This window comes from Tauraco erythrolophus, chromosome 26 (assembly GCF_009769465.1).
Source record: "Tauraco erythrolophus isolate bTauEry1 chromosome 26, bTauEry1.pri, whole genome shotgun sequence".
In the NCBI taxonomy this organism is placed as follows: Eukaryota; Metazoa; Chordata; class Aves; order Musophagiformes; family Musophagidae; genus Tauraco; species Tauraco erythrolophus.
Window position 1 is genome coordinate 1,061,564 of NC_141490.1, and position 136,212 is coordinate 1,197,775.

The 136,212-nt window shown below is 60.3% G+C and overlaps 3 protein-coding genes across 7 annotated transcripts; all 3 read right to left on the bottom strand.

Annotated features, from left to right (window-relative positions):
- Nucleotides 1-7,177: 7,177 nt before the first annotated feature.
- DSCAML1 (DS cell adhesion molecule like 1) lies at nucleotides 7,178-107,578 on the bottom strand. 2 transcript variants are annotated; one of them, XM_086626770.1, is made up of 33 exons: nucleotides 107,536-107,578; nucleotides 99,034-99,351; nucleotides 95,432-95,578; nucleotides 36,423-36,569; nucleotides 34,831-35,109; nucleotides 33,649-33,924; nucleotides 32,762-33,058; nucleotides 30,698-30,970; nucleotides 27,157-27,435; nucleotides 26,734-26,853; nucleotides 26,418-26,594; nucleotides 21,557-21,756; nucleotides 20,834-20,930; nucleotides 20,592-20,720; nucleotides 20,000-20,167; nucleotides 19,756-19,826; nucleotides 18,545-18,785; nucleotides 17,424-17,570; nucleotides 17,196-17,351; nucleotides 16,035-16,174; nucleotides 14,680-14,833; nucleotides 14,354-14,471; nucleotides 14,083-14,246; nucleotides 13,699-13,797; nucleotides 12,236-12,424; nucleotides 11,858-12,145; nucleotides 11,614-11,769; nucleotides 11,467-11,497; nucleotides 11,021-11,139; nucleotides 10,692-10,844; nucleotides 10,199-10,393; nucleotides 9,237-9,548; nucleotides 7,178-7,626 (listed from the first exon to the last, which is right to left on the bottom strand). In XM_086626770.1, exons 1-33 carry the CDS (start codon nucleotides 107,576-107,578, stop codon nucleotides 7,178-7,180), a joined length of 6,132 nt encoding a protein of 2,043 aa, XP_086482896.1. The 2 variants fall into 2 exon arrangements, with proteins under 2 accessions (XP_086482896.1, XP_086482895.1); XM_086626769.1 differs by having other exon boundaries at nucleotides 11,858-12,424.
- An 8,189-nt stretch (nucleotides 107,579-115,767) lies between these two features.
- Nucleotides 115,768-117,996, bottom strand: FXYD2 (FXYD domain containing ion transport regulator 2). Its single transcript, XM_086626775.1, has 5 exons — nucleotides 117,903-117,996; nucleotides 117,070-117,108; nucleotides 116,852-116,926; nucleotides 115,921-115,957; nucleotides 115,768-115,792 (listed from the first exon to the last, which is right to left on the bottom strand). The coding sequence occupies exons 1-5, from the start codon at nucleotides 117,994-117,996 to the stop codon at nucleotides 115,768-115,770; spliced, it is 270 nt and encodes an 89-aa protein (XP_086482901.1).
- Nucleotides 117,997-121,014: 3,018 nt separating this feature from the next.
- FXYD6 (FXYD domain containing ion transport regulator 6) lies at nucleotides 121,015-130,143 on the bottom strand. 4 transcript variants are annotated; one of them, XM_086626772.1, is made up of 8 exons: nucleotides 130,112-130,143; nucleotides 122,808-122,870; nucleotides 122,545-122,586; nucleotides 122,343-122,417; nucleotides 122,170-122,206; nucleotides 121,827-121,876; nucleotides 121,668-121,710; nucleotides 121,015-121,188 (listed from the first exon to the last, which is right to left on the bottom strand). In XM_086626772.1, the coding sequence occupies exons 2-7, from the start codon at nucleotides 122,863-122,865 to the stop codon at nucleotides 121,682-121,684; spliced, it is 291 nt and encodes a 96-aa protein (XP_086482898.1). In that variant the 5' UTR covers nucleotides 122,866-122,870; nucleotides 130,112-130,143; the 3' UTR covers nucleotides 121,015-121,188; nucleotides 121,668-121,681. The 4 variants fall into 4 exon arrangements, with proteins under 4 accessions (XP_086482898.1, XP_086482899.1, XP_086482900.1 ...); XM_086626773.1 differs by lacking the exon at nucleotides 130,112-130,143 and adding an exon at nucleotides 129,700-129,722; XM_086626774.1 differs by lacking the exon at nucleotides 130,112-130,143 and adding an exon at nucleotides 125,327-125,502.
- Between the last annotated feature and the right edge of the window lie 6,069 nt (nucleotides 130,144-136,212).

Genomic DNA, 136,212 nt, shown 5'->3' on the forward strand with positions numbered 1-136,212 from the left:
GAAATGGAGGCTGATAGATAGTTAGGTGCACATCCCTCGAAACAAACCACAACCCACCACTGAACCATGGATCATCGCAGCTCCTGCTGTGCATGGTCTGTGCTTGCGTGTCTTTGCCCGCTGGAGAGCTGTGGTGAGAACTGCTGGAGGAGGTCTCTGGTGGCAACATGCATCACCCAGGTGGGTGCTTTTGGGGACAGGTCCCCTACCTGCTCCTGAGGCAGTTGCAGCACCAAGAGCACGGGGCGGCTCTGAGAAACCCAAAGCTCCGTCAGAACCGTGGGCACCTGCTGGGTGCAGGAGGCCATGCAGTAATCCCGCCGGGAAGCGGCCGGAGCAGAGGCGGCCTGCCCTGGCTCGGGGGTTGGGTGTGTGCGTGTCTGTGCGCGCTGGTTACGTATGTACAAAGAGAAGATTTGCTTTTCCTGGAACGCCAGGACCACGTGTGTTGGAGAAACTCGGCGATTAGAGGAGCAGAAGGACGGCGTGCGATTACTCTGCCATGATGCACGTGAGCCGTAAGCTCATTAAGGGGCTTGGAGCCTGCCCGCCAGAGAAGGAGCGACTCAGTCCCTGGCTGCTGGGAGACAGCTGCGTGCTGCTCCCGGAGCTTGGGCTGGCCGGAACAGAGGGAGCCCCTCGGACACCCCAGCCATGCTGGCCACCCTGATGACAGCACTGTTCTTTGTGGTGAGAGCCTTTGGGCAGGTGAGTCTGGGCTGGCCAGGCCATCTTGTGCCACTTTGTTGCTTATCTTATTGGAGAAGGTGGTGAGCACTGGGGACGCTGGGTTTGGCCGTTCTCTGGGGCTGGGATGCCCTGGCTCCGGTCCAGCACGGCTGTGGCTGTGCCATGAATCTTACAGTGCTGCAGTACCAGCCTGGTGGACTGAGAGCAGCCGTTCGGACTGTGCCTCTGCCTTTTGCAGCTCCTTCCCTGGGCTGATGCTCGCGGGTCCCGCAGCATCATGCAGCAGTGAGGGGGGGGAATCAGGGAAGCGACGATCCCGGTGTCACGGTGCGAGCCTGCAGCAGAGCCGAGCCCTGCTGCCTGCCTCCCCTGCAGTTGCTCACCCAGCTCCTGCCCTCCCCTGTCCCCAAAAACACCCCATGGGAGGAGGTAGAGGTCCCTCCTCACCCTGGAGGACACAGCTGCCTGTGCCACCCATGCGTGGTGCGGAGCTGCACAGCCCCAGCCTGACCCACGAGCTCTGCAGCCCCGTCGCCTCTGGAGAAGGGCTGATGGGTCGGTGCAGGAGGACGTGCTGAGCATCACTGTGGCTTGTAAGGCCACCCTGGGCTGTGGTCACTGATGCATATGGAGCAGCAGCTCCTTCTGTTGCTCTTCCCCTTCTCTCCTGTCCTCTTCACCTGCTGCAAATCCTTTCTGTGTCCAGCTCGGGACCAGCCTGTTCCATGAAGAGCCCCTGCCCTACCTGGTGTACCAGCCCCTGCCCTGGCAGATCCAGTGCGTGACCCAGAGCCGCCGCACCAGCCGGGACAGCGAGGTGAGGGTGGCCGTGCTGTGGGCGGCTGGGTGGGGGAGAGGCTGCTTGGGGCAGAAGGCTTGGGTAGAGGGCAGAGATTTTTTTTGTTTTTCCCTTGAAAGACAAAGTAGGGTAATGCCAGGAAGCAGGATGAGCTGAAAAATGTGGGAAGGTATTTGTAGACCAATTCAAGGTTATTTTCAGGAATGAAGATGTCCCCCAGTAGACCTGGTGTTCCAGGTGCTGCAGTATCGTGGCGGGTGCTGGAGTTGAGGAAATAAACCCAGCGAGTCTGGTTCCACCCTGATGTGAAAGGCAGCTCTAGCACGGCTAACCTGTGCCGTGTACCTCTGAAGGTGCTACCGGCGCATCTCACGGATCTGTCTTCTGATACAAAGCTCTTTTTTTCTGCTTCTCCTTGAAGGACTTCTCACAAATGCAGATTAATTAATCAGTGCTCTGTAGTGCTCTTCAAAGGAACAGCAATAAGTATTTTCAAGTGTTCCTAAAGGGAATGGAGAGTGGAAAGCGGGGTGAGGGTAGCCCTGCCCCTTTCAGAGCTTCCTAGCTGGTCTGGAAGGGACCGTTCTCACCACCTCTGCCCGATACGTAACTAACTCTCTGTGTTCTCTACCTTTCCAGAAAGGCAGGAGCTCTCGGCACAACAGCATCTACTCCCTTTCCGGAGAGAAAAGTGAGTATGGAGCAGGCAGGGGGACAGCCCTGTCTGAGTAGTGGGGGAGACCCCTGGTTGTGACTGTGGGATGCAACAGAAGAGCAGATGTTGCAGCTCCCAGACCTTTCTTGACCTCTTTCTTCTTCCAGGAAAATCCCACTCTGACGTTTTTGCGGGGTATTCTCGAAGTCAGCTTTGTGGGAGGGAAGCCCTCTCGGCTTTCTCTCCAGCCCAGCCTCTGGCTTGCTGGCTGCGCTGCGTTGCCAGGCTGTTGTCCTCTGTGGGGAGGGTGCCTTTGCCACCCGGGGTGGGCAGGATGGCGAGGTGTTCATTAAAACCTGTAGTATCAGCCGGTGAAGCCCCAGTGTGGCACGATCAGTAGACACCAGTGTGTGTGCAAACCCCTGCCTCCCTCTTCCCCAGTGATTCGCATGGGCCGCTGTGCCCCGGAGCAGCCCCCCTGCCTCTTCTCCGTGGCCTCCAGCACCACCCTGAATCCCCCTTTCCTTCCCCTGCTCTTGTCTCCGAGACCCTGCCCCTCGGCTGAAGTCAAGCGCTCAGCAAAGAGGATTGCAGCCCTTCTATTCCCAGTGCAGCTCAGACGGCAATCGGATCACGGCGGGCAAAGCGCTGCTCCGGCTGCTGCCAGGCGGGCAGGGTGCAGGGCTGTGACCCGCCCCGCTGGAGCAGTGCCTCTGGGCAGCCCAGGCTGCTTCCGGCGGTTCCCGCTGCCCCGTGAGGAGGTGACAGGCCCCAAGGCTGGGGCAGTGGTGGCTGTTACTGGTGGACCTGGCCACGGTGCCTTGCAGAGCTGTTGGCAGCCCGTGTGCCAACCTGTGTGAACCCATGGCGGTGCCCGCGCCACCCGCCCCGCTGGCGCTGCGTGTTTTGCAGCGGGCAGGATCTATGGCTGACGGTGTGTCTTGTACGCAGGGCAGGAGGGAGCCGATTCCCAACGCGGGCTCCTTTTTTATGTAGCTTTTTACTCTGCGATTTCGTTTAGGGTGCGAATAAAAACGGGTTCAGGTGCCAGCGGTGAGTTTATACAGCAGCAGCTGGCACCAGGATCCCTGATGGCTGCTCGGGGGGCGCTTAGCGGCGACACGCTCGCTTAGAGGAGCGCTGCTGAGTGGCTTTGATTCAGTTCCCGTTGAATGCCACAATACTTCCCTAATGCCCCATTAAGCGCGGCGTGGGGAGGGCTCCCATTTGTCAGCGTGAGAGCTTTATTGCCGTACAGCGCCGGGCGTTTTCTTCCTAATCTTATTTGTGCTCGCGAAAGTCAGCGAGCGTCCCGCGTGGTGATTGAACGCGGGGAAGCCGAGGTCTGGGGGGAGCAGAGCTGGGTAAATAGAGGGCTCAGCGCTGCCAGGGAGGCTGGGCTGCTCTGTGCCTCCTGCTCCGGCTCCCTCTGCCGTGAGGATGCCTGGTTTCATGCAGTGGGCTTGCCAGCCTCTTTCACCTCCGCCACGGAGCGAAGCCCCCCAGCCTGGGTGCTCTGGGGGAGCCTGGCCAGTCTGACCCCGTGGGGTGGGGGCACAGAGCCCTGCCCTGCTCGGAGGAGCCCGTTCAAGGCCCGCGCTCACTGTGCCACCGCGCTCTCGCCACAGGCAGCGCGACCCCCGAAGCCGGCGGCGAGAGCCACTGCTTCAGCGACCCTTCGGAGAAGGCGGCCGTCACCATCCAGACCCACTTCAGGAGATACCAGCAGCAGAAGCAGGAGAAGAAGTAGACCCGTTGGCCACCTGTGCCCTGCACGGTCCCTCCTTTTTGTCTGTTCTGTCCCCCGGAGCCATCTGCGGCCGCGGTGCTGGTGAACCTGCTCCCTGGCACGTGGCTCGCGGTGCGCACGCGGCTGTAGGTGCTCTGCCGGTCGTGCTGGTGGCTGCTGGGGGGGAGAGCGCTTCCCAGGTCGGTCCCTCCCCGGACAGCGTTGCCTTGTGGGCTGGGGTACAACCAGCCGGGGACTGTTGGGGACAGCAGCACCCAGGGAGCGACGTGGCACTGACAAGCCTTTCCTTGGCAGTGGCACCCGGGGGCGGTGGCCACTGGCCAGGGGGTGCAGCAGGCTTGAGCGGGACGCTGTGCAGCTGCCAGTGGCACGGCTGGCTGGGTCTCTGCCCTCTGCCTCGGGAAATCTGTGCTAGCCAATTACAATAAAGATGTATTAATCAGCGTTAATCTGTTCTTCGTTTTATCTTGCTAATCCTCTTACTCGCCCAGCTGAGAACACACACTTGCCTTTTCTTGCCTCTCCTATTTAAAGCCTGGAGTGGCGTTTCAGAGGTGCTGCATGGTTGCCCAGCTGTGAAACGGCTTTGAGATGGCGGCGGGCACTTGGCTCTCTTGAAAATCTGTACCGTGTACAGGTTTACATGTCTAATGTGCCCCGAACTGCTTTTGAATCATTACAAACATGCTTGAGAAAAGCGAGTTTGCTCATCAGCCCCTTCCACTGACCTCGGGGAGAGACAGAAGGGGCAGGGCTGCCTTCACTCGGGTGAAAGCAAGCACGAACCCGTGTAAGACAGACCCAGTCGTGGGATGAGCAGCTGTGGGCTGTGTCGTGTGGACTCGTGGGTCCCTGGTGTGACGACAGGGTCCTCAGCCCGTGGGTGCGTGGCAGCAGCCTGCCCAGGGTGGGCAGGTGGCAGGAGCTTCCCAGGACTCTGCGGATGATGGGAATGGCGGAGTCAACGGCGATGGGTTGCTGCGTGTCCCCCAGCGTCTCTGGCCCCTCAGTATTGGCCCTCGATGACTTGCTTAAGGTAAGCCAAGTGAGCGTGCTCCATCAGTGCTGCGTAGCGTCATCTTCAGTGTTAAATTGCCTTGCTCGTGTTACCCGTGCAAACGCCTTACAAAATGCGTGTGCTGCTTGCATGCTAAACTGGAAACTCACCATGGTTTTACTGTCTTCCTCAAAGACCTGGTAAAATTGAATGATAAAGCAAACTCATGCATAGAAATAAATACTGTTCAGAACAGATCTTGGGATCCATATTGAGAAAGAAACCAAATCCGAAGTAGGGCAGAAGCAGCCTAACGCTGTTTGATGCATGGCTTTGGAGCCTGGCTGATTGCTCTTGATGTGAATTCTCAGCATAGCAAAAGCAGAGCCTCCAGATGCAGAGTGGTAACCCAGATCCTCTTGCCAAGTGTATGGGAAATGCTGGCAGAGGCAGAGTGGCTCGAGCAGTGGTTCAGGAGGAGGAAATGCAATGTTCTGGGAGGGTTCGGTTCACCAGAAGTAAACTCTGTCCCTAAAGAAAGCTTTACAGGGAAGTTGAGTGTTGATGGGGGTTTCAGAGCAAAAACATGAGTGGGAAGTATCACCTCTGGCACTTGCAGCATCATCAGGCATGATCCCTGGTGCCTTCCCACCAGCCTGCTCAGGCATTGTACTCTCCACCTGGGGTGCTCCTTGCCAGAAGATGGCTCTGAGGTCACCAGAATAATAGCCAAAATTGATTAAGAAAAAAAAAACAGGCATGAGAAACTGTTGTCAACTTGTTTCCTGAGCCCCAGGAGTGAACAGCTGGCAGGCTATTGCCGAGGCACTTCCAGCTCTACCGGATTTCAGGAGTTAGAACCAGCTGGCAAAGGAGGATCTGCTGACCAGTGTGACAAGGCAAGCAGGTCAGGGGACTGCAAGCTGGAAATGGAAATTGCAGGTAATGTCACCAGTAACAGCGATCACTTGATTGGAATGTCATTGTTTGGGTTGTTCATTTAAAAAAACGAAAATTAGCAGAGGTAATAAAATCAACTCTGTAGCACTTGATTATAACTGGAGTGTTATAAACAGCGCTAGTGTCAAGAGAAAAAAAGAAAGAGAAGCATTGTGCCGTGACTGGGTGGAGCCCAGCCGTGCTTCACGGCCGTGCCCTGCTGCCGTGGGTTTTTCCTGTCCTGTGCCACAAATCATGATGACGGGAGGCAGTGATGCCACAATTCATGGTGCTGAGCTGGAGTCACTGGGCTTCATGCTGGGCTGTGCCTCGCCATGATGAACTGTGCTTCGCTGTTCCAGCACGATTCCTTGTGCTCAGCGGTGACTGGGAACTAGGGTGCTGTGCTCCACCGCCTGCTCCCACTGCTGCCATGCATCACAGAGCGAGAGCCCCGCTGGGAGCCGGATTCACACGTGCTACTGGAGCTGCACCACACTTACCCTGTGCTGCCGGAGCGGTGCCGTGCCGTGCCGTGCCAGGGCTGTGCCATGGCTCTTACAGGTCACTACAGCAGCTGAACCTTGTAACTGAGCTGGGTTTGGGGTCCTGAACAGTGGTTCATCCTGCTGGGCTGGAGCTAGCTGGCAGTTTGGCATGGCTGGCCTGGACTTACTGGTGAGTGGGTGCTAGGGGTGTTGGATCCCAGGACCCTGCTCCCATCCCTTCCCCTCCTCCTGCCCCGGGGCTCTGGAGGCGGGCACAGTGTGGCAGGGCTTGGTGCCGCGTGTCCCCAGGCTTCTGTGGCACGCGTTGGCTCTCCAGGATGTGCTTGGGCTGCCCCTCTCCATTCTCCTGTGATGCCCAGCCCCTGCACCAGCTCCTGCCCTGCTCACTTAACAAACGCCCACGTATAAACATAACCTTTATTGCACACAGCGCTGGGTTTTTTTTCATAGAAAAAGGTATTAACACATAAGCATTTGCAAATCGAAGCAACTCCTGTTGTTTTCAGAACAGTAAAATAGCATGCAATGTCTTGGAGACGTTCCTTTTCAAAACCACCAACAAGATCGGGGGGGGAAAAAAAAAAGAAAAAAAAAGTCGCTGAGTCTTTCCTTGTGCCCCTTTCAAAATGATGTGAAATATATATATATGTTTACATATATATTATATTTTTAAATCTGTAACATCAAATTCTTTGTGCCCTGGTTTCTTTTTCTGTTCAGAGAAGAAGAAAATAGCTTCATTTATACAAAAGAGTTCGTTATGTACAAGTTTGTTAATTAAATATAAACGGTGGGGGAAGTGAGCAGCGTCCGTTGCGGGCAGCCTGCGGTGGCAGCCCTACACCAGCGTGTAGGACTTGGAGTAGGCTCCGGCGCCCTGTTTTTGAGACCTACCTACACCCGATGTGCTCATCTCTAGGAGAGAGTCCCTGGAGCCCCCCACTTTGGAGTGCGTGGGCACCCGCGCCTCCGCGGCGGCGGCGGCAGGAGGCTCGGTGGCGGGAGGCGCCGGGGCGGCGCTGGCGGCGGGCGCAGCCGCGGTGCTGATGGCGCCGGGCATGGGCAGAGTCCGTTGAGGTAAGGTGGTTGCGGCGGAGGCGGGGGGCGGCAGGCCCAGGGGCTTGCTGCCCGGCTCCAGCGTCATGTGCCGGGCTTGCGCGTGGTACGCCCGGGCGAGGTTGCGGATGGAGGCTTCCCGCGGCGGCACCACCGGGCAGGGCTCGTGGGCATCCGGCTTGCGGAAGAAGGCCTCGGACTTGACGTAGAGCGGGAGGTTGCAGTAGTCACCTGAAAGAGGTGGCAGAGGAGGGTGAGGCGATGGGGTGGCACCTGGCAAGGTGGGGGGAGCCCGTGGGACCCCCCCCCCCCCACTAGTGAAGCATGACATCAAAGATGTGCTACAGTCATGCTATGAGTTGTCATCCCCAATGGAATGCAGAGAGCAGAGCAAAGGAGTGCTCAATGTCTAACGTAACACGTCCTAGGAGGTGCTGCACTGATGGATAATAAATGTATGCTCTATTGTCAAACACCATAAAGTCAAACATCTGAAATGACTTTGCGCTGTAACAGGTAAGGGGTTAGACTTGGAGGTATAACAAAATATAGTATGTACAAGTGAAAACACGTCATGTTACTCATTAGTGTGTGTAAAGACGGTAGGACTCGTGGACAGATGACGTTCTCTTCTGCAGTGTATCCCTTGTAAGCACGTGCACCCCACCTAATATACATTACGGTATAACTATTATGGTATTGCATTACATACTATGGAACACAAAAAACGATGATGGTGAAGTCCATATCATGTTGGCTACAAAACAATTGTTATGTTCTAGTGTATTATATTATATATATGTTATATGTGTATATATGTAATTGTAGTACTGTGCCATAAGGAATTCTGTGTATGTGAATGAAAGAACCACGCTATGGTGTCACATACTGTATCATAACAGATAATAATAAAGCTCTTATGTTGTGCAATGTATAGTGTAAATTAAAAATTGCAGCAGCAGGGGGAAGGGAGGAGGGGGAAGGCGAGAGCGGACACGGCAGCAGGGGGAAGGAAGGAGCAGGAAAGCTAGAGTGGGCACACTGAAAGCAGTACTGAGCAAGCATGTGTCTTTAAATGCTCAAGAATTGAGGAAAAAACTCTGGAGTGTGGATAAATGTGAAGATATACAAATGTTGGGAAACAAATAGAAAGGGGAACAAATACAAAGGTATTGAAGTGAGAGGAAAGGGGGAGGAGGAAATAGAAGTTAGGGGAGGAAAGAAAGAAGTTAGGGGAGAAATAGGGGGACAAGGAGGGGGAGACAAAGGAATAGAATTGTAAAGGAAGAGAAATGGGAAAAAGCTTAAAGAAATCAAACAAAATTGATCTACAAATGGGAAGAAATGAATTGAGAAAAAATGGGTGGAAATGGAGAGGTTCAGAGCAATGTGGAGAGCAGTAGTAGAAAGAAAAGTGAAGAGAAGAAATGTTGGGAGAGAAGAAATGAAGAGGAGCAAAGAAATGTGAAGAGAAACAGAGGAAAGAAGAGGAAAGGGGTAAAAGGGAAGGGAAGAGAGAAGAGGAGAGCAAATTGAAGTTGTTAGTTAGAACAGCTTCTGTGGGAATCTTTTCCCATATTGTGCTGGGACTTAGAAGAGGTCTCTAACCTCTTGCAGCACGGAGCCCTACAAAACCCGCTGAGTGAACACACGCAAGCAAAGCACTCGCCACTGAAAGGTCAGTACTGGGGAGGGTGGTGGGCGAGACGCGTGGCCCAGCTCCTCTCCTGCCCTCCACAGCGATGTCTCTCTCAGTACCTTTATTTCTTTATTTTTCTCCACGTAACACAGCGCTTCAAAGAGGAATCGTACACCTAAGGACGAGGCACGCGCGTACGTACTCTTGCTGGCGCGGTGCGGGATGGGCACGGCCACGCTCTTGCCCCGCTCGCTGTCCTGGGGCTTGGGCGGGGAGGCTGTGAAGCGGCAGATGCCAGGCTCGGACGGGGTGCTCATGGAGGTCATGCTGTCAGCATTGTCCGTGGTGCCGGTGGTCATCTGGTCGGAGGAGCTGTCGGAGATGAAGCACTCCGTGATCTCGAACTTGGCGTGCTGCAGCTGCTCCTCCAGCTTGGCATGCTCGTAGGCGCGTGCCAGCTCCTCGTAGGTAGACGAGGCACTCTCCGTCGACACCATGCTGTTCCGGCCCTTGTCTGCGGAGGAGAGGACGCGTCACACGCCTGGGAGTTTTCCCTGGCCTGGGAACACTGTTGTCCACATCCATGTCGTTGGAGAAGTGCCCAGGCTGTCCCCGCTGCCACACAGCCGGCCCTCATGCCCCAGAGCTGGGCACAGCCCTGCTGCCTGGGGGCCACCACGGAGCTTCCGGAGGGGACCAGGAGATGACAGCACAGCCCCGCACCCGCCAGGCTGGGCAGATCCCTGCAGCCCCTCTGCTGCCCCACGCACCGGGCAGGCGCGGGCCCACGCTCGACCTGGAGCTCGGCGAGCGGAGCCAGGAGCGCAGGGCAGGGGACGCCGCTGGCAGCTCTCCGCGCCACTGCACAGAGAGTGGGGGCACCTGGCACAAGAGCCGAGGGCCGTTACCGGTGTCTGATGGACGATACCATTCATCATCTTCACTAGAAGTTGGAGCACACCTTGCATCGCTGCTGCTTTCCGCCAACACCAAGCGGCCCTCGCAGCAGGAGCCGTGGCTCCACCATCCCAGTGACCAACAGTACGTTCTGCTCCTGCCATCTCCCCCAGCTCCTGGTCTGGGGTGGCCGCCAAGGAACCCGCATACCCCCAGCTGGCAGAGCCCTGCTAGCCACAGCGCCTGAGCCTGGGTCGCCTGGCACACCTGTGTCCTGCGAGAGGCTGGCGCTGTAGCTGTCGCTCTCGGTGACCGTGATGCCGTGCTGGGAGCCCACCGTCCTCCAGTCGGAGGTGAGGGTCCGCGCCGGGGTGGATGCCTGGCACTTGGTGAGGGTCCACTGGCTGGAGTACCGGTTGCGGGTGCTGTGTGCAGACTTCACGCTCTTCCTTGACACGGGGTCTAAGGCACAAAGGTGACAGAATCACCGCGGGTCACTCTCAGAGACGACCAGGACGCCGTCCCACCTCCCTGCTCTTGCTGCCTCACCAACAGCTGCTTTGAGGCACAGCCAGTGCTGCGGGACAGGACCTGCACCCCAGCACCCTGCTGCGGGGCTCCCCTCTGCAAAGGGGACAGTGCCAGAGGGCACTCGGGGGGCTGCAGGCAGCACCCGCCTCGTCCACGCTGGCCTTGTGCCCGTGTCTGCAAACGCCCTGTGCTGCTCCCAGCAAACCCAGCCCCGACCGCCGGCACTTACTGGTTCCGGGGCGGATATCCGACATGTCGATGAGGGGCCCCGTGTTCTGGATCAGTGCGGGGTGATGCAGCGAGACGCCCGTGCAAAAGCTCTGGGGGTTCACCGCCTGATTGAACTCTGTGTCGGTCACCGGGATCGTGGCTTTGTCATCCCCTGCGGGAAGAAGCTGGAGCTCAGACCTCTCCCTTGAGCCAGGAGCGGGCTGTGGGTGCCCGCTAGCCCACACTTGGCACACCCTGGGCACACCGCGGGCTTCTCGGGGCTTCCCTTCCCCGGCAGGCACTGCCACGGCCAGGCACCCCACACCGCAGGGAGAGCGCGGAGCTTACCCAGCTGCTTGATGCCCTCCTTGTCCTCGATGAGGAGCTGCACCCGAGGGATGTCTATGTGCAGGCGGGGGCCCTGCGGAGGCCCCTTCACCGGCGTGTCGAAGCTGCGGTTGTTCTTGCTGCGGGGTAAGAGGGGATGCAGACCCTGCTGTTATGGGGGCTCCAGCCTGGCATGGGGATGGGGCTCGGGGCTGGGGGGCCAGGCAGCCCCCGGGGCTCAGCTCTCCAGCAAAGCACCTCTGTCCCCAGGCGAGCTCTGGTGTGGGAGCCGGGATCTGCCTGGCAGGAGCACCAGGCTCCGGCACTACAGCGAGGCCAACACAACCTTGGCAGGTCAGAGCCCGAGAAGGTCCGATACTGAGGCAGGGCTGAGCCCAGGCTTAGAAACACCCGGGACCTCCCCCACCACCCACCGCTCCCCACCCACTCACCACTCAGAGACCCACCTGATCAGCATTTCAGCCAAACTCTTGGCATCTGTGCAAGGGAGACAAAAAACAAGGAGGAGGTTTTTTTGGCGAGAGCCATTCAGGGCGCACCGAGCTGGCCCACGGCTCTGCTCCCGCGCGCTGCGCCTCTGAGCCCCATCTCACCCCGGAGCCTCTTCAGCCGCTTCTCCTTCCTCTTCTTGCGGATGATGAAGAGCAGGGCCACCCCCAGCGTGGCCAGGATCACGGGGCAGGCGATGGTGAAGAGCTTCTTCACGTCGTCGCCCTCCCCTTGGGCAGACTTGATCGGGGGGATGGTGCCTAGGGCAGAGCGCGGGTGGGTGGACGCTGGGCACCGCCGGGACCCCCCGCCTCGGCGGCGCAGCCCGCGCCCCGGCCCCCCACTCACTGCCGTCGTAGTCCAGCGTGGCGAACTGCGCGGTCTCGTTGCCGCAGCCGGCGCTGTTGCACGCCTTCATGCGCAGCTCGTACCACGTGGCCTCGCGCAGCTCCGTCAGGAAGACCTCTGCGGAGCTGTTGGTGCGGAGGCTCTGCCAGACCCAGTTGCCCTTGGGCCGGTACTCCAGGACGATGGCGGTGATGGGGCAGCCCCCGCTGCTCCAGCCCTGCAGGTTCAGCCTGGCGTGCGTGGAGTTGATGTGGGTGAAGAGGTGCTGGTCCTTGCTGAAGGAGGGCTCTGCAGGACAGGGGCCGTCAGGAGGGCGGCTGCGGGGAGAGGGGACCGCGGCGGCTGCAGCGGGGCAGGGACGCCGTGGGGCAGGCTCACCTCGGCCGTGGGTCTTGGCCTCGATGATCTCGCTGATGCGGCCGGCCCCGACGCTGTTCTTGGCCGCCAGCTTCACCTTGTACCAGGTGCCGCACTTGAGGCTCTCCAGCTTGAAGGAGCGCTCGGAGGAGCTGATGAACACGTCCTTCCACTCCTCGCTGTTGTCCACCGAGTACTGGAGCACGAAGCCTGTGGGGGCGAGGACAAGGTGGTCACCTCTGGGCACACGAGCTGCTGGGGAGGTCAGCAGTGCCCAGGCAGGGCGAGAGCAGGGGGCACAGCTGGCACGGAGAGCCCAGAGGCCCCCAGGGTAGCACGCCTCTGCTGCCCCGACTGCTCTATGCAAAACCCCAAACTTTCACGGCGTGTTGATAGATTCGGCTATTTTTGCAGGTTATTTTGCCAATTCTCAAATAAAACCAACAGAGAAGAGCAGGCTTTCTGCCTTGGCACATGAGCCGCGAGCGGTATGACGTGGCACTTGCAGGACTGCCATGGGTGCCGATGCTGTGCAGGCACCAGGGTGGTGATGCCAAAGGACCTGTGCGAAGGCACACAAGTGCGTCATGCCAGCCCTGCGAGCACCTGGCTCCAGCTCGGGCAGGGCAGTGCTGAGGAAAGATAGACTTCTTGTGCCTGCCCAGCACCAAGGCTGCCCAGCAGCTGGAGGATGGGGCTACTGGGACCTTCCCGGGGCAGCCGGGTCTGCCCGTGGGCATGCGCTTTCCTGGCCATGTCAGAGCCAGCCCCGGCACCCCTGCGCCACCCACGGAGCCTGGCACCCCGGTGCCTGCCACCGGTTATTTATTTATTTTGTACATGCAGCATGTTTTTAATATTTCTAATCCAATTATAACCAAATTTATCAACAGAGTCCACTGGAGTGAAAGGCTGCTGGCTGGGGAGATTTGCTTGTAATTACTTTCATGCTTTTAATTAATTGTAAGCGAGGTCTCCTTCCCCGCTCCCCGTGTGTGCAGCTGCTTCAACGTATAATTCATGAGATGAATCAGAGCAGAAAGGAGGCTCTGGAAAGCAGGGATGCTCCCGGAGCCCTCCGCAAGCCCCCAGCCTGCCAGGGATGGCAGACACAGGGGACAAATCCTGCGCTCTCGGTTCAGAGTCGCACCACGGCCGGGAGACACGGAGCTGCCACCGAGGCTGGCCCCGGCCACCAGCACCCAAACAATTAATGGCACTCCCTCCGCTAGCTGCATCTTGTCCAACACGCCTTTCGAGCCCCCGCAGTAGGACCTGCAGCCCCCCCCCGCAAGCTCAGTGTTACAGAGTGGAGGGAAACTGAGGCACAGAGACAAAAGTGCATGCACAGCATGCGGGGTGTGCCTGGAAACATGCATCACGAGCCCCATCCCCCAGCGCCGGGAGCAGAGGCACCTACAGCTCTGGGATGGGGATGGGTGCTGCGGTGCCGGTGCCAGCCCCGTCGCCCATGGCAGCCATACCTCGGATGGAGCTGCCCCCGTTGTCCCCAGGAATCCAGGCCAGTGTGATGGACGACGCTGAGGTCTTGGAGACAGTCAGGCGCGGCTGGTCCGGGGGCACTAGGCAGGAGGGAGAAGCCTGTGAGCACCTCGCATGCACCAGCCGAGAGCGCCGCAAGCCGCGACCCCAAGAAGGGGAAATGCCAAGGAGATGTCCCGCTCAGCCCTGGGCAGCGAGTGCCCCTCGCCAGGAGAGCCTCCACCCTGCTTGGCCACGCCAAGAGCAGCCAACAAGCGAGAGCGCGGGCTCGTGGCACCGTCCGCCGAGGAGGAGCGTGACCACACCAGGGCACCCGCTGCCAGCCGCAGCCGTGGGGCCGCAGCCGCCCCGCCAGTGCCCCTCACCCTGCACCAGCAGGTTGATGATGATGGTGTCGAAGCCCCAGGTGTTGGTGGCGGTGCAGGTGTAGTAGCCAGAGTCCTCTGCCTTCACCGAGCGCAGCACCAGCGTGCCGTTGGCCTGGATCAGGCGATGGCCGTCCACTGTCACGGGGATGGCCGAGTCCTCGCTGCCAGGAGGGGAGGGGGCACATCAGCCGTGTGCAGCACCGCAAGGCAGACATGGCCAGCACGTCCCCCTGTCCCGGGCTGTGGCACGGCTGGCAGCCCCCAGTACCTGTCCTTGGTCCATTTGATGGCGGGGACCGGCTCCCCAACGGAGTTGCACGGCAGCCTCACGTCCTTCATCCACGGCGTGGTGACGGTGCCTCCGAAGGAGATGATCTTGGCAGGGGCTTGGGGGCAAGAGGGAGGTCAGCCTGGCGGGCAGGCCTCGTGCACGGACCCCCTGGTGTGTAACGAGAGCGAGACCCCCCCCCCCGCACCATCCCTCCTCTGCCCCGGGCACGAGCCACCCCGGCCATCCCTGTTGTGGACTGACATGGAGCAGCCAAACAACCCCGGGCTGCCCGTCCTGCCGCGAGCCGGCGGCCCCCGCCGTACCTTTGCCAGCGGGCTCGATGGTGACCTTCTCGCTGATGTTGCCGCGGCCGGCGGAGGTGACGGCGGCCACCCACAGCATGTACTGCTGCCCGCGGTTCAGGTGGGCGATGCGGTAGAAGAGCTGGTCGGGGCTGGTCTCGTACTCGCTGGGGGCCTGCGGAGGGGCGGGCGGGAGAAAGTACAGCCTCCGTGAGACCCTCGCCACCACTGCCCCTGGCACGGCACCCCAGCAGCGGGAGCAATGCCACCCACCCGTGCCCTTGCTGCCAGCCCCGGCCAGCTGGCAAAGGAGGTCCACTGGTCCCTGCCACCCTCCAGCTCTCCACCAGCACCGATCCCTGGGGAGCTCCCTTCACTCTCCCAGGGCCTGCAGCTGCCCTGGCAGCCACCCGCCCGGGGTGCTGGGGGTCTGTTCCCGAGCAGCGCTCCAGCCCAGCCCGGCGCTCCTCAATGCCGGAGCAAACCGGCTGGTGTCGTCATTTCCCCAGGGAGCCCGGGCCGGAGCCCGAGGAACAGATGGCTGCGATGGCGTGGTTGGTTCCCGGGAAAGGCCGCTTCCCGGCTGCCCGCCGAGCTGCAGCGGGGCCAAAGACGCCCTGAGGATGCGGCGTGGGGAAGGGCTGCCCTGTGTGGCACCCGGCCGCCCTGCCAGAGCTGCCCCGCTGCGCCAGTGCCAGCACTGCGGGATTAACACGACGTCATGCGGGACGGATGCGGCGTTCACGCGTGCCAACGCGCGGCTGCGCGCAGAGATCTGCGTGTGCCCCGTCTTCGGCCGCGTGCCCTTGCGGGGCCCGCGGATGCCGATGTACCCCACAAGCAGACACCGCCATCAATATTGCATAGCATGCATAATTTTTTTTACCCAAATGACAGTTTTGACAAGATGCCAAGAAAACAATATCGGATCCCAGCGGTTTTACCAGTTGCTTTGATGAAAAGATTATGTTGCCCTGGAAACCAGAGGCTCAGATAGTGAAATGAGTTTGAGAAGGAGCTTTTGATAAGCGCTAAGTCTGCAGACCTCCCATCAGCCTCTCCCTCGCAAAGGAGGGATGGGGCCAGGTCTGATTTCTGTTTTATTTTCGGTCAGCTGCTGGCACACGTCCCTTCCGGAGCAAGCGCCGAGCAGGGGGGATGCCGGCGGAAGGGAACAGACAGACGACAGGACCGCGGCCTGATGCAGAGCGCCCATGGGTGCTCTTGCAACTCTGCAGGCATGGACCCGGCCCGAGGGACCTTCACGGTCGCCGCCGGGCACCAGCCCTCCCTCCCCTTCCTGCTTGGCCAGCCGAGCATTTCCCCATTATACACCCTGGCGACTCGCCAGCCTTGCCCCCGGCCCTGTCCCGTACCGGCTGGCCCGAGCCGGGGCTGGAGCAGAAGATGGTGTACTTCCGAATGATGCCGTTGGGCTTGGCCGGTGGCAGCCAGGACACCACCACGCTGCTGGCCGAAGACGGGACAGCCTTGATGCCGGCCGGGGGACCTGGAACTGAAGGAGGAAGAGTGTGGCAGAGCCAGCACCGGGAGGTCTCCCAGGTCTCTGCCCACCCCAGCGAGGTGGCAGCACCCCGCTGCAGGGCCAGCATCGTGCCCGCATGCTGCAGAGGAGCTCCGATGGCGTTTGCACGCTGGCACTGGGCAGGCACAAGCAGGGACGGGTCTGCAGTCACCCTGCCATCACCCAACCGCCCGTGGGACACCCGTCCACGGGTGGCTCCGGCCCCCTGCCGAGCTGGAGGCAGGAGAGTTAACTGCAGCCCAGGCTCTGGTCGAGAAACCATGATTGGCTTTTACTGGTCGTCTCCCTAATCCGCCCAAGCGGCTCAGCCTTACCCTGCCCAGCTGCGCCACCCCGGCAGCTGGCAACGCCAGCCCGCGGGGCCAGGAAACGCTCCGTGCCGAGTTAATGGCATTAAAGTAGGGCAGGCAGGGGCGTAAATATTTAAATATCTGCACTTCAGGAACAGGAAAAAAAGAGAAAGAGGAACGCCCTGCCCGTGGCTGTACGTGGGGGGTTCCCTCCGCGCCCCCACGGCCACTCTGGCCGTTCCCTTGCCCGCGCAGCAGCACAATGCGCCGTGGCACAAGCAAGCGCTCTGGTACCCCGGCACCAGCCGGCATGCGGCAACCCTGAGTGATGGCAGCAAGGCCTGAGTGGGCTGGGACTGCGCGGGGGGCTGGCTCGGGCTCTGCTGCCACGGAGCAGCAGCTGAGGACCATGCAGTGCCAGGTGACCTCCTCCTGCCCCAGGCAGGCGCAGCTCTGGGCGTATGGCAGGCTGCTGGGCACGGGACCTGCCTGCGGGTTTGGCAAACTGAGCAGGGAGCAAGCGAGGAGGAAGGAGAAGCCCTGCCTGCTGCGGGGGCTGCGCGGTGCCTTCCCTTAGTCGCTGCTAAGGGCTCCTACTCAACGCTCTCACTTCTGATTAACACACGTTGCCACAGTCTATCAGCCGGGGCAAGAGGAGAACGTGCCCACGTGCACCCGCTCCCCCGGGCAGTGCCACTTACTGTCCTCCTTGGTCTGGATGTAGAGCACGCTGCTGCGGACGCCGTCGCCCGCTTGGGTGTACGCCAGCACCTGCACGCTGTAGTTGGTGAACTTCTCCATGCCCCGCAGCTCCACTCGCTCCCGTGTGGTCGTGATGTTCTGCATCTCGCCCCACTCTGCGGGGAGATGATGCCCGTCAGCCCCTCATCACCGCCCGGCCGCGGCCCCCGCTCTCTGCGAGCGCTCACCTCCATCCATGTAGAGGGACCAGAAGATGACCCGGTATCCCTTGAGCACCCCGTTGAGGGTGCTGCGCGGAGGCTCCGACCAGGAGATCACAGCCACGTCTGACGTGATGGAGATGGCCCGCACGTTCTCGGGGGGCTGGCTGGGAACTGAGGAGGGGACGGACGGGGGACGATCAGCAGGAGGATGGAGAGGTGGCACGTACCCAGCAGATGCCAGGCTGGAGGAGCCATGTCCCACAGGTCAGCTGGCTGCACCTGCATGGCACCCCACCAGGCTGCACCCCCTCTCCCCCAGCTGCTCAAGCCCCTGGAGCTGGTCCCGCCCGGCGTGCAGGGCACCAGGGCTGGGCAAACGCAGCAGTCTGCCTCTGATGGGCAGTTTTGCTCCTCCCAGACCACCGAGGTGGGTACAGCCCCCGTGCGCATGGGGATGGGGAGGCCGCTGGGACACACTGCGCTTCCCAGCGAGGGGAGAGCGGGAGAGCTGGCTGGATGCGAGGTAATTAGATCCCATTGCCCCACAAGAGGTAACTCTAATTTTTACGAGCATTTAAATGACAATACATCACCCTAACGATCCTCTTTGAAAATGATTATTGTTTCATATTACTTAGGTGCAAAAACATAAGCACCATGTAATTAGGGACGGAGTATAATAAACTAATACAGATAGTCCGTTTGAACAAAATGAAGGTAATATAATTATGGAAAAGACACTATTGCTAAAAGAGGGGCCCCTGAATACCCCAGGAGGAGTGCTAATGTAGCCAGGAAATGATAGTGGTTTGACAGGCTAACGAGAGCCTTAATTAAGTATGAAAAACTGCTGAGCAAACACGCTGCAAAACTTTTTTCATGTTGTTTCTAAAGCAACTGAGGCCACCAGCAGCCTCCCCTGGATGGAAACCTCCCTGGCCCTTCAGCAACGTGTAAATCCTCCTTGATGTTTTCCTAATCACACCAGAAACACGGTGCCATCGTTGTCCTGGCATCCTGCGCTCACAGCTCCTGCCGGTGGGCAGTGACCGCCCTGAGACCCGCTGGGGACGGGCAGGGAGCGGCCACGGGTGCCGGGATTCCCAGGATTCCCGGGGCAGGAGGACCCCCGCAGGGGGTCTTACCGTCCTCCAGCGTGGTGGCGTTGATCTCACTGGACGACGGCCCCGTCCCCGCGCGGTTGAACGCCTGCACCACCACCCCGTACTGGGCGAACTTCTTCAGGTTGTCCAGCGTGTAGACCTCGCTGTCTCCCGTGGCCTTCATCTCCACGATGCTGTACTGCCCGTTGCTGCCCGGGCTGTTCTCCCGGTACCCGATCTGGTAGCCGCGGATCACCCCGTTCTGCAGCTCCTTCTTGGGGGCCTGAGGAGGAGGGGGTGCAAGACGAAGCGGTGTCACGCTGGGCCACGCTGCCCAGCACGCAGCGGCTCGCAGGGCTCCCTTCCTGCGACCACCCCTCCCTGGCATCTTTTCTCAAGGCTTTTAAACCTTCTCTCCCCACAGCAGTGCTCATGCCCAGTGGCAGAATGGCGATAAAAAAGGGCCACCGGGTCCTGGGGGGCCACTGAGTCCTGGGAGGCCACTGGAGAGGAAGGTGCTGGCTGGGCAGCGGGACGTGCTCAGCCGGTGCCGTTCCCCGACCGGCGCAGCTCAACGAGAGGAGGGAAAAGCCCCAAAGCTGACAGCCTTAAACACGCACGAGGCCAGGTCGAGATCAATCTTAACAATATTTCTCTGCAGCATTAAGAAATCAATAAGGTTGATTGCAAATTTATGTTACAAAGCCAAAGCGATCCATCTCACCGAAATACTCCTAGAACGAAGTGACTTATCTTTCCCGTGAATCTTATTTTCCATTAATTTGTTTTTCAGCGCTTAAGGGGAGGGGGAAGAAGCTGGAACCCTAAATTTATTGACTTACCAGTCCATTCCGAAGTCCTAACTTTATAATCAATTTTATTTTTCATTATGCACCTTTGGAAAAATAAATCCAATTCTAACTTGTATGGATCTTTAAGCAAACGCTTTGCAACCCAGCGTCTCCGTTTTTACATATTCATCCCCTCTGCCCCCCCACGGCCCCCCGCAGACATCCTAAAAGATAAGGAGCTTGTTGTAAAACATGATTAATAAGGACCCTGTGCGATGGAGCTGAGCTGCACGCCCAGCGTTCAGGTTCTCCTATCGCCCAGGAAATCCTTCCTGGCCCTCGTACTGCTGACGGAACGCCGGTCCCAGGACAAGCTGCTGCCGCGGAGGCTCAGGACAGCGTTGGGCGCTGCCCAACCCCCGTGGCCAGGCAAAGCCCAGGCGCTGCCCCGGCCCCGCTCACCTTCCAGGTGACCTGGATGCTCTGAGACGTCATCGGCTGCAAGGTGACATCCATGGGGGGCCCATCGGGAGCTGCGGATAAACGCGCCCAAAAGAGCACGGTGAGAAGCAGCAGGGCAAGGGCCTCCTCGTCAGGAAAACGATCGGCTTCAAGAGGGCTCTGCCGCAGCCAGCTCTGTGCCAGGCCACAGCCCCTGCGCTGCCCATGGCCGCCCCTGCCCACCCCTGCGAGCCGGGAGCGGCACCTGCTTCCTCCGTGCTGATGGTGAGCTCCTTGCTGGGCTCGCTGCGCCCGATCTTGTTGAAGGAGTACATGCGGATGCTGTAGACGGAGGCCGGGTGGAGGTCCACGATGTTCGCCTGGTTGATGGTCGGGGAGATGTTGCGCGTGGACTGCTTAAAATCCCAGGAATCTGGAAAAGCAGCGGAGCGAGGCAGGAGGAGGGTCAGCACCTGATCCCCGCGGTACCAATGGGGCCGGGCTCAGGCAGGTGAAGCCCCTGACCACCTTGAGCTTTCGTCCCCAGCCCCCGTGAAGAGGTGCTGCTCCCCCCTCCTCGCTGCTGCACGGTCTGCGTTTGGCTTTTCACAAATATTGTCTCTTTTAATATTCCCTTTCAAGTGCTCCCATCCAACAGAAATTAGCATATGTCATTAATGCTGCGCTCTCCTTTCTTCATCAAAGGAACTGGGCTGCAGAACGTTCCCTTGGAGGTGCCAGCGGGGCAGCCCCGCACCTGCCCGCGCAGCCCAGCCCCGGGTCGCCGCGGTGCAGCCCCAGCCCCGCCGCTTGCCGGGGGCCGCGGCAGCGCGGGGTGGAGGTGAGCCGGCACCTACCCGACTTGTTCTTGTACTCGATATCGAACCCCGTGATGATGCTGTTGCCGTCAAAGCGCTGTGTCCATCGCAGATTCATACTCCGGGCTTTCACCTCGCGGATCTCCAGCTCCGGCGGGTCCGGGGGCTCTTGGGGAGACGCAGGCAGGTCAGGGATGACAGGGGGAGAAGCCCCCCAGGAGGAAGGGGATCCTCGTGGCGAGGCTTCGCACCCCGGGCCTCGTGCGCAGGGGAGGGAGTACCTTGGACAGTGAGCTGGATCAAGCCTCTGTCCTCGCCGTAAGAGTTGATGGCGTGACAGGAGAAGAAGACCGAGTCCCCGCGGTCGGCTGGTTTCAGCTACGAAGGCATCAGGGAGAGGAGAGCAGCCACTTCAGACTGAGCTCCCCGAGCACCGTGCCCCAGTGCCGCAGCCTGCTCCAGCACCAGCCCTGGCGGGGGCAGGTCACCCCCGGCACCCCCAGTCCCCTGGCTCAGATCCGCGCTGAAAATTGTTGTTCGAGATGTCCCTGGTGCTGCAAAACACCTTCGCGACCAGAGCCCCTTGTACGGGCAGCTGAGATTTGGTGCGAAAGCCGGGGGCTCGTCCCGGCAAGCAGACGGCGGCTGGCTCTTAATTGGCATCATTAAAACGGGAAGCCTGGCTCCCCGTGCCAGCCCAGGGCAGCGCCAACGCTTATGCTGGTTGTAAAAGCCCAGGCGCTGGGCAGGTGCGTCGCCCGGCTGCACCGCAGCGTGCGGGGGCCAGGGGAGATGCGGCCGGTGCGCGGGGCTCCTGGCTGGAGACGCGACCCCTCCGGAGAGTTTTCCAACATCCCTCCCTGCTGGACTTGATTTTGCCACCCCGGGAGCCCAGCCGCAGCACCAGCCTCCGCGGACCACCCTGGGACACCCTCCCTGGGCACCCCCTGTGCCACCTGCCCCCCTCTGTCACCCAGGTGGGTACAAGACCCCTGGTACCTCACCTTGAGGGTGGAGATGACCTCGTCGCCGTTGTCCTTGGTGGTGATGGCGTAGCGCATGTTGCGGTCGGGATCGATGACGGTGTCACCCTTCTCCCAGCGGATGATGATGGGCCGCTCGCCCCGGGCGGTGCAGTTCAGCTCCTTGGTCTGCCCCTTGATGGCGATGGTGGTGTTGGGGTGGGAGGTGATCATGGCCGGGACTGCGGGGAGGCAGGGGGTCACCCACGCGCCCGGGGCCACCTTGGTGCCACCTGCGGCCGCCTGGCCCCAGCACAGCCCACAGACCCCGCCGGGAGGCAGCGGATGCGGGTCTCACCAAGAGGCCAGGCAGCCCAAAGCGGAATCGTCTCGCTGCATTATACAGCTCAGGATCATAAAATAATGAAGCAGATAAATTTTATAATGCATAGCATTACACCAGGGTAGACAATAAAACGTGAAAGACAAATAACCAAGCGCACACGATAATGAAGAGAAAGCCTCCAGTCTGAGGCGTGCGGCTATGAATTATTGACTAAGGTTTTACACTCCCGAGGATGAGAGGAAGAATGTTTTCCATCACGGATTTGCATAATTCACTCGTATAAACCTGGGCAGAATATAGAGTGCGATTTCACATCAGCACGGCCGCCTTTGCATTGCAGATGCCAGAGATGGGGCATTTTTTTTTCCATAGCCACCCCAACGTGCAAATGAGGATGGTGAGGAGCCCCACGCCACACTTGCCGCCCGAGTGGGCTGCGGCAGCCGGCGCAGGCGCATCCTGGCGCTGCCCAAGCAGCGGTTGCAGCGCGGTCGGGGATGGCCCTGGGGATGGTGTGGCGAGTCCGTCTCGCTGCTGGCAAGTGCCCGCAGCCCTGGCACAAAGCTTCCGTCTCCGTCCGGGCGCTGGTCTGGAGAAGGACCAGCGCGCCAGCCGGTGCCAGGCTTGGCCTCCTCCTGCCCATCCCCACGCGCTGCAGCAGCCTCTGCCGAAGCGTTTCTGCCCAGGGCGAGGGATCGCTGTGGCGAGCCCCGTCCGGGCTCCCTCCCCGGCAGCCTCGCTGCTCCCAGAGCCGAGTCCTGCTGCCGCCCCGGTGCCATGCGGTGAGCCGGCCGCGGTGTGCACCGCGCTGGAGAAATGGACTAGCGGGGCAAGGGCAGCCTGGGTAAGGGAAAAAAATGTAATGCATAAACAAACAGCGCTGCTGAGTCCCGCAGTAATATATGATAATGACGATCCGCAAAGGCAACACACGCTGCCATAATGGGGCACAGGAGGCTCTAATGAGCTACGACTTCTCGGCTTTCCGTGGCAATGTAATTCAATTAACGGCGGAGGAAACCTCCCCTCCCGAGCTGCTGGGATTTACGGGGTGCAGGACAGGGTCCCATATGGCTGGGACAGAGCGGTGGGTGCCCAGCTTGGCACCCGCCGGCACCACCCCAGGTGAGCCAGCACAGGGACGGCAAAGGGCAGGGACGTTGGGGCAGCGCTGGGACTGGCGGTGCATCGCGGGGAACCAAGAGCTATGAGAAACAGGACAAGACTTCTCCTACTTCTGCCCTGTCCCATCCCCAGCTGCGTGCCCATCCTCCCTGGCGCCACCGCCTCTGCCCGTCTGCAGCCCAACACTGGGAAGCACGGCAGGCATGGGAAGCGCCCCACCAGGGCGAAGGCAGAGCACGGGCACGACTGGGGACTGCTTCCCTGCGTTCAGCCACCGTTCAGGCCAGGCCAGGGCCAGTGTGGCACAGAGGGTGCATGGGGCCGTAGGGCAGGCTGGCCCCCCAGGGCTGCGGCACCCGCGGTCATGTGGGCCCCCGTCCCGGCGAGCGAGTTCCCAGGGGAGGAGCTCCGTTTCAGGCTCTACCTCGCTGAAACGCACTTATTGATGTTTGATTAAAAGCAGCTCCTTGGATGTAAACACATCAACTTCTCTCAATTGCCAGGGTCCCAGGAGAGCGGCACGCAGCCCAGAGCGGGCAAAGCAGCAAAGCAAACCAAAAGAAAACCCCAACAGCCACACAGACAGTGCGGACCGGGACGCAGAGGCAGCATCTCCTGTGTGCCAGTCCCTGACATCTGCCCTCGAGTGGTTCTGCCACTCACAGAGGGACAGCATCGCCCAGGACTGGCCATGGGACCCTCCACGGGACCCTCCGAGGGCTGCTGGGGGCTGCTCCCGGCTGGCCCACGTCCCCTCCCCAGGTGCAGGGACATCACTACTGCTGGTTCCCGTCTGCCAGAGCATTGTCCAGGGCCGGGTCAGTGCTGCCGTGCAGACAGGCTGCCCTGGAGGAGAGCTTGCCTCCGATACCTTCTGTGCCCACCCGTCCTCCCTGCGCCCAGCCCGCTCAGCCGCCCCTGCCACGCTGCCCCCATGCCCACGGCCGTTGTTAACACGGCCCCAACACGAGGCTCGTCCCACTCGCTGGGCAGAGAAAAGGGTGGCTACAAGGGACTCGGCAGCCCCCGGCACGCGCTGCCATCCCGCGGAACGAGCGGCTTCGCAACGCGCTGCTGACAGCTGAGTGAGAACGGTGACAAGGGTGACAAGGGCTGTGCCTGCCTCCCAGCCCCCCTTTTTCTTGTTTGGAGCTGGCTCTGTGATGTTAATTTGATTGCACCCGTTTCAGCTTCCTTTCTACACTGATTAGCTGAGTTTCACCTGAAGCATGAGATTAATTCAAATTGCATGGAAGCAATCAGTTATGCTCTTGCCGTACGGCACCCAACTTCCCAACACGGCTGTGCCCGCGACCTGCCGGCAGCTGCCCCTCTCCCAGCCCCTTGGCCAGACCTGCTCGCCTCGGCTTGGCGGTGCCAGGGAGGACCAAACATAGGAGCCACCTCTCCAGCGAGCACTGCCCACCGCGCTGCCGCTCCGGCAGCCTCGGCACAGCCCGTGGGACCCCCCGAGGACGTGACCCTCTGCATCCCGCACGCTCTGCTCTCCGCACCCAGGAAGGCGTGCAGCCATGTGCTAAATGGCATTTACCATGCGCTGGCAGTCCCCTTGCCCGCACCCAGCCCAGCAAGCCGTCCCACCGGGCACACGCTCCCCGCCTCCAGCACTCGCCATCTTCTGCCCTGCAACACACCCAACCAGACGCCAAGGAGCTTCTGTTGGAAGCAGGGAAGGACACGCCACCACAGCACGGCGGCAAGCTGCTGCCGGCATCCAGTCCTGTGCCCACGCCAGGGGCTGAGTGGAGCAGTGCAGCGTGGGCACCAGGGAAGGGAACGGTGCCAGCCAAGGGCTGGGCACGGCCGAGGGTTACGTTCCCATACTAGTGCAAGCAAAGGTGGGTGCCTTTCCTTGTCCACCGCCCCACAAGAGCAGCAGCCATCTCCTGGCACTGGTGATGCACAGCCTGATGCATTACCTGGCTGTCTCCGCTCGCCCCCAGAGCCCATCGTGGTGTTACTGGGGAAGGGTCGTGCAGATGTGGGCTGGTGGCCACGGCTGCTCCCCTCTCCCCGGCCGACCACCAGCGCTTGGTCTGGGCTCTGATTAACTCCCATTTAACTCCGTCCGCAGTGGCCTGGCTTTCAAGGCGAGCGGGCGCTGATCTCGCTTTAATTGGCCTGACATTTCACTAAACAAACAAAAATCCCAAACTGAAACAAAACAAAGAGCCCCATATAACGCCTAATTGGCTGCGGCGCCTCGTCCACCTATTCATCCAAGCCTTTTCAAAGGCTGCGAGGTCTCCAGGAAATGCAAAAGCACATGCATAATAAGGTTATGTGCTATTCAAGTCAGCGAGCAACCTGTCCTGGGATGCAATTACAGCAGAGAGCAGGGACAAGGCAACAGTTCAGGCTCCGAGACTCCGGCGCGCTCCCTCGGGATTAATCGCCTCGACTTTGTACCTGCGCCTTATTGAAGTGCCGTGTTTGAAGTCGCTCCCTTCGATTCATCAGCCGGTGGGATAAATTAAGGAGCTGACAGGGAGGGGGGCAGAAAGCCCGGCAAGCAGAGGCTGGGTGGGGAGGGGAGCAGCCCTCAGACAAACGCCTGCCCACGCCGGAAAACGAAGCGCTTGGCTGGGGAGGGGAGGCAGCCAGGGGCTGCCCAAGCCACGGCCGCGCTCCCCTCGCCTCGTCCCAGGCCATTCCCCAGGCACGAGACCCTCGCCCGGACGCGGCGGTGCCCAGGGAGAGCTGCGCATCCCCTCTGCCCGCCAGCACGCTGCCCAGGGGACAAGCAGGGGCCGGTGGCTGTCACGGCTCTGCCTGCAACCTCCGTGTGCCCACCGGCGTGAGCAGGGCAGAGTTCAGCCCTGTTCGTCTCTGGGGACACGCAGGAGCCATTGCAGGAGCGAGCCCGACTGGGCTGGACCCCCTCCACCACCTCCTTTCTGAGGTTTGAACGCTCAGGGCAGCAACAACCAAAACAAATGAAGAGGAGCTGGAGATTACGTATTCTGCTGGCAGCAAAGGGAGAGGAATCCAATAATGAGCGCGGTTCAAACGCGGTGTCCAACACCACTTCCCGGCCCACCCCTGCCAAATTAGCCCGGCTATTTCCTTCCCTCCTGCGTGATGTAGATTGATTGCTCCGTTTTATTAAGGACAAAGTGTGTTTAATAGCAAAAGGGAAGCGGGTCCCTGGAGGAGGAGGATCAATGCCCTCCCCGTGCCCCTTGCATCGATCGGGGGATGTGCAGCGCCGAGGGCAGAGCCGGGCTGGAGCGATGGGGACCCTCCACACGGAGCAGGGGGCTGCGCCAGACCAGGCTCTGCCAACAAGCACTCACCCCGCAGCCACAGCCACCTTCGCTGGCACGCGGGGTACGTGCCCACCTCTGCTCCTCCCGGCCACGAGCAGGTTCCCCAGCCCCTCGCCGCCGCAGCGCAGCCCTGGCTACTTACTCTTCACGGTGAGAAACATGGACTTGCTGATGTCTGTGCCCACCCCGTTGCTGGCCTGGCAGAGGTAGTAGCCGATGTCCTCCTCCAGCACATGGCGGATGAGCAGGGAGCTGTTGGGCAGGATCTGGATGCGGCCCGTGAGGGGTATGGGGTGGTACTGCTGGGGGTTGCCACTTCCTAGGAGGGACACAGAGGCACAGAGCTCAGGCAGGGCAGGGGAGCGCTAGTGAGGCTCGGTGCCGGGGCAGCCGTGGCGCAAGGGGACCGTCCCCCGCCCGCGTGGGGGTCCCCATGCGCCGCCGCGTCTCACCGCTACCTTTGGCGTGTTTCCACATGACTTTCGGAGGGGGGTAGCCGTCAACGGAGCAATTCAGCACCCCAGCTTTACCGTAAATGCCATCTTGGTTGTTGGGTTGGACCACAAAACGAGGAGGCACTGAGTGATTTGAGAGAGAAGACAGTTACTGCAGCGAATGCCCCATCAGCAACCTGCGAGTCCTCCCTGCCTGCAGGCAGGTGGCTGCCCTGGCCCAGCCCTGCTCCTCACCCTCCCCGCCTGCTGCTGCACCCCTCCTGTGACCGGAGAACAGCGTTATCCCGCTCTAGCCTCCTAACTTATCTCTGCTCCCTGCCCGTGCTAACCCTCCACCACTGTCCGCCCTCCCGAGCCCGACACGGCGGCAGCACCGGGCACCGGGCTGGGCTGTGCACGTGGCTGGGTCGGCCCCGCGGCGCTCACCCCGCACGATGAGCTGCCGCTCCCGGCTGACCGTGGCAGCGTCGTTGCTGGCGATGCAGGTGTAGTTGCCGTTGTGCTTGAGGGAGACGCTGGAGATCTGCAGGGAGCTCATGAACTCCTTGCTCTCGATAGTGACTCCAGAGCCGGAGAGGATGACGTGCCCGTCCTTCCTCCAGGTGATGTGGATGGGCATGTCCCCGGAGGAGACCACGCAGGGGATGTAGAGGAGCTGCCCGATGGAGGCTGGCGGGAACTCGAAGGGCTGGATCAGCGGTGGCACTGCGGAGGGGAGAGGCAGAGCTGGAGAGCCTGTTCAGGGAACACCTTCTGCCAGGAGGGACGGGCCACAGCGGAGCTTGGGGGACACGCTGCCCCGGGACGAGCAGCAGCCCGGGTCAGCTGCCCAGACACTAAGGCAGGCTTTTGGTTCCACCAGGAACACAGCCAGGCAGAGCGGAAGGTGCTGCTGAGCGGAGGACAGCGGGAAGACGTCTCCCGGCTGGCAGGGCCACCAGGCTAAGAGCAGGACGGAGAAACGCCGACCTTCCGAGCAGAGCGGGCGCTGCTCTGGGGAAAGCCCTGGCCCAACGCCCTGCCGGCACCAGCCAAAATTCCGCCTCGGCATTTATCTGCTCACAGAAAAGCAATTATTAGATGGATGCTTTTCTTAAAGGCACTGGATTCAGAACCAGCCATTATCTTTCTGATAACTTAATTAGGCAACCGCAGCATCTCTGGCAACGTGGGAGGGGGAAGAAAGCGGAGAGAGGGAGACAATTAGCTTAACAAGGCTCAGCACCTGGTAGATGAGATCCTCTTTCCGCCGTCTCCATAATTCAATTAGCGGGCTGCCGATTGTCCCCTCGGCAGAAATAAGCTGCCCTCTCGTAGAGGCGTGGGAGCGGCTCCCCGCACCACCACCTGCGTCCCCGGCCTCCCACCTCCACCCCGTGCCCATCCCAGTGCAGAGCGCTCTGTGCCGGCTCTCTGCCCACTGCTGGGCAGCTCTGCAGAGCAGCAGGCGAGCGGGGGGCTGCCCAGTGCCCCCCGGGCTGCTGGCAGGCAGGCAGAGGGGTGCAGGCACGGCCAGCCTGCCCATTTGCCGGCTACGGTGACGTGGCTCAGGCTGCTGGAGCCATGGAGCCAGCGCTGCCTGCTTTCCATAATTAATGAATAATTAATTGGCAATGCACTGCAGTCTATTGCAGAGCGGGGACGGGCTCGTGGAGCCGTGCCTCTCCAAACACGTCCCACTGGCCGCTCCCGAGGTGCCAGGCAAAGGACAGACTCCCTTCACAGCACAGCTCTCCCCGCTCCAGCTCCTTGCAACCGGAGCCTGCAACTCGCCTCTCCTTCCCTGCTCCTCTCCTGCTGCAATTCTCCCTTCTCCAGGGCTTCCAGGCTCTCCATGCAGCTGCCGCAGCTGCCCAGGCCACCGCGCCAGGGTCTCCCTACCCACAGCACCCACTGCAGCGCCCGGCCCCGCCAGGCACGGGAGCTCAGGCTGGAGGGGAACCCCAGCGACCAGCCTCTGCCTTGCCGCGGGGTGCGGCACCACCCCGGCGCCGCCGGCTGCGGAGCAGGCGCCGCTGGTGCCAGCACCACGCTCCCCAGATCGCTGCGGCCGCCCCAGCAGAGCTGCGTGAGAGCCCTGGGACAGCACCGAACCCACACGTGATTCATCAAAACGTTCAAAGGTGCCTGCGGGAACAAGGAGCTGCCAGGGCACCTCGGAGCAGGTCGGGTGCTGGGATGGCGCTGTCGGGGAAGCGCAGAGGAGAGGCCCCGGCAGCATCCCCGGGTGGCTGCAGAAGCCCTAAGGAGCAGGGAGGTTTGAAGCTGGGACCGGGGGGGCCCAGGGAGCCCAGGCGAAGAGCAGCAGCTAAACCCGGGCGGGAGTTTCCCTCAACGCAAGACGGGGAGCGTGGTGGGGGCGATGCCTCGTGAGCGGGGCTGGGGGCTGCTGGCACATCCCCCTCCCCGGGGCAGCGACGCCGGAGGGGACCTGTGAAAGCTTTTACTGCCACACGCAGAGAGAGCAGCATAACTCACTCGTGGCACTTAACGTGGTCGCCGGGCACTCGTGGCAATAAAAGCTTTACGGTGCTCCACGCCGCCCCGTGCTCCTCGCTCTGCGTGGTTTTATTTATCCACTCCGCCGCGCGGAGCGAGCTCTGCCTGTCCGCCAGGGCCTCTGCGGTCCTTCCCGCCGGCCTTTCATCTCACGGCCAGGGCAAACACGGGATCCAGCAGCGGGGCCGGGTGTAAATCTCTGGCAGCTGCGCCGCAGGCGGAATGAAGACGTCTGGTGCCGCCGGCCCGCGCCGCGCTTCCACCCGCTCGCCTTCCGCAGCCTGTCACCGGCCACTAATCAAGGCAGTAAATTCCAAATCGGAAGGGTTCGCTGGCGGTTGCTTCCCGGAATACAAAGATCCTCAGCTGAACTTGAGCATCCTGCATCCTCCGACACCGCCCAGCGACCGCCGAAGAGCGAGTCCCGCTACACAACTTCACGCGCGCCCGTCCCACGGATGCTCTCTCCGCAGCAGCCCTGCCCGCCCCCTTCCCCCAGGACTTCACTCGACTCCGGTCTCTTTTCAAGCCCGGGGGCTCCCACGCAGCCAGGGTTTTGTATAAGGAAAGCAGGGCTGGCCATGCCCTGCACCGCAGACCCGAGGGCAGGGCAGGGGAGCCCTCCCCATGCCGCCCTCGGACAGGTTATCCGCTGCCTGCCCTTCCCTTCGCACGGCCTTGGAGAGGAGCGTTAGCTAATCAAGCGGGAGCATCCATAATCAGCTTGATGCGCTCTCTGGCTAACCTGATTCCTAATAAGAAAGCGGTAGATGGGAGGGGAGGGAGGGGGATCAGAGTAAAATCCAGTCCATAAATACTCTGCCGGGTGAGACAGAGCAAGACAATTGGCCAGCCCCGTCCCCAGCGCCGCTGTGTTTGTCTGAATGATTTACTGCAAACGCCGAGCCGGCGACGGGCAGAGACGACCTGACAACTCTGAGGACAGGAGATACGGGAGCACCGTGCACTCCCGGCACAATCTCAGCGAGTCACTGGGAGGGAATGCATCCGGCTCAATTCATTAGGACTGATAGCTCCCTCAATGGGGCTGAATAATTGATGGCCTGGAGAAGCTTTTAAGATGTTCTGCGCGCTCGGAAGACCGAGAGTATTATTTTTTTAAGAGCTAACGCACACAGAAAAACATCGGTGAAGGTGATCCGAGCAAAGGTTAGATGGTTTAATACGTTGTGTTTACACCGCAAATCCTTGCTCCATCGCTTGTACCGGGAAATGGATACGGCATGGCTCGGGGCAGCTGCTGGCGTGCCGGCAGGACCAGGTAGCCGCTCCGGCAGGAGCTGCACCAGCTCCCGAGGGCTGCTGTGGCAGGAGCTGAGCTCCCATCGGCGCAGCGTTTGCGGAGCACGGCCACCGCCCAGTCGCAGAGTCCCCCGCACAACGCTCCTCTGCCTCCATCCCGCAGCAGAGATGTCCCCCACGCGGCCTGGCCTCTCCACCCGCTTACCTTTCACCGTGACGTGGACACTCTGGCTGATGGAGAGCTGGGGCTGGATCAGCACGCTGCACAGGTACTCTCCTTCATCCATGCCTTTCTGGACATCCATCAGCTTGAGAGTCCCATTCTCAAAGACCACTTGGCGGTGGTTATCGGGCAGCAGCAAAGAGTCCTTGTACCACTTGATGGAGTAATACGGGTACCCGATGACCCTGCAGTTGATGAAAGTGTCCCTACCCGCTACCGCCGTTATGTTCTTCATCGCTCGGATGCTCGGGGGACCTACGGATGCGGAAGGGAGGAAGGAAGAGGCAGGCTAGGTTAATTCCGAAAGGCAGTCTGGTTGCATGCAGATCTGCTGCTATTTCAGAGCGAGCTCCACAGGCAAAGGAGGTAACCAGAACAGCTGGGACCCAGCCTGGGTTTGGGTGAGGAGCAGCCCTGGGCTCCCCTCTGAGCGTGCGTGGGGAAAGCCTACGGCCACAGGGACCGCAGAACAGACGGGGAGCGCTGCCCCGCGGGCACAGCCGCGCTCTGCCTCTCCCAGAAGGAAGCTGCCCGCGTTGTGCCCAATGTCCTCGACAAGGGCTGCCACGGGAACCCGACTCCTGTTGGCACACATGGTTCGCCTCCCCTAAATACACCTTCCTGAGCCTCCCGCCGGCAGCCTGAGCGTGGCGGAGAAGCCAGATGGGCTCTGGTCGCTGGCTGGCTCCCGTGCTGGCCCTGGGACTGGGAGAAGGCTGCAGGTGTGTTTCAATGAGAGGTTCCACATATGGATAATCACATCGTTCTCCTGGCCACTGCGTAAAATAGCAAACTGCTCTACAGACTAACCCTGTCTTGGCTCACCCTAAGGGTGTAGCAGGATAACGGCCTAACAGACACTCGGGATAAGCTGATGGATGGTACTTCTTGTACTGGTGCTTCTCGTACTGGGACACGTTTAGAGAAGGAGCAGGAAAAAAGCAACTGGCATCTCACCCTGTAACCATCTCTTGGGCCTGTCTGAGGGACTTGCTCCATTCCTGGGCAAAAAACCTGAATCTTATCTCATGACAGCCCGTCAAGAGCTGAGAGAGGGGAAAAAGGGAGACAAGTGTTGAAAACGCTGCTCTGGCTTCTCATGGCTGCGGGATGAACTTGCTCCAAATTTAGCAGTAAGTGGCAGCAAAATTCAGACTTTCCTGGGATCCCAGCCAAAAAGCCACTAGATCCGTTTCAAACCTGAGACACAGACAAACACAGCCCTTCAACCCTCTTCCTCAGCAGACAAATAAACGCTCCCTTGTCTCTGGCTCGCTCCCACCTGTGAGCCTGGAAGCTTTAATGGGTGATCATTAACGGGCAGGGGCTTATCCCAGACCCTGTGGCTGAGCGCGCTCCCTGCAACGCACTGAGCGACACGCTCCAGCCGCAATAACACGGCGATTAACGCGGCCATGGCTCTTAGCAGACAAAGGAAACACAGACATGACAAATCAAAGCTCATTTTCCACGATTTCACGTGCTGCCTCATCATCGTTTGTCATGTAGATCCCTGTGCCGGCGGGCGCGATCGCTGCCAGGGAGCCGGGCTCCCGCTGGGACCGGAGGTGGCTGGGAGAGCACGGGGGGTCCGGGACACTTCTGTGCCCACCACCACCTTCGCCGTTCACGGGGTCCCTCGGGAGGCGTTTGCTGGCCCGGCGCAGACCCCGAGGTGGAGGCTCAGCGGGGCGACAGCGGACCCCAATGAGGTGGGGACTCGGTGGGGCGGCAGTGGACCCCAGTGGGGAGGGCACTGCCCTTCTGCCCTTGCAAAGCCAAGCTCCAGCTCGCCAAGGCTCCAGGACCACGTTGTGCTTCGTTAAGCTCCCTGCTTTAAGCGGCGGGGAGGCTCGGCCCCGTGGGCCGCCGTGCGAGCAAGCGGGGCAGGAGCGGGGCGCTTGGGGAACGGGGTCGGGGCAGCCAGGGAGACCCGCGTGGCCAGGAAGAGGAGGGGGAGGTGAGGAGGAGCGATCGGCCGGGGAACAGAACAAAACCAAAAGCCCAGTAAAAGTCCTATTCTGATATTTAAAAGTAGACAGGCACCTCTTACGTTTATTCGCGCTTGGTATTCGGCGCTGCCCACCGAGTTCCGCGCGGTGCACCGGTACACGCCGCCATCCTTGATCTGCGGGCTCGTCACGTTCATGTGGCTGACGGTGGTGCCGTCCGACATGGTGTACTGGTTGGTGCGGTGCCCGCTGTCCCGCGGGATGGGCTCATCGTCCAGCGCCCAGGTGACGGTCGGCGGGGGGGCCCCCTTGGCGGCACACATCAGGGAGAACTGCTCCCCGGGGTTGACCACCTTCTCGCTGAAGGAGGAGACGATGCGGGGGGTCCCATCTGGGGGGCACCCAGAGGGAGGGGGGTCAGGGAGCAGCAGCCACAGGCAGCAGCAGTCACCCGCTGGCAGGATGGCTTTGAGCTCCCACCCGGGGTGGGGGCCCTGGCATAGCCGGGAGAGGAGTCGCAGTTGGCGACGCGTGCCTGGGCACGCCTGCATCCCCACAGCAGGGAGACACTGAGAGGGGGCCAGGGGCTTGCTGCTCGATACTCAAGGGGACACCAGGCTCAGGCTGCCCTTTCATCCCTTGTCCAAGCGTCTAGTGATCAGCAGCTACGCCTGCTCACAGGGAGCAGGGAGGGACACCTGGTGAAAGGCAGCGCCTCAGCCCCGGAGCTGGGGACGGGCAAGTCAACCCGTATTTTGGTCCTTCCCTGTCCCGGCCATGCTGCATCCAGATGGTGCACGCAGCCCAGGGAGCAGGGTGGGAGCCGGGTGGGAGCCGGGTGGCCCCAGGAGCCCCGACCCCAGCCAGTCTTGCTGCCCTCCAGCCATGCACAAAGCATCCCAGCATGCCCAGGGGATGCAGTGGCTCTGAGAGGGGCAGAGAAAAGCCCCCGCCGCCCCTGCCCCGAGGAAGCCAGCTCACCCTCCAGCGTGATGATGGAGAAGTCCTGTGCCGTCTGGGACTTGCGGGTAGCAAAGCACTGGTAGGCCCCAGAGTGGCTCTTCTGCGCGGCCGTGATGAGGAGGGTCTCGTTGCTGATCCCCCGGATGGAGATGTAGTCATCCACCGCCACGAGGTCCGTGTTGCGGTACCAGCGGATGATGTACTCGGGGGACCCGCTGAGGGCACAAGAGAGGATGACGGTGCTGCCGATGCCCGTTTTGAGCTTCTTTGGTGTGAGGGTCACACGCAGAGGGTCTGTGCGAGAGAGGGCGAGAGCGGGCGAAGTGTTGGCAGTGCTGGGCAGCGCAGCAGGAGGTGTCTCGGCACCACTGTGCTCTCTCTGCCTTCCCTGCCCTGCAAGCGCCAGCCTAGCGACGCGTAAAATGTCACCGCGCAATAAGGCGGGTGCCCCCCCGCCCTCCCTGCTGACAGTCCCTGCTTTTAACGTCAGCCCCAGCTGCCCCGTGGGGGTGCCCGCAGAGTGGGCGCTGTCGGGGAGGCAGCAGGATGGCAGAAGCAGCCATTGCGGTGGGTGATGTGGCCGGCGTGCTGAGGGACAGCGCTGAGCTGGGAAGGTGCCAGGGCAGCTCCCAGCAGGCTGCCAGCGCTCGGTCAGTGGCGCGATCATCGTGGCGCGGCTCCAGGTAAGGCAGGCATGGCATGTGCCGGCCCCGTGCCGCTGGGATCCCAGTGACAGGAGGAACCCCCAGGAACAAAGCACACGGTAAATACTTGGCCTGTCCAGATGGTATTTACTGTTTGGCTGGAGCCTACTTCATGTAAATCAACAAAACAAAGCGCAGAGGCACGCAGCATAAAACAGACATCGTCATCCAGCATTTTACCCCCCCCGGTATCGCTCTGAATTTTCCCGAGGCCCCTGTCCCTGCCCCGACTGCAGCGGTAAATCAGGGCACGCCTGCAGACGCGCTGCTGCAGCGCGACAACCCTCTGCGAGCACTTCGGGCGCCACGTCGGGCACGCCGCGTCGCGAGACGGCAGCCTCCAGCGTGCGACGTGCCACGCTGAAATACAAGGCTTGTCACTCATTCGGCTGAACCAGACCTTTAAGGCTTTATATCGATAAAGATTTTCTATTTAGAGGCAGCAGGACAGCAGCCTCCCCGCCACCGTGCCCCGCTCCTCCCCGCCCGCTCTCACCTATGACCGTGAGGGTTCCCGTGACCTCTGCGGACCCGAAGGTGTTGGTCACCTCGCAGATGTAGGTCCCGCTGTCCTCCACACGCAGGTCGCTGATGGTCAGCCCTGTGATGCGCTTGGTCCAGCGGCCGTCGGCGGGGAGCGGGCGCCCGTCCTTGATCCACCGGACGGCGGGGTTGGGGTAGCCCGAGGCGATGCAGGGCAGCTCCACCGGCCGGCCCGCCTTCACCTCCCTGGACTGGAAGCTGTCTAGCATCGTGGGGATGGACTCCGCGGGGTCTGGGTTTGGAAAGGAAAGGGGCTCAGCCGGTGAAGAGGAGGCGGTGAGGCTTCTCCCCGCAGGGACATCAGGGACCACCGTGCCCCTCGACATCAGCAGGGAGAGAGTGGCCGCCCCCTTCCCTCTGAGCTGGCAGCTCTGCTGGGCAGGAGTGCAGGACACCGGGCACGGTCCCTGCTGGGCACGGAGTGGCCTGTCTCACCCAGGACAGCCAGCAGAGCCCTCGGTGGCCAGGGCAGCAGGCTGGTGGGGAGGCAGGAGGGAAAACACCTCCTGCTAGCTGTCGGGATGAATAAACTCAGCACCGGAGGAATTACTCAAGGTGACACCTAATTGGTGCAAAATACACAAATTCTGTGGCACATTTCAAAATTTACAAGCAAAAGGGCCCATCAGGCAGCTGGGAAAGGAGAAAATTAATCACCAAGTCTCAGGCGTGAAATTAAATTCCAGGGGATAGAAACCTCTTTCATTACACCCAAGCAGAAGTAAGATGCCGTGACGTGTAAATAATGACAGCGACCAGGAGGGGACCAGGCCAGACCGAACGCGCGTGGAGAGGGGACGGTGCAGCCGGCGGCTGCCCGCGCTCCTCGAAGGCGGTGCAGCAGCATGGCCACGGGCGGCACACGGGACCCTCGGAGCTCTACGAGGCTGTGGCAGGGTCAGGCGGGCCCCAGCCCGGCCATCCCGGACCCCCGTCCTGCCCTCCGCGGGGTTACTCGGAGGAGCCGGTGCGGGAGCCACAGCCCGCACACCCAGGGAGGGAAAAAGCATATGGCAGAGAGCGGGCGCGCTGCAGCCGAGCCGCAGGAGCGGCGACGCGGCTGCGAGTCGGGCGAACTCCCTCCTGAGCAGAGTAATTTGGGCAGTCAGCGGAGCCGGGAGCGCCCGGAGACACCCGGCACTACGGACTGCACTGCCTGCGCTGCAGTATCGCTTGCATGTTCGTCACATCGCGTCAGGCTGCTCACATCGCGGGCTGTCACAGCGCATCGCCTCGCGCCCCGTCGCCTCTCGCTCGGGGTGCGGCACGGCGCTGCCGCCCGCCGCGGCCGGCACCGAGGGGGCTGCGCGCCCGGGGGCACGCGCGAGGCAGCACGACGCCCTGCGCAGCCCCGGCGGGACCCCCGACCTGCCACGGGGACGCAACGCGATGGCCTCGCTTCCTCCTGAGCCCCGGGAAAACGGGCCCCGCCAAGGGCAGGCGGGGAAGTGGGTGTGCTGGCAGGGCCGGACACCCCCGCGGGTGCAGGAGCCGCACCGGGCCCCGCGGGGCACGACTGCCCCTTGCCGGCATCGCCGTGCTCACCTGAGACCGAGAGCCTGGCTCCGTTGCTCTGCCGCGTCTCCCCGCTGTACTTGTGCTTGGTGATACACCTGTAGGTGGACAAGGCATCTTCCTTCTGCACGTCCGATATGTACAAACCTCCGTAAGAAGTAATAAAAAACCTATTTTCTGGAGACACAAAGGGAGGAGAAGGGTGAGCGAGCCAGCCCCGACCCAGCACGTCACCTCCCAGGCTCTGGGCACCTGGGTCAGGCAGAGCCCCTGCGCGCTGGGCGGGCACCGGAGCCACGGGCAGGAAAACGGGTCCTTCCTCCGTCTTGTTGCTCCCCAACTGCACCCCCAACTGGGGTCTGGTCCCTGGCTTCATCCTCAGGAGCTGAAGTTTCAGGCAGGCTGGCAAAACCAGGCCAAAACGGGTTGGCAGCAGCACTCCCACAGCAGCCTCGCATGTGCCACAGCAGCACATGGGTGTGCAAGAGCAGCTCCCGTGGCTGCGGGCACAGCCTGCCTCCGTGGCGGCACCCATCCCGCAGCAAGCACACCCACCAGGCACAAAGATGGGCTCCGGGTGTCCTCGCAGGCACCTGCGCTCCCCAGGGCTCGGATCCGGGGGATTTAGGCAGCCTGCCCGCAGCCTAGCGTGGCGAGCTCTGGCCATGGAGCCACAGTGACACGGTGGCTGTGGAGAGAGAGCGGCACGATGTTCCGCCGTACCGCCACGTCGCTGCGTGCGGCATAGCAACGCGGCAATTAAAAGTGAATCTGTCCTGCTGAGTTAATAATTAGCTTAACTTACTTAGAAGCATGTGAAAACAAATAAGGGCTTGAGCTGATGTTTGAGCCCTGGGAGGAAGATGGCAGGAGAGCAGGCAGGGCAGGGCAGGGCAGAGCAGGCAGCACTGCCAGAGCAGCCCCCTCTGGCCAGCATGTTTCGGACCCTGGCACACACCAGTGCACGTGGGGAAAGCGCCTTTGACTCGCTCAGGAAGCCGGCCTGACCCTCATAATTCGTCACGAACATTAACAGTAATCAACATGAACAGAAAGGCCTGTGCTATCCTGGCACGGTTCTGTGGCTCCCAGAGGGCAGGGTAGGCAGAGGAACCGCAGGGAAGCTCCCCTTCCCACCTGGAAACCCTGTACCTGCCCCACCACCGGCACTGACAGCAAAAGGAGCCTTTGACCCCCATTTCTGTGGGGCCCTGGGGGTTTATTCCAGCACCAGCCACCACTGAGCCTCAGCTGGGACAGGGTGGTCCATCTGCTCGGCTGTGCCGCGTTGCAGCCAAACCATCCCCTGCCAAACACAGCAAACACCGAGGAGGGCCCAGCTGCTGAGGAGAATCAACTGCTTTTCCTTCCAGCACCTCTTGGAAGCACCTGGATGTTCTCAGTTTAGGTGGAGGAACGTGCCGTGGTTGAACCTGTGAGAGCAGGAGAAACGTGGGTGGCATTGCGGAGGTGCCGGCTCGCAGAGCGGCCTGGGTCCCTGTGCCGTGGCAGGACCGCGGGAGCTGCTCCCAGCAAGTGCTCGAGGCGCCAGACTGGCAGAACACCCAGGGAACTAGAGCCCAGCCGACGGCAGCCCCGAGCTCTGCCGGCACTGCCCCGTCCGGCTGCGCCTTCGCTGGCTGCGCACGTTTGCCTCGAGCGGCGCGAGATGAGAGCACGAGGGACTCGGCGCAGCAGGGAAAGAGCAACCTTGATAAAACGTGAACCTGGCTGTGGTTCACAGGAGGCTGGGGCAACTGCCGGGCCGGCAGCCCCGTGCAGACTGCCCCGGGAATCCGCGGCTCGGAGGCGCCGAGGGATCCGCACGAAGCTCCGTCAAAGGGAAGCGGGCAGCGGTCCCACCAGCGCAACGGAAACAACATGCAAATCGACCGTTAATTCCTCATCTCCCATCAAACCAGTAAGTGACCAATGTCGGCGGCACTGGAATTTGAGATGGGGGAGCCGGTTTCCATGGTGACAGGGGTGGCAATGTGCGAAGCGCTCGGCAGCCCCAACTGGCCTCCCCCTCCTCGGGCGCTCGGTTAACCGCAACCCTGCGTGCAGCCGCGCGGCACTCCTGCTCCGCAAGCGAGGCCTGGCGAGAGCCGGGGTGATGCACGGGGAGCCGGCGGAGCGGCAGGAGCCAGATTCCTGCGCGTGGTGAGGGGAAGGGGAATGGAGCACCGAGCTCCCGCCCGGACAGTGGGAGCCGACGGGGAGAGCGAGCTGCGGGAGCGGCAGGCAAGAGCACTGCTGACCCGGAGCGCAAACCAAGCCCTGCCTGGACCTACCGCCCGAGATCGAGCCTCCGAGACGGGGCTGGAGCCAGAGCAGCAGCCCCAGAGCCCAGAACGGGCAGGAAACCCGCAGCTTTCCGTGTCCACCTCTCTACTGCGCGGCGGCAGGAGGCATCTGCCCCCCGGCAAGCCTCGGCTTTAAGGATGCCGTTACATTAAACGTACGCTCCACAACCTGACAGCGCAGCTGCCACACTTTTTTTCCGAAAAGCGACACGTAACTCCGTCGAGGAGCGTTACTCTGGTTCAAGGGAGAGAGGCAGGGCAATAATTGATGTAAACGGCTCCGACAGAGACCTCACCGACGAGACTTATTGCTGAGTTCGCTGGCGAGATTAACGTTGAAGGTCGCCGAATAAAATCAGATCTTTCTGCCTGCCAGGAGGTGGAAAAGCTTTACGGAAAGAGGAGGATTAAGCACATCCGTGGCCAGGCTGGAGCGATGCGCCTCTAATAACTCTTCCAGCTAGACCTGAGCCGCTGCCTTTGGGAACGCCTCGCCAAAGCCCCCCGCGCCCCTCGCCCAGCCCAGAGCCCCGCCAGCCCCCGGGAAAAGCACGAGGCGAGAGGGGGGCTCTCCCGCACGGCAGACGGTAGGAGGGTCTCTCGCTGCGCTGCGCACGCACAGACGTATTCGCGGGTACCAAAACCCTCTCCCGCATCCGGCTGCCTGCGGTGGCTGGGAAACGCCAGCCCCAGTCCCGAGGGCCTTCCAATTTCAAGAGAAAAATTGCAGTCGATACAGGTCACCAGCCACTGCTCTATCCAGCATAGATTGATAAAAACAACGGGGTCAGGGCTTCAGGAGGGAGCACGTTTTATAGTTCATAAGACTAATGAGGTAACTTCCCCTCAGTACTCCGGGGCCAATATTTCCTTACGCCGTCTGTTTTAACTGCTGGAGAATCAATAGGTGCCAGCGTTTATGAATTAGCCATACTCGGAGCGCATGCATCCCAAGGCACCCCGGACAAATCCAATAACTGTTTGGTGCTATTTCTGGCCACGCTTAAAGTGACAAACACCTCCCCGGGGGGCAGGCACGGAGAGGGAAGCCCCACAGAACAAAACCCATGATTTTCCACCGCTGCCGTCACGGCACTTTGCTGCTGCGGCTGCTGTTCCAGGATGCCATTTGCCCGCCATGGATCTCGCCCAGGGACAAGGAGCCTCCCCGGGGCGGGCCAGCAAACCCAGCCAGCAGGCAAGCTCCTGCCCAGCACGGCATGGCACGGCACGGCTCGCCCCGTTGCTCCGCCAGCTGCCGGACGGGCTGCAGGCACCTCCCTGTCGCAGCGCCCAGCCACGGCGGGGGATGCGGGACCGGGGAGCGGGCAGGTGGTGGCCACGCACCGGAGCCGCCTTTCATCTCAGCGGGCCGAGCCCAGCTCAGTGCCCCAGCAAATGCCAAAAGCAGAGGGGGCCCGGATTGGGCACCAAGATTAAAGATCCATCTGTCCGTCCCGGAGATGTTAAAGAGGAACCGTGACTTGAGCTCAACGCAAATTCAATAAGAGCCGCGCGATACCTGACAGATTTATTTACGTGTTCGCCTGCAGTCGGGATCCCGGGGCGGTGTGAGGCAGCCGCCGCTCTCCAGCCCCTCCAGAGGCAGCGCATCCCTCCCGTGCAGCCGAGCCACCGCACGCCCGGCTGACTGTGCCCCCCTCGAAGGTTGGTGGGCATCTGCAACATGAGCGACGCCAGCTGAGCAGGCACCAAAGGGCTCCCTCTCCTCCTCCTCGGTTCAGGAGGAGCAGTCCCTTGCCTCAACGGAGTGCAGCGCCCCAAAAACCTCAGCTGCAGTAGCCACGTCCTGGGGCGGGCACGGCACGGGCAGCTCCTGCTCCCGCGGGCACTGAAGGCTTTGCCAGGAGCCTCCTCCCACAGACTCAGAGAAGCAGGAATTAGCGCAGCCCTGGCACAAGCCCTTCCCGGCCACGGGCAGGAACGCCGGCTGCACATCTGCCCGCTGCTGCTGGAGGCTGCGGAGCCGGAGAGGGGGAAGCAGCAGAGGAGGGGTGGGAGTCAGGGAGTCGTGACGGGCTTTCCGCCTCCCCTCCTTAATCTCCTTTATGCGCACGGCTCCATCTCCTCCCGTTACAGGATTAACACCCATCTCTCATTCTCCTCTTGCAACAAGATTTTATTTCTAATTACGCTGTAATAAAACCGGGCGCGCTCCCAGGGCTTCTTCCAAATGAGTTGTCGACACTCGGCGAGATTGGCTCCCACTCGGGCCCCTCTGCCCGCCGTTCATTAGGCATGCATGAGGGAGAGGTTTTAAGAATGGAATTGCATTTAAATGGCTTTTCTGAGAGGGAGAGATGAAACAAAACAGAGAGAGAGAAGCAAAAAGCAGGCAAGGTTTAAAACGAGGATGCTGTCACCTCCCTGTCACACTGCTGCCTGGCAGCCGTGGTGCCAGTCCCCGCACCCGGGCACCCCAGGGACCTGGCTGCGGCTGGGAGAGGGCACAGGGCAGGGGCGAGCCCTCTGCCCCGGGGGATCAGGAGGGGACAGGGCCTGTCCCCCTTCCGCTCCCTCAGTCTCCGGCACAGCCCATCCCGTGCACGTGCGCCGCTCAGCAGCGGATCCTTCTCCGGCGAGTTGGCTCCCGACGCCTTCCAGAACCGCCTCCCAGACCCCGCGGCTCCCACCAGCCGCTCAGGTGCGATCCCCACTGCAAAAATTAATCCCCGGCAGCATGACAAATAGTTTCCAGGGAAGCAGAGGAAGTTAATCCATTCACGGATGCTCACGTCACAGGGAGCGAGAGTCAGTGGATAAGTGACCGCCGTCGCAAGGAATCTTAACCTTGATAACGCCCCTCCCCTGCTCTCCCTGTCCTAAAGTATGCGAAATCTCCCAAAATCTTACTGCCCATGTAAAACCAGCATCTCTGTCCCTTCACTCTCGGTGCAGCGGCTTTACCATCCGCATTTCTCGCTCTCTGGGCAACAAAGGCGTAAGAGAAATCCCGATTTTGTGCATGGGAAGCTTGAAGGCAAACGGCTGCGCTTTCGAGGTGCGACCGCAACCCAGGTGGGTGCTTAAGGAGATCACAAAGGTTACTTCCATTTCACCTGCCAGAAGGAAGCTCGTTCCTATTACCGTTTCACACGCGTGTTGCTCCCGCCTGCTCCGAGCGGCAGCTCCCGATGTCCTCCCTCTCTGCCCGACTCGCTCGCAGCTTCCCAGGTACGGGCTCACGAGTCAGCAAACTTGGGAAAACAGATGTTAAGCAAGATCTCTGCCCGTTCACTCCCTCGGAAGCAAGGGATCCTGCAGGGCTGGCAGGAGCTATTAAGTCAAGAGTAATTGTTTACCAAAGGGCCAGCCTCGCAAGTCATTCTCCTAGCAGTAAATCCGGCATTACACTACTCCCAGAACAGGATTCACACGGGCACGAACGAGAGGGAAGTTTGCCTCTCCGGGTTTTAATCCGCCTGAGTCACCGGAGCTTTTCGCGGGCGCAGGCAGCGAAAACAACGGGTGCTTGGGGTGGCTTCCGTTGGTTTGCGGATGCGCCTGGGAAAATGGCATGCTTCCACCACAGCAAGCCGAGGAGGAGGAATTCCAGCAGGGAGTGAGGGACAGCTCCGCAGACCGGACCCGGGCCAGGGCTGGGGCTTGCCTCCCAGAGCAGCCCCTGCCAACGCCTGCCCTCCGGCACCAGTCGCACTGCCACTATCAAAGGAGGAGGAGGAGGAGGAATTAATCTCCCGAGGTGGTCCAGAGCTGCCTAATACCAGCAGAAAATTGCAGAAGAGGATGAAGAGCATTACAAAATGAATAGGAGGGGACTAGAGATTTCCATGGCTAATCCTGTTAACGAGACAATTTCTTATCAAACTCATTACGTGCCAGAAAGCGGTGGGGGGGTGCCGGGAGGGAGGCTGGGGAAGCGGGGGAGGAAAGGCGACGCCAGGCAAAAGGCATCCCCGGCGCACGCATCCGGAGCCGGGGCCGGCCGGAGAGCACCGCGGCTCCCCGCGCCCGGCCCACCCCCCTGCAGCTCCAGAGCTGCGCGCGTCGCTTCAGCGAGAATTGTAATTTCTATTTCCAAGGAGAGCTAAATATTACGAGAGCGACGTTTACCACAAAACAGCGCCGTCTGCTTCAGATGTATCACCGGTCCTCTGCCGGCGCTGAGCTGCAGCGGGTAGAGATTACGGCAGGCATAAAAGAAATATAAAATCCATCGAGATAACACTCGTCACGAAACATGATTTTTCCAGTGTCGGGTTTTTTTTAACCTCCTCTTACGACAAGCTGCGTTTTCCAGGAGGAAGCAACGTGAAAGGCTTCAGGCCCCGGTTGCATAGGGGTCTGCCTTTGCTCCGGCAGCAGGAGCCGAGGCTCTGGAAAGGGCTGGGGGCTCAGGCAGGGTCTCTGCCCGCTGTTCTGTGCCCACCAGCACCTCTGCCCGCCTGGCACCGGCCAAGCTGCCGCCTGTCTCCCGTTCAGCCCCGCGAGAGCAAAGCAGGGCAGCCGGGCACGGCACAGTGCCGCTGCAGCTCAGCCATTCCTGAAAAACGATGGCATGCTCCCCCCAGCCCACCCCTCCACCTTCTGCCCCAAAGGGGCTTCGCTGCGACTTCGAGTGCAGTGCTTGGCTTTTTTTTTTTTTTAATTTGCTATTTAAAAAACCTCGGAACTAGTCAGATTTCATGCTAATGAGAAGAGAATCTGGATCGAGGGCTGTGCAAAAATTTGCATCTCAAAGAGGAAAACAGGAAGTTGCTAAGAAAGGAAAATCCACCACCGAGGTATCGTGCATGGCCATAATTAGGCTAACGCTGCTCTGTTCTGTCAGCTCATTTCCATCAGCCCCAGGGCAACGGGGGACAAGAGGCTCCTTCACCGCCCTCGCCGCAGCACCGGGGCACGTTCCCCGCCATGGCACCCAGCCCCGGCACGCGCCAGCACCAGGGATGGCGAGTGCCAGGGCGGTGGCGCGGGATGAAGTACGGCACAGGGAATGCGGCGGACCCGCTCCCCCAGGAAGGAGGGTCCGCAAGCAAGGACGTGCATCTGGAGAGCCTTCAGCGGTGCCGCCGACGCCATGGGCACATGCGTCCACCCGAAAGAAGAAAACACCACAGCACCCTGGTGCTACCTCAGCCGTACCCTCCTCACACCTCCACCCCTCCACAGAAGGGCCCTACGAGGTGCCGCATCCCCAGCCCGCCCCGACAAGGTCACGGTGAACACCAGGCTCTGCCCAGCCACACGCAGCGCACCAACTCCCGCTGCCCGCCCGCCTTGGCACCGGCCACCGCGCAGAAACCGCTGGCACAGAACAAGCGATCGGCGTTCCCCGTTTTGAGAGGGGCTGATTTGTTTCATCAAATTTCCCCTGATTTTTTAATTGGGCTTTGTTGCTGCTGTAGACGTTGCTGCACAGACAACTCCGAACGACTCTAACCAAGATATTTGCCCATAAAAATCCATCACGAACACAGAGAATGATGGAAATGGAAGACGCCTAATGAAAACACAGGGAAAACAACAGGTACTTCAGTCCTTTGCCATCCATCAACAACCTCGGGTTATTAAAAACACGGGAGGGAAAAGGCTCCTCACGCCCACAATCAAATCTGGAGAAATCTTGAAAAGACAAACACCCTCATCGGAGGAAATTCTTTGCCCCCACTTCAGTCTGCAGGAGTTTCGCCATGGTTATCGTAAGAGCGAGGCTGCTGGATAGCACGAGAATTATTTTCCCCACTTACATTGTCAAATGATCGTTTTGCCCTGCAGTGAAATCTCAATAATTATAATGCCGAGCCGCGAAAGAACAAAGAAATAAAAAAAGCGGTGTTTTCTTCCAGGGAGCAGGGGGAGGGGGGAGAGCGGCGGCCGCAGGACTGGAAGCGCGCCCTTTCCCTAATTATCTTTCCCAGGGTGGCGTCTCCCGCCCGAGCGGGGACGAACCCTCCGCCGCTTCGCTCCGTGGCAGGAGCAGCCGGGCGAGCCCCCGCTCAGCCCGTCGGATGGAGCGGACGGTGCGGACGGGAGCGGGCACCGCCGTGCCCGAGGTGGTGGAGGTCCCCCTCCGAGAAACGGCACCCATGGCAGGGGAAAGGGGGGGAAACGAAGAAGAAAGGGGACCGAAAAGGGAGGGGGGATTAAAGGAGGCGAGCAAGAAAAACAAGATGACAGAACGCTTGCTCCACAGCCCTCGGCTAAATTACAAACCAGTTTACTGAGGTGGAAAGCTGCAGTGAGCTGAGGAGGAATATGTGGAAACCATCTGCAGATTTAAAAATAATCTATTTTACGATCACCCTCGAACATATTCTTTTGCGGAAACCAAATAGGATTTGTTGTTGTTGTTTTGTGCAAACTGTTAGGGAAAAATTACTAGAAACATGCAGGGGGTTTTGCCTTCTTGAGTACTGAGAGGCTAAATATGCCCTTCCTTATGTTTAGAATAGTAACAGTCATCTTAAAATTAACTCGAGCTGCATCAGAGCCGAAAAACAGTTGCAATTCGGAGCCCGCGGAAAGCAGGACAAACCTGCACCGGGATATCTAGCGCTTCTAGCTGACAGATGTCTTCCTACGTACAGCAAATATAGGTCGGCTTCTCCTACCCAGAGAACTGTAGATCTTAATTAACCAGGCCACTAGCAGCATCCGTAAGGATTTCTTGCCGCTTGCTCAGTGAACCTTCCCGCGATCAGGCGGAGGGGGAACAGGACGCAGGGGTCAGGGAACCGTCTCCCCCTGCCCGGCCGCCTCGCTCCAGCGGCGGCAGCCCGGGCGAGCCCCGCGCGGCGGCTCCAGCCGTTATTTCACGCTAGGAAATCTCTCTAACGAGACGAGAAGGCTGCGGAGCCACGCACTGCCCTCGCCGCGGAGCGCGGCCGACGGCCTTGCCCCGGCTGGGCCAGAGCTCGGCTTGGCCGACGGCAGCCGCGGCGCGTCCTCCAGCTCCGCAGACCGAGCCGCGCTCCTCCTTGTGAACCGCTTCTGGATTAAATTATCTCCAGGCTCAGGGAGGCGGAGACAAACGAGCTAACGAAATTCATGCCGCATTACAATAAAGCCGTGCCGAGCCCTCGGCGGACGGGCAGTTGGCACTGGGGTGGGCGAGGGCAGGTGGCAGCACCCGTCGCTCTCGGGGTCCCTACGAGAACGCATGGGTGAAGGCGAGCGCGCCGCCGGCAGCGCCTCCGCCAGCCGGTGTGTGCCGAGGGAGTGGGGTCCGGGCTGCTGCCGTGCTCCAGTAAGGAGGAGGGGAAGAGCGGGGTGAAGCGTTGCAAGACAGAAGCCATGCACCACCGGGACGAGGCCATCAGGCAAGCACCCAGCCTTTGCACTGGTTTTCACATATAGGCTGTTCCGAATCTGACAGCTGGTCTCAAAAAAACCCCTGAATTAGAGGGAAGGGAGTGCAGAGCCCAAGGCCACAGCCTGGATCCTCTTCTAGACCGTATTCCTACAGCTGGAAACACACTTGGCAGTGCAGGAACAGCACAAACGGATCTATTTGCGAAGGCCAAAACGTTGATGCTGGGGATGCTCTGGTTCTCCAGAAAACAGAGCGAGAAGCTTCCTAGAGCCTGGGGGAAAGTCTAGGGGGTGGAAAGCTCCTTCCGCAACGTGGAAACCCTCGAGGGAGCTGCACATGGCAGCCCAGTGCCAGGCTTAAATGAACCCTGCTAAGGCCAAGGCTTTGTTTTGACCTGATGAGGAAAACCAAAAGCCTCAGCAAAGGAACTCCTGTTGCCTACAACTCAGGAGTAAAGGGGAACGATCCCACGCTGCCGTTCACTGCCACGGTCCCACATGTCCACGCAGACGGGGCCCATGCGGTGCATCCCCTCGTCCCTCCCTCCCAGTCACCAGGGAAAAAAACAAAACAGCAAATGTGACTCTAACAAAGAGCAGAACTTCCTCCCCGCTCATTAGTGCTGGAAAAGCAACAGAGAGGAGTCCCCAGGACACAACTGCCTCTTCAGCTGCGAAGCCTGAATGGCTTGGAGAGGGCGGTTGGGTTTATTTCTTGGTTTCACCTTGCTCAGAGAAGGCACAGAGGAGCCCGCGCCAATGAAGGCACCCCCCAAAGCTGCATGCTGGGTCCAAAAAGCCTACCCTGGGGCAGACAGATCCCTGCACACGGGTCCCTCCCGTGGGCACAGCCCCATCGCCGCGGGGCTGCGGTGACAGCAGCACGGCTGGGAGGAGGAGCAGCCCCCTTCCTGCGCGGCACACGACCCACCGCAGCTTATCAATAATTATTAAGACAAGGCAAACGTATGCTGACCTAGTTAGAGGTCCAAGAACAAAACCAGCCATGGTGGCTTTGCTTAACCACCCAGCACTTCTGAGAGACCAGCCGGTCTGGCTGCTGCATTAACACCTGCACCCCGCAAGGACCAGCGACACCCAAAGCACGGCGGGTCGGAGGCGGCGGCAGCGGGCAGAAGGTGCAGGGGTGCTCGCAGCGCCTGCGCCCAGCCCTGGTCCTGCCGCGGCCCCCAGGAGAGGAGCCTGCACGTCAGCGGGTGAGCACGTTGCCAGGGGAGCCTGGGAGAACGCTGGTACCTGCTCATCCAGCAGAATTTATGTGCAGATCTGGCACCTGGACCATAAATTCCTGCTACGCCGCGCAGAGCAGGCTGACTCAGAGCGCCCGCTCGGCAGCACTCGGAGCAGGAGCAGAGGCGCCGGCTCTGCAAACCAGTACGGCCTGAGCAAGCTGCATCCGAGCCCTAATCCCACTGAAGAGTTCTCCTCCACCACGACGGAGGATGAGCGCGTGCTACCGGGGCCGCCTCATTGTTATCGCTGTCAGCGCGTTTAGCAGTTCTCACCAGGCAGCAGCTTACATAAAGCACCGCACTTGAGCGCTGCCCTACCTCCTTCAGCAGGGCCACGAGCACCGCCGCGCTGGAGGGCTGCGTGCTCCCTCCCTCTCCCTGCGAGCGGGACCCTCTTCTCCGAGAAGAATGGCAGCCACCGGCTGCTGCACCGCAACGTCGAGTGGGGCTGGTGACCGGGATGCTGGAGAGGGAGCCCAGGAGCCGGGCATGCGCCAGGACCGTGCTGCCCTTTGGCAGAGCAGGACGGAGGAGGGTCCAACAGGCAGGGCAGGAGGAGCTGGGGTGCCTGGGCTGCGGGGTCACGCTCACTACACATCCCTCGACTTTGGTTGCCTTCCTCCTGCCACCTCTTGCTCGGACTCAGTGGAGTCTGGTTGGAGATGCCAGAGTGCCCACTGAGCCTCTGTTGGCTCCAGACGCTTCATAAAATCCTTCCTGATAAATTTTGCCAGGTAGCACAGAGACTTATGGCAAGTCACGAGCAGGGCAGGACAGCGCTGCCATGATCCCAGCAGCAAAAACGAATCAGGGCTGGAAAAAGCAGCCAGATGTTGCGGGATGCAGCACAATCCCTGCGCCCATCTGCAAGCGGTGGCTTGGTCACCAGACATGGAGACGAGAGATGCTGCGTCCTCCCGACAGCGGCACAGCAGTGTCCCCGGCCTGGGAGCTCAACTTGGGCAAATTCAACCTTGAAATAAGATGCAATTTCCTAGCAACAAGTAACGAGATGCTGAGGCAGCTTACCAGGAGAGCGAGCAAGCGGACTCTACACAGCTTGAAGCCTTTAAAGGCGATGAGATTTTGTTAGGACACGCTTTCACCTGCCTGCCGAGCGGCCAGGGGCTGGAGGGGGTGGGTGATGCCCTGGTCCTGACACAGCTCTTAGCATTCCGTTCGGCTTCAGCCTGGGGGAAGCGGGCAGTGGCACGCGGAAGGCCTGGCACCCCCCGGCACTGCTGCCGGGTCACCCGTTGCTTTCAGAAAGCAGAGGAACAGCTGTTTGTTATCACAACGGCACAGAGATGCACGACGACCCTCCATGCCCATGCCATACTCCGCTCCGTTCGGGGTGTTTGGCTCCTGGGAGCTGGGAGCCCATAATTCACCCGTGACTCCGGTGCAACCTGCTGCATCTTGCTCACCCGCAGTGCGCGGGTGCACACACGCACAAGGAGTTTTATTGAAGACCTGGCCTCATTCTGTCCCATTCTTGCCTCCAATTATGCCTCCCTGCAGTGATGTCCAGGGTGAACCCCTTCATCTCAGGCAAACGTGAAAGGCTCTCGTGAGGTGCCCACTCCCACCCCTGCCAGGTCGGAGCATCGCTTGGGGCAAGTGACACGAGGACAGCGCAGAGGCTGTTGTCACTGGCCTGGAGGACACCTCCCCGGCCACTGGCCTTCTGCCCAAGGCTCCCTCCTGCTCTGCACGGTTCAGTGGTGCCTTTATCGCATTGACTGTGCCAGGACAGCCCGAGGCCCCAGTGCCAGCTTCAGCACTGAAGAAGCTGGCAGAGCCGGCTGCCACGGAGAGGCAGCAGCTCACGTTGGGCAGCCACCATGGCTGGGTCACCCCAGGAGGGCAGGTGCAGAAGGGAATTGTGGACACGGGGGTGCAAAGGGACAGCCTGTGGCACGGGCTGGAGGCTCCCTCCCGGGATGACACCCAGAATCCAGCCTCGTGCATCCAGCTCCGAGGGCAACAGACAACGGGGCGCTCCCCTGTAAAGGGCTCGGTGACAGACTCTTGCTACAGGGACCCCCCCGAACACAGCCCTTCTGTCCAGGGCAGGGTCCCAGGTCTCCATCCCTTGCCAGCCTGGGAACGCTCACGCTTTGGCCCCAGCCCCGGTCCAGTCCCTGCTCAGGTCCCTCTGCCCCTGCAGCCAGATCTCACCTCCGAAAAGCCTTTCAAAACCGATGGGATACACGTTATTCATCCCTTTCGGCTGCTATCCAAGCCTTGCTGGCCACCGCTCTCACCAGCTGCTGCCGCGCATGCGCTGGACGGGCGGGCAAAGGGCGGTGGGGCGATTTGGGGAGCAAGGAGGGGCAAGCGCAGTACCCGTGCAAAGCTGCGCACGGAGGCTCCTGGTTCACAAGCGACAAGGAGGGCAACGTGAGCTCGGTGTGCGCAGCGAGCGGAGCAGGGAGCCGTGCCGCTGCCCGGCAGGATGAGCATGCTATCGCTGCAAACGCCGAGTTCTCCCAGCGAGGGCAGCGCGGCGAGGGCAGCGGATGCTCCTCTTTGACATGCGTTAGCGAGGGCACGAGCTATAGCAGCAGGGCCAATACCCAGCCAATTCACAAACGTTTTATTCTTAAAAACACTGCGAAGTTCATGCACGTTCACTAATTACTCAACCTGCTCCTCTGTCAGATGAATAATGAGGGGAAAAATAACCAGCGATTCGTTCGAAACCACACGGAGAAATTCACTGAACGTGTTATCGCAGCGCTCTGCTCTGCGCGCTGAAACTCGGAGCCGGCGCGTCCCACGCAGCCGCAAAAACCCACGGCACGCACGGACGAGCAGCCCCTACGCCACTCGGCACCGTTTTCCGCACACACACGCACCCACCCCGCACAGCCAGTTCAGGGCCCGCCGAGACGCAGCTGCCCACAGGACGAGCTGCCCGTGCTCGCCGAGATCCTTCTTGCAGCCAGGTTTGCAGCCAGGGTTCAGAGCACTCGGACTCGAGCTGCTCGAGGTGGATGGGCCAGGACAGGCCACAGTGCTTGGACACCAGGAGCTGGGGCTGCCGGACGGGGCAGCATCCCTGTTTCATGCGGAGCTTGCACCAAAACCGACAGCTCGCTCCTGCGAGGACATGGGTGCCTGTGTGGGCACTCGCTGCAGCAGGGTGGCTCCCGTACCCCCAGCACAGTCCAGTGCCACAGTGGAGGCATCCAGGGCTCATCAGCCACAGCACCTCGTTGCTGGCAGCAAGGGACGAGAGACAAGAAAGCGCTAAGCTACCTCCTTCCAGCTCCGCTCAGCAAAGCACATGCCAAGCCCGACAGCTGCAGCAAAGGAGAGCCCAGTCCAGGACCCCGAACAGTGAGACCCCTCCAGTAGATCCCAGGGTAAAAGGCAGCTCCGCTCCCTTCCAGACACAATTCACGTGCCTGTCCTTCACTGGCTTCACCCCGGTCCCCGCACAAGGAGGAGAGGTGGCACAAGGTGACAGTCTGTGCCAAAGCCCCATCTGGAGCCAGGCGCTGGGCGAGCGCCCCGCTCTCCCCCGCTCCCTTCGGGGTTCCTTTCGCTGCGGTTCCTCCTCTGCAGCACCAACAGGGGCAGCATGGCCAGACGAGCTGCCGCTGCCAGAACCCACCTCTGCCAGCACCAAGCCCTGCCCTACCGCCAGCTGCCAGCGCTCTGGCCGGTGCTGGGAGCCGCACGCAGCACCCCAAGCCCCGTCCTGTCCCATGCAGCCAGAGGCCCTTTCCAGGCACCCCGGGCACAGTCCAAAGCCAGGGCTGAGCTGGGCCCAGCACAGCTATACCTCGGAGGAGAAACATCTTTAAAAGGCAGCGAGGAGCCCAGCCAGGCCTGGCTCTGCACAGTGCTGCTAATTACCACGGCGTTTCCAGAAGGCAGGAATAATTAAAGCACCTTGCCCGTCCCTGGGGAGCGAGAGCAGGGGCCTTAGCGGATGGCATAGGGAAGGGAAACCATTTCCCATGGGGGAAATGCCCCTGGCATTCCCCGTGGGGCAGGACGCACTGTCCGAGAGCCCCTCGGAGGCTCCCTGGGGACGGTTCTGTCGGCACATGCCCAAGGGGGGAAGAAGGAGCGAGGGAAAACCAGCTGGCATGGCAGAGCTGGAAGGGAAACCTCAGAATTTCTGGTTGAAGAGGCACTGCAGAGCCACAGCACGTCTGCTCCCAAGGAGCCGCTGCAGCCAGGGGGATTATTGCCTTTGCACTAATTATTTTAAAAGAAAACCAGCCACCAAAATAGCGTGAAAAAGCACCGTAGACCATTAGCGCTGGAAGCTCCCACCTCACGCGCTCAAGCACCTCTACACCCTGCGCCACCGTCGGTCCGTGGGGCAGGAGGTGGGTGCACGGACAGGGCCACCCAGACCGTGCCCCGGGGCCGCAGCGCCGGCCTGCGGCCAACACCGACCGTCGGACACGGGCTCCGCAACTCCAGCAAAGTTGCAGACCAGCGTTAGCGTCTCCGCAGCGGCAAACGGGAGCGCGCGTCTTCCGGAGCGCAATCACGGAGAGGTGGGGGAGGATGGAAACAAAAGGCAGCAACAACTCGCTTCCCTGCTGCTACCCGAGGAGATGGCATTAAGTTTGCGCCTGGAGCGGCGGTGCTGACAGCAGCCCTGGGAGGAGCGGAGCGGAGCACAGCGCGCGAGGCCAGGGCAGCGCGCCCTCGGAGCGCTTCGAAGCCGCACGTCAGCACCACTGTGCAGCCCCGAAGGGCGCCGAGGTGCCCGGTGCTCCTGCCAGCCTCACCGCGAGTGTCCCTGCCCAGGGGTGCCCCCCGCCTTCCCAGGCACCCGGCCCCCACTGTCACCCACGCGTGGCACGGAGAGCCCTGCCGCGGCGCCGAGCTCGCCAGCCCGCGTCCTGCTCACGCTTAAGCACAGGCTTAGCTTTAAGCACATGAAAGGCCCACTGATCTCCAAAGGATTATTTGTGGGCTCAGCTGCAGGCGTGGGGCAGGGCTGCTCAGCGTCCCACCCCCGCGACAAAAGGCAGCAGCAAACCCCCAGAGCGGCTCGGCGGGTCCCATCCAGCTGGCTCAGCACCGGGCCCGTCACTGAGGTTTGAAATGGAGCTGGTCAAAACCTCCTTGCCAAGGCCACGAACACTGCAGTCGGTGCAAACCACCTTGTACTTGAACACAGCTGCATTTTTTCAAACGCTTTCCTGGATTCTCTCAAATAAAAATAATAATTCCAACAGCTCTGTATTAATTCTCAGTTATTTATAGAAAAGAGGTTTGTTTGGGTGCTTTGGTAGCACGCAATAATTGAAGACCGTCCCAAAACAGGAGCGAATTTTCAAAGCAGTCCACCCTTGCAACGTTTTTCAAACCTTCTTCTTTTAAAGCATCTGTGGAAGCCTCACTCTGCCCTTCCCACAGCGCGTTAAAGTTCGCGGGCAGCATTTTGATTAATGAGTTTCTGCAGGAAGTTACGCGGCTCTGTCGATGCCGTCCCAGGCGACGTTACCCAATGCCACCCCCCACCCCAGCGCCAGCAGAGCATCGGCGAGGTGCTGTCTAAGCAGGAGCCTCTTCCTGCATCCTGCGCCGGTGCCCGGTGCCGCAACGTGAGGTGCAGCCGCTGCCCGACGCTCCAGCGGCAGTCGGCATCCCACCTCCAGCCCCCGTTCCCTCCCCGGCCACGAGGAGCCTCCGAAGCCCAGAGTGGGGCCCAGCGCCGCTGAGAGCACCCAGCTGCCATCTGGACGGATAGCAGGCTTTTTTCCCCGCGTATAGGAAAGAGGGGGTGGGGAAGGCTGAGGGGAACCGAGGCTGCGAAATGAATTCAGCATCAATTATTCTAAAATATGCGTGTTAATATGGGAAGGGCTCCACGGCCGCATCCATCTCCGCTCCTGTTCGCTGCGAGCATCAAAACGCGACCCGGGAAGATGACAGCATCTCGCGTCTCACTCACACAAACACGAGCTGGGGAAGGGGGGATATTAAAAAGGGAGACAATGCTGCATATGAAAATGCCACAGATGGAGCTTTCTGCAGCCTTTGCAGTCTGCCTCGGAGATTACTGCTGGGCCATATTGTATTAAAAATGGGGGGTGGGTGTGTTATTTATTTAATTTTTAAACAAATTCCATCTCCTACTCATGCCGGATGGATAAAGTGAGCTCTTGAGCTCCAGCCAGCTTTTCCAGCAAACCCACATGAAAAATGCATTTTCATTAATACAAACTGTTTGCAGTAGGTAAATTAATTCTGGAAACGGTTTTCATACATGGCAAATTATACGTTCAGTGAAAACACTAGACAACACTCTACGCTCCTAATAAAAGCCCTGCGCTCCCTTCAGCGGAGCGGGATTGCCAGGTACAGGCAGCGAGCTGGAACAAGTAAACAGACCAGTAAGTAAATAGGCGAGTAAACGCCGAGGGGGTTTGGTGGTGCCGGGAGGCTGTCAGGCTCCCGCAGCGATCCCGGGATCGCAGAGCAGGATCCAGCCCTGCGGGCTCGAGCACCCTGGCGAGGAGCAGGAGGCGAAGGAGCCCACATCCCTTCCCGCGGCTGCAGCACGAGGGCTAAGGGTCCCACTGCGGGAAGATGCGAGGGGACGCGAATTTTGAGGGCGCAGTGGGGCTGGCCGTGGGGCAGCGAAGGGCACGGCCGACCCTCCGCTCTCTCCCGCACGAGAAACAAGCCCAAACACTAAGCTCCCTCCTCACAAGTTCCCCTCTTGCTCTCAAATGTTATCGTGTCTCCTTTAACAGCCCCGCGCCTGAGCGCCTGCTCGTGGCAAGGGAGGCGATATATAATTGATGAAACGGCGATGCGCTCCAGCCCCAGCCCTGGCTAGCAGACATCTGTTCTGCACGTAGACTCGCTCAGGTGCTGTCACGCTGGATTTTCCGCAGTGTATCAGAGCCTGACTGCGTCCGCTAACGCTGGGCCAGCCCAGATCCGTCACACCGTGCGGCCCGGGATGCCGGGAGCTAGCGAGACATCGCTGGAGGTATTTGTGCCTCTCTGCTGCAACCATCCTGTCTTCTCTGCCCTGCGTTTCAGGCTTATTTCCACCAATAATTTCCGCCTTCCGCTTCCTTCCCCCCAGCCCTTGGTGCCAGCGGCGATGCCATGCTCCCAGCGAGCCAGGCTGGCAGGCGCTGGGGGTGACGGCACCGCTGCACACACAGCCCCTCTCACGCAACTTTCCCACTGACCAACTGCCTTCTCCTCGGCAGCTGTGACTTTCTGAAACGAAGGCCAAGCAGGGAGGCAGGTGTGATGCCTTGGAAGCGGAGGAACCATCTCAGAGCGATTTGAAGAGCAGAGCAAACATCAGTCCCCACGTTTGTCACGGGATGCCACGAGCCACGGAACGAGGGGGCAGCGTTTCATAACCGCCTGCCGCATTAGAAAACAAAGAACGATAAGGAATCTTGTCGTCACCTCTTAATTACGTATTCCGGGTACATTAAGACAGGAGAAATGCATCTCAGGTCACTGCCTGTCACTGCCACAAAGGCCCGTGATGAGTTCTGTATTCAAAATATTTGCACTAATTATCGGCAGCTCCCCTTCGGAAGCGCTCGGAGGCAAGGATGGCGTTTCACCCGAGGGAACGGGCTCGCAGCCCGCGCTGGTTTCGCTGCACTACAGACAAATATACTTGTGCGCGTGTATATTTTTACCAACGTGCCCGCATACGTATCCATGGAGAAAAACCTATAAATGCCTAACGCTCCTCTCGTGGGGCTGGAGAGCAGGAGCAGCAGAAGAGGGGCTCGCCTCCTCCCTCCTGCCGATGTCGGCAGCGACATGGGCTGAGACACGACGGCCTCCGCTGCGTTCCCAAAGGTGGGAGCAGGCACTCGCACCCCGAGGCAACCGCGGCAGCCACGGCTTGGTCAAACGGAGAACAACCCTCTGTCGACGCAGCCGCCCAGGGAAGGGGAGCAACGCGCTGAATGCGAATGGCGACTGACCTTTAGTTGGCGCACAAGGAGGCACGAGGGGGATAAAACCAGGCACAACTTCCCCAGGCACCTCGCCTTTCTCCAGAGCAGCAGGAATCACAGCGTCCCCACGTCAGTGACTCTGAGTAGTTTTCCAGGCAGGAGCTCCCACAAAACAGCCTCCCCGTCTCTGCTTGTGCTGCTGCCAAGCCCACCTCCCAGGAAGGCCAAGAGGAGGGCAGGGACGGGCAAACGCGGTTCCCGGGCTCCCAGCATGGGTGCTCGCAGGATCTTATTGTAAGTGAGGCAAGAGCAGGGCCACAGGCATCCGGTACGTGCCGTTTGCCCCCGGAGTGCTCCTGCTGTCCAGCAGGACCCAGAGCAGAGCTCCTGCCTGTGGGTATCCTCCTCGTTCAACGCAAACTAACCCATGCCAACAGCCAAGCAGAGCAATCCCCCAGAGCCCCGGTGCCGCTTGGGGTCACTGAGCCAGCGTGCTGGCCCACGCCTCTGGATCACATCTGGGTGTCAGTCTCGCGGGACTCCGCGTTATTTCCCCTATTTGCCGCTAGCCAACGACCCACGCAGCCTTCCCGGTGCACTGGAGCTAATCTGGCCATATGCTCCGGAGCAACCCCTTTTCCTCAGCAAGCATTTAATCTGACTGGACAGGAGCGAAACCATGTAGATATAAATGGGGCGAGCGGAAAATAGCATGCTTCAGGTTTCTCGGGAAAGCATATGGGAACAGGAGACTTATTAATAAATTCTTCTTTGTTCTGGATCGTCTGTGATAAATAGCTGCACTCAGCATCAATAACTGCAAACATCCTTGGGAAAGAGAGACGTGCAGAAACCCATCACGCTGCTGAAAGTGGAGAATGGATTCAATTTCAGTTTTGAAGGCAGATTTCACAGTCCTAAACAAAATTATCTGAGGGGGCTGCTGTGGCCGCACGTGCAATAAATGTAAGGTTATGGCTGCTAAACCAGGAGAACGTCTCCCAAGAGTTGTACTCGCTTAAGCTAAAGGACAAGAAAGAATAGCCCTGTTCAGGATGATGCCTTCGGAAAAACAGCCTTTATGTTTCCAAATAAAAACTGTTTTTATTAAGGGAACACAACGCTTCTGGAATGTTACGGCCCTAGAGATTACTCAAACTCCCACCCCTTTGCAGCCATCCAAAAGTAAATTTCCACGAGATTTTAAACACTGCTGAGACCTCAATAATTTGAGGGTAGGAGGGAAAAGAGAGCAGTAGCGAGAGACATTCCTAATGGCGAAGACATGAAAAACGCAGCTTTATTTTTTGATGATTGCATTAGATTTTTTATCACAGAGATGAAAAATGAGCAGCTACCACCTCCTAACTCACTGCCTGGGGACTGGATTCCTCCCCGCTGCCGTATGAGGAGAGGCACTGAAGGCAGCGCTGCGCTGGAAACGAGTTATATTCAAGAAGAGCCCACTCCACTGTGGGAAAACAGTAAGCTGGCACAAAGCGCGTGTGCCGAGGGCACGAGAAAGCCCAGTCCCACACTTAGGACACGTCCCATACTCCGGGTTTCCAGGTGAACGCTTTCAAAGGCAATGAAAATAAATGGAGGAGATAGGGCTGGGGCCAAGTACTGGGGTGGCCAGTAACGACACAACCCGCTCACCCCTGCACGGGCAGCACCTACCGGGGGCAGCGAAGGGCCGCTTGGCACCGCGGGCAGCGCAGCCCCGGCCCTGCCGCGGGGACCCCCCCGCCACCCACCGCCTGCCCCTCGGAAGATGTGGTTGTGGCTTCTCGCCGCACTCTGGGAAAGGATGGGATGGTTTACACCCAAGGTAGTAGAGAGGTTTTCTGTTCTCCGGGGGCTCTGAGTGTGCCAACGCAGCAGAGGAAGAATTCGGCTCCTCAGTGCTTCTTCCCTGCAAAAACCTTTTGGCTGCCAGCATGTATTTCCACCTACAGACGTAGTGACTTCCCCGGGAAGCTCTGAGGAGTAGGAAGTGCCATCCAAGATGGTCTGAAGAAGCGATACCACCACCCAGGACACGCATCGTGGATGTGAGGAGACGCGATCAATACAGTTTTCATTTTCCTGAACGGTTTCTCCCCTGAGATACCACCTGGATACCCCCAAAAGCCACAAGCCCCAGGCCAGTTTCCTCCCGCCACTTGACTGTGGGGCGCGACAAGTTCGTGCGCACAGCTGGGATTATTGGCCAAATCCAACCACAGCAGCTCTTTTTCAACAACATTAAAAGCTCAGCTCTGCTGCTAACGCTCCCTTTGGGCAATGTGAGCAAGTTTCAGACTGTTGTCACAAAAGCGAACATGTCTTGCTGGAGTTTAACCTGACCAAAAGGCACAAGGAAGCTATTTGCACAGCAGCCTTGCAACGGGGCATCCCCCTTTTCTTTCTTGTTAATCCTCTGCTCTGTAACCGCTTTTTTCTCACGCTTTAACTTGGAGCACCATGAGTTTGAAAGGATAAAGTGCATTAAGAGTTTTAATACTGAGGAAGATATCAGCCTGACATTCTAATAACACTAATGCTCTTGAATTTGCAGCAATATCACCATAACACACATCTCAACACCAGTCCCTCCACCGTGATTAGTACAAGCTCTGTACCACATGAAACACCATGGGTTTTCCCATTGTTCAGGGTAAAGGAATCAGTCGCTGCTCCGGTGCGCTCATTTTCCAGTGCCACATGCAGAGGCATCCTACGGATGATCACCTTCTCCCTCATCAGGTCCTAGGTATCTGTTCCTCGTCCTCTCCTTCCTGAAGAATTCTGCTGCAGTGACAACTAAAGCAACGGTGTAAAGGTGACGACGGCTTCTAACAGGCTTTTTGTCTCAGCACAGACCCAAGTGCTCTTGAACACCAGTTTCCTAGTCTGCATCTTGCAGAATCATTCCCAAGATGTATATTGCTTACACACCCTACAGCCCAGTCTAATGTTACTCAAATTACTTGATTCTTTGCCTCTGTCAAGCCTGAAATCCATCCCAAGCAAGTGCATGTAAAACAGCACGGATAGGCTACGGTTCAGATGACGCAGTAAGGGACACACGAATGGGAAGGACTCTCTTAAAAACAAAGAGGACCATTCCTGTCCACGGAAGCAGAATGGAAAGAGACGAATGTCAACGAGCTGTCCTGTGATGGCCACACGAGCACCCCCGTGGCCGCGCGACAGGCCCCGGTTAGCTGCCAGCCCCGACAGCTGGAACGGTCGCGGGAAACGTTGGGAGCTCAGGGAACTCCGCGTGCAGGGGAGCTATGGGAGCCAGCAGCACCCGCAGCTCCACTGCCCCCCGCCCCACGCTCACACCTTGTGCCCAGCCAGGGGAGCCGTTCCAACCGTATCCATACAGACAAGCAGCGATAGGAAACAGCCAGGTTCAGCACCGCAACGTGCCCCACCTGCCTCTCCTGGCATCTGCTCCGGGGCGCCAGCAAAGCTCCGACCACAAAACACCCACTCGTGCCCCTGCTTCTGCTTCTTCAGGGCAAACTAAGTCCTTGCACTTTCTGGCCCCTTTTTTCTCTTACGTCTGAGGAAAGAAAACCCTAAAGGGGGTCAGTGCATCAACCAAATCCGCTGCAAAAACATTGATCTGTTAAAAAGTTACAAGCCCACAAATCTGTAAGAAAAGACAGCTAAAACGCAGCCAAAGCCAAGGCGTTCTGGAAAGTTAAGACCTAGCGACGGGAGGGAAGAAACTGCTTCTTTTTCTGTCTCTGAAACACACACACGCTGCTCTGCAACGCCCAACAGCAACACGCACCAGGGCACTTTTCTGGCTTCCAAACCCCTCTCCCGCGCGTGTAGCCCATGCACTGTGACCGGGCTTAATGAGGAAGAATTTGAAAGCAGAGCTCGACAGAGGCTAAAAATGAGCTGAAGTTTCGCATGCAAAGTCAAACACAAAAGTAACTCAGTGGCAGGAAGCCTGGAGAGTAAACGAGACTCTTGCATCTTGGGTCTAATGAGTGACACTAGGTAACGCTGGCAAATTGCTCACCTCGAGACAGCCTCGCTGAATTTCTGATGGATGAACAAGCCTTTTTTTTTCCCCTCATCAGCACACATCACAGTGAATGATAGAGCGTGTTTTCCTGACGGTGCCGCAGATTGTCGCAATCGTTCGCTGAATCCAGCCCTGCTAGCGATGCTTTGGTGCAAACCCCGAGTAGCGCTACGTGAGACCCTCAGCTGACACCCACTGGGAAAGCTCCCCAAGGGCCGGCTCCGACCAGCTGCGGGCCTCTCGCAGGCACCATCCCGACCCGAGATAATCGACACGGGCAAGACAGGGAGACGGCGCGTTCGGTACGATGCCAACGGGCGACACTAAAGCACCGAGGCCGCTTCGAGAGAGGGACGGTTTAGCGCAGGCTGATCTGCGGCCAGAGTTACGTAAAAAGCTGCAGCGTTTTGTGGGCGCTTGGCCCCACAGCGCGGCGTGCGTGCGGTCGGCCCCGAAAGCGCCGGCTCCTCCACCGCCGGCAGCTGCCCCTGCCCGGGCGCCGTGCCGGTCTGGCACGGGCCAGGCAGCGAGCGCTGCCCGTCACGCGGGGAGGCCTCACGGCTGAGCTGCGATGCGTAAAAGGATTTACAGATGTAAAGCCACATCTCGATAACGCTTGGAACAAATCCCTGACATCCTTCACACAGCTCTGCACTAACAGGTTAGGCTCTAGCAGAGTGGAAACGGCAGCTCCCCGCTATCTCCCCGTCTCTGTTAACCGTTTGAAGCCTTCTCCCCTCTGAAGCAAGGTGGAGCCGGAGCGGCGGAGGCAGGAGTCTCCGCGCTGACAATTATTCTCCGTTCAGGACTAGCCATTTGCATGCAGTTCATTTGTGATGCAGAAAAGCTTGAACCTGTCATTATTGCTTGGCATCAGTACAGCACTGTGAAAAGACACCGCTCGGAACATGCGCACAGCGCTGCACCCTATTTTCTTTAATCTAGGCTAAAATGACAATGAGAGAAAGCGGGAGGGAGGGAGGAAGAGGGAAACGGGGAAAGCATCTTTCCCATAAACAAGAGTTTGATTCTCCAACAAGCCAGGCACAAGTGTGCTGCTCAGGGCTCCAAAGGTTTGCACAGGGATGATGGGGGGCACGCTGAGAGCGAGGGGTTTTCGCAGCATGAAAGGGCAGCACGTGCAGATGACATTGGTCTGGTCCCCTTGCACAGCTGGAATGTGCTCAACAGAATCATCCCCCGGCATGGCTCCAGGAGCTGCTGTTTTGCTGTACACGTACAGTCCAGGCAGGAGATGCCCAGAGGTCATCCCTGACACGTGCATACGCCCAGCACCTCCTCCCTCCCGTCCTCCCCAGCACGGCGAGGCCGGGGCAGCAGTTAAGTCAGCAGGGCAGATGGAAAGCAGAAGCCCCATGGAAGCTCTGCTCCCTGCATGGCTGTTTTCCATCTCCACCTGACAAGCAGGGATCACAAATGCCTCCTCTCCAAGGCCAGGCTGATGCAGTGTTCAGGAAGGTGGCATTGCCTTCCTTTGCCGAGGGTAGGGCTGCCGGGGAGCACTGCTGGGCTTACGGCTGACCCCCTCGAGAGGGCCCGGGGGACACTGCCAGGCAGCTCCAGCTCCCACCCCCCTCGCATGCCAATGCCATCGGTGGCCATCTGCACTTCGGACGGTGCCAGCACCCAGCCTCTCCAGCTCCTCTCGCCTCTCCCCGCGTCCAGCACCCGACTCCAGGCGTGAAAGCACAGCAAACGCCGGCGCCGGCCGGCACGGACTGACGCGGGCGGTCACAGAGCAGCTCAGGCCCTGCCTGCAGCGAGGGCTCTAACAGCTCGGTCGCGACCTGTGTCAGCAACCCTTCTCACTCTGCGGCGTCGCCCGTCATGTCAACATCCAATTGCTTTTGGCTAGCAGCTCGACCTCCGTGGCTGCTCGTGGCAAGATGCTCCAGATTCCGAGCACGAGTGGTGCGGAAAAGCGCTTCCCAGTGCCAGCGCTGGCCTGGAAACCCTTCGGTCCGTGCTGAGCGCCGCGCTGGCTCACCGAAGGGGACCTTGCCGCCTCCGGCCCAGCCTGCATCAGGAAGAGGCAGCACTGTGATGCACAGGTGATTTAGGAGCCCAGATCCCATTACGATTCATTGCCAGCAGGGAATCTAACTCCCTCGTTACCTTTCAAATGAGCGGCGGTACACATGAATATTAAACACCACCTCATTCTCATCCCAGGGAAAAAAAGTCAGTCTTTGAGAATCCCTCATTAAGATGCACCGGACGCCTCGCGCAGGGAGCCCGAGAGCCAATTAAGCAGGACTGTAACAATCCTAAAACGAAGCTGCGTGCCTAGTTCGGCTCCAAGCCGTCAGCGGAGCTGGCGCGGGTATGCTCCCCACGGTGCCCGAGCCCCGGCGGCTCCCAGACCCTCTCCCAGTCCGTTCCGGCTCCTGGTGCCAGGCTGTGCCATGCCAGTGCCACTGCCAGCGCCAGGAGCTCCCCGGACAGGGGTGGCTTGACACCTCCCTACCAGGGATGGGGCTCTTCCCAAACCTGTCCCCCCTCCCCGCTCCGCTTCCAGCAGGGAAAAGGAAAGGACCTTGAGCGAAGTTGATTTGCTGACTTTCAAACACCCTTATTTCCACGCTGCATCGCGGCTGCTGCGATCAGACAAGCCCGACATGTCTCCTGACTTTGGAAGGACTCTCTTCTCATTCTGCAGCTCAGCCTCATCCCGCCCGTCGCTACCCGCCCCCTCCCCGCCAGCGCCAGCAGCCCCCGCTTCAAAATCAATTTCTGTATTTCAGATACAAAGATTGTTTTGCTTGAAAAATGAAGCTGCCCTTCAGAGAGGTAATAGAGAGATCAATACTAGTCATAGCGAGTTTCCCAGCCAGGACGGGCACCTGCCTGCATTTTTATCCCCCTGACCCACCCGACGGGGACCCGGGTGGGTGCTCGGCCGCAGAGCCCCGGCCCCCGCGGGACCCCGGGAGCGGCTCCGCGCGGTCCCCCCCCCCGCCAGCGACAGGAGGGGGCGGCAGGAAACAGAAGAGAAAATTGTGGACATAATTTATAATGCCTCGTTAATTTGACAAATGCCGCTCCGTGTGTGCTCTCCATCAGCCCGTCACTGTCCCAGAAGCCACTATATCACCAGCTACTTCCGATGGAAAGTCTACCTGCAAAATCCTGCTGTTTAAAGGAGGGATAAATTGTCACCGGTTCTCGCGTCGGCTGCTCGAGCCGCCCGGCCTGTGGCCGCTGTTCCTGCCCCGCCGGCTGGGACCGCTGCGCAGGGGAGAGTGATACCAGCGAGGGATGCAAAGGGAGATGCAGAAGGCAAATATCACCAGGAGCTTTCTGAGAAAGCGTTTGACCAGCTCTAATAGCTTCTTACCAAGGCTTTTGTACAGAAGCAATCCCCGAGGAAATACCTCTCCACCAAAATGAAGCCTTTGCGGAAATTTCTCATTTCAGTCACGAACTGAATTCAATTTTGTCTTCATATGAGAGAAAGTTTCCTTTCTCCCCGTCTCTTCTCCTTCCTACCGACCATTTGCTTCTCTACTGGAAAAGCAGTCAGACGGGAAGGGAAAAAGACACCTTCCAATCCGGGCAGAAGGAGCTGGGAGCGGGTAGGTCCTGCCCAGCACACCCCCTCTGCTCCCTCTGCCCGGGGGGGTTCGACGAGCTGTGCCCCAGTGATGTTTCAGGCAGAGCCAACGTGAGAAGCAGCGGGTGCCCGGGAAGGGAAACAGCCAATCCTTCCAAAGCCGGGCAGCTCCAACGGAAAGCCTACTGTGCCCAATTGGGTTTGTATCCACGCTAACCAGCACCCAGGTTTGTAATCCCATATGGAGAACAAGAGGAGGAGGCTGGAGAAGATGTAGTGCAGAAGGCAGCATTAGCACAACTGCTCGCTGTGCATTAAATAACTCTTCCAGGGCACGCGTTAAACGGCAGCACAGAGCAATCGGGGGACGATAAATCCCTGGTCATAAATTCCAGCACTAGACTGGAGGATTATAACCACAGTCCTGGCTGGCTGCACCGGCCCCCTGGCCCCGGGAGCGGGAGGATACAGGGAAAGCCCCAGAGGGAGGAACCTCTGCTCGGGCCCTCGCCCTCCACCAGCAACCTTCTGGCCCTGCTCGTCTTCCCAGAGACTCCTGTCCCTCCGTGCCCCACTTTGGGAAGCACCCAGTGACGTTGGGGTTTCAGCCCAAACGGGGAGCAAGATTCCCACTCGGGTCCACAGCAAAGCGCCGGAGACCACATCCCAAACCACAGAGCATCTCCCAGTGTCCCACTGGCCACAGCCTTCCACTGAACCCGAGCCCGGGGCACCAGCGGTCTCCTGAGCTGAGGCCACAACGCGCTTCCAAAGCGCGTGAAGGAGAGGGGAGAAGAGAGGGAGGAAGACAAGGTGCCACCGATTTACCTCGTTGCGTTGCAGCTCTGCCTGCTCAAGCTGTTATTTCCTGCAAATGTATTGCTCTGTGGGATGCCTGCGATATTTTATAAAGTTAATAACTTTTTTTTAATTGGATGAGTTTATAGAATCGTGTGAGCGATTAACAATAATTACGTTTAAGACACTTAAATTCCAGGATGCACCACAAACACTGGAATATTAAGCTATAAAAACCCTCGATTGTACATTCAAATTACATTAAGGGTCTGTTGGAAGGAAGACGCTCTCGGTTTCAAGAGCCCTGCTCTGTTCTGTTTGTACAATGAGGTTCCATCAGGCGTTCAGGTATTGCAGCAGCAGCCCCGTTCCCGCTCAGTACCCGGGCACCGGGCCACACGGGGCTTGGCCAGCCGTGCCAGGCAGCCCCGCGGGAGGCAGCCCGGCCTCTCCGGGCACACATGCCAGCTGCGAGGACTGGGGACGAGGGCAGGCATCGCATCGGGTTCCACTGCGGGCGCAGCTGCCGCAACACCGGAGCCGTTCCCGGGAAGGGAGCTGGGGCAGTGCTTATTTCATTCTAATCACCAGGTGCCAAACTAAATTATTGATGTAGGTTCTCAGTGACAGGTAAGGCATTTTATCACTGCGTCTTTAATAATGCAAGAGTCATGATCCTTCACGCTAAAATGTCAAGTAATTCTCAGATTACCCTCGCCACGCGGACAACTTTTTCCCCGTCCTTCCCTGCCTCGCTGGCGCCGAGGGCTCACCACCAGCACCCATCTGCTCTGAGGCAGACGGTGCCAGCAGCGCTTTGCCACGCTGGAGATGGACCCTCCCGCAAGCCCCCGGTGCCCGTGGGGTGCTGCCAGGGGCAGCGCGCTGGAAATGCCGCTTACGCACCCTCCTCCTGTGCCCAGCCACGGAAAAGGACCGTTTTGGAGCCACAAAGGCTTCAGGCTGAGGAACAAAAGCAGGCTAATGTCTCCATTTCGAGCCGTGTACACACAGCTGGTGTGTGCCTCCGGCAGGGAAAGGGCATCTCCAGAGCTGGCATTGGGGGTTCCAGGGAGAGCAAGCCAGGCTCGTTCAGGGCAGCGGCCAAGAGCCGAGCACCGGCAGCACCCCAGGGTGAGACTCTTTGGCAGGGGTGGTTCAGGAGCCACAAGGCCCGCGGTGGCCAAGCCCACCCAAGAGCGGCTCTGATACGGCCGAGGGGGGCAGAGCCAGCGATCCAGCCTGGGTGGCACAAAGCAACGGGGAGCACGAAAGCCAGGGACCAAGGAGCGCTGCCGGCGGGAGCCGTGCCGGCGGGACCCACGAGGGACGGGCACCGGCCGGTCCCCAGCATTGGCTGAGCGGACGTGGCCAGCACCCTGCCCTGCCTCCAGACCCGCGCTGCGCCCGGCGCAGGGTTTGCTCCAGCCTTTGCATTCCAACGGCACAGCCTGACATTTATAGGGGGAAGTTTTATTCCTGCTGTAAATAACCTCTAATAGTGTAGGTCATTACACTAATTACAGAAGATAATTAATTTTCTGATTCTTGCTAGGCCGCTGCATATTCCAAGAAGAGCGCAGTTCATTATTTTCCCGTGCAATTATGACCTCCCTTCTCGTTCTCCTGCCAGCCCCGCCTTCAGGATTTTAACACTTTGTCAAGTTGTTTATCACGCAGCCACGGAGCTGCTGCGAGGACGAGGAGGCGCAGGGGCTCCTCTCTTCCTCCCACGCCGCTCACGCAGCCCACGAGAGCCTCGTGCCGCTGAAGCCTCCTCTCTGCCTCGCTCCGGCTCCTCCGGATACCCTGTCGCCACAAGGTGCCGGGTTTCCAGAGGGCTGGCACAGCCACACACCAGGTGCCAGAGCAACGCCCCAAGCAGAACTGCCGCTGCCCGGGCACCCACGGCACAGGGAGCACCCTCCGCAGCTACAACACGTCTCCCAGGGCCGTGGGATTCTCCCGCAGCCCCATCAGCAGAAGGAAAGCTCCCTGTTCGGTCACTCGGAAAACGTCCCCTCTCCGAGTCTGACCTGCTGGAGACTGTTAAGGTGCAGCAGACTGACGATGGCTCTCAACGCAGCACTCGTCACCAAACCCTACTGCGAGCAAGAACATCTGCAGGATCCCATCCCGCCGCGGGGCTGAGCGCACAGGCATCCACCACCTCTCCCGCACAGATGGCGGAACAAAGACAACCTGGCACCCGACAGCTCTCGCAACTTCATTGTCCTCGCCCGTCCAGCACCGTAAAGCACGGCAGGAAAACACTTTGCAGCGCGAGCGCCGCAGTACCGCGCTCGCTCGCCCCGCGAGCTGTGCCCCGGGTCTCAGCCGGGCACACCGGAGGCACATGGGTGAGAGCAATGCAGAGGGAAGAGTGGCTCCGGGGCTCCACCGGGCAGCTCAGAAATGCCAAGCCACAGCGTCGACACGGCCGAGGTGCAGCCGGGAGGCCGTGGGCAGCTCCCGAGCCATTCACCTGCCTGTGCCAGGAGGGCAAAGCATTCACCTCTCCTCCTCGGCCGAACGCCTATGGAGACAGAGCTCTGGCTGGAGAAGCATGTCAAATCCTGGCTGCTGGGGGCCGGAGACCGCCTGGCTCTCCAGCCACGCTGTAAATCTGGGTATCAGACAGGTTTTAGTGATAATCATTTGCAAAAACGAACACGTAGCCCTTGACCAGATAAGTGGAATATTATGTGTTAAGTCGAGCTGCAATTAGCAGGGGCGGACGGACAGGGGCTCAGGCAGCAGCAAGGCTGTTTGCCCATCCCAAAAGCCAGCGCTCGGTGCTGGGTGCCCACAGGGTCTTTCTGCTTGCCCCCGATAGACTCACCATCAACAACCCGCGGTGGGCACACCTGGGGTCACCCCACCGCCCGACCAGGGAGTGTGTTTAAAACCAAGCAAAGAAGGAGGCTGCTCCCACCTGGCGCGCAGGCGACCCGCGGAACTCGCTGCAGCAGGATGCTCGCCGGGTCCGAGAGCGCGGCCCTGCGCCAGGGGGCCTGGGCATGGTGACTGGTGACACGTGCACCTGCTGTGAGAGCACGGAGAATGAATTTTTCAAAGGCATATAAACCCCCGATGCTTCAAGGCATCAGCTGAGCGCTAAGGAGGATTAGGAGGAAATATCTCCTGTGGAAAGCTTATTCCACATGAATTCCACTGAAGGGATCCTTTCATCTCCCCCTGGAGCGTCTCTTCCCCCGGCCTGATGCGCCTTGGCACTTGCTGAGCTCCTGTAATATATTTGCAGCCGGCGATGCGCCCGCAAAGGTTGACAGCTGTCTCCGTTCCGATGCCGCCTCCTGACTGACGGCGACGTGACAGGCGGCGGGACGGCGGCGCAGGCAGGACAGCTATCTGCCCCGGCGGGACAGCCGTTCCCGGTAGGACAGCCAGCCCCGGTGGGACAGCCACAGCACCCGGCTTTGGGCGAGCGAGACGGGAACGCGCTGGGCTCCCAGGCGGGGCGGCACAAGGGGCTGCGAGCAGCACAGTCAGCGTTTGCAGTGCAACGCGAGGGTGTCGACGCAGCCCGGGGACTGGGGGCTCCCACGCAGTCCCCCCTTCTGCACCACCCACTTAGAAAGCACGGCCACAGACTGCACCTCGCCTCGGAGCTGGCAACAGCCCTGGGCAACAAAACCTGGGCACGGGCATCCCCCCAGCAGCCTCTTTCACTCAGCACCTCCCGGAGTGCTGTCCCGGCACTGCTGCTCCTGCAGGAAAGCATCAGCCTGCACCCCAGAGCCAGAGGAAGGGAAAGGGTTAAAACGACCGCCATCTCCCCTCTCCTTTGCCTCGGCAAGGAGAGGCACCGAGTGCATTAAAAACTGGGTTAAAAATGGCTCTGCTCTACCTATCTTATCTTCTTTGTACTAAAAGCCCTCAAAGAGCGGCAGGTTTTCACGCGGAATTTTCCCGTCTAATCCCCTTTTGTTCACTCTGATACTGGCATCGCCATACAAACCTCGTCCGGGCGATTTAGGAGGGATTACACGCCCTCAATCCTACAGCATGTGGGAGAAAAATGTTTCCTCAAATCAAATTTTACACAAACCGGTATTTGAAAATAATCAAAGCGCAAATCCCTGCTGCGGGGATTGCTGGGGGGAGGCGAGAGGGGGGCGGGAAGCGGCAGGAGCCGGCGCACCCAGCCCGGTGCACCCACAGCCCCAGCACCCTGTCTGCCAGCCCCTCGCCACCCTCATGCCCAGATCAATGCAAAGTCGGAGCATACCTGAAAATAACCAATGCCCCCATCCCGTTCCCATGCCGGGGCGGCTGCGCCCTGCCACGGGGACGGGAAAACCGTTGTCTCCGGAGCCAGCCCATCACCGCGCCTTCCGCACGGCCGAGCGCGCTCCGCGGGGCCCTGCACGCGCCTGCTTGGCTCGGCTTTGCCGATGAAACATTGCCGGTGCCGCTCCTGTAATATATATGTCAGAGATGCAACCTCATTTTATTGATCTCTCCTCGCTGCCGGGATATCCATAGTGGAATTAATACGTCTGTATCGCCGCAAAAAAAAAAAAGGTAAAGCCCATCTGACAGTTTCAATTAAGGAAGCGTGAAAAGCGATTTGCGTAAGAGACTGGGGCTTCGCGGGGGAGCGGAGGGCAGCCCGCGGGCAGCGCGGCTGTACGCTCGCATCTGGGTAAGCCGAGTGATTTCCTACAGGAAGTGATGGAGGCCAGAGCGAAGCCGGGGCCGTGGCCGTCTCTGGCTGACGAGTCCCCCAGCCCGCCCCGCGCCAGCTGCCGCGGCGAGCACCCAACCCGACAGCGGGGCCGGCGCCCTGCGCCCACCCGGGGACCGGGAGCAAATGCCCCGGGGGACACCTGCAAGACCGGCACGCGTTGGAGCCGTGGGTGCAGGACCATCCGCAATGATGGCCAAGAAAGTTGGAGCCAAACCAAGCATCGGCAGAGAGGGGGGATACGTTTCCCTGCAGAGCCCCCGTGGTCCCTGCAGGAATTTGCAGCGGCCCATCCTGTACAGCCAAATTCCTTCCCTCCGCTGCGCGGGAGTCCTCAAATTTGAGCATCACCAGTGCGCAGCCCCTCCATCGGGCACCGGGAGACGCCCGGCACAGCGCTGGGGGATGCCCGGGCAGACACAGCACATCCCTGCCCGGGGCCCGGAGCAGGGCTGCGTTTCGGGAAGGGGCAGTGGAGAGCAGGAGGCTCCAGGAGCGTGGCACTTGTCAAGCAAAATTATAACCACATCCATCTGCTCCCACCAGGCCCAGAGAGCTGTGAAATATTCATATCTTCTGCCACTCACTGGAAAAGGTCTCCTCGGTGCTTCCCCTCCTCTCCCCACCACTCTGGAGTGGAATCGGGGAGCGCTGCCATTTCCATGCCCTTCCCATCCCACCCAGGAGCCAGAGGCACACGCGTCTTGGTCCACAGACTCCCAAGCACCCACCGACGGATGTGCCCACAGAGGTTCACCGGCCGCATGGCTTCGTGCCCACCGCTGCCCAGCTCTGGGGCAAGGCGGGAGCTCAGGTGAAGCTTTTGGGGAGCCCTTGCCATCCACAGTCCCACCCAAACCCAGACCCCTGTGCCTATGGGTGTGGAGATGCCTCACCTCATTTCTATCCCCTTCCCCTTGATTTGGAGCAATGCTCTTAACTCTACTGTAAAATTAAAAGTCATGTGTCCAGATAAATCAATTAAGATCTTGTTTGCAACACCTACAGATAAAGCCCCCACCCAGGGCCTGGCCAGCTGTCGGAACATTTGGCTCGTTCTCAGCAGGACGCACAACAACACGCGAGTGCTTAAAAGCGCTCATCTAGGAGAGAAGCAAAGCCCCTTCCTAATCCGCTCCCCCACGGAACGTGGGGCTGCTGGGTGGGCTGCAAAGCCCCTCGCCCTCAGCAGAGGCGAGGACAGCCTGCTCCCTGCCCCGGGCCCTGCCAGGAGGAGGAGGAGCGGGAGGAGTGGCTGGGAGCACCTCTGTCCAGCCAGGCACCTTCAAAACCCACGGGTCCTGCCAGCTGCTCCAAGCATCCTTCACCTCCAGCCACCTCCTGCTCGGCAGCACCTCTGGCACCGCTCAGTGCATCGCAAAGTGCCAAACCAGTCAGCTCCAGGTATCGCGGGGCAGGGAACCAGCCCCGCTCAGCCCCTGAAGCTGGGGCAGCGCCCCAGGCTGGTGGCAGGAGCTGCCCTGTGGTCCCCGGGACTGCTCATCATCGCTGGCAGATGACAAGAAATAAAAAAACAGGTGGAACTCGCTGGCTCTCTTCCGGCACAGCAAATAAAGCTCCTCCCGGTTCCCTGGGACTCCTGCAAGCTGCCCACAGGCCACCCGGCTCCCCAGCAGCCCCCGCCTCGATGCCCGCTCCCAGTCGTCCTGCTTTCCCAGCGCACGCGCGCCCACGCCTCCCCGCAGCTGGGCTTTCTGGCAACGGCGCGTTACCAGCCACAATTAGACAATATCTTTTTCTTGGGGGTAATTACTTTTAAGCGTGGATATTCCAGGCGCACTCAGAGGCCCTACGCGGGACCGGGAGCCAACCACGCCGGGCACAATGGAAACCCCACGTGCAGCCGCAGCCCTGCCCCGAGTTCCTCCTGCCCCAGGCAGAGCGCAGCACTTGGAGGCACCGGGGGCCAGACTCACACCTGCGTGGTCACAACGGACACCCTCGTGTGGGGCTTGGGAGCTGTAAATCCAGGTGCACAAGCCCTGGCTCTGCCAGTCGCCTTTCACGCCGGCGCTGCCAGGGAAGAGCACTGAGCAAAACCCCCAGAACTAAACAGCACCAGCCAGGAGCAGTGGTGCCTGCTGCCTGTGGCCGGCTCTGCGCATGGGCATGTGCCAACTTGTGGGGGCAGCCTCGAAGCCTTGACTTCAGTGCAACCCATGGGCTCACACGCTCCAGCACTGCTCCCTCCCCTCCTTCCTAAATCTCACGATTAAAAAGCAGCTTCACAGCTAAAACTTCCAGAGGGCAAAGCCGGCAGCCCCTGCAGTCCGTGGCTGTTCCCCAAGCCCAGGTGCATCTCCCCAGGGAACCAGCCACTCCAGCCCTCACAGGGTGCTGCCCCCATGACGCCCTGGCGGCCACTCCAGCCCTCCAAGCCACTCCACAACCACCGACACCACAGGCACTGGGAAGCTGTGCGGAGCAGGAGGGGACCAGACCCCCTTTCCACTCAGGGCACCCGCACGCTCCCCGGGGCACAGCCAAAACAGGCGGACGGCACTGCCCGGCGAGCTCTGCAAACCCCGTTTCTGGAGGAGCACAGAGACAGGCTGCCACGGGCCTTCGGGGCTTGGCAGCGCTCACGGTGAAGGCTGACCTCGGCTCGATGGCCAGCAGAAACGGGGACGCAGCAGCACCGAGGCGGAGCGCACAAAGCCCAGGACGTGCGGAGGGGGGTATCGGCCGAACCGCAGAAGCCCTCGTTGCTCAAGCACCGCTCTCCCTGCGACGGCACAAGGCGCAGCCGCCGAGGGCATCAGCAGGACCCCGGGACCCCCCGCCAGACTCAGCGCCCCAGTGCCGGCTGCGCCGAGCAGGAGAGCAGGGCAGGCTGGGGGCAGCAGCCCAGCTTTGGGTGCCCAGCCCATCCCCACCCCGTCAGGAGGTGACAGAGCCCAGCCCAGCACCAGCCCTCTGCACCTGGGCATCCCCTCAGCTCCAGCAGCCAGGGCCTCCCGGGGCTGCTCCTCTCTCCCGATGCGGGTGATGCAAAAAGCCTCTTGCTAAAAGCCCAACCAGAGCGGTCCCCGCGGCCCCGGCAGCCGCTCCTGCCCACAGGGGAGCATCGCCACTGGTTTCACCGCACTGCAAAGTACACCGACAAGAACTGATTCACTTATTTTTCAGTTTAATCTCCTCCTACCCTGGCAGCAGGGCTGCCTTCCCTCTAGTCCCCAGTGTGAAGCATTCTGTGTTGGTCTCGGGGAAAAAAAAAAAAAGGGGGAAAAAAGGTAAAACACAAGCACAAAAAAAACACACAACAAAACAAAACAAAAAAAAACCCACAACAAACTACATACCTTCTGGCAAAACCCAGAGCACCACTTACACAACATCTTTACTCGCTCCATTATTTATAGTGCAACTGAAACATTTATTCCTACACGGAACTACCCAGAGCACCGGTGTTTCGGTGAGCTGGAGGGAGCGCTGCTGCCGGTCCCCAGCAGCAACCGGTGCCTGACCGCTCGGCCCCACGCGCCGGCATGGACGTGGCTCCCTGCGGGCAGCCCCGAGGTGGCACCGACCCAGCCCGCAGGCAAAGCCCAGCTCCGGGGGCTGCCAAGCCCAGACCACAGCATGCCCCTGCGCCCCGGGGCACCAGCTCAGACCCACGGGAGGCTCTGAGGGGAATATTCCCGGAGCCCCACTGGACCTGGCTTGTAGCACAGAGATGACGAATGTACCAGTGGAAATCCTCCTGGAAGAGGTAACTCCACGATGAATCGATAAGCAGGGCAGTGAAATTGCTGTTAATTATGTTTGCCGGGAACTCTGCCTCGCCCCGGCACTGCCTCCTCCTTCAATCAAGGAGGAGAAACGCCGGCTGAATAAAACAAGCCTCATCCCCAGCACCAGGGTGGAATTACAGTTTCAGAGCAGAAGGGATCAGGCTCCAGAGGTTCATGTCCAAAACCAGCCGATCCCGGACCCTCCACACTTGTATGACCATGACTTGGAGATGGTTTACAGGGACAGGACCACCCCCCCCCCCAGGATCGCAGCCCCGGCCCCACAAACGTCTTTTCACGGCAGGACGAAGTAATTACTGCTGGATTACGGGCAGGCTGTGGCCCGACGGCCCCAAAGCCATGTAACGCTAATCAATAGCAGCTCATCAATGGGCCAATCAATCGTCTCCGCTAATAAATATATCTCAAGGAGGCCCGAATCCCATTACGCCTATCTTGAGTCGAAACCCAGCGCTGGGTCCCCGAACGCGCCGCCGGATTAAGGACAGCGCGATCTGCTATTCGGAGCACACAACACGCAAGCCCCGTGCCAAAGCTCGCAGCTGGGGCCGCCCCGCGTGCGAGGAGGGAGAGTTAAAAATGAAATTAAATTAATACGGGCCGGGAGCCAGCTCGGCACGGGCTCGGGAGGACGCTTTGTGCCAGGGGCGTGCGGAACGAGGCACCTGCGAGAGATGGCAGCTCCCTCCCCCAGGACGTGGGACTGCCGTGGCACTGGGCAGGGTCAGAGCCCCGTGCCCTCCAGCGAGCGTCCCCGCTCTGCTCCTGGGACAAGGGCAACGGCATCCTCGCGCTCCTGAGCTGCCCCACCAGCACCCTCCTCCCTTCTGGAGCCGGCACCGCCAGCATCCCAGCACCGGCCGGACACGCCGCACTGGAGGCCTCCCCTCCTCTAACAGGATCTGGTGTCTGGCAATCTAATTTGATCGGGGAAACGAATGAAAACAGGCCCCGGTCTGCAGCGCGGATTAGCCCCATCAGTCCAGAGTGGCTACTTTATTGTTCGGCTCCCGACACCAGCTGCGTGCGCACAGTTGGCCCTGCGGAGCCGCGGCCGCCCGCCCTCCCCTCGCCCGGCTCCTGCGCCACCCTGGCTGGGCCATGGCACCGCGCGGCTGCTGGGCTTCCACGCTCACGTGTGAACCCGGCTCCAGGGCGAACGGAAAGATCGTGCAAATGAGGAAGCAGCCGAGGCTAATACGCGCTTCCGCCGGCTTTAAGGGACGTCTCTGGGTCAACACCAAATCCCATTACCCCGGAGAAGGGCATGCCTAGTGCCAACTGTCTGCATCGGCGCTAACAGGGCAGCTTTTCCCACGACAACGCTCATTTGTCCCCTTCAGACCGGAGTGTTCGGTCCCCCAGCCTGAGAGGGATGGAGGAGCACACCACGGGCACTGCTGGCAGCCCCCGCACACCACAGCCCCTGCCCCACGCGTGCCAGGTGCGCGCTCAGCAAAGCCGAGGCCCAGGGAAAGCTTCACGACTCCGTGATATGGGCAACGGGCTTTTCCTTTTCCAAATCCCCACAAACCCTTTTGCCTCCTTAAAACAAACACAGCATCACTTCTCCCGCCCCGCGCGAAACACCCCAGAGCCACCCGCGGGTGCCAGCGCTGCCCTGGCACACAGCCGCGGGTGCCCGGCCCCAGGATGGGACCGTGTTGGTGGGCATCCCCTCCGAGGGGACAGCAACTCCGCAACCCTGCCAAGAGGCAAGGGAGGAGCGCGCAGGACCACCGCACCAAACACGGCTCCTGCCGGGGGACAGAGCTGCTTGCAGCAGCGCGCGGAGGACTGGGGAGGGAAGAGGGTCGGAGAGTGGAAGCGTGGAAAACACCCAGACTGTGAAATCCCACCTGAGACTGTACCGTGACTCCGGTTTGGGGCTGAGCCAGCTGTCCCCACAGAGCGGACCTCCCCGGTGGGCAGGGAGGACGGGCACCATGTGGGCCCTCGCTCAGCCTGGCAGGCGGGAAGGCAGAAAGCAGCTGAACAGGATGGGTAAATCCCCGTATCCGCAGGGATTATCTCCTCCTGCCTGCAAATATTTGCTCACCAGAGCAGGTAGGGCAGACACGAGTCAGCCCTTCAGCCTTACACACGCAATCACACGCGCTCTGCCAGCTTCGGCAATCGTGCGGCGACCAAAGGCTGTAGGATCCGTTCACGGCTTAATCACGCGGGCTCTGCGACCAAACGGGTGCTGCATGCTGGGCATCGGGACCACGCGCCCGAGCCCCATCTTACACACACGGCTGGAAACGGCGCTGGCACCGTGGGGCTTCCCCAGGGCAGGGCAGGGCACTGGAATGTTTCACCTGCCGTGACACCACGGGGCAGCCCTGGCACTGCCACCTCCAACGCTGACCAAGACCCGGCAGCGTCAGTGCTTGGGGCAGGGGTGGCACCCATGGCGAGGGCCAGACGTGCTGGCAGCGCTCGGATGGGATTCTCAGCCTCAACCCAGCCCTGGGTCAGTCCTGTCCCCACACATGAGACGAAAACGCCGGGCAGCGAAGGGGCGGGAGGGCCTGAACGCCATGGAGGAACCTGCAAGCAAAAGGTGCTGGCAAAGAATGTGAAGCTTTAGGACTTAGAGCACTGAGCCACCTGGGACGTGAGCATATTGACTTAGACCCAAGCCTTTAATAAGGCAGCTAACAGCATTGCTTTTACATTCATCCCTGTTACAAGCTGAACATGCCCGGGATGAGTTAATGTTCCAGCTACAGCACTCGCCGGGCTCAACCGAGGGATTACCCAGCCTTGTAGCTACAGCTCGCCTCTTCCCCGCTTTCTTCCCTCTTTCTGTTCTTCCTTGGCATCAGGTCAAAGCAGCTCTCCCCTCTCTGTGTTTTGTTTCGGGCTTTGCCTGCAGATCACACATGCACCCGGGGGTCCCTCCTGCGCTCCAGAGCCGCGGCGAGGTGCCTCCTGCCCTCTCCTTGTGTAGCCGCGCAGGAGCGGGGCACCGTGGCGCTGCTCTTTTCAAGCCACTTTAAAGGATTCACCCGAACACCTTTGTCGCTGGCAGACAGCTCTGGGAAGCTCCCCGAAATTCAAACACCGCCTGCACCCGCGCTCCCGCGGCCTCTTGCACTGACCGCTGCGAGCAGGGCTCAGCCAGGTGATGTGCCAGCGCGCGGCACAAACGGCCAGCATCGGAGAAGCGATGGCGGAGGGCAGGAGGAGACTTAGCCCGGGCATTGACGGAGGCTGGACTGCATTAATGCTATCGACATGCTGTCACTTAAGCTAAAGAGGCTCCGCCACCCCTGAGCGGGGGATCCAGGCTGGCCAATGCCAGGCAGCGGGATGCTCAGTGGGCTCAGCGTGGACTGTGCCCGCCTTCGGTCACCTTTCGCAGCAACACCCTGAGCCGCAGTGGGCACCGTGCACGCACGGCAGTGGCGCGGGGATGCGAGACACCGGCTGCACTGGCCGTGGCTCAGGACCGCGGGCTGCCAGGCAGGAGGGCAGCGGCTGGAAGCACGCGGCGACAGCGGCCTCGGGAGCTGGGGCTGCGCGGCCAACGAAGGCCGGAGGAGAGGGAGGCAGACGGCGAGTCCCCTGACCCGTGAAGGAGGGGCCCCGGGAAGGCCCCCCGGCCGCCCACATGCTCGCTGTCAGCTCCGCGCAGCCCCGCGCCCTGATGCCTTCGCCTCCCCCTGCGCTTCGCCAGCCTGGCCGTGGGCGACAGCCCAGCCCTGTGCCAGGGTAGGCGATGCTCAGGCACGCTGGCACGCGCAGGAGAGCACCTCCCCACACTCATAGCCCTGCAAGCATGCCGAGGGGCACAGCCCCCCACTCCCACCTCCCTGCAGGGACCCCCAGCAGCACGGGCTCTGGCCCCGGCCATCCCGGCATGGGGCGACAGCACCAGCGTCAGAGCGCGGCCGCGCAATCCTATGGCTGCGCTGAAATACAGCGGCGGGAAGTCCCCTACTGTTCCCTGTGCAGCATTTTATCTTAATAACATTTTATCTTGGATGACAAGGCTGTGTAATGTGGTTTAAAAGCCACGGCTATGCTGACACCGTAACGGGGAAAGGAAAAAAAGCTCTTTTCTCCCGTCTAATACATTTGCTAAGGTCACAACTTTAAAACCTCTCGCTGTATCTCGCTCGCCAAGCTGGGAGGCTGCTTTGTAGAGCAGCTCAGAGAGAGCGGCAGGAGCTCAAGCCCTGCTCCTCCCTCCCGTTCAGGGTTCCGGCAATAAAGCTCCAGCTCCCACTTCTCCTTTGCAGCTTTTGCTGGGGAGGTCTTTCCCCCTGCTTTGTGCAGAACCCCTTTGAAGGGGTAACTGCGAGGCTTTGCTGCATCCCGAGGCTGGCAGGGGGCTGAGCCCCGCCGAGCAACCCGTCCTACTGGCAAGGCGACGGCAGCCTTGCTCGGCAGTGCGGGTCAGCCGCCTGCACCAGCGCACAGCCCTGGCACAGGCTGGGTCGGCGCCAGCGAAGCCAGCTGCAGGAGACCCGGGCCATCCCAGCTGCCACCACCTCCATGGACAGTGGCACTGTGTGTCCTGGTGCGACTGTTTGCCCTTTTCAAGCAGCAGAGACCCCGTCGGCTCCGGCCAGGAGCCCCGGAGCGGCTGCGGGCACCACTGAGCACCTTAAGCCAGAAACAGGTCTTGAACCAAACCGCGCTCCAAACTCAACCCACCAGAGGCAGCCAGACCCGATCCCCTACGGCCATGCAGCAGCCCCAGAGCTTCTACAAGGGGCAAGGCAGAGTGAGGCTGCCCCACACCACATGGCACCGCATGGCACCGCACACCCTGGGGCCATCGGGGGACAGGCGGGTTGCGACTCCCACAGAAGTCCAGCCCTCGCCAGCCCAAGTCCTGCAGCACCCCAACCTCTGCTGCGGTGAGCACTGCAGCGACGCTGCGCAGTATGTTACCGTTAGGGAGACAGCTATTCTGGTCTAATTGCCAGTGTTTCACAGAAAACATGGCAGCCTCTGCCTGCTCGGAACAGAACAGACCCTGTGTCATCACCGTAAAGACAAAGGACGCCCGAAAGAAGGAGCAGAAATTGATGTAAAAAGGAGAGGGGAACACAAGCGCACAGCCGGGCTGACTTGGGGAGGGAAGAGTCGCTGGCCCGGCAGGGAGCAATGAGGGTTGAGGTCTTCTTGCGACAGCTGGTTAAGGTCAGGCAAATCCTGCTGACAGGTTATTTTTCTCCTAAAATGTCCAGAGTAGTGGCTCGGCCACTGCAGCCCAGCAGGACCCAGACAGCAGCTGGAGGAGCTGCTGGCAGCCCCACAGCCCACGCTGCAGAACGGGGCAACCCTGTCCAAGAGCAGGACCACGGCAAGCCAGCAGGAGCCCTGCCCGACACCGGGCTCCCTGGCACACTGGCAGCAGCCGGAGGCAGCCTGGCAGCCTTTGGCGAGCTGCAGGCGAGAGCCCGCCCTGAGCACACCGCTCTCCGGCGGTGCCCCGTGAGCGGCAGCAGCCTCCCCCCACCCAGCCTGTCACTCCGTCACCTCTGCTTTGCTGCGACAGACAGACGAGCCCCCGCTCACGGGACCATCAATTATTCACAGGCACTATTTCTGAATATTGATGTTAAAAGCAAGTTCCCAGCTTGCCCCTCGCCTGCATTTCAAACGAGATCTTCACGCCACACAGACCCAAGTTCCGGCGGAGCCACGAGGCGCTGCCGTCGGGCATGCTGCCACGTTGGAACCCATCGCCTCCAGCGGGTCCGCTGGCACCAAGGATGGGGTGTGCGACTCAGGGGCGGCAGGAGAAGCTGCCCCAGGTGCCTTGGGTGGCCAGGGCTGGGGGCATCCCCTCCCATCCACCCCAGTGTGCCCAAGGGATTCAGCCCGGCACGCGCCGTTCGGCCCGCTGGTGGGGTGCTGGCAGGGAGGAAGGCTCGCGGAATGAAAGGATGTGTCTAACGGAGACAAAAAGAGCTTGCTCTCCCCCTCTCTTTTTTACAAGAAAATATTTGTAAATAAATGCTTCCTGCTTCTGTTTATACAACTTTAAAAGACTTGAAATGGAAGCCTTCTCCCCACGCTGTATCATTACCCTTCATTATTGCAATTTTCCAGAGTTTAGGTGGCTGGAGAAGGAAAACAGAGGATAATGCACCACTCCGAAAGCTGCAGAGAGAAAAACAGGGAGAGAAGCAGGCCCAGCTTCCAGCCTCCCAGCCAAAGCCTTTCAATAATCTCAACACCTATTTCCACCTCCCAGGACCCCGCCAGGTGCCCGCGGCTTGCTGGACCCACACAGAAGGGCACCAGCGGTGCGGTGGCTCTTCGCACTGCCTGCAACCGGCCGGCTTTTGCACCCACCCTCGACGGTGCTCACCCACCAGCACCCAGCCCGGCTTCAGCACATGCCCAGAGCCGCGGCACGCCGGCAGGGCAGAGGCACGCTGCCCAGCCGCAAGCGGCAGCCCCTGGGGACACCCGGCTCCCACAGCAGGGCAAGCCCACTAAGTCCTCTGGTGGGGGACTGAGGACCTGTCGCACGAGGACAGCTGAGGTTTCGTTGACTCACTTTTCACAATCACCAGATGCTGGAACAAAGAACGGTGTTGCTGTGACCGCTGCAAACCCAACAAATCGTTAAGACAGTGGCTATTGTATTAGCCCAGACACCACAGTGATGGGCAGCCAACAAATGCCCGCAAGTAGGGACCACTCTTGCTGCAACAGGGAAGTGCTCCAAAAAGAAATCTCAATTGCAGATCATTGCTTTGATATCTCGGACATTTTTTAATTTTGCACTTCTGTTTTACGCAGCCTTGTTTATTGCACTATTTCATCCTGCAGATTCATCTTGGATCGTCATTAAGGTTCCTCCCCAGCTTGCAGAGATGCCTCTGCTTATCATAAAAATCTATGTTGAAATTTCAGATTAATTAAAAGCTGTAAATTGCAAAGCCAGATGCAATAACTCACATCTTCGTCCTTCCAAAAAAAAAAAAGGAGAGGAGAACAGGAAGGCCTCTGGTTTTACAGCACTGACCCCTCAACATGTCACAATCAGCCTCGAGCCATGTCCCTCCGCCCTCGCTGCGGCCCAGCCAGCGCTCACGAGCAGAGCATCGCCGAGAGCCCCGAGAGACAACGCGCACGCACCACGGAGCCGCGCTCCGAAAACCAGCAGCCTTCCTCGCCTGCCCCAGCAACACCCACGTGCTGCCCCGGCCAGGCCAGCGATGACGATGCTGCTCCGAGCACAGGGCAGACGATGCTGGGAGGGCCCTGCCAAAGGTGCCCTGGCCCCGGCAAGAAGAGGAGCCTCACAGCCGCCCAAACCCGTCCGACCACGCTCTGCTTTCCCCAAGAGCCGGGGCAACGCCGGCGGGAGCGGATCCCACCCTGCCACTGCATCGCCCCGAGTGAACACAGGCACGAGGGGCACCCACCGCTCCCACCCCAAACCAGACCCGCCTGGCGCTCCTCTTACACCCCTTAAGACGACTCTGTTTAGGAGGAAGAGGTGTTACTCAGTTCCTCCAGCTCCTCCTGGTCTCCAGCTCCACAGCCCACAGCTCTCCTCCAGGCGCGGTACCTGGTCGGACTCGCGCTCCCTCCGGTCACCCTGTTCCCATTGTTCCCATCGCTGCACGGGCAGAGGACACGCAGAGGGGCCGGCAGCAGCATCCCTCGCGTCTCGAGCTCCTGCTCACCACAGATCTCTTAATGCATTTCTTGGCCAAGGGTTAGGAGATGAAACTCTCCGCAGACGGCGAGCTGACACAGGCTGACAGACCTGAATCTCCCGCACACGCGTAAGTGCCAGTCCTCATCACAAGGACGCTTATTTGCCAGCCTCACACCTATCACTGTGGCTGGGAGTCAATCTAAATAAAGCAAATGCACTCCTTCTGATGGGGAGAGGGAGTCGCTGGGCTGTCATAAGGTTGAACTCGCCTGGCATCGTTTTAAAGCGGAAGGTGCTGCAGAAACTCAAAGCACAGCACTTCCAGCCTCCTGGGAGCCAGAGGACAGGAGTTTTGCTCGGCTTCAAAGCAACCATGCCAGGAGACAGCAGCCAGCCCCAGCCCCATGCCCACGAGGAGCGGGGCTGTGGTCCCTGCTCCCCCATCCCCTCCTCTCCAGGGGCCAGAGAGGTCCTGGACGCTCCGCACAAGCAGAAATTTCCCCTTCGGCGCCGAGGTGCCCACAGCCCCCGCCTCTCCCACCCGTCGCAGGCCAGCGACACGGCCGAGCACGGCCTCGTGCCACTGGCACCCTCCTCTGCCCACCTGAGCCGGCAGCGGCGAATGCCGCAGCGCAGACACGCAGCCCGGGCTCCCCAGCCCCTCTCCTTCCCTCCTGCCCCTGCAGCGGCTGGCTGCAAGGCTTACGACTCATTTCAGATGAAGTTTCCATTATTTTCTGCTCTCCTTCTTTAGTCGCAAACTCATTTGCATTACAAAAAAATTAAACAAAAGCTGCTTTTTGAATCTCCGCTCATTACTCCCATTACATTTGTTAACATCATTATCTTCAGCTGAAGATGGCAACTATTATCAAGTGTTGCAGAGCTTTTGCAGACCTCTTGCTATATTACTCTGGAAAATTGCTTTTATGCTTATGCTTTTAGTGGTTTAAAAAAAAATCAGCTATAGCATTAGAAGCCATAAAGAAGATAAAAAAGTGCATCATTTGATAATACATGCATTTTTCCCCTTTACGCCAAAACACAAATACACGGCGGTAATGCTGCAGGAGCCTTTCCTCCGCTACAGCGCTCCGCCGCGCGTCCGCCGGTCTGACCCTTAGAGTCACCAGCCTCTCCTCGACAGCTCCTCCCTCCCTGAAAACACTTTTCTTCAGGAAAAAGCGTTGCAACGAAAGCTGGGCTGACAAGGAACACCTTCCGAACACAGCACGGTTCGTTTTTTCCAGATTTCAGCAAAAGGGATTTTGTCTGAAACGGGAGAGACACGGCCAACGGCTCAAGCCGTAGCTGCTGCGTCCCTGGATCCAGGGGGACTCACGGCACGAGTGACAGAGCTGCTCGGGGCACAGGGCGGTCTGGAACGGCTCTGGCAGAGGGCGGGCGGAGAAGGGGGTCCAGCTACCGGCTCCGGAAGCCACGCAGTGCTGCTGCTGCGGAGGGGGCTGGAGCAGCTCAGGAGTCCCGCGGGCGCTGTGCCGGGGAAGGTGCTTTAAATGTTGGTTTGTTTTAGGCAGGAGAGATCGGTGCTGGAACAAGAGAGGTTTTGCCTGATTTTAAACACCGATTACAGACGAAATTTTCATTATAATTAAATACAAAACCCCGTAACTCAGAGCTCCAGCTGCAGCCTCGGGGACGCGTCCGGCTCCCCAGACGTGAAACGGTGGGTTTCCCTGGGCCCTCTTTACAGAGACCAGACAGCGAAAGCCTCTCCCCACAGCGAGCCCTGACGCAGCACACGCACATGGCAAAGCAGGTGCCCGTCCCGGCTGCGTCCGCCCTCGTCCCCCTGCGCGGCACCCGGGGAGCACAGGGCACAAGCCCCCTCCCTGCTCCCCACCTGGGGGTCGTTGGGCATCTCTTGGGGCATCCCTTGACCCGTGCAAGTACAGCGGCTGGCATGACAGGTCTCACGGCCTGGTACAGGGCGTGCAGCGCGAAGGAAGGAGAGGAGACCGTGCTGAAGGTGCGGCAGGTTTCCAGGAAGAGCCGACAGCATGGCATCCCTGTACCCAGCAGCACAGGCTCTCCCACCAGCTCCACGGAGCAATCCAGGAGAGTGCCGGTATCCATGGGTGCATCTCTCCTCCCCACCAACAGTTCAGGGGCCAGGACAGTGCTGCCGCTCGCCCCGGGCCCTTTGAGCACCGAGAGGTGCCAGCGCAGCGTGGCAGCCAGGACTGCATCCGAGCCCCGCTCCACCAGTGGCGGGAGCTGATTTACGGTGGCTGCGAGAGAGGTCAGAGCTCGATCGGCGTTCATCGACCAGTTAATTAAACTGCAGCAAAACAAACATAATGAACGCTAAGATTTACAACCTCTGCTGCGGGTTCAGGTGCATCCAGAGCTGAGACAGCTCCGGCTCAACCCATAATCTTCCCTCCTAACAAGCCAGGACGGGCCGGGCTGGGGCCGGGGACGTGGCCACCTCCATGGCGCGGGCAGGACGTGCGGGGGCTGCGGTCCCACCTGCAGCACAAACTACAGCAATAGCAACAAAAAATCGCCATGATCGGGGCAGCAGCGAGGTGCCGAACCCCGCCAGGAAGAAGCTGGACGCACGGCTCTCCCCGGGCACGGGCACAGGCACGGGCCCAGGCGTGCTCGCAGGGCGGCACGCGACGCGTGATGCCAAAACGACCTGCTTTAACCACGCACGAGCGCAGGCAGCACGCGAGCCCATGATACAAGTTCACGCTTGGTCACACCGCCCACGAGACCCACACAAAGAGATTTCAATTATCGCTTTGTTTTCCAACAGGCTTTTGGTGTTGATTTAAGCTGCCCAAACAAATAATTACGGCCTTATCTCTATCACGCAGCAGCATTAGCTGCAATTCATCATTTTTAGCTTCTTTGTTTCACATGTTGTGTATATATGGACAAATAAAGAAGAAATTCAGCCGTTCACGTTTCTCAGGACACTGGCATCACAAGATGCTCTTGCCAACTCGGTGGAGACGGGCATTTGGTTACATCTGGTCTCAACTAGAACAAAAATATAATCTGCAAAGAACTGTTCCCTGCAGGAAAGAGAAATGCATGTGCATTTTTAACAGCTTCTGGAAACGAGACTATCAGATCCGGAGCGCTTGAGGTACAGAAGTGATGCTCAATGAGAGAGCATGTGGACGTGGAAAGCGCTGCCCCAAGCTCACGCTGAGACACCTCTAAAGCAGGGTGGAGAAGCCAGCCTGGAGGGAGCTGAGCCCCCAGGACCCCAAACCCCCTGCTCCTCCAAGGTGAGGAGGAGCCAGGCAGCACCGTTGTGCTCCAGCACCCGGCCGGGCACCAGGACCAACAGCTGGCTAACAGCGGGCTGCAGTTGCCACGACAGAGCTGCCGGAACACCGCATCGGCCAAAGGGAGGGAAGGGTCCACGTCAGCACCAGAACCGCAACTTACAGCGTTCAGGCCTTTTCCACGAGTCCCTTACCCACACCCCTTCCTACAGCCGCTCTAACGCCCGAACTCCCCTCCTGCTTCTCCCGCCGCGCAGAGAGGCAAATCCATCTCCGGGCCAGGCGCTTTTCTTCCCCTGCCCAACCTCTGGGCAGGAGACCCCCCACCAAGCTTCAAGCAGCTTGGTTAAGCAGCTGCAGACCAGAGCCGGTGCCCCCGGCAGCCAGAGCTCCGGAGGAGCCGTGCACCTGCCCCAGGTTTTGCCGGGCGGCAGGGAGGAACCCTGACACGGGCAGTACGAAATCTCACCCGCCATCGATCTCATCCGGAGAGCCAGGACAGAGGCAACCATAAGTCACGCGCAATCACTAGATAAGACTCGACAGGTTATGCCAGAGCTCTGCCAAGACACATCACGGAGATGATTATGAAGTTAATTCTCGACGCCGTCGCGCGCGCGTTGTACATACATTGTAAGCAATAGCCATAGCTCTTGTTTAAACAACGGGACGTGCCAGGACGTCTGATCGATCACACAATAGCAGAGCTCGGGAGCAGCGCTAAGCGCGTGGCAGCAGGCCAAGAGGCTGAGTGACTTCACCTGGAGAAGCCAGCAACAACCTCCCTGGAAGGAGTCGTGCGTCTCGCACCCCGACCGGCAGCGGGGGGAGTGCCAGGCTGGGCACCACGCCACCCAGGCGATCACCGGCCCTCGCCAAGGGGCGCGGGGATGGCGAGCGCGTGGCGGCAGGGACGGTGCCCGGCTGCCTTGGGGTGATGTGAGTTCACCAGCGATCCCCGAGCATAGCCGCTGCTCAGGCTGCCCCGTGTGCCGGACTGGCACCGCTGGCGTGAGCGGCAGCCAGGCTCTGCCCCTCCAGCTCCCCCAGCCGTAAATCCGGCTTCTTGTCAACACTGGCATCTTCGCACAGCTTTTGTACCAGGGTACGTACAAGCACTGACAAACAGGACACAGAAACGTTGACGCTTCTACACGCTCGGGAAGCGCTTATGGAAGGAAGTGCAGCATTAAACGAGGTGCCACAGTTACAGGCACCCGTCGAGCACACGGTACCCTTCAATTCCTAACGCGGCACTGCAAACGAAAGGCACGAGACGCAAGTCAATCGGACACTAAATGACACACAACGAGCAATCTCCAGTGGTGGCACCAGCTTTCGTTGCCTGCAGCACACTGTTCCTCCGAGATGCAAATGAGATCTGGTTTGCAGCGAGATGCAGCTCCCAGTAATCAGCCCGGGTCTGAAGCAGGCTCTGGCGAACGCAGAGTCATAACCAGTACGAAGCGTCTCCTTTCAGCTGCGATCCAAATTCCCCAGCGATGGGGAAACAAAGACTCGCACTTGCCCTTGACCAATGCACGAAAGCTCGGGCCGGTTCAATTCACCGGCTTACACCGGACCCGGTGGCTCGACTGCCATGCGAGGGGTCGGTGCCAGACCCCCACTTCGAGCAGAACAAGAGGATTTGACCACTCCTGCAGGCAGCCACAAGCCTGTTGAACCGTGCAAACCACAGGTACGGCTCGGCCACGACGACTTATGGTTGCAGAGTTGCCTACAGTGGAAAGACCCAGAACAGACAACGGAGGCTCCAGAAAGGAATATTAAACACTGCAGAAATAAAAGGTATTGCTCAAGAGAAAACATAACAAGGCTGAAACCCAGCATGGTGCAGCCTTCAGATGAAATGGAGATGAGCTGCGAAAGAATCGCTCCCTCCGAAGGGAATTTCTGGCTTTTTAAGGAGGGAGGGCGCACCCGGCCTCACCGAACAGCCGGGGCCGGTGGGCACCAGGGCAGGGTGGGACACGGTCCAGGGCCGCTCTCCGGCACCAGCGCGGCAGCATGCGGGAGCCCTCCTCTGTCTGACCCTGCCACGGACTACAGCACCCGCACGGACCCTGCCATGGCTACCGACAGAGCCACATCAACCCACAGTGCCCTGCCGGGAGAGCCCGGCTCGGCACCCATCGCCCCGCTGGGGAGGGTCCCCACACACAGCCGCAGCCCCAGGTCAGACCGCGCTCGGTGCCGAGGGCACCAGGCTGGCAGGGCAGGTTGCCAAGCAGGGCAGGAGGGTGTAAAGCAGGAGGATGGGAGTGTGGGCAGAGGCGGGAGCCCCTGGGAACTCAGTGAGGCAGAGGGACCCCCCACCTCTCCCCCAACCGTGCGTGGGGTCCTGACGCACCCAGCCTTCTCGCACGGCCCGTGTCTGGGTACCGTGTGGTTACACTGGAATTTCAGTTTCCAGTTAAAAATAACACCAGTTTCTAGCCCTCCAAGGTGCAGAAAAACGCGACCTCTAAAAATTCAGAAACTGAAAGGCAAAGCAAATGAGTCCCAAATTTGTCTACGCTATAAACGTCAATTTCTTTTTGAAAGAAATGAATGTTTTTGATGAATGTTTTCTTGAATGCCTGCTTTTGGCAGTGCTGCCATCTGTGAAAAATCTCTGCCACGCTTGCTATTAAGATTTCATTTCCAAGAGGAGTCCGGAGCTGCCTCAATAAATGGTTAAGAGACTGTCAGGAGTCCAAGGGGCAGCAGCTTGTTTACCACAAGCGGCTTCTGTCACCAAGTAAAGCACCTTTGACTGATAAGCTTATAGCCCGCCAGACCACATGCGGCTTCCTCCACAACCCTCTAACAAGCAGCGTTTTCAGAAGCACTTTAGCTATGTCGGGCACTTAGGAACCTAATCCCTATCGACTCTGAATGAGATTTATATCCCTGAATGGCTAGCTCACTTGTGAGTGAGGTCCCCGGGTCACGTAGAGCCTTGCAGAGATTTCCCCCCACGTCCCCGCGTCGTTTATTAGCCTTTTAACACCGTCCATGGACACAAAGCACGGTGCGAGCCCCAGCCACGTGCCCAGCGCCGGCCCTCGGGTGTGCCGTAGCAGCCCCCGGCACCAGGAGCTACCAAAAGCCGTCGGAAGGGGCTGAGGACACATCCAACAGCCCCAGCCTGCGCTGTGCCCATCGGCCTGGTATTCTGGAGGGGCAGAGCCCCTGCGGACGGTCCTGGGGCAGCAGAAAGCAGCCCCACCACTCTTTACGGCCGCCAACTGCTGGGTGCAGAGCCCACGGCACAGCGGGCACCCATGCCGCAGCGGGAGCAGCACGGCACAGGCTGGCGCTCCGAGGAGCCCTCCCGCAGCACGTTAGCACCGAGGCTCCACGGCTTCTGAAATGGAGTCCCGAAATGGCTGGTGTATTTGTAGATCTCGTGCATGACTAAATCAAGAGGAACAATAAGATCTTTTTCCAGATTCGGCAAACATCAGTATAATAAAAAAAATTAATTATATGCTTGAACACATGCACCAGAGCAATGCCCTGTATTTTCTCCTAATTGTTCTCCAAGCCTTGCAGAGCCATATTTAAATAAAAATGAAGCAGTTATTTAAACCGCAATTAAAGATGGAGCAATTTATTTTTAAACTAGAGCTACCGTCAGCAGAGCAGGAAGGGGAGCGGCGCAGGGACTGTGCCCAGCGCCGCGCAGGGCAGATGCCGCCGTCCCCCGAGGCCATGCGGCCGTGTGCTCCGCACGAAGGCTGCAGGGCTGCGCTCCTTTCCTTCTAACCGGCGCCCACCACCACAACCCCAGGGTCTCCACCCCACCCAGCCCTGCGAGCCCCTGCGGAGCTCGCCCGGGGACCGCAGCCCTCCCCAGCCGAGCAAGGTGACCATCGGGCAGCATCCCACGCCAGGAGTGGGGAGCATCCTCTATGGCAAAAGGCTGCCGCTGCACTGCCGGGAGGGGGCTGGGGAGGGAGGAAGAGAAGCAACCACAACAAAAACCCACCCTCTCTTTCCCTAAGACAGCAGAATTTATCAGCCTGCAGCCCTTCACATCTGTCTCCTCATACAAAATGAAAGAGGCTTTGAAAACCAGAGGAGATGAAATAAAGCCGTCTGTGTTGGGAAGCTGGCATCTCTGCCACTGTCACTGTCACCATGGCAGGAATAATGACCGCGATTGTTTCTGCATCTGTGTGTGCGCAGGGAGGAGGGGGGAGGAAAACGCACACCCGCACCTCCACCACCACCGCCCTCCCCACCGACAAGTGTCCCAGCCCTGCTCCTGCCCGCTCGGCGTGAGCCGGCCAGGCACGTGCCGGCCTCCCCGGCGGATGCACCAGCCACGACGGCACCACGCGGTGATGACTTCAGCTCTGCCACGCACGGCGCTGACCCCTCTCCCTCCGCAGCCCAGCACAAGGCCCCAGGGGCAGGTGGCTGGAGCTCAGAAGAACAGAAGATCTGACCTGCATGGCTTTCACATCACTTGGCTTTGCTGTAGCAATTACTGCCATGCCACCCTGGCAGGCACAGCTCCCCACGGAGACTTTGGGAGAGCAGGACCGGAGTCGGCACCGTCTTCACTCCATGAGATGACAATTAAAAATGAGGGATAAAGGGGAAAAAAAAGACACAGGCAGGGTGGAGAACCCGAACGCACCAGCAAACAGCTGGGGAGGCGAACACCCTCCCTCCAAACCCCTTTCTCAGAGCTGGCTTAGGCATTTTCAAAGGGATCTTGGTGCTTTCCAAGCCCATCTCGCTGGCAGCCGAGCGCTCCAGGCAGAGGGCTGGCTCCCCAGGATCCCTTTGGCAAGGTGGCCTGTGGTGAGCACGGGCCACAGCACCCGTGAGCCCCAGCCAGGCTGCAGCCCCCATGCCCACCGTCCTGCCTGGCGTGCAGAGCGGCGATCACGGTGCCAGTTTGTGCCGCTCCAGTACCTGCCAAACTCACAGCCCAGAGGGTTTCAGCTCTCCCCCAGCAGGAAGGTCTTTAAAATGCATGAGAGCAGTACAATTTAGCAGACACCTTCTGAACGGGGGGACCAGACCATAGCCCTGGTTATTCAGCAAGGACCTCTCCTGTAAGTGCAGCTACGTGGGCAGCCAGGAGCAGCAGTGCGTTGGGCAAGGGGCAGAGGGCACACAGAGCGCCCACAGAGCGCCAGATTTCATCACGCAGCTCAGCTCTGCGGCTCCCTGCGCCCCTTAACCTTTTCCGAGGGCTCTCAGCAGAGAAGCCTCTCGTGAGGATACTCAGCGCATGGTCCAAGGGTCCCCAGGCTCCTCCGAGCAAGCCCAGCCGAGAAGGCAGAGAACCTGGCACCACGAGAGGTTGATGAGCCCCCAACTGCACCCTTGACCCCTCCTGCCCAGGTCACTCCCCTTCCCTGCGTGGCACCAGAAGTGTGCTTCGGAGGACTCTTCTCTTGTTCCCAACTTCCTTGCAATCTCCTGCAAAATCACAACTTGCAATTCCGAGTGCAACTGGAACAATCTACCCCGGTGCCCGGAGCCACCCTGGGACTCTGCTCCTGCAGAGGAGCAAGCGGAGCACGCAGCGGACGCTCACCACCCTTCGCTCTCTGGTGCTTCCCAGGGGTCTGAGCTCGTTTCCTTCCATGCACCAATTTACTGCAGGGACGCAGCAAGACCTCCCTGGCACTCATCGCCCCTCTCACCTCTGCCACGGGGGAGCCCGACACAGATCCCAATCCCTCGGCAGCTCAGGCGGAGTTGGGGCCATGTGCAACGTAGGAAATGAATCTGCTGCTGGGTCTGGGGTAAGACGCCAGGCAGAGATTCACAGCCCACCCGCCTCTGCTCCAAGCACTCAGCCATCCACCCCACCCTCTACGCACCATTCGTCCCTTTCCCGCAGCGGGGACGAAGATCTACGCTTACAGGTACACAAGGGACGGCAGCTCCCAGAGCGGCTGCTGCTCTGCATGTCACGCCTCGGAGCTCGCCGTGCCCTATTTGGCTCACGCTCCATCACCCTGCAGGGCTCAGAGCCGGGGCGGGACAGCAGGTGGGACTGGGACGCCACGCGTGAGACCAACAGCACCTTCCCTTCCCAAACCCCTCCGCGTCCCTTCTCCTCCGCCGTGCGGAGAAAGCAGCCCCAGGCTTCCTCGCCCTCATCTCGGACGAAGCGCTTCCCTCCGGCAGGAGCTGCGACGGCACAGCAAAGGCAGCAAACGGCCGGAGCTCGGGATGGCCCGAGCCTGGGCGGTCTCAGGCCATTCTCCACTCGAGACCTGCTGCGTGGGCGACGAGGTGCCCCGTGGCACGGGGCAGCCGGACCCCCACTCAGCCCTGCCCGCCCACGCCGCTGCCCGGGGCGGCTCGGCGGGGGCAGGCGCAGCGGCAGGGCGCTCGCCTCGCCGTTCGCGGGCATTTTATTTACTTGTTGTAGTGGCTGCGTTTGGCGCGAGCGCGAGATCGTCTCCGACGTGACTCTGCATTATCAGGGCTGTAATGAGTCCTTGTTAAAGCGGATTTGATGGAATAATTATATTCCAAAAAAACCTGCGGGGAAGCGCTCTCCCCTCTTAAAGGGCAGGATCATCAAACGCTCTCGCCACATTATTTGCAGTCACACCTTCTGCTGCATCTGCTCCTTTTAAAATCTCTAACTCCAATCTGATCTGAATATATAAATCTGAATTATCACAGCAAAAGGAGATGTGCTCACACCTTTTTTTATCTGTTGCCATGGCGATTAGATAAAATTCACGCCAAGTCTCTGGGGAAGGATGAAATGATTTCAGACAGAATCTCACCCCACTTGGTGAGAATAACGCCTGGAGCTACTTCCCTCTGTAACAGGTCTGGGCACATGTCGCAGCCAGAGAGGGTGGCAAGGGCTGGGGGAGAAGCCAGGACACCTTTAGAGATCTCGGGATCGACAGGGGAAAAGGTTTTGCAGCAGCCCCAGACAGGGGAGGGGAGGACAACGCTCGTTTAAATCACATCAGGCTGCTCCGTGCTGCGAGTCGACCCATCCCAAGCAGAAGCCGCAAAATTTAATTGAAAAGGCCAATTCCTGGTCAGCCTTTTGCCCCACGGTCACAGCTTTTGTCTCCGAGCTGTCCGTGCAGATCGCTCCGTGCGTGCGCCAGGAGGGAGCGGGGCAAGGGGCGGCAGCGGCCGGGCCCCCTCCCCTCCTGGGAAGCAGCGGGCGGCAGGCGGCCACCAGCCCCGCGCTCCGCCGCAGGGGACACGGGGGACAGCGCAGCAGCGCGGGTGGCCTCGCACCCGACACGCTCGGACCCGCCTGCTGCCACGCACCCGGCTTCAAACCAGCGGGGTTATTCCGCATCCAGGCGAGACCAAATGAAAACGCCAACAGCCGGTACCCGTCCTCGGTAACTGCGCTCCTGTCCCCAAACCATCTCAACGAAGATGGACGCACAAACAAGGACTGCCTTTCGCCTCGCCGTGTTTATTCCGTCCCAGTTTCCAGCTTTTCCCCAGTAACAGGAGGCTGACGTCCCCCAGCACAAGCCTATTGACAAGAGGGCAATACTGCATTACCCAGGTCCTGGCTCTTCTGCCCCTTGGACGGCCGGCACGCAGCGCCCCGGCGGGGAGGGAACGCCGCACCCATAGCCCCTCACTGGCGTTCCATCGCCGGTCGCCTCGTGCTGCGTCCCCACGCTCACCACGTCTCCAGACGGATGGCAGCGGAATTTGTGTACGGTCACACTTGAGATATTTTAGAGAAGAACGTAACGGGTGGCAGACGCTGCAAGGCGCACAGGAGGAAGAGCACACGTCTTCGGGACAAACGGCCACTTTTAACCACGAGAAAGCTGCTGCGGTTTTATTTCCCACACCCCTTAACAACCGCCGAGATGAGTTTAGGAATTGTGCAAACCAACTCAGGCACTGCAGAGGATGGGACAGAAAGTGCTTCTCAGGGCAAATTAATTTCCTCTCTGAACCATCACAAACAGATTAGCTTAGATATTTTCGAAAATCCTAAAAGGACACTGTTCAATCAAGAACACACTCTGAACCACATCTAAAATTCCACAGAACTCAATTTTTTTTCAGTTCCACCCTTCCAGCAAGCTTTATGTTTCGCTTTCCAGAGAAAGGACTTTGTGGATGCCCAATGACTAAGAACATCCAAGTATCCACAGCCCTCAAAGCACACGTAATAGGGTTGCTGAGAAGAGCAGCACCCTTAGAAACGCCTGTGCCTTGAGAAATGCTGTATTTAGATTTTTTCCAACACAATCTATCAAGTATATGACACTGAAGCATCAAAGGTCAGCTCAGCTCGGGGCTTGCCAGTCCAGTAATGCTCACTGCCTCCAAATCATGGCTTTTCTGTGCTGCCCTTGTGAGCCACAGGCTGCCAATACACTGGGCAGGACGGGCCCGACACACCATCGGCTCTCCCCTGCAGCTGACGTGACGCCGTTACACCCGTGAGGACATGGCTGTTGTTCTCTGGGACACCACGAGAGCCGCCCCTGCCCCATTCCGCCTGGGTACGTCCACATCACCGAGTGGCTGAGGAACGGCTTGGGCACGAGCGAACTGGCACGCACGTGCTTGCAGGGTCACAACAGCCAAGCAACGCTCAAACGAATCCATTGTGACCACAGAGGAGGGGCTGACAACAGCTCCAAAATCCATTCTTTCCAGTGTCTCCAGTAGCTCCCCACATCGCGTGTGCTTTGTACGCTGCAGCTGGACACACGCTCCAAAGGTGCCCACGTATGTTGGATCCACACTGGCACGGCTGTCGCAGGGACCTCTCGTTGCTGACACGTGTCAGTGCTGTGAATTTCCATTTCTGTGCCACAGCCACCACGGCATGGTGACCACAGCAGCTTCAGTCATGCACGTGACACAGTTCCTCCAAGACAAACCCAAACCATGCACGTGCGTGCAGGACTCTTCACAACACCCAGGCTGGTGGGAGTGCTTTAAAAATAAAAAAACCCTGTTTACCACGTTGAGTCTTTAAACCAGTCTGTAGCAGGGGCTTCTTCCCCTTTCCCCATGGAAAAGGGAGAGGGCTCTGTAAAACGTTCTGCTCAGCCACAGTCCTCCCATCCTCCTCCCTTGCTCTCCCCCCAAGCACACATCGAGATTCACCACTAGCCACAGAGTCTGAAATGGTAGCCTGGGTGCCAAGCGCGATCCTGTACACAGTCCCCGGTCCCGTAAGCGCCGCTGCTCCGCTCCCAGCGAGCACCAGCCCACCTGAGACAGCACGGTCCCGCGAGCGCTGCTGCAGGTTCGCGGCGCGGCTGAGAAGGAAAGGCAAGATTGATTTTGATGTGAGCACCGGCAAAGCAAATGGGTTTTTGAAAACCCTATAATTTCTCTGCAACCCTTGACTTCACTAAACACACATTTTTAGACTGCAGCACAGTTAGGTAGGCATTAAACAAAAATGAGCTGCACTAATGATGATTTGTGTGCGGGATAACCTTCCATAAAGAATTCATCTTTGATTCCAGGGTAGCTTACAGCGTTGCCAAGTTAACCAAACAACACGACTCGCCACCAAAACCCCCCACCGCAGCAGGGCCACGCAGATGGAGCACTTCCCCACCATCGCTTTGAGATCTCTGCCAGGACGGACCCAGCTGGTGCTCCGGGACAGACACGCTCGCCGGGAACTCCACTGCAAGGGCAGCCCTCTCGGGCCGGCAGGAGCAGCAGCGACCTGAGCGACAGGCCCCGGCACCCGCGGCTCCCCGTGCCGCGCAGGGCACCACTGCTGCCCGCGTCCCGCCGCGCCGGCCTGTCCCCCAGCAGCAGGACACCCCTGGGGACAGAGGGCTTCGTGTAGGCAGCTCTGGGTAAAGCGGACGGCTCTCCGGCAGGGCCTTGGGCCGGCGAGCGTGGCTGATGGGGTCCTTCACCCGCCAGCAAGCCGCCACCAAAAGAGCAGCACGGCTCGTCTGAAAAGAGGCGGCTCAGAGGCCCAGCAGCGGAGAGTGGGAGCCCCGTAATCCCAATTAGGCATGAAAAGAACCTGAGAAAAGCCCACAAAGGGCCACCCAGCCCACCTACGGAGCCGGGGCCTGAGCTCGCGAGAAGAGCAGCCCCGGAGGGAACGCTCGCTCCCCCAGCTCCGAGCTACAACACGCTCCGGTTTGGTGGGGGAAGAGCAGGGAGGCGAAGGAAAGCGGGTATTTGCTGCGAAAACAGCCACTTCAAGAGAGTTCTCTGGCACAGAGAGGTCAGACGGAGACGTCTCCCACTCCTGCGCGTCAGGAGCGACCGTCTCCCGGTGCACTGCACCTGCAGGCGAGGCGCAGCTCCCACCGGGAGCACCGGAGGAAAGCTCTGGGAAAAGCGGCAAGTTCGGCACGCCGCAGCGAGGACGGACCGCCCCGTCACACCGCCAGCCGTAAGCGCGGCTGGGACCCGCTCCTGGCAGAGCCGCGGTGCTTCCGCACGCCGGTGCCTTCCGCCGTGCCCGCGCAACTGCTTCGTCTCGCAGCTCAGAACGCGCAGCCGCGGCGGGCAGGAGCTACGGCCCCAGCACCACGTCTCGGCTTTTCCCAGCCTTCGTGCCGTTCACTCTGAACCGCGGGACCCCCCTCCTCCTCTCCTCGTCTTCCTCACTCAGAATCAGGACAGAAGCAGAGGTTCACCAGAGGTCACGACAAACGCCTGTTTTTGGTAACAGCAAAGCCAATTTTAGCTCTAACAGAAGCATGATAAAAAAAAATAAGCTTCAGGCAGATACTATATTTGTAATCCAACGGCAAAACATGTTTGCTTGTGTTGACTCTGCACTGTAACACAATTTATATGTTCTGTCTTTAGGGTAATTATTGCTTTAGAATGTTAAAATCGTTCCACTCTAATTAAATCATCATATTAAAAAATCCACTGCCACAGCAAACTCGAGAACAAGTCTAGTTAAGATCACGCAAGTGTGCGGGTGCTCGGCTGACAAACTTGCTGTGGAGCAAACGAGCCGCGCTCTGCGGGCAAGGAGCACGGGCACCACTCTGCTCCGTCCCGCGGAACCCCGGTGAACGACCACCGCCTTTCCAGAAAGTGCTGGGCTGTGCTGAGTCAGCAGATTAGCCACTCTCAAGACACACAGGCCACCAGCACAAGCCACCACAGCCCTCAGGAGAATCAGTCATCTCCCTCTAGGTGAAGCACTTTGCTCCTCAAGCTCCTTAAGCAAGAACCATCCCTGCCAGAGGGATTAGAGCAAACCACCTCTTGTGCTCAGTCAGCGGAGGCCCCGGTAGGTGCCAGGCTCGTGCCCCGCTCCTGGTGGCATCTGCCCTCCTGCACCTGCTCCCCATGGCACTGCTGGCATAGCCACACTGAGCCCTGGAGGAGCATCGGGACTTACTGACCTGTGAGCAAATATCAAGTACAGAGCATCCACTTCGGGCAAAATCCTTTAATTCTCTCTGGATCCCCCTGGGGAAAGCGGTATTGATTGCTTTACTACTAGCTTACACACGCTGCGCAGGGCAGCCAGCGCTGCCATCAATACCGGCTCCGAGGAGGGAGCCAAAAGGTCACCCCGGCACACGAGGACACGGCGCTGGCCCCATGCTGCGCCCAGCACCTGCCCACAGCCCCCGCGCTGCTTCAAAGCCTGCGACGAGCCAGGTAGGAGCAGGGGAGCCAGAGCCCGCAGCACCAACACAGCTCGGCAAGCAGCTTGCCCAGTTCCTCCCCTCCCCGCTGAGCTGCACAGCCATGCCTGGGGGTCGTGTCTCATCGTTTCAGAGGCTCTCTGCTCCCACAGGAACCCGAGGCACTCTGCACCTCCCAAAAAACCATGAGGAACCACCCAGGGCAAAACACTCAGAGCTGCCGAGCCCATGCGCAGCGACGGGCGCTGCTGTCCCTCCCCACAGACCCCAGTACAGCAAGGCCAGTAACGAGTGGGACACGTCCCAGGCTACGGGGCAGACGCGTGGCACAGGGAGGCCAAGCAGCTTCTAGGTGCCAGCACGGGGAAGAGGCGCTCCTGCTGAGTTCCTTTCCCCGTGGCGGAAACAGCTGTGAAAACTTCCAAGAGAAGTTGGAATATTTACTTGTGCATCCTCCTGACAACACAAAAACCAGCTCTGACTGCAGGATCCCGGACACGGACAGCACGGGCAGACTTTTCCTGCTGTCCCGACCCCAGTGGCCGGGTACCCGAAGCGAGGTGGCTTGCAGGCGCGTGGCAGAAGCCAGGACGGGGCGCGCAGGCTGTCGAGCTTACAGCCAACATCCGTCAGCCCAGAATACACAGAGTACCAACCACAGCACCAAGGAGACCCTAAACACAGCACATCTGCTGCCACTGCCAGCATCTTCCTGTACGAAGCTGCGAGATAGTCACCAATAAAAGCCTTTCTTGGGCAGCGCAGCCACGGGCGATAATCCACAAAAAGACCCTCCACGACGGAGGTGCACACACGGCAAAGCAGGTCAGATTTTCCGAAAGAATGGTGGCTCCTCTCTTACCTGGGACAATAGAAACGGTGTCTTTCTCCCAGGACACAACACTAACGTATTCCTGCACTGAAGAGGGGATGAGGCACTTGAAAACAGCCACGTTTCCACGCATCGACCTTTGGTCCTCCACCCGAACGGTGTACGGTTCCCTGAAAACTGTAGAGAAAAGCAGATGGTTGGTAGCATGACAGTGCTGGAAGAAAACACACTTCCTTTTGCTTTAATCCCACGTTTCCCAAACAAACCAACCCACCCAGCAACAAACTGCTTCCATCCAGAACGCGTGGCCCCCCTTCCCGGGGAAGGACATGGTTCTCCTTTGGAGCCCACAGCCTGGCATGCACAGGGGATGCCCAGCCCAGCTCCTGCTGCTGGGACCCTGCAAGTGTCCCCTCCTAAACCCACCGGAGGAATATTTAGGGCAGCAGATGGCCACTTTCCAAGCCATGCCACAGTGGGAGCCACAAGCTGCCCCCACCACGTGCCTGGTTCCTCAGGCAGATGCACGTCCCTTTGACAGCTCCGCGCTGCTCCCTGGGCTGGCGACAAGGAACCCCCAGGGCCACGACGCTCCAGCAGCACTCACTAGGTCAGCTGGATCCACCCCAGCCTCTTCAGAAAGGCAAAGACATCACCAGTCCCACTACCATGTCCTCCTGCAGTTTAAGTACAAAACGCAGCGTGTGCAAGTGCCTCCTTACTGTGACAATAATCGTGCCCTGCAGGACATGGGCACCTGGGCATCACTATTGTGAGACAGACACACGCTCGCTTCGTCACATAAGGACAGCCCTCGCCAGAACAAAAGCAGCTCAGCAGGTCCCCTAAGACAGAACTCCTTCGCAGCCCCAAAAGCGAGATGTGCTCCCTGAGCAGAAAGCACCCGCTGGCGCGCGTGGCACACCTCGCGCGGACGAGTGAGCAGCATGAGTGTGATGGCATTTCTGCCGTGATTTCCCAGGCGGTCAGGGCACCCTGCTCTGTGGGAAGAGGTCGGGACAGAAGCAAGGGACATCCCAGGCTCCACCCCGGGGTGCTCGGCGGCATGTCCTGGCAGACTCTGCACACTGGCTGCCTGGCAGAGACCAGCAGCTGCCATAAACCAGTCAGTTCCGAGCCGCAGTGGCTGCTCCACCTTCACAGCTCTGCCGCAGCTCAGCCGCCCTCCCGGCGGGGGGAAGGCAGGGAAGAGGGTTCGGAGTGGCCTCCGGCTCACTCCCATTATCTCCCGGTGCCTCAGTGGGGAGGACGAGGGCTGGCACCGCGAGGACACAGGGAGAAGCCACCACGGAAAGGGAGCCCAGAGCCAAAGCAGGTTAGCTGGGAAAAGCCTCCCTAATCACACAGAGCAGGAGGTTTATTCGTGGGCTTTAAAGGCCAGCGGGGACCAGGAGGAGCATCCAGCCCAATCTCCTGCACGCTCACCGCTGCCGCAACTGCCCCAGCCCCGAGCGGACCGCGTGCATGGGCACCCGTGCTCGCCCCTGTGCCAGCCTCTGCAGCCGCGGCTCCTGGCCCTTTGCTGCCCCTGGGAGTCATTCCCGCAAGAGGAACGTACGGCCACAACCAGCACACTGAAAGTTTCCCATTGACTAGAAAGATTCGCTCCAACAGCTTTTCCAAAGTTTCCAGAGATTTTTCCAATCCCTCCTATTTTCAACCGCGTTTCATTTATTTGCTGTCTTCACACAGCTCTAATTGGCTTTACTTGGTGCGTTGCCATCACAAAGCGCTGGAGAGCCACTGCGACGCGAGACACCGGGAGGAAGCAGGAGCGGGGGAATGTTTCACAACCGTTTCCAAACGCCGTAAAGCCGAAGAGCTTCGTGCTGCCGCAGCTGGGACCATGCTGGTGGCCCTGGCAGCCCTGCGCGTGGGCCCCGCCACGGACGCACGCCTCCCGCTCGCTGCACCTGCTCCGGGACTGGGGAGGCTGGGCTCCCAGGCCAAACCACACCGACCAGAGGGTGCGTTCAACCCATACGGGGAGAAAGCCAGGACTCAGCTCTGGCACTGACTACCTCTGACCCCAAGGAAGTCCCCAGCACTTGGGAGAAGGGCAAAGCAAAGGCTGCCCATGCAGCGGGAAGGCAAGGAGCAGGACAAGCTTTGTGCCCTGCAGCACATCCAGAGCGCCCACCCTCCGGAGAGCCAGAGCCCTGGGCACGCACAACCCCACCACCTTCACACCCCCTGCCAGGAGAGTCTGCAGAACTCCCCGGCATCAAGCCACGTCGAGCCCAGGGTCACCAGCACCACTGGGGCCATCACTGTCCTCTCAGAAGCACGAGCCGTCCCCGTGCTGCCAATCGCCTGTGGCACAGCACGGAGTCAGCCGGGGTGCCACAGCCCTCGCCGCCACACAGGACATGGCCACGTTGCCCCGCTCACCCTTCTGCTCCCTGGGCTGCTGGCAGGCACCCGCCGGCCACGGCCCTCTCCTCTGCCCAGCCGCCCCACGGGAAGCCCAGCCGCTGGTCCTGGCACGAGCAGGGCAACAGCTCCACACCACAGGGCCACATCGACTGCACCCCGTGTGTTGCCACCCCTCCCTCACCGAGCTGTGGTTTATAGGTAACCTGAGAGTGTCGGTAAATAATTCGCTCTGCGGAAGGGGGTTAGTACCAATTTACTCTGCAGTACAAGGTATTAAAATAAAAAACCCTGTAGTCACTTCTGTCGCGTTCCCTCTGCTAGCCCCACTTTTAATAGGTTACATAATGAAGCCATTCCTGGGCTATTAGCCCTCCTCAGCCTGGTCAATAATTTACTATAATGGCTTTTGGAATCAGCTCTTTGCCATATTCCTCCTTTTTTCTTTGCTTAATAAGCCTTGGCAGGCACAGCGGGCAGGCTCGAGGAGGGCTGTGGGACATGGCAGGGGTCTCCCCACCACGGGCAGAGGTGGTCCGGCCCCTCCCGCAGCCATGAACAGCCCCCGTGCGTGGCTGGGTGCGACCATACCGCTGCAAACGGGGAGCACCGCTCCTGCCGCGAGGCTGCAGCCGCACCACGGCCTCCGGGCACTCGCTGGAGACCCCCACGCTGCGCGTCCCTGCCCTGCTGCCACCCCAGCCCCACCGCAGCCACCGCAGGGCCCGAGGTGCGGAGCTGGCTCTCAGTCGGGGCAGGACGCTGCTCCGCACACGCATTCGGCAGCCCTGCCTGCCCAGCGCCCTGCCCTCCCCGCTCTCCGGCGCGCAGTGCCAATCCATCCCCTCGCAACAGGCCGAGGCAGCTGCCCTGCTTCTGCGCTCTGCTGCCCAGCGGGCAGCAGCAGCGCCCACCCGGCAGCACCTCGCCGCAGGGCTGCCGGAGCAGCCCAGGATGCGGGCAGAGCGGCACAGCATGGCGCTCGGTCCCATTGCTCCGCGCAGGACGGTGATGGCATGCAGCTGGCAGCAGGACTGCCCGCTCCCGTCCCCACTCAAAGCACCCGGCTCTGCAGGTCGGACAGCAGCACGGCTGACCTGATGCCAGTGTGCTGCCCATCAGCAGCGTTACCATCCCATGGCAGGGGTGTGCTCGACGGGCCAACTGGCCAGCCACGAAGAAGACCAGAGAAAAGCCAGCGCCTCGTCCCAACCCCAGTGCCCACAGAGAGCTCTTACCTGCTTTAACACGGATATTTGGGCTCCTGATTTTGCCAGCCGAGTTCTCCGCGGTGCAGAAGTAGTCGTTGTCGTGGATAAAGCTATTGAAGGCTGATGGCGAGAAGGGGTAGAGCTGCAAAGTCCCATTGGCATGGACATGCCGGATGTGGGGCACATCGTAGATGTCGTCGCCTGTGGCCAGGTACCACCGAAGGACGGCGCTGGGTGACCCTGCTGCCGGGCAGGGGATCACCACCCCCACTGTGCTGGAGAAGGTGACCTGCTGGATAGAGTCGTTCACAAAGTAGAGGCTGGTTCCAACATCTTCGGCATGTGCTGCGGAGAGAGCAGAGGCCACAACAGTGGGGGGTTACTGCAGAAGTCATGGATCCCCACCGGCACAGCTGCCCCAGAGCCCAGTACCCGGCCCCCGCACACGGCAAAGCGGAGCAAGGGAGCGGAGGAGCATCAGCACATGGGCTGGAAGCATAAAGGCCACCTTCACAGGCCAGTGCTCTTGCTGGCAGCATGGATCAGGGATCTCAGGCACCCAACCAGGACAATCAGGGGCTGTGCAAGCAAGGAAGGGTACCCAGGGTACCCTCCTCAAGGCCTCCCCAGGCGGCCGTAGGTGCCCAGGTGGCTCCGAGCACGTGGTCCGACCGTGCCTCAGCACCCACGGGCCTGAGGACATCCATGTACAACAGCAAACCAACGCCGTTTCTCCTGCAAACCCCAACGAGCGCTGCAGAAAAGCACTTCCGTTCTTCAAAACGAGGGAAGGGACCTCTTCACCCAACTCCTCCAGTCTCTCCTTCCCACTCTCCAGGACCACGAGTTCCCCCTTCTCAACCAAAGCAAGCGTGATTGCCTATAAATAAGGATGAGGAGGCCCCCAGTCACTTAGATCCGCTTTCTTTTTTTAGCCGCGCTCTTCCCACGTGGGCGGAAGGACAGGGCTATAGCAAGCGGCCCTCGGCGGGTGTATTAATAGCTCCGGCTGAGAACTGCTTGTGGTGCCGCAGAGCCAATAAGCAGATCACTACCGTGCCGTCGGTTCAAAACGAGTCACGGGGGACCCTCCGTGACCTCAATTCCTTAACTTGGGGAGGAGGGGACAGGAGCAGGGGGGAGAAGGAAAGCCTCCTCCGTACGGGCAGCCTTGCCTCGGCTCTGAGGGCGAGCGCACCGCGGCTGCTCGCTCGAGGAAAGGCTGCCTGAGCATCGCTGGCCACCGCCGCTTGCACGTCCCCGTGCACCTTCCTCCAGCTCCCGGCGGTGCTGAGCACATGCCTCTCCTGGCACGGCACGGGGCCAGCCTGCTCCACATCATCCACGACCGGGCCGAGATGGAAAACCCCAAAACACCTCCCCACTTCCCAGAGCACAGTTCTCTCCATCCTTCCCCCAGCTGGACGGACAACCTGGCACCTCTTTCAGCACCCACGAAATCACAGGCTAGAGCACCTGCTTCTTGCTCTTTGTGTACTCTGCACCAGATCAACGGCAATGTTCCCTCCTTTGCCCCCTCAGAGCCGGCCCATGCCAGGGCAGTGCCCAACAAACCCAGCCTCATATCGGATTAGCTGACCAGCAAGGTCCAGCGCTGCCACCACACACAAATCAACAGATTCAGAGGTCAAGAAACCATCTCCGTATCTCCCCACACGCCAGCAAGTTTGGTTCCTTGTGCCCATGCACAGGTGGAAGTAGACAAAAGCCGTTTGCTTCTCCCCCCTCACTGACAAGCGCCAGGAGAACAACGGAGCAGAGCAAAGCTGTCCAGCCGAGCCGCCCGCGCAGCGGTGCCAGGCTCTGCAGGGCCACGGGGCCACCACCGTCACCTTGTGACATCTCCGGGCTGGTTTGTCATCATGAACCAGCATTTCCCTTGACCGGAACAGCACGGGGCTTCTCCCAAACACGCCAAAGAGGAAAACGCGCGCTTGCAGACAGGGAAAGGACAACAAAGCGCACGCGAGTGGCAGCAGAAGATGGCTGGGTCCAGGGCGTGCACGGCGCGCAGCAAAGCCACCCTTTGCCCATCCGCCGCCTTTGGAGCAGGGACACCCCGCTGTGCCCCGTCACCCAACCACTCGGCCCCAGACCCTGACCAACATCTCCACCCCAGATCCCAGACCGTGGCTTGAGAAGGCTCCGGCCACAATAAACATCGGAGAGCAGCCACGGCCTGGGAGGGAAATATCATCTTCCCGGGCAGCGCCCAGGAAAGTTGAGAGATGGATGGGTGAGGGGCTGGGGTGATGAGTGGAAAAATACCTCATAAACAGAGAAATTCAGGTTACCCGTAAAGCTTTTTCAGGTCAAAGGGAGAAACGGATTTTTAATAGAAAATGGAAGTTATGGGATTGGCAATAGTTATGTGACAGACGCATAGAGTTAAATCCACATAATCTCCTTTACCATTTAGCATTGAGCACCATCCTAATTCCATGTTTCATAAAACTGCCTCCAAATCACTGAGAGAGATTAAAAATTTAGAAATAGCCCTGCAATATTTTTAAACCAGAAATCACTGCTCACATCTGGTCAGATGCGCTGACCCTAACCTAAATACCGAGGGCATTAATGCACACGAACCTGAGAGGAGGAGGCTGGAGGAGCCAAAACGGACCCGTTCCTGCCGGGGGAAAGGCGGCGGCGCAGGCGCGCAGCGCCGGCCCTGGAGACCAGCCCGCCGGGAGCTGGAAGCCGCGCAGAGCCCAGCGGGTGGCCGGACGCTGTCTAGCTCGCTCTGAAAGGCGTGTGTTTTAAGTTATCAGAGCGCAATCTTCTTAAATTGTTGTAAATTACAACCTAGAGGTATTGAAATATTAATATCTCTATCTGAGCTGGGAGAAGCGAGTCATTTTGCCATCATCCCTTAGGAATATTTACTCATCTCGATCGCTGGACTTTCCAAACTCCGATACGTTCAGCGCACAGCCGAGCTCGGCACCGCAAAGCTCTGCGCTGCACGGAAAGCCCTCGTTCGCTCCGGCGAGTGGCTGTAAAGCCATCCCGGGGCTGTCCCCAAGCCACGTCTCTCTGGAAGAGGCAGCTCGACGCAGGTGCGAGCCCTGCACGAGCGCAGACGCGCCGCTACCTCCCCGGCGAACGCCCGGTGACGCAACCCATCCTCTCCTGCCCACCTCGCGGGGAAGAGCCCATCCTGTGCCACGGTGCAGGGTTGGGACGGTGCTCAGACAACGACCAGCTTGGTGCCAGCACAAGCAGGGATGTTTCTCCTGAGCCGAGAAGCATTTTCTGCCCTGATGCACATACACCATCTGCGTTATCGAGCTGCCGGCTCGGGACCCCACAGCCGGTCCTGTGCCCACCCAAACCCAGCAGGATTCACGAGGCTGAGCAACAGCATCAGCAGCTGGGTGGAAACCCGACAGAGATGGGAAAAGGCTAAACAAGGTGTGTCCTGAGGGTGCACACGTGTGTCCTGAGGGTTGCCCTGGGCATGGGCAACCCAGCCCTGACGGACACCATTCCTCAGGGGTGGCAGAGCCCGTGACCGCCCCAGTACTGCTTTACAAAAGAGTGGCCACCGGACGCTTGACACGTTGCCACGACCAGGCGAGTCACTGGCATTCAAAAGGAGGTTTCACAGCTCCTCAGAAAGGGCAGGCACTAGACTCGGGGTCAGCTTACCCTGCGGGCAGCACCCTTCCCAAGACCTCCCTCTGGGCCCTGGTGGTCTGACCACCCGGGTGCCCCCCAGCCTTCCTTCCACGAGCCCGGGTGAGGCGGTGCTGAGGCACCCCCAGCACAAAGCCCACCCACAGGCCACAAAGGGACTGTAGGATCTACCCAGGCTTCTCCAGCCACCAGCTGTAAGGGGCCGCAGGGATGCTGGGAAGAACAGCAGGCTAATCACCACCTCGCCACTCATTTATTATCCTCATTAAGGGTGTTTGACACCTGCCCTGTTCAAGGAGAAAGTGAACTGAAGCTTGGCACGCACTGCAGGCTGGGAATTACAGGTAGGTGGCAAGTCCTAATCTCTCCTCTCTACTGCCTTAAGGTACGGCAGTAATTCCATCACACCCCGCCTGCACCCTTGGAACGCTGGAGCAGTCTCTGGCCGTCCCTGGAAGGAGCTTCCTTCAAGCCTCCATCTTCAGGACGCTTTTAATAGCCCTTCTCCTAACGAAGGGAGCGACCTTGGAGCTGACAGAGCGAGAAGAGACATCTCCGAGCACCCCAGCAGGGACTGGGAGAGGAGGCGACAAACGCAAGGACCCTCTCGCGCAGGGCACAAGAGGGGCACACACCCTGCCAGGAGTGCGGCACAGCCACACCAGCTGCCGCCCTGCTGCACTGGATCTCCAGCCCAAAGGGTTAAAGCCGTGACTTTGCTGCAACCCCCAGGGTCTGGTCTCAGGGGGTGGAAATAGTGCCACAAAACCCCGAGCACAGCCTGGGGCGTTCAGCTGGTGCCCAGCACAGCCACAGCCATGGCAAGCTCCTGCCACAGCACCTTCCCTGAGCACAGCCACAGCCATGGCAAGCTCCTGCCACAGCACCTTCCCTGAGCACAGCCACAGCCATGGCAAGCTCCTGCCACAGCACCTTCCCTGCCCCGGCGTCGCGTTCCGGCCGCCGGTGGAGTCTCACCCGTGCGGCACAGTCCCTCCGACCTGAGCGCCGCGGTCAGTCCTGACACACAGCTGCCGTCACCGCGAACCAAAGCCGGAGTGGAGGAGAACGCTGCGGTCCTCTGCGGGTGAGGGCACCGCTCGAACGGGCTCGGAGCGCGCCAGCCGCCTGCTCCTTAGTGCATCTGCATGGAAATTAAGGCCTGAGCCACCTCCAGCTATTACGACAGCACCCAGGCTGAGGCTGTAACTCTTGCCTGGAAAAAAAAAAGCACTCCCCGCTGATTTGCCTGGCCCCTGAACCTCCCACATCAGCCTGCTGGAAGTACCAGTCTCACCACCCCGTGAACACAGGGGGCTGACCTAGGGCACAAGATCCCCCAGCCCTGCACCACCTCCCGAGCCCCCCAACCAGCCCGAGCTCCCTCCAGGGCCCTCTGCTCCAGGGGGGGTAAGGAATGAGCCCAGGGACCACAGGTGACAGCCTCACCCTCCCCCTGCACAGCGGTGCTGAACGCGACGCCTGCAGAGCTGCAGCCGAGTCCCATGGGGACATCTGGTGCCATCATCGAGCCAGGGTGACAGCGAGGTCCCCCCCGGGGAGGCCAGGGCCGAGCCACGCAGGTACGAGGGGTGGGCGAGGGGACGCACATGCCTGCTGCCAGGCTTGCTCCAGAGCTGCCGGTCCATGCCGTCCGGCACGCCAGCTTCACAAGGTGGAGACGATGATTTCCACCACCCGGCCGACGGGTACGAGAAACGAGTGGAACGGATCAGTAGAGCGAGCTCGGAGACCCCGCTCGCCTTCTGCCTTTCCCCTCGCAGCCACGCCGGCTCCCTTCCCTCTCGGAGAGGAGCTCGCACGGCCCTTTCCGAGAGGCAGCAGCTGGGGCGGGCAGCAAGCGCCAGCAAGAGTCGGGAAATGGATTTCCTCGCTGTTTGGTACGGCTCTGCTGGCAGATGATGGCGGCAACACGCAGATTGTACGCGGTGGGGTTTATTTCCTAAGGATCGACACGCAGGGAAAGGGTAACTCGCAAAATCATCGTTATGTAAAAACACGTAGCCGGCTCTAATCTAGATTTCAAAGACAAGAAACACTCTGCACCCAAGCCTGCCACTGCATGAGCCTCCCAGTAAAACACGCCTCGGAACGCCTGCAACGACCGAGCACCTTCCTCCTCTGAGCCCTCCGAGGAAGTCGCACTCATTAGCGGTCTGCTTATTTGGGTGTGAGGTGACTTCACGTCATGCCAGGCACAGCCCAGACCTCACGGGCTGCCATGCCAGAAGAATCCCTGCCACAAAGAGCCACTTCCAGTTTTATTCTTGCACTCAGCTCGACAGCTGCTCCTGAGGGGGATGGAGCGCTTCCCACCCATCTCTCCACCCCAGGACCACCTGGGCAGGGAGCAGAGCACCGCAGCAGAAAGGCACCCTGTGCCACAGCTGCCCAGAGCTAAGCCCACGGCTTCCAAGCAGCCGCCATCTCCGGGAAGGGCTGCTCGATAGCGCATCCCTGGCACTCGTGCGAGGCACAGCCTCTTCCTCCGGAGAGCGAACACACCAGGAAACATTAGGGTTGCCTAGATGGATTTTTCTCCTCCAAAGGCAAGAGCATCCCTGAGCCCGTGTCGGGCACATGTAAGGGCTCCAGGCAAGTGGCCATCACAGCTCCCTGTGCTGGGAAATTTTGGCTACCCGCAGGATAAACAAACACCGGGCACGGCGAGGAGTTCAGCACTGCAGGCTTCTCCTCCGTGCATTTAATGAGGTTTCCATGTTTCATTTCAGAGACAAACGAGCGCTGTGCCACACTGGGGGGCCGAGATGGGGAGAGATTAAAAAACACAAGCTGCATAGTTCACTGCACCCAATACAGGAACATAATGTAAATATAATGCCAGTATAAATCAGATGGCAGAGAGATCCAGCAAGAGCACACAGGGAGAAGCTTTCCCAGCTCCAAGCCTCTCAGTTTTGACCAGTACACTCTCCATCACACCGCTCGCCACTCACCTCCCCGCCTCCTCTGCCTGGCTGCTCTGGCTCACGCTGCCAGACCGTCTCTCTGCTCAACTCCCTGTTTGTTCGCTTGCCAACCACCTATTTTTGTTTATTTTATAAGCAGGGGAAGAAACAACCAGCTACAGCCCATCAAGGGATTTCTAAACTTCAGTGGTCCCCTGGATCCAACCTTTATTTGCTTTCAGTTTCAACTCGAGCTCTCGTTCTACAGCAGGAGCACGTTAAAAGGATGTGCTTCGATGCCCAGAAATATTAAGTATCTGAAAGGTCTCTCATGCATTAAGCAATTCATTTTTTTAAATCCTATTATTACAGCGAAACTTCCATTGCATTGCTGTCCCCTCTTCGGAACCGTTTCACTTTAGCGCTTTCCATCGCTGAGACTGTTCAACACCACAGATACATTTTATTTCTTAAAAAAGAGAAAATGAGGCCACGAGGAGTTGTGCTAATGGAGGCTTTTAATTTGCTCTTCTCAGAAGAGATAGCTCTGTGGGAAGAGATCCCTTTTCCAAGAAGCTGGGGCTGAAAACACGCAGAAGCGATAAATCCAACATAGCTCTTTATTATTTTGACTATTGGGGGAAAGAAATTGTAGCGTCCTCCACGGCAATTTGTTTTCGGTTTTGTTTTTTCCCCCCTTTTCGCATAGTAAAAAATGCAAATGTAAGCAAAGCAGATGCTGGCACGTTCAGCTCGGCAGATCCTAAACACAATAGCGATTTTGGGTAAAGCTCCCAAATGCAGTTTTATTCCAGCTCGAATAAAGCAGCTATTCCATAATTAATAATTGATGGAATAATTGATCATCGCCACACGACCGGACAGGATGCCCTATTAAACCTTGGTAAATATTTTTCATCACATTAACATTCAGATAAATGGGTAGTGTAATAGGCAGCAAAAGAAGTCTCGCGTAAGGAGGCAGCTCCATCCCCTTTCTTCCACTTTCCTCATTTCCTAAAATTTCCCTCTCACTGTTCTCAAATGTCAAAAGCGATAATTAGGGCAAGTGTCATTTTACACCCTCCAAGCAGACAATTTTCCAAAAGGTGGGCGCTTCCATCACCGCATCTGCAGATCGGGTCATGTGCACAGAGGTGATTTATTACAAAAACATAATTGAAAATTCCCGCAGAATCGGAAACGGGCAATTCCTTTATGTAACACCGATTGATCGTTGTAACAAGCACACTGTGATTTAACTACCCGTGTTACGTGCAGCTCCTCGGCTTTCTTTAATTGCATCTATAGCAGAGACTCGGTTTGGAGCATTACCTCTACAGATTTGGACAGCACTCACTTAATCTCCAACTTTAATTTAATCTCTAATCTTTAAGCATGTGTCTCCTTGACACACTTGTTTCACCATTCCTCCCCCCGCAAATCTGATTTGTATCACGGCGCTGGGATACACTTAATACAGCATTCCTAGAGGGAAGGACGCGATTTTTAAAGCATCACTGGATCCCGTCTGTCTGACGGGATCAGACTATTGCTCTCAGCAGTCCCGGACAGCGGGGACGCGGAGCACCGCTCCCGGAGCGCCGCTGCGAGCCTCGGTGCCGACCGCCGGCCCCGTCCGTCGGTGCGGTATTTCAGCTCCGTGCACCCCCCGGCGGGCTCCGCCGAGCAGCGGCTCCGGGACTGCTCCGGCCCGGCCCCGCTCCGCGCACCCAGCGCCGCGCTCCGCGCCGCGCCGTCCGGGGCGAGCGCTCCGGGAGCCCGGGCGAGCTCCGGGGGAGCGGCACCGACAGCCCCGCCGCCGGCTGCCCGGCAGGGCGCACCGAGAGCCCCGGCCCCCCCGGAGGGGCGCACCCGGGGCGAACCCGACGCCCAGCGGCCGGTGCCCGGCGCCCCCCCAGCCCCAGGGGCGACGTACCTTTCCGCAAAGAGTACAGCAGGAAAAAAGTTACCAGCCACATGCCATAAAGAGCACCTATGGCCCCGGGCTGCGGCGCAATTGCGGGCGGTGCGGTGCCCCCGGCGTGCCGCGCTCCCTGCGCCGCGCTGCCAGCCCGGGTGAGGTGCCCAGAGCCGAGCTCGCAGCCGCTCCTCCTCCCCTCTCCCGGCGAGTGCGTCGGGAGGGTGGGCCGGGCTCCCGCGCACTCCCCGCCCCCGCGCCCCGCTCCCCGCCGGGGCCGCGCAGGGCTGGGGGGGCGGCGGCCCCCGCCGGGCGAGTCTGCTCCCCCCCGTCCTGCTGCTGCCCCCCGCCCGGCACACGTGCCAGGCCGCCCCTCGGGAGGGTGCGAGCAGGGGCGGTGCTCAGGGACACCCTCGCGCCAGCCCGGTGGGCTCCACCGAGGGGACCCCCGCGCCGGGCTGGCAGCTGGGCACAGGTGCACCCGCAGGGGTTAACGAGGGCCGGGCTGTGCCAGTCACACTCCATAACGCGGAGCTCTCAGCTGCAGCCCTGGGAGGCCGGAGCACAGCAAACGCCCCCATCCCCTGCAAACCTGCACCTCACCTGCACAAAGGCGGCTTTTCCCTGGGGTGAGCTGTCTCCTGGCCACAGAGCTGCCCGCAGGGCTGGGCATACAGCAGCATGGCTGGGCCACCCACGGCTGGCACCGAGCAGCGCTCCTCCTCGACACTTTTTAGCAGCCTGAGGACAGAAATCAGGTTTTCAGATGCAAACAGCCCTGGCCCACACTGCTCCCCTGCCAGGGGACACGAGCAAGACGAGGCCAAGCAGACTTCATTACACATTCATCCCTCTAGCCAGCAAATAACAAACAAACAGTAGTTACTGCTTCACTTTGGGGTGTATTTAGCTGAGGCTTCATCCAAGCCCGGGATCTTACTCCCCAAGACTTAGTTGCACCAAAGCCAATTTGTCTGGACCATCAGAGCAGTTCAGAATGTCTCTTCTTGAAATGATTATAGCAGGTTTTCGTTGCTTTCCAAAACAGCCTTTCCAATCCCAATTTGTTGGAAAATGAACAGAGAGATTGAAGCATTCTGACTTGAAATACAACAAGGAGGAGAAAAAAAACATTGTGTACTGATTTTTAAAAAAGCACTGCTCAGATTTAGTCGAAAACCCAACCATCGTCACCCACTTAAAAATAAATGAGAAAAACAACAGCTCCTTGGCCATTTTCAACCCGCACCAGTTCGCTGCCATTCTTCATACTCGAGAGTCCCTTGGAAGAGCCAGAGCGCTCACCTCACCCACACCCCCGAGGTGGTGCCTGCACAGTGAGTGACACGATACCCCTGTCACAGAGGGGGGACACTGCCACAGGGCATGGAGAAGCCAGCAGGGCTAAGGCCACCCCATGCCCCCTTCCCTCCCTACTCCCAGCATCCACACTGGACACCCTCCTTTCGTCGGTGAGCATGATGAGGCCAGGTGTCACCTAATCCCTGCACATGCACCTGCCCAGACCCCAATGCCCAAAGGCCGAGACAGGAGCAAATGCTGTGTGGGTCTGACACACCACGGCCTTTCCTCCTCCTCTCCAAGGATGTGCTTCCCCACCCTCGGAGCTGCCGAGCTCCATCACCACCCCCTTCTCAGCCCGTTCCCAGGCCGCCTCAGCAGCTCTGTCACAGCGCGTGGGTGTCCCCGGCACACACAGCCCTCCCACACGTGCACGTGCTCCTCCCCAGCCCCACGCCGCTCGCTGCTGGCTCACTCGTACCCGTGGCCGTGCCATCAGCGTCCCAAAAGGCGATGAAGCAGCAGCTGATGCACAGCCAGTGCCCACGCATCCCTCTAGGAATCGAGGTGCATTCAATCGCCACCTACATCCGGATACAGATGTGAGCCGATACTCACCAAGGAAATTGGTATTCAGGCCCACCCCCAAGACAGCAAAGCCCGGGCTCTGGGGAGCCCCAGGCGCAGCCCAGGCACCTGCCCCCGTCTCTCCCCAGCAGCTGCAGCAGCACGGGCCAGCCTGCCAACAGGAATCGCCCAGCCACAAAATCCGCTGCAGCGTTTTGCTGTCCGGCACGCGATGTGTTGGACTCGGGTGCGGTTTCTACCCTCCTACACTCAGGAGAGAACGAAACCAGGGTGCATGGGCTGGCAGGGCACTCACTGGCACCGCACCCACAGGGTCTCCCAGGTCTCCGTTTCAGGCATGAGTGCAGGAGGGAGTAAATGCTACTCAGTGGTTCATTTTTAGCTCCCTCAGCTGTTCAGCATCCCCAGTGAGTTTCCTCATCATGCCTAGCTCAGAGAATCAGCCTCTACCAAGAGCCTTAACCTCTCCCTCCAAAAGTTCTTTCCTCCAGGCCAGGACAGTCCGCTGGCCAGGCGGGAAGCAGCACAAGGGGGGACAACAACTCAAGGCTGACCAGCCCTAAGTCACACCTGGGGAGGTACAGCGAGCCCTTGAGCTGTGCCGTTCATCATGGCCCCGTTTGCTCCTCCATTGATTGTTCAACCCAGGCCATTTGTCAGCCTCCTGAGCCCAGACGCGTGTGCAGGCCTGGCAGCGGAGGGCAGGCAGCCAGGCACTCCCGGAGCTGGCTCCTGCGAGCCCGCACCTGGGACCCAGCTCCTGCCCAGCAGCCACCCTTCCCACAGCCCCCACATTTGAATACGCGCAGGAAGCGTTTGTGCATCGCCTTTGCATGAGCTTCCAGCCTGGAGAGCTGGTATCCTGCTCACATCCCCCCCGTCAGCGGGCTGGAACAGCATCATGTGCTCCATACAGCTGCGATCAGGAAGGGCTGAAAATCATCACGTTAATTATTTGGGCAGCACTGACTTTGGCAGCACAGAGGCGGCTCCCAGGAAGCAAGGCCAGCACCAGCACACAGAGAGAAGCATCTCTCACTCCCTGTAGCCACTGACCTGCTAACAGGGAGCGAGCAACTTCACACAGCCAGCAGCGAGCCCAGCTGCACAGCCAGCTAAAAGGTGAAGGTCATACAAAGGAATTATTTCCCTGGCCCAAACTGTGCACAAGACACAGCAGAAATTATAACAACACACACCCACATGCAGCTCTGAGCCCCAACAGGGGACATGGGACCCTCCGCACTTCACCACCTCAGAACATGGAGAACCGGGTCTTTCCCACAAAAGTCATGGTTCTGCCACTGCCCGAGGGCAAGGAGTAGTGTTTTCCCAGCCATGCTAACACAGGTGCCCTCCTTTAACCACCCGCTCCCCAGCGTTTGCTCTGGCTCTGGGCAGCATTCACGCTCAGCTCCAGGATCACCCCAGGCCCCAGAGCTCTGGGGATTACAGGGCACCCCGTGCTCAGGTACCCTGTCAGCAGCCACATGCTTTCCCCTAAGGACAGTTCTCCCACTAATATGCAAAAAACCATCCTCCGTTCAAGCACAAAGAGGGTCACAGGGAAAACAGCCAAAAGGAGGGTCCTGACCAGCAGCCCCGCAGGTCCAGGGGTCTGCCACAGCCCAAGGCTTTGCCCTGCGCCAGGGAAGAGGTGCTGCGGAGAAACACCCAGCGCTGCAGGGTCCAGCCCTCACCCTAGCATCCCTCTGGCCAGGGCTGCCTCACCTCCCTCCCACTTCCAGCCCTGTGCCCTCAGCCACCCCCCCAGGCAAATCCTCCGGAGGAAGCAGCCATTAAAACAACAGGGCTACTTACCTGGCACTAGCCGATTTCCGCAAAGCACTTCCCACGCAGTCACCAACTTAGCCTCGCAGCACCCCTTCGGCGAGCAGAGCCAGCCCGCCGTGACCCCTCACCAGCGTCCTGCTGCACAGGGGCTGAGACACAGGCTTTGCCCTGCATGGCAGCCCCTGCCCACCAGTCCCACCAGCAGCCCCACACAACTGAGCACCTCCAGGGCAGAGGAGGAAAAAGGCTTTGGGGGTGATTGCGAGATGGGCTGCAGCTGGGCCGACTGCTGGGAGCACCTGGACGTGAAAGGGCCAGGCACTCCCGGCGGGGCCTGCCTCCCTGGGCACCGTCCCCCTGTGCCCCTCCTCAGCCTGGGCAAGGGGAGCAGGCCCTCACCCCCAAGCCTGGCCCTGTGCGGGTGCTGCCCGGGGCGGTGCAGAGGGGGAAAAGGTCCCCCACCTTGCCTGCAGGCGTGTCGCAGCCCCCTGCTCCGTGCCTCAGTTTCCCCAGCAACAGAGGGCAGCGAGCGGCTGCCACACCGGGCGGTGGGAGGATGAGTGCCCCGGAGGTGGTGAGGGCTTTCACCCGGGCAAAGGGGGCTGGCAAGCCGGTGGCCACGCCGATGCCAGCAGATCAACGTGCCCGAAAAAGAGGGCCTCCGCGAGCCCCTCGGGCCACTCGCCCTACAGAGCGGCTGCGTTTCCGTAAGGGGCCCCCCGGCCCCGCGGCTTGCGAAGGGCTCCAGGTGCCCCCGGCGCCGAGCGGCAGCCCGTGCCCAGCGCCGGGGGCCGCTGCAGGCGCAGGCGGGACGCTGCGGGGCCGCACCGCGTGCCGCTGCCCGGGAAGGCGCTTCCCGGGCACGAAGCTGGGCGTTTGCTTCCCCCTAGCGTCGGGCGCGCCCGCGCCGAGCGGGGCAGCGCGCCTCGGGCTCCGCGGGGCCGCGGCCGCAGCCCTCGCCCCTACCCGCGGGCACCGCCAGCCCCCGCGGTGCCCGGGGTGCCCGGCCCCGCTCCCGGCCGCGGCGGGGGCACGGCGGCCCGCGCGTCCGCCCCGCCCGGCGCGATCTCGCCGGGGCCGAGTGACTCGGGAGCACGCGGTGGGCACCGGGCGCTGAGCAGTGTTTCGGCATCGCAGCGTTTCGAGGGGGTGCAAGCTGTGTGCCCCAGCCTGGCACGAGTCCCGACACAGAGCCGAGGGACGCCCCGTGCCAGGGAGACGAGCGGGGCACGCGTCCGTGCCAGCTCCAGGGTGAGCGTGGAGTCCCCGGGGGCTCTGCAAAGCTTTAGCAGGGCCAAGGCAGGGTCCTGAGACACGGGGGCTGGATTCGCGAGGCCCCTTCTTCACTTCCCAGCATCAGCCCGCTGCGGAACCCGCCGCCAGGAGCCCGCCCGTCCGTCCCTGGGCTGCGCCCACGCAGCATCGCTGCTGCGCCGCTGTTCTGCGGGCCCGGCTGCGGGGCAGCCGTCCATCTTAGCGTGAGCAGTTATCTCCTGATAACCAGCGCTTTGGGGCACGTGCGACACGGAAACGAGGGCTGAAATGTTATTTGCTTTGGTTGGGAGAGTAATTTAAGGCCGCGGAGCGCTGCTGTTTTGGCAGACACGTTGCTGCTGATGGATGCGCTGCCTTTTCGGGAGCAGAACAAAGGGAGAACGAGGCGCGTGGCTGGCTCCCCGCCAGCCCGGCCCCGTCTCTCCGCATCGTCAAGTGTTCCTCTTTGGCTCCATTAGTCACCATTTGCTGCTCTCCTGTTTTAACTAACGAGGAGACATTTTGCATTCACGTTTCCTCGCGGGCCAAATGCATCCCTGGCATCACGGAGATGGCGGAGCAGTGCTGGCGGGCTGCAGCTGGGCAAGCCGAGCAGCCAGCCTCCCGGGCTGCTCCTTCTGTTCCTGCCCCGGTGCCTCATCTCCTCGTTCAGTCATGGATTAAGCACAAGAGCTAGCCCAGCCACAGCCGACCGGAGCACCCTCCCTCATACCTGTCCATCCAGAGCCTGACAAAGCAAACAGGGAATAGCCAGTGCCAAGGGGAAGCTGTCCAGAACTGGAAGTCTTCCCAAAGGAGAAGGACACTCCAGCTGCCCACTGTATTATCTACCCAATCCCCTTTGTGTCACAGAAAAGATTTCCTTTGAGAAGATTAATGGCTGAGGGGATGGTGAGAGAAATCCTCCAAGATTGCCTGGTTCAGGGCAGAAGATGAACGCCTCCTCGCCGCGGCCGCAGCTCCAGCTGACCTGTGGGGCTGTGGGTGCAGGGAAAGGGCTGTGGGGCTGGGGCTTGCCGTGCAGGGCACCCTCCGACAGGGCCACAACTCCCCTGCTCAGGCCCTGGGGAGGGCAGGAGCCTCTCACTGGGGCAGTGGCAGGAGAAAAACACCCAGGGTGAGTCTTCAGGTGCTGGCAGCATGTCCCACTCTGCCACTGCACACTTGGTTGGCACCCTGACCCGCAGCACAGCCCCTGTGCCCTGGCCAGCGGTGCAAAGGGCTGTGCAAGTGCGTGTGCACACGTGGGTGTCCGCGAGCCGTGCAGAATAATGCTATTAATGCCATCTGGTGCCGAGACAGAGATCCCTCCGTGCAGGGAGCCAGACACGGCTTTTCACTCCCCTTAATCTCCTCCCTCAGAGCTGCAGGGGCTCCCCATGGGGCTGGTGCCAGGGGACATGCACCCTGAAGGGCATGCCGGTGCCCCGAGCCCTGGCGCTGGGGAAGACACAGAGCCCTGGGCCTCAAGGATGTGAGACCCCGCTGAGGACAGGGCTCATTTCCTATGCCAGGTGACTTCCTGGCTGCTGTGCCCTTTAGCTCCTTCTTTAGGGGACACAACCACACTGAACCCCGTGCCAGCAAGGACCAGGGACCGGAGTAGGGAGCGGGCAGGGGCAGCTCTGCCACAAGCAAACCCTTTGGCTTGTCTGTGCTGTTAAACAGGCACTTTCTCCCTCTGCCAAAGGACTCCGTTTCCTCTCGACCTGTGCAAAGCTGCAGCGAGTCTTTAATAGTGGGTCAGTGTCAAGTCAAAATTATATTTCAAAATAATCTCCTTACTGTGTTAAATAAGCACCTCAGATCAGAGAAATTGCATGGATTATGTCTAATAACCTTCTCCCAGCTAATCCTATTTCACTGTCAATGTCTGACCTCAATTGAAGCCCGAAGGGACCAGGTGAGCCGGTTTCTCCTCCACCAGCAGCGCCAGGATGGTCGGGCTTCCAGAACCCAGAGCGGTGCCCATCGGAGCCAGGCAGCAGCAGGAGCCCGGTGTGCCCGGCCACCCTCCGCCGCACTGGGGCTGGGGCTGTGACCGTGGCCGGGGGCTCCCTGCTCCCGCAGCGCTCTCTGCAAGACCCGCAGCCCATGTGGGACTGACGCGGGGAGCGAGCTGCCTGCGGCACCTGGCTCTGCAACCTCTGCTCCTCTGCTTGTTCGGGGTGACCCGAGGCTGCCTTCAGCCCCAAAGCCTGCAGGGGAAGGGGTCGAGGAGGCTGGGGGGGGGCAGGCAGCCCCCTGCCCTCCGGAACTCCAGGGGCCAGCAGAGCCGCCAGCGGGGCCGCCAGCCTGGTCGCCAGGCGCCTGTGTCGGTCCAACCCAGGGCCCACGGGCACTCAGGAGCGAACCTCCCTCCTCGCCCACTGCCCAGTCACGGGTGAGTCTCATTCCTTTGTTTTTTACAGAGGTGTTTCCGTCTGTGTCCAAGGAGGAGAGAGGCTGCGAAACCAGAGCTGGAGGCACCGTCCCAGCCCCGTCCGTGCCCAAGGAGGACGCCCGGATCAAGCACTCCAAGACGGCAAGCACACGAACAGCCCCACATGCACAGCGCGCGCCCACTCCCGCAGCTGGCATGGGGCAGTGCCGCACAGCCCTCATGTGCATGCCAGGGGAAGGGCACGTGCCGCAGGATTCGGGCACCCTCAGCCAGCGTTGGCACTGGGTGAGAGGGGCGTTTCTTCAAAGCAGCCAGGGTGGCCAGGAGCGGGAGCGTCCCTCCCTCCGCAGGCCCCGGTGCAAACCCAGAGCAGAGAGTGCCGGCTGCTCCGTGCCGTGGGTGTGCGGAGGAGCCAGCGGAAACCTTTCTTGGGTCTGTGTTGGAAGATGTCTGCAGGGCAGAAAAGTCATTGGTGCCAGGCCAGGAGAGTGGGTGATTCGAATGCCTCGGGCACAAAGTTAAACCTCTCTCAGCTTGAACTTTATTAGCCAAGAAACTCTTGCTGGATCTAACAGAGGGGAAAGCACGAGGGCAATTTGTGTTCTGGCCTCGCCTGGGGTGAGCAGGGTAATGGATCCACTGGAGCGGGGTAAGGGGTGGCCCTTGGCAAGGACTTCTCTGCTTTGGATGAAGCTCTGCTTCCACGGCGGCATGGCAGCTCTGAAACCGGACAGAGCAGGAGGGTTACCCAGCCAGAGGACAGCGTGTCCTAGCTCCTCTCCCCCCAGGACAAACCCACATAGGTATTTCCCTGACGCACAGGTGCCTCGAAGCATCGCTGCCCGGCCCAGGCAGAGCCAGGGAGCCTGGCTGCCAGCTGCCCGCATCCTCCCACGACCTACCTGCAGCTACAGGTCTTCCTCGTTTCCTTGTCTGTGGAGCAAAAAGCAAGGGGAGACGCATGATGCTGGGTGATGTGGCCAAGACGGGAGGGCATACAAGCCGAGACCCCAGCCCTTTCAGCTGGCAGGACTAGGACAGGGAAACCATGCAACACCCACCTCCTCTTCTTCTTCCCTCCGCAGTGGAAGCGCCGGCCTGGGGGCAAGAGGAGCAACTGAGGCATTGTAAGGCTGGAGCCTTACCCCTGCCGCCCCATCTCACCGCCCCTCTCTGCACCAGTGAGGCAGTCGTGGTCGTGGGCTCGTGGTCATGGGACCACCATAAGCCCCCCTGCCTCTGTGCTGGGGCTGGCCTCCCGCACGGCTCCCACCTGCGTGGGGAGACGCCGACCCCACGTGCTGCCTCCCGGCCCTCGGCTCAGCTGCGCTGCCTGGCGAGTGCCCCTGCACCGCCCCGGACCCCGAAGCTGCAGCCCCCGGCACTGCCCAGCAAAGCGCCAGCCACGAGAGCCCGCTCGGATGGCCATCTTTCTCCCTAAGCTGCCCCTGCCATCACTAATGCAGGCGGTTTTCTCATCTTTCTCCCCGAAAACACTGGGCAATGTCACTGGATGCAGCTGCGATGCTGCGGCCGCCCCCAGCGCTGCGGTGCGAGGTGGGCAGTGCCTGTACAGGCGGGCAGGGTCACAGGGTTCCTTGCACACTTGGCACCAGGTCTCTCTGGGAGCTGCCAGGGTCTGAGGGCTCTGGGAAAGCTGGTTTCTCACTCTGGAAATGTCAGAGCTTTCTCTGCTATTTTTAATTACTGACCTTCCCTCTGAAGCCTCGACGCTGGCAGGGGAACGCTAAATATTTACGTGGTCTCCTTCCCAACTCACTTTCTCTTGGGAGCTTGCCTGGATGGAAATTTCCCAGGCAGCCCTGGCTGCAGGTGATGCCCACCCTGGTGCGGTGGGGCAGGGTCTGCGGCCCCCCAACCCCGGCACCCGGCCAGTGCCTGCCCCAGGGCCAGGAGGGAGGCGAGTGGAGAAGGGTCCATGCACAGGGGGTCAGAGCTGAGGGGGGCGTCCAGCCCACCCGAGGCACTTACTGAGGATGATGAGGAGCCCGATGACAAAAGCCACGACGGCGAAGATCAGCCCCCCGTTGCGGATGGTCTCATAGTCTGGGGAGGAGGAGAGCCGAGCAGGCGTCAGCCCAGCCGGGGCGTGGGGCTGAGCCCGCGGCGCAGAGCCCACGGGCAGGCGTGGGAGGGGGCTGCCCGTCCCGCTGCCCGCAGCCCCCGCGCTGCACGGGGCACGCACTCACCGTAGCTGAACCTGTCCACGCCCTGCTTGGGCACTTGCTCTGGAAGAGAGGAGAAACCCAGGTGAGAGCCAGGGCCTGGGCTCATGTCCGGCGCCTGGACGGCGAGGTGAGGTGGGAAAGATCAGGATCAAGGGCTGCGAGCAAGAGCGCTCTGACTGCCTTAAGGTCTAGCCGAGCCAGTAACGGATTCCCCAATTCCTGTTTTTCATGCCAGGAAGTTTAAAGTTCACAGTGCATTAGCAGGATGCCTCTGCAGGAACCTCTTGAGCTCCAGGCAGGGACCCGGCTCGATGGTTTGCAGCAGGCAGATGCTGTTTGCTAAGGCTGCGCCGTCGGCAGAGCAGCCTTGGGAAGCGCCGCTGCCCGCGAGGCTCGCTGGGGCGGCGATGGCACTCCTCCGGTGGCACCGAGCACTGAGTAACCCCTCGGGCCGGCACCTCGGCTGGAGTGCTTCCCGGCAGCCTCCCTGCACATCAGCAGGCTCGTCCGTCGGACGGCTGCAGGTACCACTCACGCCGCCTTACCTGACTGCACGTCCCTCTGCCAGGAGCCATTTGGAAGGAGAAATCCCCCAGAGAAGCCAAACAGCAGCCAGCACCAATGTGCCAACGGGCTGCAGAGCTCCGAGGGTTCATCCTCATGTCGCCCCCAAATCCTCTGCGAGAGCTCCCCCCATCCAGGCTCCTGCGTGGCAGGAGGCGCTTGCCCCGCTCCTCGCACGGAGATGCCCCCGTGAAGGCACCTGCCCCCCCGGGAAGCCTCCTCCGGGTGAGCCGAGCAAGGTGCTGGCTGCGGGCGGCTGCCAGCCACCCCGCTCCCCGGAGCGCGCTTACCATCACCCATCGCGTCGGCGTGTCGTCCGGCAAGCGTCTCGCTCTGGGAGCGGGCACCCACGGGAAAGCACATTAATTGGGAGACAAACCTCATTAAACATTAACGGCCGCGGTGTAATGTTTATCGCAGTCACGAGGGGAAGCACAGGGCTCCCGCCTGCCTTTGGGAAGGAGGCCCAGGAGGGGAGGGCAGGGCAGGGTGCGCACCCACCGTGCCAGCCAGCGGGGAGGGCTGGGCACCCTGGAGCTGCGGATGTCCCCATCCCAGGCCGGAGCGGGGCAGCACATCTCCCAAACGTCAGGCCAGCCAGGCTTCACCTCCCGCTGCGGAGGTGTGCCCAAGGTGGGGGGCAGAGGGATGGGCTTGGGTATGGGCTGTGACCGCCTTTCGCTGGAAAGAAGTGGGCAGCATCCCCATCCTTGCAGCCTGGCGCCGCGGGTCCTGCCACGGCCGGGTCACTGCCTCTCAGCCCAGCTTCCAGCTGTGCCGGGGGTCCTGCAGCACCTAAGCACAGCAATGTTGGCGGTGCGTCGCTGCCCAGCAGAGGATGCCAGGATGCGGTGCCAGCCCCGGCCCCGGGCAGCGAGGCCAGCTGCCAGGCTGCTCAATCCAGTTCGCTCTAATCCTGCAATGGGGGAGCAGGAGTCACACGCCCAAGCTGAGGAGGGCTGCAGCGGCCGTTGGGAGCCAGCCCCAGGGGAGCGCTCCCCTCGCCATGCCCGGGGCTCAGTGCCAGCCCAGGAGCACGGGCGCCTGGTGTCCCCAGCAGCTCAGCTCCGGCGCCGCGGGGTGAAGCCAAGCCCCAGGAGGCTGGCGCGCAGGGCTGTCCTGCTGTCGCGGAGCCGAGGCGGTGCTCAGCATCTCCCTTGATCCGTGCGCCAGCAGTCGTGACACAGAAGCTCCCGAAAGGGCACAGGACAAGGGGGCTCTGTGCCCACGTCCCCCAGGGCCCTGCAGCCAGGCTCGCCGCTCACGCGCCCCGTCACAGTGTCTCTGGCTATTGTTGAAGCAGCTGCTGGCTGCAGAGAAGAGCGGGGCAGGGAGGGGGCTCGGACAGCCTGCCGCTGCCAGCACAAAGCCCGTCTGTGCTGCCAGGGTGTTCGCTGCCACTGCTCCCCTCCGCCCCAGCCCGGCTGCCGGCACTGCCCAGTGCGGAGAGACGGCGTGGGAAGGTGCCCGCTGGCTCGCCCAGCCAGCCTCCCTGCCAGAGCTGCAGCCCTCGGCCCCCGTCCTGCTCCCCGTTCCCTGGAGCCCTGGGAAGGCGGTGGCCCCGGAGACGACGCAGCCAGGCACCGACAGAAACGGTATTTTATTCGTTTCCCCTCTCGGGTCCCGGCACAGAACACACCAGCCCTGTACCACAGCAGCACACTCGCCTATTTAAAAGGAAAGACAATAGCTCAGTTTATTTTACAACAGTCAGGATTTTGCCATTTCTACACACCACAGGGATTTCTTTGTTTCGTGTTAACACCGACGGCACGCTACAGACAGCACGGGCGCTCGGGCGCGGGACATGCACACAGCTGGCACTCAGGGGCTGGGCTGCGCGGGGTCTGCCGGGGAGGCGAGCAGAGCTCTCTGCGACGGCCAGGAGGAAGGGCAGGGACAGGGTCCTGGAGCCGCAGCCCCTCTGCCTCGCACAGCTGGGACAAAGCGTGCTTCCCAGCCCCACCGAGGGATGCAAAGCACACAGGGACACAGCCCACGCTGGGGGAAGGGCTGCCGTGGTGGGACGGGCGTAGCAGAAACCCCTCTCACAACCACCCTGGAGGACAAGAACCTCTTACTGGTGTGTGGATGACGCTCTGACGTGTTTCAGTGCCGCCCTGGGGTTCCTCTGCTGCTGCCCAGGCTGACCCTGCCTTGGCAAGTGCCCGTGACCAAGCCAGCAGTCCCCCGTCCCAGCTGAGGCCACGCTTTTGCAAGCCCACGGGCTTGGGGAAAGGGCCAGGCTCACAGGCTTGCCTCCGACCCACGCGCAGACACAAGGTGACGATGGTCTCCGGGCTCAGCCCCTCTGGAGCCGGCACATCAGCCCTGTGCAAGCTCCAGCATGCAAAGCCCCTGAGCATCGCTTGCTGCTGCTCCGCGGGGAGCAGGGGCAGTTGGCATCGGGGGGCTGACGACACGTAACCGCCACGGGACGACATGCAGAACTGATGGGGGTGGCCGTGCCCTGGGCCACAGCACGGGGAGCAACAAGGCATCCGGAAGGGCAGGGAGCACCAGGAGGAAACGCCGCTGCCCCGTCTCTGCTGGAGACAAGCAAGGACAGGATCTCCATTTTGGTCTGTTTCTCTTTAGCCCTCGCAGACCATTTAACCTGCCCACCTCCATCTCGCAGGCAGGCCGAGCGCTGGCAAGGAGCTGGTTTGCGCTGGTTCGCAGGGCACCGCTGCGCAGTCGCCCTCTTTCACAGTGTCACCGCGCCGGGGGATTTCACAGGCTTCTCTGCCACCGCTGCAGTTCCTCACATTTAAAATGGCATCCCACACCAACAGCTTGCTTTTAGCCAGGGACACAAACGGGGAGTGCTGAGCAGGTGGGAAAGGGGAGCTCCCTTCAGCCTTAAATCCGGCATCCAGGTGCCACCGCCGAGGGAAGTTGAGCCACAGGACGTCCCTGCCTGACTCGCCCCGCACCGTGGCTGCCTTCGTGCTGGGGGCACGCAGGAGGATTATTGCTGAAACCACCACACGCGGCGTGGTCCGGAGTCATGCTGGGCACACCCCAAAGCGCCGCGGGGCTGGTCCCCAAGCCCTGCCCAAAGCCAGCCGGCTGAACCACGAGTGCCAGCCGCCAGCACCGCCCGGCACAGACAGCACCACGCAGGTCGTGCCAAGCATGTGGCCCTGGGCGAGGGGATGTGGGGCTGCCCCGGGGCTGCGGCAGGCTCCGCACACCACAGCCTGCGCCACCCTGGGCTCCGGCTCCTGGGCATGGGCGCAGCCCAGAGGGGCAGTGCCTGCCAGTCGTACACGACACAGCCCAAATCACACGCACAGCACGAGAAAGGTGAGGGGAAAGTCACTACGACAACACCAGCAAGGACGAGCCCTAGAGGTAACGACCATCTCACACCAACATGACACACCACTGGAGGCAGAGGACGGCGAGCGGAGTTTAGTCGGGTTAGTAAAGGGAGAACCGGTGCTGGAGTACAGGGGGTAACACAGACACGGCAGCTTCGCGCCTCCAAAGAGGGACCTGTTGCTGCCACTTCAGATTCCTCGCAGGCCACTGGCACCTGCGGTCCGAGCGTCTGCCCTGGGGTCTCTGGGTCTGTGCGGGAAGGAGAGCAGCGAGTCAGGCCGGGAGCAGCGCAGGGCTCCTCCGCCAGCAGTGCCAACCGCCCTCCTGCCGGCGCGGCTCCCCGCTCCCCCTGTCTCCGAAGGCGGGCCAGAGCCCCGAGCCAGGAGCTCGGGCGAACTCTGACTGCGGGCGAAGAGCCAGACGTAACATAATGCAAGGGAAAATCCGGTCAGATGCTTCCTTTTCCGGCGGGGCTGGCAAGCATGGGACAACTGGGACCTGGCCAGCACTGCCTGTTTCCCTGCCACAGTCCCTACCAGTGCTGGCCCCCACTCTGTGCTGGGATGCAGAGCTGCCCACTCCCAGCAGACTGGTCTACTCGGAGCTCCACAGCTGCCCCCTGCACAGCTCCAGCTGCGCCCCCCTCCTCCCCAGCACCGAGGCTGTGACAGCCCTGGTGCCACCACCCACGCTGGCCCGGGCCAGGCCGTGGCAGCCCTGGCACTCACCGCATGGCTCCTGTTCAGTTCTCCGCTTTCTGTGCTCCCGTTGCTGCAAAGGGAAGAGCAGAGTGGTTTGCAGAGTCTGGCCAAGGCTGAACCTGCCCGCCCGGAGCCGCGTGCTCTGCGGGCACCATGCAGATGTGGTGGCAGGACGGGTGCCCTTACCATTTGCAGTGATCAGGTTCTCAGCCTGAGCCTCCTCGTCCCCTGGAGCTCTGCAAGAAGAGGAGCACAGTGAGAGTGGCTGGAACCCGCACCCCATCTGGGGGCCAGGATGCCCCGGAGCGCAGCGGCACACCGAGGGCCGTGCCCTGGGAGCGCACAGAGCTGCTTTGCAGCCCAGGAGCCCTGCAGCAGAGCATCCTCAGCCGTGGGCACCAGGCACCCCAAGGGGATGCTCAGAGAGCGCAGTCACTCTGCCAGCAGCAGGAGGGGGCCCGAGCAGAGCTGGGCGCTGGGCAGAGAGGCTCTCCACGGGAGACATTCCCACCAGGCTGCCCTCACTCACCTGGGCTTCTGGTTGAAACTGCACCTGCACCTCCTGCCTGCAAGGGGAGAGGAACACTGTGAGCGTGGCCAAAGGGGGAACGGGCCGTGGCCTTTCCTGACAGCCACCCGCCATGGGAATGGCCCCTGCTGCCCCGGCCCGCGAGCCCAGCACCTGCCTGGTCCCCAGCTTACTAAGTATAAGGAGAATGCCGACGGTGAACAGGACCACAGCAAACACCAGCCCCCCGATCCTCAGGCTCTGGTAATCTGCAGGGAGAAGACACAGGGGCTCATTCCTGCTGGGTTCAGGGAAGGGGGCAGCCTCTTTTGCTCCCCATCGCACGTGCATGCATGGTCCTGCAGCACACCCAGCCCCCTGCACGGCGGTGCTCACCATAGTTAAAGGGGTCCTCCTCCTCCTTCTCCTGGGTGGCCACTGGAAATAAGCAGACAAGGGGTGTGAGGAGAGCGACCCTCCCAGCTGAGCCTCTGCAGCCCCCCACAGCCCCCCAGCCCGCTGGGGCTGCCAGCTCCTGGGGCTGCTGCCCCACGCCCCATGCCAACCCCCACAGAGCAGAGGGCAGCTGTCCTCCGGGTCCCACAGGCCATCCCTGCGCCCCTGCCGCCTCCTGCGCGCGGGAAGCGCTTGGCACCTACCATCTGCCACGGCCGCCGGCACCAGGAGAGAGCACAGGAAGATCAGCACTGCCTCCATGGCCGCTGCAAGAGAGGGGAGAAGGGGGCTCAGCACCCGGGTGGCTGATGGAGGGTACCACGACGGGCTGGGGTGCACGGGCAGGGGGCACGACAGGCAAGCCGTGCCCGACGCGCGCAAGCAGGGCTGCACGGCCCTCACAGCCCACCCCAGGAGAAGGAGCCAGGCTGGCCCTGGGAAACACCCGGGGGCCTGGCCACGATACCTGGTGCCATGGCTGCGCCCGGCCCCATTGGGACATGGTGGCTCACAGGCACAAAGGAGAGGAAGGGTCTGTACAGACAGACAGACAGATGATCCTTGTGCAGGGTTCTGCGGGCTATGTCCAACCGCCTCTGCACCGCTGGCTCTGCTCCTGGCATGGAACTCGGTGCAGTCTCAAGGTTCCACTGCAGGCAACGGGACCAGCACAAGGGCTGTGATCTCTCCATCAAGGTCAACGCTGCGCCCTTGACCCAGAGCATACTTTAATTTGTCCCAATTAGCATAGCAATTACGGCACATTCCTACAATGAGGCCAGTGGCCCTGGTGGGACATGATCTCACAGCCACACTTGCCCCCCCAGCTCCCCCGCAGCAGCACGGAGAGACCACCAACACCCCTCGGTCCCGCCACAGCTGAGCCTGCCCCCACCCTGCCCCTGCCCCTTCACAAGCACTGACACACTGCCCTTGTGCAGGGGCACGTGGCCAGAGCACGGACCCTTCCCCGCGGGATGCCAGGGAGGTGTGACAACACTGTGACACTCCCTGCCAGCACAGGCAAGGGCAGTACGTCTCCATGCCCCTTTGGGACACGCATCCTCGCTGCTGGGACATGCCAACCCCCAGCACTGCCGCTCTGCAAAGGGAGGACTCTGCCAGGACACCCAGCACCTATTAACCGGCCCGAGCGTCCTTTCTCCTCCTTCCCAGGGCACAGGCAGGGGCCAGGGCAGCGGCCGCCCTCCATCCCGCCAGCTGGCACAGGGCACCACGGACCCGGCGGCTGTGCGTGGGGGACGCCCCTTGCCAGAGGAGAGGGCTTGGCAGACGAGCCTCCTTCGAGGGAGCAAGCGGGGGGCTCGGGAGCACAGAGGTGGGCTGGGTGCTGCCCACCCGGCTGCCCGCCCGCACACGGGGCTCCGCTTGGCTGTGCTCAGCTCCTGCCAGGCTGTCACCGAGCACCCGGCTCACTGGCCATACATGGTGCGGGAGCACCAAGAGGGTTTGCTGCTGGCGGAGGAGAGGAAGGGGGGGTCATCGGGCACCCTGCGCAGCACTGATAGCACCGAGTGCGACTGAGCCGCTGCAGCTGCTGCGCTGGAATAGCGCCGATAAGAAAGGGGCCCTCGGCAGAGCAGGAATTCCGCTGGCTGACGGAAGCGGTTCCCCGGCACGGTGCTGTTTGACCCCTCCTGCCGCGGCCTCCTGCCCCAGTTTGTGCACTGAAGGTGCCCAGGAACGGCACACGCAGAGCGGGCTCAGCAGTGCCCACCAAAGCGACGCTTCGCTCCGCGGCTGGTCCCCAGTGCTGGCTTCGGGAGCCGGCTCCCACCGCGCCCAGGGAAGAAGCAGCCTCCAGCACCGCGCTCAGCCCCGCCAACGCGGGGAGCACGTTTCCAGAGCCCCATTTATTCATTATAACGAGTTGCATCCCATGATAATTCACGTCCTTCCCTCCCCTTCCATGTCTTGTCATTTTGAAGTAAATGTGTTTTATCTGAACACTGGAGGGTTTAATTTCCCCTGCTGCAGCTGCTGCTGCCATTGTGTAGCACAGGGCTGCGCTGGAGCGTGCCGCTGGCTCCCTGTGCCCAGACAAGCCCCCTCGTTTGCCCAGGCACGTAATTCTGGATAATTACCAGGTCTTAGAAACGTGTACAAAGAACCCAACAGCTGGTGATACAGTAACTTCTAGTTGCACATTTCCCTATGTCCTTTATGTCACGTCCTTCATCCATTTACTGCCGAGGCTGGCAGCGCGAAATCAGTGCCCTACCCGACATGAGGGTGCTGCATGAGCACAAGGAGATGCAATACAGCACGTGCCATTGCTGGATGAGCACTATTAATCGGCTCTTGTAGCGCATTAATGACGCCTTTATTTTTTGAACAAACCATTCATCAGATTTTCACTGTTTATTTTGCTGCTATTTGACTACTATCGTAGCAGCAGCTCAGTGACATTCCCTGGAGAACACACCTGGGGAATTCTGCGTTACCCACAACCTGCCCTGCGCCCCACCACCCCAGCCCAGGCGTGTGGGAACCCTCTGCCGGGGCCGAGCTCTCCTGCCCGCGGCCCCGGTGCAAGCGCAGGTGTGCCAGTCGGGCACGCTCACCCCACACATGCTCCGCTCCCCTCTCCTCCGCACCAGGCACCCCGGGACTCCTGAAGGCAGCGTTTCTCACGCAGCACCCCGCAGCCCTCCGTCCCAGCCTGGGTCGCTCGTCACGCGCGAGCCACCCCACCTCACACCTCTTCTATTTCGGGGTGCTCCCACCGACACCTGCCCCTTACAGCGGGGGCAGCTCTGCGTGCAACGGCGAGAGGGTCTGACCCGCAGGCCGCAGCTCCCGGCGCAGCTTTGCCAACGCAGGAGCCGTGTCGCCGGCTGCCGGGGCGTGTTTTGCCAGCGCTGAGAGAAGCGAACATCTCCCAGCTCCGGCACCCGCCGAAGGCTTCGCTCCCGCTCTCCGGCAGCCGCCGCCCGAGGCAGCGGGCCAGCGCCGGGGCCCCGCTCAGCCACAGATGCTGTTTCCAGTCCTCCGCTCAGCTTTTGGCTGCTCGCGCTTCGTGCAGCAGAGTTCGCTTTTTCGCCAAGCCAAGCGCAGAGCACACATATGCTCTTTGTTTTTCCAAGTCAGTTCCTAAAATTCACACACTTGTGCACGCTCAAACTTATCTCCGCACGAGTTAACCACCCGGATTGGCAGCGTCCTCGCTCGAAAAACAAACACAGCATTCTGGAGTACAAACGAGCCCGGTTCTCCTCCAAGGAAGCATATGCTCTGCGAAGTGCCACAGGTTTTTTGGGTTGTTTCAAGCTGGCCCACCCACTTTTTCATGAAGCTGAAATAAAGTGAGAAGAGCAAACATGGCAAAGGGTTTGCCGTTTTCCCCGCTCGCACCTTCAGACGGCAGCACTCGGGGCACAAAGGCGCCGCTCCCTGCCCTCCGTTCTCGCTGGATCCAGCTGTGCCTTTGCACAAAGGCAGCAGAAAATAACAGCTGCCCGGCGAGCAACAGCAGCCCCGTGCCCGGCCGTGCCCACACAGCCCGCTCCTCACTCACGGCACCGCTGGGCACAAACCTCCCTGCTTTCTCCCCGTTAGTGACACAAAGTTTGTGGTCACCGAACTGGGCGGCCACACGCCCGCACAAACCACGGGGAACAGGCAGTGCCGTGGACCTCGTGCACGGCTTGAATCAAAACATGTTTTTTTCCTGTTAAAACTGCAAGATCTGCCAAAATACAGAGAGGCAGAGCAGCACAGGAAGCGGGGCAGCGGTGCCTGGAGCTCCCCTTCCCTCTCGCCTCGACCCAATCTGCAGTTTTTAAGAAGGAAAACCAAATATTCACTCGTCCCCCATCCCTACGTGCAGGGCTGAGTGAGAGCGGGTGCCAGGAGGACATCAGGCACTTGGCAAAGGCTCCTGGGGGAAGGAAGCAACGACGCAGACCGAGGGAGTACGTGGAGTTTGCTTTCTGGGGGCTTCCACTGAAGCCCTCCCTGGGCAGACGGGGACGGGAGCAGGCTGAGGGGCCAACCCTGCCCACAGAGACAGCCAGGGCTGGACCTGCCCCGTGGTGAGGGTTTGCAGGTGGTGCCCACACAGCTATCCTCGCCCCTGCATGCAGGCAGGGCCCTCTGCCCAGGGATGCCCTCTCTGCTCCAGGGAAAGCACCGCTCCGGGGCACCCTGCTCGGCCCCAGCTGGCACAGCCTGGCTGTCCCCTCGGCACAGCCTGGCCCTGCGGCTCACCAGCGTGGGTGTGAGCCAGGGCTGGCAGCAGTGCCAGGGCCATCCTCGCTGCTCCCTCCCCACCCTGTGCCTGGACTTCGGGCAGCCAGGGCTGGGAGCCACCTGTACCCACGCGGGTGCAGCTCACAGGCACCAGAGCCGGCCGGGGCATTCAGTGCCCTGCCGCCTCCCTGCCAAGCTCATAGTCAACAAGCTTCGCTCCACGCAAGGCACAGTCACAGCTCTCGCTCAGCCTCTCGCTTCTGGATAATCCTTCCTTGCAATTCCATGTGTAACTGGGTTAGTGTGTGTGTGCAAGACAGAGGACCAGGGGGAATCCGGGCAGACCCCGTCTCTCCTGCCCACCGATTCGCTTTCTGGAGCGCAGCAAATCATGCCAGAGCAAGGCAGGTGAATTTGTAATGGCACAGAATCTCAAAGTCCCCTTTTCCTTTCCATTGTTTTGCATAGATCAGCCCTGTCAAGTCTCAGCCATCACAGCGTAACGCCGGGCAGCCGCCTCCTTCCGTCAGGAGTCCTCAGGGCATCTCCTGAAGATCAGACCTAGTTAAAATCTCTAGTTTCCGTGCAAAGCCCCCAGGACCGTGACAGCAGCACTCAGTTGCCCGGAGCATTTAAGAGCCTGCATGTGTGAATGGACATTTCCAGCTATGCGTAGATGTGCTCTTCTGCCATTTCACGTCAGCATCAATCTGGCTACTAATGTGCCTGTTGTTGTGCCTCGCGTTCCTAAATGAGGGAGAAGAAGAGATTTCCTTTCCAGCCCTCACCATTCCGATACGGATGGCACTTCCCAAATTTGGTGCCAATTCAAAGGCTGACCGAATAGAAGACTGGGTTTGGGGTATCTCCCCAAAGCAGTAGATATTCAAAGGAAACCCTCTCCAGGAGCCCCCAGGAACCCCAACTTCAGCCCTGCTGCTGCTGAACGAGGCTCACAGGCGGATCCCCACGGACCAGCCCTGACCAGGTCAATGCTTGCAAGAACACACGCTCACAGGGGGTCGCTGAACACGGCTAACCGAGGCTCTGAGCACACCCTGTGCTGCACCCCTCACCTGTACCCCTGCCCTAAACTTGCCTCCTGCAGGGCTTCTTCCAGCTGCAGACAACTAGCCCTAAACCATCAAGGAGCCTTAGCCAAAGCTGTCTGGCCGTGCCTGGCTCACAGGCAGACCCCAGCCCACCCCTACGATACGTATTTCCCCAAGAAGCAGCAGCAGGCACGAAACAGCCAAGCCTAGCCCTTCGTTCAAAGCAAACCTCGAGCACAACAACTGCCCAGCTAATGGCCGCCCGGGAGCGTCGGCGTCGGGAGAGCGGGCAGGGAACCGGGCCCTCGGCTGCGGGGCAGCGGGAAACACCCACCACCACCTCCTGCCAGGAGCCTGCTGCTCCTGTGCTCTTCTTGTTTGCTTAACAGATCAGTGGGTGCTGAAAACCTGAGCAGTGCACCTGGCTGAGCCATCCCGTCCCCCGTCACACCCAGCCCTCCCCTGCCCTCACTGACGCTGGCTGAGCCGCGGGCTCTGCGTGCTGAGCAGGCATGGACGGGCATCAGCACAGTGGGAATCAAACAGGTCAGTCAAAAGCAGACGTTACCTGGCAGGTCCCGGTGGCGAGGGAAACCCAGATCACCAAAAAACCCTGAAATCGCAGCACAAGAGAAGCTGCCTCGAGCTCCTGTGTGTCCCCTGTACAGCAACACAGCCACGCTCAGCAGAGCAGCAAAGAGCGGACATTTTCTCCGTTCTCTCCTTCGCTGTTGCCATCAGCCACAACCACCGCCGAGCATGAGCCAAAGAGAAGCCCCCACCGGGTGCGACCCTGGCCCCTGCCAGCACCGCTGCGGCTGCGCACCACGGGGAGGGCCGGCCAGGCGGCACAGCCCTTGGCGGGCGGCCTCCGCGCTGGCCGGCGTGAGCGGTGCCTTCTCCGCGCTCGGGCGACGTGACAGCTGCAGAGCTCGGCGGCCCCTTTCCACTTTGGAAACACACAAAGAGCTCGAAAGGCAGGCGCAGGGAACAGCCAGGCACAAAGCTGCCGGCTTGCCGTGCTGGGGAGCGGTCCTCAATGGCAAGGTCTGAACTCCGGACAACACCGCAACTCTCCGCAACGCTTTACCGGGACGGAAAAGTTTCGAGGAGGCTAAAATTCCAAGGCGAGCGTGAAACACGAGCCTGAGGAGAGGAAGGTGCAGCCGGCCGCACACCCCGCGGCACGGGGGTGTTCTCGGCAGGCCCGCGCACGCTCTGCTCTAACAGGTGCCCTGGCTCCGCAGCGACTGCACTTTACGCTGTAAGCTTTCCCTCGCGCACTCCCCATCATCCACCCCGGAACCACCGTCCTGCTGGGCGCAGACAGGGACTCTCTGGGCTCATCTTCTTTTCAAATTGGGAGCAAAACCACCCAGTGAGACTCAAAATCCCAGTGGGACCCCATAGCAGCTCGGAGCACTGTGGGCTTGCCGAAATGGGTGCAGGGGACTGCTCCAAGTCCTAATGCACACGCAGCTTTTCCCGAGAGGCTGCTCTTTTGTGCTGCAAAGCTTATTCACATCCACACAAACCGCCTGTCGCTTTCCCTCCCACAGAAACATTCCTGCAAGACCCGAGTTCCAGCAAATAGACTCCGATACCTGTTTCCTCAGGAAGCACTAATCATGCAGCCCAAGAGACTCGCTCTTCTGTTCCTCGGGTGTGCCTTCCCGGGATAGAGCGAGCACTCCGCTGTTTATGTATCGTTACGGTGTTACTGAAATATTGAACAACAGACGCCAGAATTGCCAAACACTGGGAGCGCACGATTATCTGCCTATTTCCCGAGACCACGCACACCACCGAGCCCAGCTGGTCCGGGGAATACCTGGGGAGGCAGGGCGTGCCCGGGGTCTGCCCGCGGTGGTCGCGAGTGGAGACGACTGCTCCGCCGAGGCATCCTTCCCAGCACGGGGGGCTGGTTACCAGGCAACGGTGGGACGAAGGAAACCGTGGTACCCGGGGTTGCCATGGCAGCCGCCAGGTCCGAGGACGAGGGCCGCCCGAGCCGCAGGGCGATGCCCCGGGGGCAACAGGCCGGGCACCGCGGGGCGGGGGCCGGTCCGTGCCCCGGCGGCCTCCCCGGCAAAAGCGGGCCGGGGCACGGCGAGACGCCGCCGCGCCCCGGTACACGGAGCCCCGAGCCGGGCAGCCCCGAGCCGCCCGGTGCCGGGCACGCCGCGGCTGGACACCCGAAGCCCCCCGGGCCACCCCCTCCCCACCGGGTCGGCCGGACCCACCTGAGCTCGCTGGGCCGGGCAGGGCGGAGCGGGGCCGGGCCGGGCCGGGCTGGAGCCGGAGCCGGAGCCGGAGCGGGCTGGGCTGGGCTGGGCTCCGGGCGGTGCCGGGTGGGAGCGGAGCGGAGCGCAGCGGGCAGCGTGGGCGCGGAGCGGGGCTGCCGCACAAAGGGGAGCGGGGCGGGGCGGGGCGGGGGCGGGGTCTGCCGCCGGCGGGGGCGCGGGGGTGGGCGCGGAGCCGGGGCCGCGGCCCTTCCGCCGCTGCCGCCCCCGGGACGGCTGCTGCCCCGTGTGTCCGGCGGCCGTCGGGGTCCCAGCGCTGTGCGCGCTTCTTGGGACGGGGGGCGCGTGGTTTGCCGCGCCCCCGCTGCTCCGAGGTGCCCCGCAGAAAGTCGCGCAGCACGCAGGGTGCAGCTGCGGGGGGGGAACCCTTACCGGGCTTTGGAACATCGCTCCCCGCGCCGGAGAGCACGTGTGGACTCTGCCCCGCGGTGCGCATCTGGTGCGGAGGTGGCGGGGGAAAGGGCGAGCGAGCAGCGGGCACTGCCGGAGCTCCTCCGAGGCGAGCAGAAAGTCCACCTCGACAGCTTGGTACACACGCTGCAGAAGCTTTTCGTTCTTGCTGCCTCCTGAGAGCAGGCAGGCGTAGCTGGGGAGGAGGATGCCGCACTGCCAGGCCAGGTGCCCAGTTCACAGGGCTGAAGTCACGTAGCGCAGGAGCCAGCTGGGGAGGGGGCAGCCGGGGCACTTCCAGCCTGGCCTGGCCGATGGTGGTAGCGCCTGGTTTGGTTTCAGGCGTGCTTGGGACCTGCTGCCTGCACTGACTCCCCCAGATCCACCAACGTTTAGCAGCTGCAGAGAAACCAGACCCTTTGGGCCTTGCCCAGAGCAGGTCAGAAACCAAACCAGCACGTACTTCAGACAGTCAGGGCAAAACACTGGCTAACAGAAGGAGAAGGGCTGGACTCACCACTGCTGGGAACAAACGCCTTGTCATCGAGCTTTGTGGCAACTGAGCAGTTTATTTCCATCGGACAGCTGGGCACCTTGGGAGGAGCGAGTTCTGGGAGGGAGACACACGCTTGATACAGCATGGCATGGTCCCCAGAGCAAACGCCTGTCTCCAGTGAGCCGCTCATGGCCAGGGAGCAGCCTGGTCACAGCCACAGCGAGGAGGGATGCTGTGGTCCTGGCTGTGCTTGGAGCCACTGAGGCAGCCACGGGCTCTGGCCAGGGCCACCGCCCTGTGTCTGCGGGCATCTGCAGCAGGAGGGCAGTGAGCTGAGGGCCTGCCTGGAGCTCCCCAGAGCTGTGCAAACCACAGCACCAACACTGCTCAGTGGTATCCACGCAGACCCAGAGCTTCCCACAGGCCAGGCACTGTGTCAGATGGGCAACAGGGTCCCGTTCAGGCCAGGCTGGCACACCCATATCTGCTTGCCTCCCGCTGCTGCCCTGAAGAGCCATTGCTTCTTGAAAAAACATCTTAGCGATGCTGTCACCACAGAGCTGGTTCAGCCTCTAATAACTCAAACGCATCTTAGATAGGAATCAGACAATAATGGCACACAGTCATCGTACATTCATTTCCCAGTTTCCAGTAAAATATAAAAAGAAAATAAACCAGCACTGGCATTTCACGGTCATTATTCAGAAGGGTCAGGAGATACAGACCAGCACAGAGGAGCTGCACAACGTCAAGTCTCTTTAATGCGTAGGGATAACATGATAAGGCTGTCAGTTACCTCGCAGTGCGCGAGGCAGGGACCAAGCAGTTATAATCCAGTTTCGGGCTTCTCTGACCTTACCGCTCCTCAGCTGTTCTTACCCACTGCACACAGTAAAACATTCTGCTGCCGTGATCGTGCCCTGGGGACTGCAGCGAGCGCGGTGGGTCTCTGCAGAGCCCTGGACACAGAGCCCCCCGCACAGGCAGCGGCCGGGACACCCAGCTGCCTGCAGGTGGGTGTGCTACGTGCTCTCCTTCCTTCAGTTCTTCATCTACAAATTTGCAAGAGGCTGCCCAAAGCAGACAGAATCTGAAAAAAATGGCAGCGTAGGGTTTTTTTTTCTGCACAAACGGAGGTAAAATAGAGCCTCCACAGTGAACGTGGGCAGCGGAGGGTCCGCTGCACTACTCCCATGGAGGGAAAGCAGCGCCGGCAGCCGCTAATGGTAAACATCTGCTCCACAGAGCCACGCTGCTGGAGAGAACCGCATCGAGCACTGGTTTCTTGTCTGGTGAAAGTGGGCCAAAGCTTTTGCTGGTGTAATGTGGGCTAGCAGCACCCAGGCCAGGCAGGCGATGCTGATTTATGCTAATGAAGGCGCTGGGCTATCTCCTCATGCTATTTGAGTCAATAGAGGCATTGCCAGGAGCTTCAACGAGGCCATGATTTCATCTCCGTGTGTCTCATCTTACACTGGAGCAGCTGTGGAGCAGGCGTCTCCTCCCTGTGCTCTCCGGGCAGCAGGGCCTGGCAGGGAGCAGGGGAAGGAGCCGCTTGCTCTCCAGAATTTTCCCCTCTGAGTTTGAGGTCTTTCCCTTCCCTGTAACACCAAGCTTGCAAACGTTTGCAAAGTGCCCTTTTGGTGCCAACGCAGACCCCAGCCTGGTCAGGGCCACGAGAGAAGTTGTGCATAGCCATACGGCTGCCTTTAACTCAGTAATATCGTCTTGCATCGGGCCTAAGTCACTCCTTGTGCTGGGAATTCCCCAGGGAGCGAATGGCAAAGCAGCTGTACTGGAGCTGCTGGGGCCGTACGCAGCAGCCGAGCACAGCCAGCGCGGGTATCGCATGAGCTGAAGTTCAGCGGCTCTGTGCCAAGTGATGATGTTACTGCCGTGGAAGGAAACCAATCCGAAACCACGGGGAAAACATATTTGTAGAGAAACATCATCTCTGAAGCCATATTAAAAAGTGACTTTTGACACAATGGAACAAAGAGCTATAAAAGGAGAGTTTGGGAAAAACACCACTAACGGGCAGTAACTCACAGGGTGCCCAGCTGCCAGACTCTATTTTTGTAATTTCTATTCCTGGGGGACACTGGCCTGTGATTTCCAAAGCACAGAGGAGTATGGGAACAGCCTGGCCAGATGTGAGGCCACACTCAGCACCCTTTCTCTTGGAAGATGCTCCAGAGCCAGGACGCAGCCCAGCAAGCAGGGTGCTGAGCAGGGGGGGCTTTGCAAGAGCTGCAGGCGACGGCCTGGGCTGGTGCCAGGAGGCTGCTTGGGGCTGGGCTGGCACCCACCGTGGCTGTGCTCCCCCGGGGGCCACCGACAGTGGGACCTTTTTGCTCAAACGCTGCAGGAGCGGAGGTGGAGTGGTGTCCGAGATGTTGGCCTCACCTGCACAGCCTTGTCTTTGGGAAGGGCAGAGCACAACAGCTGCGGCCAGGCAGCCGAGAAACTCATCGCTCCTAATCTGGTTAGAAGACTTAACATAACATACCTCTGTGGGCCTGGAAGGAGAGACCACCATGTCAGGATTAGAAGAAATAAATGAAATTTGTATTAGAGGCTGAAATGGTTTCTCTGCTTTGAGACACTATTTCAGAGAGCAGAAGAGCAATAACCTCTGAGGAGGTGAAATCCGCAGCAGAGGGGCAGGTCCTCCACACGCTGAAAGGGCACCGTTACCAGGAACGTAGTTCCAGCAAGATCAGCTCTTACTAGGTTCCCATTTTTGTTTTGTTCTTTCTCAAGAGATCTGTTGCCCCAGCACACTGTCTCAGGCAGCAATAAAACGCGATGAGCTGCTGCTCTGTAGTGCACGCTACGACTTTTATGAGCAGAAACCCCAAGAGTCTTCAGGCAAAGTAAGCTGGGTCTGTAACTTAAGACCCATAGAATTCACAATTTAATTAGACCGACACAGAATGGGGAAGTCGTGTGGGGCGCCTACTCCTGCCCCATCTCAACTTTGGTTTGTCAAGAGCCCCGTTGCCTTCACCGCTGCACATGCAGGGTGGTCAGCAACGATGCAGTGCCTCCCCGTGCCCCGTTCCTCCCGGGTGCCTTTCCTGGGACCAGGGCCGAGCGGGGCGGCTGAGCCCACGCAGGCAGCAGCGCCTGCCCATCGCCACCGGCACGGCAGCCCCACCTCGCACACCCCGGCTGCGTGCCTGCTGCGGCGGGTTTGCCCCGGCCCATTTCACACTTCCATTTTTAGATGCGGTTTTGGGTGCTGCTCCAGCAGCACCAGCTGTGCCAGCACCAGCAATGCTCCTGGCTCTGCTCGCCCTCCCGCCGCCACCGTTAATCCTGCGCCCTGCACTTTCTCACAGCTCACTGCCCCGTTACGGCTGGAGCCTGACCAGGCTGGCGTTTGCCCACGGCTACAAAGGCAAAGCCCCCTCCAGCCTGAGCTTCGGGCTGGCCGCTGCTGGCCGTGGCTTGTTCCCCCGAACACCCTGAGCTGCAAAGACGTCGTAAAGCAAAGTGAAAACAGGCCCCTGGCCTCTGCGCGCCCCTTTTGCGGGAGGCTGGCGCACGCCGTGGGAGGTTTCTGGCTTGCTTCTGTGAAAAGCCGTCTGAGGTCGGGCTGACTCAGGGCTTCTCAAAAGGCAACAGCTCTTATTGTTTCGGTGCAGGTCCGGAGCCGCCCCGCGCTGGGGCCCGATCCCAGCAGGTGCTTTCTGCTCGTGTAGAGCCAGGCTAGACCTGCCATCCCAAAATTCAAATGCAAACCGCAGCTCCCCGCCAGCAGATAACCTTTTCCATAGCAGGCAGCCAGTTCTGGGAACCTGGCGGGTGCTCCCAGGAGGGGAGAACCAGACGTGCCCGCGACAGCCCACACACTCCAAGAATTTCTCACCTTCACTTCGCAGGTAGCCGGTGCAGCTCTGGAGGCTGCGCGCGGTTGGAGATGGCAATATCCAGCACGTTCCTGGGAAACAAGCCTTTGCAGCCCCAATTGCCAGGCAGCCCTGCCGTAAGTGACGCGGGTCAGAAACCTGCCTGGCCCACGCAAAGTCCAGCGCTCACATCGTTCGGGGAACCGATGTTTCCAGTTCCTGTGCAGCACGCGCTGGACACGCAGCACAGCGCTGAGCTCCCTGCTCGGCGCTCTTCCCGGAGGCAGAGGCAGGCTGCAGCAGGTGGCTGTCGCACCCCCGTGAGAAGGGGCCGCCGCAGCTGCGGCAGAGATGGGCTCGCGAGGCAGCTCCAGACTATTTCAAAGAGAGCCAGCGAGCTCCCCAGAGCACCGGTCCCTCCTTTGATCTTTCCAGCTGCAAGAAGATGGGTCACAAAGGACCAGCGCAAGTAACATCCCCTCCTCCCAAGGAAAGCTCAAGGCTAAATGCCCATTGCTGTCGTTTCTCTAACACAGGGTGATCGCGCAGCCTTCTCAGGAAAGCGTTTTATTTGGTCCACAACACTCACAAACTGAATTTAGACATGGCTCTCTCCTGGGCTTATGCCCACGAATCCCCCTCCCAGATGTTTTACCCCCCCCCAGCTCCATGCCTACATTACCTCCTTGCCCGGGCATCTACTGCCAAGCCCCCGTGAGACCTGAATCACCCCCTTCCTCCCCATCAGGAGCAGTAACCCAGAGGGTGAAGGGCAGGAAGGGCTTTTGCGAAAAGCTGCTCCACCACACGCGCCCACATGAACGGCAGCAGCCACAGAGCAGCTCCAGGGCAGGTGTGCGGTGGGTGCTGAGCACATCCTGCAGACCCCTGCTCGTGGGCTGCATGGGGCACAGCTGCAACCCCCCTGCTCCCCCCACACCAGTCCCACAGGCCCATCGCAGCGTGCGGGGACCCAAAGAGCCATGAGGAGGGGGCAGCCCTGGAGCAGCATGGTGGGTTCTGCAGCCAGGGCTGTGCTCAAGGCCCAGCGCAGAGCCCAGGGGGGCAGAGCTCTCCCTGCTCCCTGGGCAACCCCTGGTACCTGGGCACTGGGGCTCACCAGCTTCCTTTCCAGCCTGTCCAAAAGAGCCGTCTCCACGTGGAGCACTACCAAAATGTTTATTGAGAAGAGCGGGGGGGGTGACCAGGCTCCCCAGGACCCCTCTGCAGCTGACCACACGGTCGGGGAGAGGAGCGCAGCCTCGGCAAGGGGCAGCCAGCCACTGCTCACCTGACGGGCA

What these genes read in the sequence shown, in the direction of transcription:
- DSCAML1 (XM_086626769.1), bottom strand. Translation starts at nt 107,578, where the DNA reads ATGTGGCTGGTAACTTTTTTCCTGCTGTACTCTTTGCGGAAAG. An exon ending in GCTGTACTCTTTGCGGAAAG is followed by an intron (nt 99,352 to 107,535) that starts GTACGTCGCCCC and finishes CTCTCTCCGCAG; the next exon opens with CACATGCCGAAGATGTTGGA. An exon ending in GTCCCTCTACATGGATGGAG is followed by an intron (nt 17,352 to 17,423) that starts GTGAGCGCTCGC and finishes ATCTCCCCGCAG; the next exon opens with AGTGGGGCGAGATGCAGAAC.
- FXYD2 (XM_086626775.1), bottom strand. Translation starts at nt 117,996, where the DNA reads ATGAGGTTTGTCTCCCAATTAATGTGCTTTCCCGTGGGTGCCCGCTCC. An exon ending in CGCCGACGCGATGGGTGATG is followed by an intron (nt 117,109 to 117,902) that starts GTAAGCGCGCTC and finishes CCTCTCTTCCAG; the next exon opens with AGCAAGTGCCCAAGCAGGGC. An exon ending in CGTGGACAGGTTCAGCTACG is followed by an intron (nt 116,927 to 117,069) that starts GTGAGTGCGTGC and finishes CCTCCTCCCCAG; the next exon opens with ACTATGAGACCATCCGCAAC.
- FXYD6 (XM_086626771.1), bottom strand. Translation starts at nt 123,098, where the DNA reads ATGGGGCCGGGCGCAGCCATGGCACCAG. An exon ending in GGGCGCAGCCATGGCACCAG is followed by an intron (nt 122,871 to 123,070) that starts GTATCGTGGCCA and finishes CCTCTCTTGCAG; the next exon opens with CGGCCATGGAGGCAGTGCTG. An exon ending in GCCGGCGGCCGTGGCAGATG is followed by an intron (nt 122,587 to 122,807) that starts GTAGGTGCCAAG and finishes GCTTATTTCCAG; the next exon opens with TGGCCACCCAGGAGAAGGAG.